General features: G+C 41.0%; 2 protein-coding genes across 4 annotated transcripts; one reads left to right on the forward strand and one right to left on the reverse strand.

The window, feature by feature from the left end:
• Positions 1–15,844: 15,844 nt before the first annotated feature.
• Positions 15,845–55,125, reverse strand: LOC118633225 (inhibitor of carbonic anhydrase-like). The gene is made up of 17 exons (XM_036266934.1): positions 55,076–55,125; positions 53,225–53,397; positions 46,235–46,343; positions 45,350–45,526; positions 44,455–44,602; positions 43,296–43,351; positions 40,030–40,208; positions 38,501–38,672; positions 37,239–37,381; positions 35,299–35,389; positions 34,104–34,160; positions 28,515–28,670; positions 25,574–25,715; positions 19,614–19,678; positions 18,118–18,302; positions 16,772–16,958; positions 15,845–15,998 (listed from the first exon to the last, which is right to left on the reverse strand). Exons 1-17 carry the CDS (start codon positions 55,116–55,118, stop codon positions 15,964–15,966), a joined length of 2,118 nt encoding a protein of 705 aa, XP_036122827.1. The 5' UTR covers positions 55,119–55,125; the 3' UTR covers positions 15,845–15,963.
• Positions 55,126–64,011: 8,886 nt separating this feature from the next.
• TOPBP1 (DNA topoisomerase II binding protein 1) lies at positions 64,012–121,598 on the forward strand. Of its 3 annotated transcripts, XM_036266634.1 has the most exons (28): positions 64,012–64,096; positions 64,711–64,801; positions 67,035–67,169; positions 69,122–69,265; positions 71,914–72,095; positions 73,264–73,460; positions 75,547–75,726; positions 76,976–77,145; positions 80,167–80,330; positions 80,473–80,723; positions 86,862–87,205; positions 87,868–88,040; positions 93,519–93,730; positions 95,511–95,791; positions 102,240–102,413; positions 102,504–102,613; positions 107,246–107,369; positions 108,728–108,874; positions 108,993–109,095; positions 109,876–110,068; positions 112,411–112,631; positions 113,417–113,583; positions 113,773–113,884; positions 115,538–115,701; positions 117,373–117,510; positions 118,809–118,901; positions 119,077–119,238; positions 120,852–121,598. In XM_036266634.1, exons 2-28 carry the CDS (start codon positions 64,718–64,720, stop codon positions 120,993–120,995), a joined length of 4,569 nt encoding a protein of 1,522 aa, XP_036122527.1. In that variant the 5' UTR covers positions 64,012–64,096; positions 64,711–64,717; the 3' UTR covers positions 120,996–121,598. The 3 variants fall into 3 exon arrangements, with proteins under 3 accessions (XP_036122527.1, XP_036122528.1, XP_036122529.1); XM_036266635.1 differs by lacking the exon at positions 64,012–64,096 and having other exon boundaries at positions 64,541–64,801; positions 76,991–77,145; positions 120,852–121,518; XM_036266636.1 differs by lacking the exon at positions 64,012–64,096 and having other exon boundaries at positions 64,553–64,801; positions 121,425–121,527.
• Positions 121,599–134,989: the final 13,391 nt, after the last annotated feature.

A 134,989-nucleotide genomic window follows, 5' to 3' on the forward strand; every position in this document is an offset into this window, starting at 1 on the left:
ATTAAAGCAGTTGGTAGGAGGGGTGGAGGTGCACAGGCTGGTCCCACACCCATGTGTGGCAGATAAAAATCAGGAGGGACACCTCGGCTGGGAAAGTCCTTCCTGAAGAGTAGGATTCCCTGTTCCATCCCAGGCGCCCAGCTCAGGGTCCCAGTGCCAAGAAGAAAAGTCCCCATAACTTCTGGCTGGGAACTGAAGCAGAGGAAGCTGCAGCTGCAGAAGCCCCAGGCAGTTTCTCTTAAAGGGCCAGCGCACAGACTTAATCGGACTTGGTACCTCTGAGCTCGGAGGGGAGGTAGCTTGAGGGGCACCAGAGAACAGTGTTTGGCCTCAGAACCAGGGCCAGAGGGGCAGCTTTCTCCTGGACAGACATGCTGGTGGAGGCCTTTGTTCCTTTGGTGAGCCCTTCCCCCACAGAGCAGGCTGACTGCTGCTATATCTGGGACTCCAGCAACCTGGCTGACACTGTTGGCCCTGCCCCAGTGATTCCCTGAAGCCCTGCCCCATCCAAGTTTCGGGCCCACCCAAGCTGTTTCCAAAGGCTTTACCATAGGATTGGCCTGTCTTGGCTTCTGTTTCAGAGTTTCCTAAAATCTCTCAAACAAGCAGCATCTGGTCTCAGTGAGCCCCATACCTCTCGTTAAGTGGCCCCAGGCCTGGCACTAGAAGCAGCCAGCCTTGGTTCACAACTTGGCTTTTCCTGGACACCTCCAAGCCCAGCACAAGAAGCAGTCATCCACAGAGCACATTGTATCTTATGCAGTGTGGCCCTGGATAGAACACATGCAGTGGCTGACCTTGCCCCAGAGCCAGCACACCCAGTGGACAGCTTCAGACCACATCAAAACACCACCCAATTACCTCCACAAGTGACACGCTCAATGAGTGGACTCAGTGGGTACCAGAGCCCTGATGAAATAAATCTTGCTCTGTGTGGTGGGCCCCTACACAGCTGTTCCTCTAAGGTAGTCAGAGGCCAGTGGCTAGTGGGCATAGCCAGTCCTTGCAGCTAATCAACCTGAGTAAATCCCTCCCATTGATGTGCCAACAGCAATCAAGACCCAAACACAACAGAAGGGTGTACAGTCCACACTAGGGGTGCACCTTGAGGGCCCAGCTGGGGTGATCAGGGAGACTTTGCCACTGGATCCTACAGGACACCTACAACAGTAGGTCACCCTATGAAGCCTAGGAGACATAGCAACTCTGCCTAATACATAGAAACAATCACAGGGAAGCAGCGAAAATGAGGAGACAAAGAAACATGTCCCAAATGAAACAAAAGAACAAAACTCCAGGAAAAGAATTGAACAAAATGGAGATAAGCAATAAATCAGATGCAGAGTTCAGAAAACAGGTTATAAGGTTGCTCAAGGAACTTGGTGAGACATTCAAGGGACTTAGTGAGACCTTCAAGGAATTTAAAGAGACTCTGAGGAACTTAGTGAGAATATCAACAACATAAAAAAGGACCAGTCAGAAATTAAGGATGCACTAACTGAAATAAAGAACAATTTCCAGGGAATCAATAGTAGAGTAGGTAAAGCCAAGAAGCAAACCATCGATTTGGAATATAAGGAAGCAGAAAACACCCAACCAGAACAGCAAAAAGAAAAAAGAATCCAAAAATATAAGGACAGTGTTAGGAGCCTCTGGGACAACTTCAAGTGTGCCAACATCCACATCATAGGGGTGCCTGAAGGAGAAGAGAGAGAGCAAGAAATTGAAAACCTATTTGAAACAATGACAGAAAACTTCCCTAACTTGGTAAAGGAAACAGACATACAAGTCCAGGAAACACAGAGAGTCCCAAACAAGTTGAACCCAAAGAGGTCCACACCAAGACACATCATCATCATCAAAATGCTAAAGGTTAAATACAAAGAGAGAATCTTAAAAGCAGCAAGAGAAAAGCACTTCATTACCTACAAAGGAGGTCCCATAAGACTGTCAGCTTATTTCTCAAAAGAAGCTTTGCGTGCCAGAAAGAAGTGGCAAGAGATATTCAAGGTGATGGAAAGCAATGACCTACAACCAAGATTACTCTATCCTGCAAAGCTATCAATTAGAATCGAAAAAGCTAAAGGAGTATTATATGAAATGTTGAAGGGTCTTCTTGAAGGCAAAGAAGAACAAAAATATGAACAATAAAATGGCAATTAGTACACATCTATCAACAACTGAATCTACAACAAAATGAGCAAGCAGAATAGAAACAGACTCATAGATACAGAGAACTTTTTGTTGTTTGCCAGATGGGTGGGGGCTGGAGGGATGGGTGAAAAAGATGAAGGAATTAAGAAGTACAAATTGGTTGTTAGGCTGATGAACTTCAAAGGGAAGGGGGGAGGGAGGGCAGGATGAGATAAACCAAAGAACTTCTATGCATAAATACATAACCAATGGACACCAACAATAGTATGGGGAAGGCAGAAGGGTGAGGGATTGGAGGAGGGGAGGTCAATGGGGAAAAAAGAGAGAAACATCTGTAATACATTCAACAATAAAGATGAGTTAAAAAAGAAAACAAAAGCTAATATGGCAGTAGAAAGTCATTTCATGCCAATAGTCACCCTAAATGTAAATGCATTAAATTCACCAATCAAAAGGCACAGAATAGCTGGATGGATAGAAAAACAAGACCCAACTATGTGCTGCCTTCAAAAGACCCATCTCTGCTCTAAAGACAAATATAAGCTCAAATTGAAGGGATGGAAGATAATACTCCAAGCAAATGGTATCCAGAAGAAACTGGGTGTAGCCATCTTATATCAGACAATATAGATTTCAGGCCATAAAAGGTAACACGAAACAAAGATAGACATTATAGAATAATGAAGGGAACAATCCATCATAAAGACATAATATTTGACATCAAAATTACGACTAAACTACAGAAAAAACATCCTTCAGAAACACCTGAAATCAAGCTGAATGGAAGTCCTACAACTATGAAATTAAAGAAGCAGCCATATCGAGACTGGTAGGAGGGGTGGGGTGCCGGACGTGCTGGTCCCCCACACACATATGGTGGATAAAAATCAGGAGGATACCTCAACTGTGAAGATCCTCCCTGAGGAGTGAGGGGTCCCTGTCCCACACCAGGTGCCTAGGGTTCTAGTGCCAGGAAGAGAAGTCCCCATAACTTCTGGCTGTAAAACCAGCGGGAACTGAGGCTGAGGGAGGCTGAGGCTTCTGGAGCCCCAGGCAGCTCCTCTTAGAGGGCCCCACACAGACTTACTCAGACTTGCTCCCTCTGAGCTCCAGTGCAGAGGGGAGGCAGCTTGAAAGGCATCAGAGATATACAGAGAAGAACTGTGTTGTTTGGCATCGGGACGAGGACTGGAGAGGAAGTTTTCTCCCAGACACGAGTGCTGGCGGAGACATTTGTTCCTTTGGTGAGCCCTTCCCCCACAGGGCAGGCAGACAGCTGCCAAATCTGGGACTCCAACAACCTGTCTCACACTGTTTGCCCCACCCTGGTTGTTCCCTGAGGCCTCACCCCATCCAACTTTTAGGCCCACCTAAGCTGTTTCCAAAGGCTTTACCATAGGATTGGCCTGTTTTGGCTCCTGCTTCAGATTTTCCTAAATTCCCTCAAACAAGGAGCATCTGGCCACAGTGAGCCCCATGTCTCTCACTAAGTGGCCTCAGGCCTTGCACTAGAAGCAGCCAGCCTTGGTTCACAGCTTGACTTCACCTGGGCACTTCCAAGCCCAGCACAAGAAGCAGCCATCAGCAGATCACTTTGTATCTTATGCCAAGTGGCCCTGGGTAGAACACAGGCAGTGGCTGACCTTACCCCAGAGCCAGCACACCCAGTGGACAGCTTCAGACCACGTAGAACCACCCAACCACCTCTACATGACACACTCGAGGTGTGGACTCAGAGGGTACCAGAGTACTGCTGAAATAAGTCTTGCTCTGTGTAGTGGGGCCCTGCACAGCTGATCATCCAAGGTAGTCAGAGGTTGGTGGTTAGTGGGCACAGCCACTTCTTGCAGCTGATCAGCCTGAGTAAAACCCTCCCATTACCTTGCCAACAGCAATCAAGACTCAATTATGCCCTGGATGGTTGCAGGGTTAGAGTAGTGGTTAGAGCATTGGCCTGTGAACTAATGAGTTGCAGGTTCGATTCTGGTCAAGGGCACGTACCTCAGTTGTGATTCATCCCCAGCCCTGGCTGGGGTCGTGTGGGAGGCAACCAGTTGATGTGTCTCTCTCACATCGATGTTCCTCTCTCTCCCTCCCTCCCACTCTATCTGATGATAAATAGAAAAAAAATATTTCCTTAGGTGAGGAATAAAAAAAGAGACTTAATATCAACAGAAGGGTGTAAAGTCCACACATGGGGTGCACCTCAAGGGCTCAGCTGGGTGATCAGGAAGGCTGTGCCAGTGGACCCAACAGAGTTCCCATAAGGCTGTCAGCCGATTTCTCTCCACCACAGGCCGGCGCGCTAACCGCTTTTCCATAATTTGTGACAAACACCTTAATAAAGTTATTTAAAAAGTAAAGATAAAAAATGGGCAGAGGATCTGAATAAAAATGCTTCCAAGAAGACACATGAAAAGATGATCAATATCACTAATTATTAGGGAAATGCAGATCAAAACCACAACTGAGATATCACCTCATACCTGTTAGAATGGCTGTTATCAGAAAGACAAGAAATAACAAGTGTTAGTGAGGATGTGGAGAAAAGGGAACCCTTATACACTGTGGGTCAGATTGTAAATTAATGGAGCTGCTATGGAAAACAGTATGGAGGTTTCTCAAAAAATTAAGAATAGGCGCTGGCTAATTTGGCTCAGCGGTTGGAGCATCGGCCTGCAGACCAGAGAGTCCCAGGTTCAGTTCCGGCTAGGGGCACATACCAAAAAATAATAATAATAAAAAAATTTAAGAATAGAATTATCGTATGACCCAGCAATTCCTCTTCTGGGTATTTATCCAAACAATATGAAAACACTAGCAAAAAGATATATCCACCCCTATGGTCTTTGTAGCTTTATTTACAATAACCAAGATATGGAAACAAAATGCACAATGGAATTTTACCCAGCCATGAAAAAAGATGAAATATTGCCATTTGCAACAACATGGATAGATCTTGAGGGTATTATGCTAAGTGAAATGTCAGATAGAAAAAAAAAACAAACACTATATGATTTCACTCATGTGGAATATAAAAGAGAAAAACAAACTCAGATACAGACAACAGATTTGGTAGTTATGGGGGAAGTGGGGAATGAAAAGGGTAAAGGTGATGAATAGAAACTAGATTTTGTTGGTGAGCTCATTATAGTGTATACAGATAGCAAAGTATAATGCACACTTGAACATTATATAATGTTATTAACCAATGTTAAGTCAATTAAGTAATTACTGATAAGGAGGGACTTCTGTCATTGTACTCTTTGCTTTCTATATGCTGTATAACATTTTTGTTCCTCTTTTCCTGCATTATTGTCTTCTTTTGTGTTTCATTTATTTTTTGTAGTGAAACATTTTAATTGCATTCTCATTTCCTTTTGTATACATTCTATAGTTATTTTTTCCTTGTGGTTACCATGGAGGTTACATTTAGCACCCTAAAGTTATAACACTGTAATCTGAATCTTCACTTTAATAACATACAAAAACTCTACTCCTTTAATTCTCCATTCCCCACTTCTTTCAGTTGTTGATGTCACAGAATTGCATCTTTATACATTGTGTATCTAAAAACATAAAGTAATAATTATATTTTATATGCATTAGCCTCTTATATATGTAGAAAACAAAGTATGGAGTTATAATAACACTAACTTTTTGTTGTTGTTACCTCACCTGAGGATATTTTTTATTTATTATATTATTTTTATTTATTTATTTATTTATTTATTTATTTAATCCTCACCCAAGGACATTTTTGCATTTATCTTCAGACAGAGCGGGAGGGAGGAAGGGAGGAAGAGAGAGAGAGAAACACTGATGTGAGAGAGACACATTGAGTGGCTGCCACCCACACGACCCCAATTGGGGCTGGGGACAAACTGCAACCGAGGTATGTGCCCTTAGCAGGAACTAAACCCAGGCCTCTCTAGACCACGGGCCAACACTCTGACCACTGAGCCAAACTGGCCAGGGCCCTGAAGATATTTTTTTCATTGGTTTTTTAGAGAGAGTGGAAGAGAAGAAGAGAAGGGGGGAGGGGAGAGAGAGAATGATTGGTTGCCTCCTGCATGTGGGGCGCCAGGGATTGAAACTGCAACACTTCGGTTCAAGGCCCAGTGTTCTAACCACTGAACAACACTGACCAGGTCAACACTAACTTGTATAATTGCCCAGGTGTTTTCATTTGCTGTGAACTTTATTTCTGCATAAGGCTTCACATTATTATCTAGTGTCCTTTGATTTCAACCTGCAGGACTCCCTGTAGCATTTCTTGAAGGACAAGTCTAGTGGTAACAAACTCCCTTAGATTTTTATCCGGGAATGTCTTAATTTCTCCCTCACTTTTGAAGGACAGTTTTGCCAGATATAGGATTCTTGTGACTTTTGTTTCTTTAGCACTTTAGATATATCGGCCATTGCCTTCTGCCCCCCAAAGTTTCTAAACAGGAATCTGTTTATAATCATATTTGAAGGTCCCTTGTACATGAGTAGAAGCTTCTCTCTTGTTGCATTTAAGATTCTCTTTCCATTCTAGGCTTTCAACAGTTTAGTTATGTCTCATGTTGGGTCCCTTAGTTCATCCTACTTGGGGTTCATTGAATTTCTTGGATATTTGTATTCATCTCTTTCATCAAATTTGGGGGATTTTTAACCATTATTTCTTCAAATATTCTCCTGCTCTTTTCTATTCCCCTCTTGGGACTCCCACAATGCATGTTGTTCCATGTTGTGGTGTCCCACAGACCCCTTGGGCTCTGTTCATTTTTATTCCATCTTTTAAACTATTTACCTCAGACAGATTCCACCAGTGCAATTGTTGTCTGGGTGGAGAGACAGATCCCTGGCACTCTGCCATCTTTCTAGGATCCTCCTCTTTTATTTTGGTGCACAGATTATGATGAATTTGGTCATCAGGAGAGCCTGCAAGCTTGCTCTTGTGTATTTTTTACAAACCCCATTTTTTTTAAGCACTTCAAGTTCTGGCAGAATAAAATATTCAGATGTATCTTTTTCTTTCCCTGCACCAGCTCTAGAATCCCTGTTTCTGGAATCTCATTTCTCTAAAAACAACAACAACAACAAAAACTTTATTCTTTTAATATAGAATGGTATTTAGGAACCAAATTCTGAGTGCTAGGTGTGGTAACTGCTATTGGAGAGAAATTGATACTAGCGTCTTTCAATAGACAGAGCTAGGAGGGAGGGAGGGAAGGAGGGAGATAGATAGATGATAGATGATAGATAGATAGATAGATAGATAGATAGATAGATAGATAGATAGATATCCATAATACACATCTATTTCTATTTCCCTAACTCCCCCTCTTTCCACTCCTGAGTTCACACTGATTCTTCCCATTTCAGTTGAAAACCACAGCAAATCTAGTATTTTTCCTCCCCATATCTGCAACTCCCTTCTCTGACAGTGAGAAACATGGATCCCAATATTCTCAATGTGTTTGGCTCTTTGCTCACTTCCCCTGTACATAATCAGTCTCCTAATCTTCCAGCTGCCCCCTTGGGCTGCCCTGGCTGCTGCAAGGAAAGGAAAGGAAGGAAAGTGAATACATATTTTTAACCGAGGAAAAGAACAAAAAAGAGAAGAGAAGTGAGAAAGGTAGAGAAAGGGAAAAGGAATATGAAAGGGAAGCCTTTTATCTGTCTCCACAGTCACACAGTACTGTGAAGGGCAGAGAGCAGAAGCATATGCAGAATGAGGAATAAATGAACAGACACCGTCAGCATCTTTCAATGTTACAAAGCTCTGGGCTCCTTTTCTTCAACTCAATCATTTTTTCATAATGTACTGGGAGAGACTAGAAGCCATATGCCCTCGTTTCAAAAGCCAGCAATATCCATTCTGCAAGCAAAAGAATCTCCTAAGAAAACCCTTTCCTCATTAATATAATGTTCAACCTAATCCAACCATACCTGACCTCTAGGCCAACTGCTGCAGAGGCCACTGACCTTGGAGCTGAGTAACTCTGGAAACTCTCATGTGTAAAGGGACAAAAGTCCTGATCAAAGGTAGGCAGGCATGCAGGAAGATCTGGTCTTCTCTGGCACGTTGTTTGCAGAACACTTGGACAGGATTGGCAAAAATGGGAAGGGGGTTAGGGTTCAGGGCCACAGATCCGGTTTAGAGGTCCATGGCACAGCTGCTTTCAGGCAAAATGGAACAGGCCATAGCTGCTTCAGTACCCCCTCCAGAGGCCCCTCTGGCAATTGACTTCTCCCAGGCCGCAAAGTGGAATGCTAGGGATGGGGGAAGGAAGGCTGGGGAATTCTGAGAGCCTGGTATAATGTGGGCCAGGACACCAAGGTGTCAAGGAGTCTGGATGGTAAAATAAAGAAAATATCACAGATAGAGGAATCCGCTCCCAGAAATGTAGTTCATTCCCAGATTTGTAATTGGAAACCATCTGCCCAGTGCAAAGTAGAAACATAGTGGTAATGGAAGTGGCATTAAGTAAATATAAGACATGATCACAATTACAAAGATTAGGACAAGAGGAAAATATGACCCTGATTCTCCCTGACTTGGGCCACCACTAAGCTAGTGTGGTTTGGTCATTTGCTTCTGTGTATTTATTTCTTTATAGTAAGACTTTCAGTAGTTTAGTGAATTAGGCAAGTTACTTAATTCTCAGTTTCCCATCTAGTAAATGGAAATGATATCTACTTCATAGGGTTATTATGAGAACTAAATTAGCAATGAAAGTAAATCACCTATTTCTGTACCCAGCACATTATCCTTCTTATATTTATTTGTGTCATTACTAATATCTCCCCCCATTTAAGTCCTACATACACAGCACAGTGAGCCCAGCCCAGGAGGTCACACCACATCAGGAAGACCTGCAAGCACTCTGACCACTAGATCCTAGACAATGCATCATTGAGAATAGAGCAGACAAATCCTAGCAGCATTTTTTCTGTGTACACCAGTTACCTCTGCACTCCTTTTATTACCTGCCTATTCTTAAGGACACGTATTGGGTATTAGAGGCTATCTGTGCAATAAAACAGCTATAAAATTGGAGTCAGAGATAACTGGGCTTGAATTCTAGGACACTTAGAAGCTGCATCATGCTGGACAAGTTTCTTATCTATTTGAGCTTCTGTTTTCTCATTAGTGATAGGAATATGAATACCTACCATTTAAGGTCATTTTGAAGAGGTGTTAAAGTGCTGGCCCTGCCTGACATGTAGCAGTAACCAATAGATGTAAATGACTATCATTATCACTGAACACCTGGCATGGACCAAGTACTGATGACACATTCAGTGAATTAATGAAGTGACTCCACATAATTTCTTTATGACTCCTTCCATTACTAATGGGCCCTTCAGCAACACACTTTGAGACACCACCTAGTATAATGATCTCATTTCACAGAGAAGAAAACTGAGGCCCTGCCAGAGGATATAACTGGGAAAGAGCCCAGCAGGGCAGGAAATGCTAGAACATAGGACTTTGGACTCATTGTCTTTAGCTGTCCCTACCATCCTGTAACACACTTTATTGGAAGGTGTCATTCCTATTTTCTTCCAAGATTATTTAGGGATTTCACTTCCCATTACTCTTTCACCAAGAGAAGCCAAGTCCCAAGATCATCAGATGGGCCCACGAGTAGCACCAGGTCAAGCTGAGCAGAGTCTAGTGATCCTGAGGCCAAAACAAACAGATCACTGATCACTCTATTGCCCCCAGAGCAAACACCATTGTTTAATGTCCCCGCTCTCTACTGGAAGAAAAGAGCAAATTCCACCTGGTTTCTCAGCTGTTCCAAAATAAACCTCTGACCTCTACACACTTGTAGACAATTGATGTCAACTATTAGTTTCTACAATTGAATTGTCTTACTGTTTTATTTGTTCTAAATGTTCCCATGGATAGGCCTTTTACATAAATATATGCAACTTTTCTATGTGTGTAATTTAATAACACTTAGCCCTATAGGATAGCCTCTGCCTAAAAACAACAGGTTAACTAGCCTCTATACTCATTCTTTCAACCCAGGGGTGGTGTAAGGCTGAAAAGAATCACTGGACTGGAGCGATAAATACACAAAAATTGCACACCAAGAAGTGTGTGTGTGTGTGTGTGTGTGTGTGTGTGTGTGTGTGTGTAACCAGAGTAGCAGCTCCAGGCTTTTATTAATCCTCTGGTACCTCAAACATGTTGAAACGCTGACATTAATTATCTGCTCTAGTCTTCTTAGAATGGAAAGGAAGTAGAGGTACGGTACTTGACAGCTCTTCCCCAGCACCAGTGAAAGGTCCCTACTGGACCAGATTCATCAAGCTCCTCCTTCAGGTCAATGTCACTCAAGACTTAAGTTTGGCTCTCTTGGTGGAGGAAACTGGTGGCAGAAACTCAATCCCATCAGAGCCAACAGTCTCCAAGGCTCTGGTCAACAGAGCCTGAGGACTTTGTAGCAGGAGTAACTCCAGGAGATAGTTTTTTTAGAACCCCCAGTATAAAGGATAAGCATGCTTGTGGCTTTCTGGGGGCAACCTGCAGGGAGATTACCCAAGACTAGATGAGAAATGACCTTTCCCAAGAAGTACTAAAGGACCTGGAGCAACTGGAGCAGGAGACAGTATTTAGAAATGGAATAAAAATTGTGAAGGGAAGGGGCAACAAGGATGAAGTAAAAAGAAGGTCTAGACCAACATGAACAAGGGAATAAAATCAAGAAACCCTACAAAGCAAGCTATGTGTCTGAGTAACGCACAAAACAATAGAAGAGATTGCTCTGTGAAGTCAGAAAACATTTCCTAATAATAGCCTTATTCTAAAAGTTCAGGAAAGTAAATTTTACCCAAAATTGAGCAACAGAAACTATCATGGTCAAATACCATAGTTATTACAAGAAAAAAAGTAAATATGGAGAGAAATTACTCTACAGACAATGAAAGCATGCCAGAAAAATATGCCCACAAAACACCTAAAATATGTAGCTTACACAAAGGTATGAAGAGAGCCAGAAACAGTGAAGATGTGGGTAAATAGTAAAGATTTTTCTTTTAAAAATTCCTTTAAAAGATCATTGATTGCATGATATGAAAATAATAAAAATGTACTGTGGAGTTTCTAACATGTAGAAGTACAATGCATGATAATAAGAGCACAAAAGATGAAAGAAGGAAATGGGTGGACTAGTGTAGTCAGCTTACGTTGGCTTGTGAACGGTGAGAATTCCCAACTCTGAATTCTCTGACATCACCTTGGTAGCTCGAAATCATCCATGGAGAGAGTATTTACTCCATGAAACTGTCATGTGATACAAAGCAGGGCCTTTTTTTTTTTTTAAATATCTGATTGTTATTTGCACACCACTAGGGAAGTAGAACTGTACTATTATAGGATCTTACAGTATACACAAAGTGATATAGCATTATTTGACTGTAGTATTAAGTTAAATGTGTATATTACAAATCTTGGAGAAGACATTAAAAAATAAAAGACTAGCCCTGGCCCGTTTGGCTTAGCGGTTGGAGCGTCGGCCTGAGGTCGGGAGAGACCCGGGTAGGGTTCCCGCTAAGGGCACATATCTCGGTTGCAGTTTGTTCCTGGCCCTGGTTGGGTCATGCGGGTGGCAGCCACTCGATGTGTTCTTTTCACGCCGGTATTTCTCTCTCTCTCTCTCCCTCCTACTCTATCCTTGGGTGAGGATAATAAATAAATAAAATTAAAAAAAATAAAAGAATAGCTAATAAGCCAATAGAGAAGATAAAATGGAATACTAAAAAGTAATTAATTTAATATAGGCATACCTCGCTTTATTGTGCTTCGCTTTATTGTACTTCATAAATGTTGCATTTTTTACAAATTGAAGGCAAGACAGACCCTCCACCAGCAAAAAGCTTATAACTTGCTTTATTATAGTACTCATTCTATTGCAGTGGTCTGGAAGCAAACCCACAATATCTCTGACGTATGCCTGTAGAAGGCAAAAAAGCAGAAGCAAACGACAAAACACAGTTGAGACAGATAGAAAATAAATATCAATACTTGCATTATATAAAAATGAACTAAACACATCATTTAAAAGGGTAGAAATGGTCACATTCAGTGAAAAAAAGAAATACTCAACCATATGGTCTTCATAAGAAATCTGCCTTAATATAAAGAAACAGATGAATTAAAAGTAAAAGAATAAAAATACACCAAATGCACACTAGTCAAAAATAAAAAAGGTGGAGTGATCATATTAATATCCAATAAAGTAGACTTAAGGACAAGAAGTATTACCTAGTACAGAGACAACTAGGGACATTTCATAATGACAAAGGAGTCAGTTCATCAAGGAAGCCTAACATCCTAAGTGATACAGCACCTAACAGAATCTCAAAATATATAAAACAAAATCTGATAGAACTGGATGGAGAAATAAGAAAACCTATACTTAATTTGGAAATTTCAATCATCTCCTCTCAGTAATTAAATGCAAAAGAAAAAAGAAAAAAGAAAATAATTCAAGACAAAGGATTTTAACAATAACATTAACCAACTTGACCTAATTGCTATTTATAGAGCTATACTATATACTACAAAACTATACATTATAGAACTATACCCAACAATTACAGAATACATATTTTTTTCAAGCATACATGGAACATCCACCAAGATGGACTAACTGCTGGTCAAAATAAATAAATTTAAGAGGATTGAAGTAATACAGAATATATATTCTGACTACAAAGGAATTACAATAGAAATCAATTAAAAAGCCTATCTGAAAAATAGCCAATTCTTTGAAAATTAGAAATAACATTCAAATAATAAATAGATCAAAGAAGAACTCTTTGGAATGAATGAAAATATAAACATTTCAAAATTTGTGGAATGCTACTAAAGTGGTATTTAGAAGGAAATTGTAATTTAAAATATCTATATTAGAAAATAGGAATGTTCTGCCCTGGCTGGTTAGCTCAGTTGGTTAAAGCATCATCTTGATACAACAAGGTTTCAGGTGGTATTCCCTGTGAGGGCACATACAAGGATCAACCAATGAATGCATAAATAAGTGGAACAACAGGTCTATGTTTCTCTCTCTCTCTCCCTTCCTCTCGCTCTAAAAATCAAGCAATTAAAAAATGTTTTTAAGAAAACAAGAATGTTCTAAATAATGGATCTAATCTTAAGAATCCAAGAAAAAAAGTAAATGAAAAGTAGAAGAAAGGAAGTAAGTCTAAGAACAGAATATGAAATAGAAAATAGACAAACAATAGTGAAAATTTATAAAACCAAAAATTTGGTTTTTGAAAAGTTCAACTAGACTGGTCAAGAAAAAAAGAAGAGAGAAAATACAAATTACCAGTATAGAAAATAGAAGAGATATCACTATGTTCCTATAAATATTAAAAGAATAATAAGGGACTATTTTGAACAGCTATGTGGCAAAAAATAGACAATTTAGATGAAATGGACAAATTGCTTGGAAAATAAAAATTTTTCAGCTCTAGATTTTCACTTGTTCTTTGTTAAACCTTACATTTTCTTTGTTATGATCATGTTTTCATTTAAATCCTTTGCATACGTAAACAGTTGTTAAACTTTTATTTTAAAAAATATATTTTTATGTATTTTTAGGGATAGAGAAACATTGATGTGAGAGCAAAACATTGATCAATTGCCTCCTGCATGTCCCACACTGGGGATTGAGCCCGAAACCCTGGCATGTGACCTGACCAGGAATTGAACCTGCAATTTTGTGGTATACAGGACAACATCCAATTGAGCCACACTGGCCAGGGCAGTTGTTAAACTTTTTAAAGTTCATTGTCTGTATACAATCATCTCTGTGGTTTCTAGGTGTGTTTCTATTGGTTGATTTTTCTCCTGATTCTGGGTCACATTTTGTGCTTCTTTGCATATCTGGTAATTTTTGTGTTTGATGCTGGCCATTATATATACTACAGTGTTGAATATTTTGATATTGTGGTCTCCCTTTAATGAGTATTGAGGTTTATTTTAGAAGGCAGTTAAGTTACTTGTAGATTGTAGATTGGCTTGATCCTACCAAGGCTAGTTTCACTTTCTGCAAGGGCAATTATAGAACAGCCCTTAATCTACAGCAATTTTATACCCACATCCAAAGCATGATCATCAGTGAAATCCTTAGGTTTTCGATGAGGTCTCTTCATTCTGGTTGGTAGGGATATGAGTGATTCCTGGCCCTATATAAGCCCTGAGAATTGTTCAGCATATAGATCTCTTACAAATTATTCTTTGCCCAGCCTGATGGACTTCAGTTCCATTTATATACATGGAGATTAGTATTTCACCAAAGACTCAAGGAAACTCTTATCAGATTTCTTCTGTATACAAAGTTCAGTCGCTGTGGCTTCCCCAATCTCTGTTTCCTCAACTCAATGTGGTGGGCTTTCTTGGGTTCCCCCTCTCTGTGCTGTGATCTGGAAATTTCCTCTAAGCAAAAAGTAGGGTCAACATTCTACTCACCTCTTTTCCTTCCCTTCTTCCAGGGATCATAGTCCTGTGCTGTCATTGTCCAATGTTTGAAAATAGTTGTTTTGTATATTGTGTCCTGTGCTGGTTACTCTTTCACAGCCAGAAGCCTACGCTCACAAAGCCAACGTTTAACAGTATGTGACTTAGATCCCATTCAACAACATTCACTGAGGCACTACCATAAGCTGGAATCATGGTAATGATAGATATTGCAAAATCTCTGATAAGAAACTGACTAAAAAGAAATGAGTATAAATCACATTTTCAGGAAGTTGACCATAAAGGAGTAGTAGGATTGGCCTGGCTGGTGTGGCTCAGTGGACTGAGTGTTGTCCCATACACTGAGAGGTCCCAGTTCGATTCCCAGTCAGGGCACATTCCCAGGTTTGGGGCTCCATCCCCAGTGGGGGCACGAGGCAGCCAGTTGATATTTCTCTCTCACATCAATGTTTCTATCTCTCTCTAAAAAATCAATAAAAACATTTTTTTTAAAGTAGTAGGATTGAATTCTTGCAGTCCTTTTAATATTTTCCAATTAATTTCAATCAGGAGTTTGATTTCACTTGACACTATAAAATTTAAAATGTTAAAATACATTAAAAATAAACTCATTGCTTATCCTTTATTTTTATTATGTAAGTTCTTGATACTGTACACACTGACCTTTTTTGCACATTTATAATCACCACTCAGACTCCCTTCAGACAGATTTATTGCATAAATTCTATTTAAGTGACTTGACTCTTGGGTGGAATAATCAAAGAATACGGAGAGAAGTTGAGCTTTAAAAAAAGGTGCAATTGGCCCTGGCCGGTTTGGCTCAGCGGTTAGAGCGTCGGCCTGCGGTACAGAGAGACCCGGGTTCGGTTCCCGCTAAGGGCATGTACCTCGGTTGCAGTTTGTCCCCGGCCCTGGTTGGTCATGCGGGTGGCAGCTACTCGATGTGTCCCTTCACATCGATGTTTCTCTCTCTCTCTCTTCCTCTCTCTCCCTCCCGCTCTATCTGAACAAAAAACGGAAAAGTGTCCTCGGGTGAGGATAAAAAAAAAAAAAAAGGTGCAATTGAATAGATATTTAATTCAGAAGCACAATTCTAGTACAAAGAAATAATTTTCTCCCCCCAAAAAATGTGAGAACGTTTAAGAGATTTTTCTGAGAAGACGGTAATTTTTATTCATTTTAATTTTTGCATCAGGTATAGCACACAATTATAAAGATAACTGATGTTAACACAGACCCACATGCAGACAAGTGAGAATGTGGCCCCATCATATTTCCAGGCTCTGAGCATCTCTGCAGCTGCCCACTTGGATCAGTTTTCAACTTCCATGGAATGTGCAGGCGTCGAGAAGTCCTGTGAAGCACACATAAGAGAAAGCCTTCAGGTACTGCCTGTGCTCACTCAACACAATTCTGTTTCTATTTTCTAAGAGTAAGTAGTAGGTAATAAAGTTTTTTTTTTAAACCCTGTCTCTTCCCTCAGTAATGTCAGTGCTATCCTTAAAAACCTACATTGTCCTTTCCCTCTTCTCTTATTATCTACAACACATGAACGAATTCAACAAAAATTCAGGCACACTCTCAACAATTTGATTATCCAAGCTCTAATTTTATTTCTTCAACTTGCTTCTTTTTGAGGCAGCTATGCCATTCTAGCTAGAAAGGACCTACTATCGTATTAACTATACTTTATTCATTTCTATTAATATTTTTTTTACATTTTACTTTAAATCTCTGAAAATCTGTCCTCTGAGTGGTATACACATCATTTCCCAACCTTCTCCCTACATTTGATGTACTCACATACATACATTTTTTATTTTTTTAGCAAAAAAAATTTGAAATGCATATGTAAACAAGTTCAGTTTCCAAATTATCTCAAGTTCCTTTGCACACTCTGTCTCCTTCCAATGATTTGGCCTTTTTTCAGCCAGTGTCTTCTACTGTTGTCTAATTGTCACACCATGGGTGAGTCTGAATCCTCCTGCAGGGCCAGGAGCAAGCCCTCTGAATCTTTGTGTTCGTTCTTATTAGTACTTGACCAGGGCTTAGCATGTGATAGTCCTTAGTACAGACATGTCTATCTGACCCCCATGCTACTGCTCCTCAGTGTTTTATTCTACTCACCAGAGGGTAAGCATCTTCTCACGTTAGCAATAGCCGCAAGATACTCTGGCCCTAAGTATTTCTGATAAGTTGTTTTGTCCTGAAGGTTAGCCAAACATTCCGTGTTATCACTGAAGAGCAGGTCCTTGGTTGAGGATTTGAACAACTGGAACATCATATATTCAAACCCATTTCTTCCATAGAGCTCCTGGGTCAGACAGACAGAGAGTAAATGCCTGGCAGTGCTAGGGAGCACAGGGTTGTGTATTCTGCTTCAAAAGACTGGAGTCTGCTGCTGGACTGCTTAGCTCCTGCCCCTAGGAAACCTGGAACACAGCAACAATTTTGGAGGCACCATAGTAAAATGGCAAAAAGCCTGACCTCTGGATTCAATCCTGGTCCTAGTGTTTCCTTGTCATGTGACTTTAGGAAAATTTTTTACTGAGCTTATTGAATCTCAGTTAACTTATCTGTAAATGGAGATAACAGAAATAGTGAGATGATGTATGTTAAGCAAGTGCTAAATAGAAAGAACTCTAAGTTTGTCCCTGTATCACTATTCTGCCAATCGTTGCCAGGTATTTTCAACCTTCTGGGTCATACTTGTACGTCTTCCTGCTTCCCGGAGCCCTTGCCACCTTGCCTCTTCTATTCTCTAGATCTGCCCCAAGTACCCAACCATTCCCATGTCTTCCTTCTCCTCCCCTCTCTTCCTTTGTCCACTTTCCTTACAACCAGGTGGCAGCTCGCCCTGTATGGGACCCATCCCTTCAAAAGTCTGTGACCAAGAGCTCTCCCCAGGTTGTCCTTTAACTGGGAAGTGTGTGCAACATGAGCTAAAACATGGATTACTTATTGGAGCACCTCTAAGAATGGAGTGTGCTAGTGCAGAAGGCAGACGAGGCTCTGGGTTTTCCCTAAGATCATCTGATTGATGCAGCCCACTGCTCCAGAGGATCAGCCCTTGCTGGCTGCCTACAGAGGTCATAAATTGTCTGAATGTTGGCTTTATAACTTTCGTGAAGCCTAAAACCATGTTCAGTTTGCCAGGTTCAGGAAACACATTGGGATCCACCTAGGTGTGAAGGGCACTGAGGTAACCCCTTTATTTCTGTCTCAGAACAGGCCCAAGAGGTACCATGACTCTGCTCAGGAAATGGAGGGAGCCCACACGGTCTGAGGCTTTTTCAGGTCCACACTGATATCCTAGATGGCCCAGAGCAAGAAGTGAACACAGCCCCAGCCCTCCACTTCCATCAGAGGAAGGGCTGCAAGAGTCAAGTTCCCCTGACCAGGGAGAGACAGTGAGACTGGGCTCGGGTGTGTCTGTGCAGGTCTGAAGTGAACTGATGTGCAGTTGCCCATACCTGTTGGTTGAAGAGCATCCTGCGAACAAAGTTTGCCTTATCTTCCCTTGAGACCACAGCATGATTTGGGACTCTGGCTAGGTGGCAGTTCTGAGCCTCGGTCACAGGCTTTCTGGTATCATCAAGGCACAGCAGCTCAAAGTCTTTCTGCTTCAGATCTTTAGCCCAGTCTTCAGGGTTTTTTCCTAGGGAGAGAGAAGCCAGGACAACTGATGGCTTTCACTGAGGTGCCCTCACTGGTAAAGATGTGACCAACCACCAGTGTCTGGAAGAATCACAGAGACACAGAGAAACAAAATAATAAAGCTTTTTAAATAAAAAGAAAGAGAAACATTCATAAACTCATAAATTCATAACCTTTCTGGTTAGTGTTTTTTTCAGTCCTGTTAAAGACAAAGATTTCTCGGGGCAGGAAGAGATTAACCAAAGAATTTATATGCGTATACGCATAACCCATGGACGCAGACAATAGAGCAGTGAAGGCCTGGGGTGGGGAGCCAGGTGGAGGGGAGCAATGGGAGAAAGTGGGGGACATCTGTAACACTCCCAACAATAAAGATAAATTTTTAAAAAGACAAAGATTTCTTAAACAAGCATGAAAAAGCATTAGCCAGAAAGGAAAAGATTGATACATTGAACTATATTAAAATAAAGAATGCCTGTTCGCCAAAAGACATCATTAAGAAAGTAAAGCCCGGACGGTGTGGCTCAGTGGCTGAGCATTGACCCAGGCATCAAGAGGTCACCAGTTCGACTCTTGGTCAGGGCACACACCCTGGTTGTGGGCCAAATCCCCAGGGTGGGGGGCATGCAGCACCCCCCCACCCCACCCCCCATCGAGGGGTGGCCAATCAATGTTCTCTCTCAACGATGTTTCTATATGTCTTTCCCTTTCCCTTCCTCTGTCTTTAAAATTAATGAAGAAAAAAATTTTTTAAAGTAAAAAGACAAGATTTTTCAGAGATAGACATTATATTTTCAATACATATAACTGTCAAAAATGTGTATCCAGAATATATCAAGAATGCCTATAAATCAAGAGAGTCAGGCATGCTTAGACAGACTGTGTCCTCCGTGTGTTTGTCAGTTAGGTTCAAGACGATTGTGATAACCAAGCCTGTCAAGTCTAACTGGACAGGAAGAATTTTCTCATTCCCTAAATAAAAAAAGTGTTAGGGCTGGTGTGGCTCAGTGGATTGAGCGTCGTCCCATGGACTGAAAGGTCCTGGTTTGATTCCCAGTCAGGGCACATGCCCAGTTTCGGGCTTGATCCCCAGTAGAGGATATGCAGGAGGCAGCCAATCGATGTCTCTCTCTCCCTTCCTCTCTCTCCCTATAAAATCAATAAAAACGTATTTAAAAAAAAAAATGTTAGGGCCAAAGTCACTAGAGCCTAATAGACTTACTAAACATTCTTGATTGCCCAACTGGGGAGTGATTTCCCATGAAGAGACTCAGATTTTTCCGAGGGAGGAAAGGACAGAGCAGGCACGTACCGTCTGTGTTCTGCAGGACTGTGGGGTGCTCCACAAAGGCCACGTCTCCCTTCTCAACTAGACACCTGCACACCGAGAGTCAGGTCAGGAAGGAGAATCCACAGGAGTGGGAAGGAGAGACACGGAGAGGCAATCACTGAGGTTCACACCCCTCCCCCGGGCTACTTTGCGCATCTAACACTGACCACTTCCACACACACAACTGTAATGCCTGGCTGTCCCTTGGAATTAGAGGAGAAATGTAATAATACTTTTTTAAAAACAGAAATCTGCTTATTTCGTTTGTGTTGTTCCTTATTTTAAATGCTGATCAGTTTCTCCAGAGGAGATGCTCGTATTCTCCTATTAACAGAGATAGTCAAGGATGACTGCTTGGCTCAAAACTCACATCAGACATTAAAATCAGCAAGGGAGACATGATTTTGAGGGAGTATTACCACAGCCATATGTCTACTCAGCCTTAATAAAAGTCAATGCACATCACTAGATATTTATTCACACTTCATCCCCTGAAAATTGTCTTTGGTTAAGGTGCATTCTTTTTGAGAAATATTTACATTAAAATTGGTTTTATGACATTGTCTGTTGTAAATTGATATTAATGATCAGAGCACCTCTCCAATTTTCTCTCTCCTAACATCAGGTCTCTCTATACTTAGCTAGGATTCTTTACTCCCATTCAATTTTCCTAAGCTCCCTTGCCCTGTTTCTTTCCTTTAGCCCCCCTTCACCCAACCCCAGTCCTGAATGAGCATGATCATCTGCCTCGTGTGTGTCCGCGCCTCAGCAGTGAGGTAGACCAGAGAAGTTCCCGATGATTAACCTCACTTGGGCATTCCTGTCCTCCTTTCTCCACTCTAGACCTGTGGTTCTCAAAGCCTGAAGCGGGACCAGCAGCAGAGGTGCCAACTGGAAACTTAGAAATGCACATTCTCAACCCCCCTCCCATCCGCCCTGACCTACTGGATCAGAAACTTATGGGGGTGGGGCCCCGTCATCTGTTTTCACAATCCCTCCAGGAAATTCTCATTTTTGTTCGAGTGTGATAACTAGTGCTCAAGACAGTCACCTCCCCACTCTAGAGCAATAGTTTCAAAAACGTTTTCCCACTTCCTGAAAACCTCTGACTCTCCTCATACCCCTCCCAACACTCATACTGTGACAGGTGCTCCTGCTTCCCAGAGAAGCAGAGAAATCATTGCTGGGCTTGCTTTCAGCATCCTTCTGCCCAATGGACCACCCAAGTCTCCAGTGCTCTCCTGCCCTCCAGGTCTCCCAACCAGCAAAAGTGCCCTCCCCAGGTGCTCTACATCTCATCCCACCCACACTCTCGGGCACATTCTGCTACGATTACCCTCTTCCTCTTGTATAACTGGAGCCTTTCCCTGTCCACTGAGCTCTTTTCATCAGCATTCATACTTCTTTTCTCTTTTAAATAACAATAAGCCCTGCCTTGATGCCACACAGCCCTCAGCAATGATTCTCTCTCCCCGACTCCTCCAAGCACCTACGAGGAATCATCACTCTTACCATCAGCATCCCTTCACCCCACCCTCACTGACCCTTGCCCATCAGCTTAGGGGACTGACTGACTCACTGTTGAATCTGCCATCACCAGATCCAGGGGCCAGTTTGCCATACTCATTTTATTTGATCTCCCAAGTTCATCCTTTCCTCAGTGATCTTTATTATGGACCAAGTATAATATGTTCATGTATCTGTCTTGTTAGTCTATTCTCTTCTATTGATTTACTTGCACATAAATCAACCTGTATGAACCACAGTATTATAGTATTGTAAACTATTATGTGATTTTTAATAGTCACAAAACAAAATCCCTTTGTACAGTTTTATTTAAAAATTCTTAGCTCTTGTTTGGTCTACCAAACTTTAATACTTTTTTGACACCTGACTCCCTCCACACTCAATCCACCCAGTGACAGTGGAGGCAGCTAGAACTTCACAGCACCTGAGCTGTGTGAGCAGGAAGCTTTCGCCTGAACTGGGCTGACAATCCCATCTCCTGGGAATTGGGACTAATATATTATGGTCTGTGTTTGCTTCCTTATAACTAAGAAGCTGCAACAACCCTGGGGCTGCTGGCCACAGGCATTTCCCTCCATGTAGACTGAGAAACAGAAAATCTCCCTGCAGGGCAGAAAGAGAGAGAGAGACAAGAGAAGCAGACTGGGTCCCCTTCTACTAAAAATGCATTCGCTGTTTATCCGGAGTTCTCCTTTAAACGGGACATTCTGAATTTTATCTAGCAACCCTCACTTTAAATTATCTCGGCTGGCTCTTGAGACTCAGGTCTCAGACCTTACCAGGAGGAAGCCCACCCCAAAGCACCTGTTAAAACATCCCCTTTGGCTTAAGATGGTACACATGGGTTTTGGCACTCACAACAAAAGGAGTCCTTATATATTTTATTAAAGAAAAAATACATTAAAGAAGATAAGTAAATAAAACATATTATTAGAGAGTTTTAAGTGCTAAAAAAAAACCCCATAAAACAATAAAGTGGGATATAAAATATGAGTGTGTGTGTGTGTGTGTGTGTGTGTGTGTGTGAAATTATAGATAGAGTGGCCAGGAAAGACTTACCTGAGAAACCCTAGAGGAAATGAGGGAATTAGCCATGATGACATGAGGAGGAATAGCACTCTAGATGGGGGTAAGAGCAAGTGTGAAGGCCCTGAGGCAGGAGTGTGCCTGATGTCTTCACAGAACAGCTGGGGTGCACACATGGCTGGAGCAGAGTTAGCAAGGGGGAAGATTACAAAGAGGCCTTATAGGTCAAAGAAAAACCCTCACTGTTATTCTGAGTGATGTGGGAAATTACTGAAGGGCTTTAAGCAGAGAAGTGTAATACTCTGTTTTATGTTTTAACAACATCACTCATCACTCTTGCTGGTGCGTTGAGAATAGACTGTGGTGGGGGAGGAGGATGGGACAGATGCATAGAGGCCTATTAGGGGGGTATTATAACAATGTGGTTTGGATCAAGGTGGTATCAGTGAAGATGGATGGTGCAGTAAATTTTAAATAACTGGTAAAGCCTACATGATTTGATGATGAACCAGATATGGGGTCTGAGAGAAAGAAACTAGACATAGGTAACACACACCGAGGTTTTGACTTTTTTTTCCAAAAGGAAAAAAAAAATGGAGTTGCCTTTAACTGAGATGAGAAACACTATAAGAGATACTGGCTTGGGTGGGAGTGTGTGAAATTTCAGAAGGTCAGTTTGGGACATTTAAATTTGAGGAGGTGATTAGAAATCCCAGCAGGCAGTTGGATAGAAGTCTGGAGTTTCATCTAGAGTTTTGAAGAGACAGCTGAACAGGAACGTAAATTTGGGAATTGTCAGCATATAGATGGATGGAGAAGAGATAACCATGAAGACAGAAGTCCAAGGACAGAGCCCTGGGGTGCACCACCATGTAGAGGTTGGGGAAGTGAGGTAGAATCAGCAAGAGGCTGAGATGCAGTAACAGGAGAAGGAGGAGGAAATCCAAGGGCGTGTGATGTCCTAAAGCCAAGGAAGAAACTGTATCCAAGAGGAGGAAGTGATCGGTGGTGCCAGTGATGCTGATAGATCAAGTACTGCAAGGACTGAGAACTGGTCTTTGGATGTATTTAGCAACATAGAGGTCTGGTGATTTACAAGTGCAGTTTCAGCTGCATGGTGGTGGTGGTGCACCAAGAGGGAGGTGTGGGGGGAGCAGCCTGCCCGTGTGCCAACAATGAGGAGGACTGTTTTCTTTAGATAATTTAAAAACAATAATAAAGCCAATTCTATTGATTGGGGTTGGAAGAGGTAGACAGATTCGTAAACTGGGTTCTGGGGCAATTGGAAGAAGAGAAATTGGAGTGAGCAAGGATGCTGAACTTCTCTAAGGAACTGCATTGTGAAGAGAGAGAAATGGGAAGCTGCTGGAGAGGAAAGTAAGATCAAGAGAGATTTTACTTGTGTATTTATGTTTAAGATGAAAAAAATAGCAACATGTTTATAGGCTGATGGAAATGATCTAGTGGAGCAGAAAATGTGATGACGCAGGAGAAGGAGGGGAAACATGCTGGGGCCACATCCCAGAAGAGGCTGGAGGAGAGGCAACTGATGCTGCAACAGGACTGGGCTTTGAGAGGAGACAGCTTGGTCATCCCGAATAAGAGGAGCGAGGGCAGCGTCTATGGGCACAGACACATGGGTAGATGTGGCACTGGGGACAGGGTGGACTTTCTCTTTTGATTGCTTCAGTTTCCTCAGGTGAAATAGAAAACAAAGGTCTGATAGATGGAGGAGGAAGTGTGGGAGGATTGAAGAGAGGAAAAAGCATGGAATCATCTTTGAGGAGGGCAGGTGGTGAATGGACTTAGAGGCATATGGCTTATTTAAGGTGAGTTCTCATTACTTGAAAGGGAGACCAGTCAGCCTGGAAGTGCAGGCACCGAGCAGTTTTCTTGGACCTAACCAAGGTTGTGGTTCAGCCAGGAGAGAAGACAGACATTTGAGGATATGTGCAGGGGAATAATTATCATGGTTGCCTGTGGAATGCATGCTGGGTACAGAGGGGAAAGGACATGAAGAGGGGTGAGAACAGGGAAGGGTGCATAGAATCAATGGATCACAGGTCAGTAGGAATGAAGGACTGTCGAAGTCGGGGAACTAGGGAACAAAGAGGCAGGTAGGACGTGGTGGGGAGAATGAGGTGTTTGAAGCTAAGATTGCTCTTTGTGTGTTCATCTTCATTTTGAAAAGAGGGGAGGTCATGGTTCAAGAAAGAACTCAGTTCTAGGTCCTCTGATATATTGTACCAAAATGGGACTATCAACCCTGATACCAGTGCACCTTCCCACGTGAAGAAAAATTAAACTACTTTAGCCTATACATTCAGCATGTATCGTTGTAGTGGGATCTGTGAAAATATACAATTTATGTAAGGCTTAGGAGACAGACAAACTTTGGAGAGGGCAGAACAAGGTAGTCTGGCAGGGTGACACATAAAAGTGTCCTTTCTAGACATTCGCACATTCTCCACACAACAGCCACACAACCCTAATTCACACAGCACAGCCTATTGCCTCAAGGGGTCCCACACTGCCCAACATACTTAGAGTCAAATCTACCTTCTTAGCCAGGACAACAGGGCACCAAGACAGCCAACACCTGCAGCTCCAGCCCCCTCAACTGCCTGATCCCCTTTTCCATGCTCTACTTAGGGCCTTCTTACAGGACGACTTGTCCCACTCCATGCCTTTCTCCTTGCCATCCCTTCTTCCTGGATTACTCTTCCTTTGGATTTTCTCAGGCCAGATGCCCTCTCAGTATTTAGTCCTCAGTTCACATAGTCCCTCTGCTTCTCTGACCACCATTTCAAACTGTCCCCTACACGTGTCACTGCGGCATCACCCACCTTGGTTCCTCTGTAGCACTTACCAGTCACAGGTGATTGTCCTTTATTTATGTGTTTATTGTCCTGCTTGGGGTGTGTGTCTTGTTGTGTGATAACCCTCTACCTAGAATAGTGCCTGCCCCATACTAGGTGCTCAATGAATACTTCTTAAATGGATAATGGAGCCCAAGAATATCTATTTTTAAAATGTACTCATCAGCCAGGTGTAAGAAGCCCAAGCCGGGTACCCCTCCTTTGCTTTTAAACTGGGGCTCTGAAGGATTCCATGACATGTCCACAATCACACAGAAGAAAGGAGCAAACGGGGGTTGTGACTCTGCACCATCATCCTGCCTCTCCCAGGCGCCTTAGGTCAGCTGGTCTGCAGGAGAGTGTTCCAGAAGGGGCTGACCATGCGCCCTTGGGGCCACTGGGAACTTACAGTTCTAGTTCCCAGTCCTGGCTGCTAGAATGCAGCACCCAGATGCTGGGATGATGAAAAGGGTGAAAAGACAAGAAGTTCAGGGGGTTGGTGCCAAAGAGAAAGGTGCAGAGGCTACTCGCCTGAGTGCCCCACTGGAGCCGAAGTATTTCTCGTGGCTGTTGGGAGCGCACGTGTGGGCTGGATCGCTGCCGCCGCCGCACAGAGCACAGAGGCTGGATTCTGGACCAGACCCAGGGGCACAGCTTTGACTGAAGAATTCATCTGTGCGGGAGGAAACAGGTCAGCTCTTCCTGCCTGTGTTGGCAAGAAAGCCTCAGATTTTTGTCCCCAGAAATGCCTGAATGATGTAAAGACATATTCAGGTATTTGGTACCATATTATTCAAAATAGGAACCTTGTGAAATGTTTAAAAAGTTGCAGCTGGAGTGAAGTAATGGGTGACTAGCTGAAGTGAAGTAATGGGTGACTAGCTGAAGTTGGGACAAAGGTCTGTGGGCTCACAAAAGTCCACCCTGTCCTGGCCCAGGAAGAGCAAACGCAGATTTAATCCTAAGTGTGGACAAAATTGGAAGACCTGGCTGGTTGAACCTGTCCTACCGACCTCTGCTGCCCTGCCCTTCTTTACAGGGTCTGCCATCATGACTCCAAGTCCAAGAAGGGCCTGAGAGGCCCAGCCATCCAGCCCTGTGCTGGGCTCCAGGGCACCACAGTGAGGACCTATCCTCCTGGAACCCAAGTCTGTGGGGCAACAGTCATAACTAAAATGATCACACAGTGAATTCATGCCCCCCCCCCACCTTTGCTCTGGGGGAAAAGTACGATACCACAGGCTGCTGATAAAGGAACCTGGTGCAGACCTGGGAGACAGGGAAAGGCCTCAAGTGGAGAGAAGGATGAACAGGAATTACCCAAGTGGAGGGCAAAGAAAGCAGCATGTGCAGAGGCCTAGGGCGGGGCTGGGTGTGAGGGGCAAGCTGCCCAGAGAGCTTAATGGAGGCCACTGAGGCTGGACTACCCACAGCAAGAGTGAGTGGGGAGGGTTTGGGGAGGGGACAGGGATCCAGACCACATGTGATCTTTTACACTTCGGTGTAGATTTTGTTCTTTATTGTTAGAGAAATAGGGAGCTTCTGAAGGGCTTTAGACGGTGCTGGGCAGGACACAGTCAGGTCGGCTCTTTGTAGAGAACAGGGTGGATGGAGTCCAGGGCAGATGTGGGGTGCCTGCAGCAGGCTACTGCAGCAGTCAAGGGGAGATGGGAGCAGCTTGGACTAGATACACAAGGGGAGGGAGGGAGGTGGAGGGCAGAGGAACTGACATCGCTAGTGATGGATGGGTGTGTGGAGGATGACAGCTCCCGGGTTTCCAGCTGGAGCAAGTGGGTGGACGGGGGGTCCTCCGCCGAGCTAGGCAGCAGGAGCAGGACCAGGCTGAGCAGAGACGGTGTATTCCATTCTGGACAGGTTGGGCTTAATGTGCTTTTGAGATACCGAAGTAGTTGATGTCAAATAGGCAGTTCATATATACAGGTCTGGAGGTCAAGGAGAGATCTCTGCTAGATATACAAACTCGATATTTCAATATACAGACGTAATGTTAATAATAGTGATGGCAGCTAACATTATCTAGTGCTTGCTATGTTCCTAGCTTCCTACATACAATATTTGTTTAGATGGTAATCAAGACTGTAGGCATGGGTTTAGAGGGGGGAAAATGTTGCTTTCAGCAACTCAAACATTTATTAACCAGGTTGGGAAAGGGGGACTTTGTAGGGGTAGGAGAAAAACCAAGCCAGTGTGTTTTCACAAAAGCCAGGAGATAGTGTTTGAAGGTGATCTGAAGAAAGAGAGGTCAGGTAGAAATGGTCCAGTTAAGCAACAGGTAGTCACGGTAGCCTTGACCAGAGTCCTTCCATGTGGAATGGTACAGAAAGCCAGAGGTAGTGGGTGGGAGGTGGGTGGTTCAGACTAGGCTTGAAATAAGTCAGGTAGTAAAGGGGAAGAGAAAGAAGATGAGGGTGGGGGAGGGGGGCTGGAGAATGTTGGGAGAGGGAGGATTTTTAAAGATGGAAGACACTGGGTGTGTTTACATGTTAAAAGAAATTGTTGGCTATACCAGTGGGAGAAATAGTGACTAAGGGTGTGCAGCTCTGGGGAGGGAAACAGGAAGGGGTCCACACCTGAGTGCAGGTGGAGGGGTAGGCTGGGTTGTGGAGGGGGGCTGAGCAGATACAGCCGCCAGGAGGCCACAGCTTTGGCGTTGGGATGTCAAGAGGGGAACCTTTCTGGAGGTGTCAATTGCCTATTGTAGGTGTAGGTGAGATCATCTGCTGAGAATGGGTGGTAGATGGTGTGGGTGGAGGTGTGTGCACAATCAGAACATTAGGATAATCACTGGAAGTGTAGGGTGTGGAGCAGAGAAGCAGCAGGAGTGCTCCTGAGTGCCGGGGGCCCACTGAGGCCAGCAGCCGGGGCATTTCCAGTGGAAGTGATTGTTCTGCCCTGTGGCAGTCTCCAGCCATCCCCCGCTGCTAGGCTGCAGCAGTAGAAGAGAACAGGTGGCGGGGTTCCTACAGGGCTGGGATCTGTCAGATAGCTGGGGAAAGCAGGGAGCAGGAATCTTTAGGTATTGGCAAGAATGTTGCTAAAATGACTAAAACGGGAACCTAAGAGAGGAGGATGAAAGTGAAAGACACAGCACTTAAGGACTTTCTGGCCTAAGGTTTTCAATTTTAAAAAGTCCCCAGTTTATTTGGGAAAACAATGCGCACACACACACACACACACTCACTCACTTGCTTTGCAACCCCAGGCTTGTTCCCTGAGCCAGCTGCAAGACTGAAAGAATAGGGTATTTCCCCAAGGTCTGCCCTTGTGCCAAGCCACTCCCCTGGAAGCAAGGAGAGAGGGGAAGACTTGCTCATGGACATGTGAAGCTCACCCACAATGTCTGTCCAGTCATTTTACACCACCCCTCGCCATTCATTGAACTGAATTTCTCCGCTACACAGGTCCAGGCCCAAAGAAGGGGCTGCCACACCACCTCCCAGAACACACTTACCAAATTTACAGGACCCAGTTTGGTTGTATATTAAGCCCATGGGGATGTTCCAGCCTGCAGAAGTGCCAACTGCAGTGTGGCAGGACTTCTTGCCTCGCAGAGAGTTCCAGGTGAGGTCGGCATCTGACTTCTTAACCACTGCCACAGCGTAGTAACCTTGCAACAGAGATACCAAGATGCAATTTCAGTATCTCCGGGGCCCTCCAAAAATGCATTCTAGAGCTGCTGCAGCTAGCCTCTGCCTGACAGTCTCTCCAGGGAGGGGGAATAGTCTGGACCCCTCACTTCACTCTAGCAGAAGCCCCTGCAAATAACTGTCATTATGAAGTACTGAGCCAAACAGAATGACACTCCTGCTCCAGATGTGTCTACATATGTACATTCACAAGTATTTACACACACACTTCACACTTTTTCATTTGAATCCTGCTTTACATTTTTTCCTGCGAGTTACTTGATTCTTTTTCAACAATATATTGTGGTACCTTTTTTTAATCACTAGAAATCAATATAGCTCTCGAATTCTATTTATGGGTTGACTCTAAGTTAGGTTCCACTGTACGGAAGTACCATATTTTATACTCCCCCTACTGGTGGACATTTACATTGTGACTCAGTTTTCCCTATGACAAACGACTTATCTATATAAATCTTTGTACGTGAGTGTGTTCCTGTTTAAATATGTCTGTTGAATAGAACTCCAAAAGAAAGAGCTTAATTACTTTTTAAAGGCTAAGTCTCTGATTTTTCAGGTTCATAATAACATTTTTTAATAATGAAAATTTAAATCTCTTTCCCTGATATAGTTTTTGATCTCTTGTTTTTATCTTACCGCATTCACTTCCAAAATAAGGCCGAATATCTTTGGTGGGAGGGGGCCTTCTTGTTTTGTTCTGATTCTAATGGGAACACCATTGATATTTCATGTATTCCAATCCCGATATTATGTAACGGAATTGTGCTTGTTGAATAAGGCCTAAACTGCAAAGCTAAATGTATATTAAGATTGGAATCATAAATCTTCAGAATTAGAAGACAATGTGTGATGGAAGGAGACTTGACTTGGGGTCATGAACACACAATACAATATACAGATGATGTATTATAGAACTATACACCTGAAACCTATATAATTTTATTAACCAACATCACCCCCAATAAATTTAGTTAAAAAAAAAAAAAAGAGCCCTGGCCAGTTTTGCTCAGCGGTTAGAGCATCGGCCTGCGGTCCGGAGAGACCCGGGTTCGGTTCCCGCTAAGGGCACGTACTTCAGTTGCAGTTTGTCCCCGGCCCTGGTTGGTCGTGCGGGTGGCAGCCACTTGATGTGTCCCTTCACGTCGATGTTTCTCTCTCTCTCTCCCTTCCTCTCTCTCCCTCCTACTCTATCTGTACAAAAAATGGAAAAATATCCTCGGGTGAGGATAAAAAAAAAAGTCCTCGGTTGAGGATTAAAAAAAAAAAAGAGTCCTGGCCAGTTTGGTTCAGCGGTTAGAGTGTCAGCCTGCGGACCAGAGAGACCCAAGTTCTGTTCCCACTAAGGGCATATACCTTGGTTACAGTTTGTCCCCGGCCCCGGTTGGGGTCATGTCGGTGACAACCAGTCGATGTGTCTCTCTCACATTGATGTTTCTTTCTCCTTCTTCCTTCCTCTCTCCCTCCTGTTCTATCTGAAGATAAATACAAAAATGTCCTCAGGTGAGGACAAAAAAGAAAAAGAAAAGATAATGTGGTTCACCACTGCTAAACTCCCCCCCCCCACCCCCCCCCCCACACACACACCCCTTCTTGCTGTTGTGACTCAGGTCTCTATATATTCAAGTCTGAAAAAGTTGGGAGTCAACATGGCAGGTAGAACACTTGCCTTGACAGTTACTTCCTAAATGATATCAGACAAATCACTTAACATTTAAGATCCTAAATTTCTCCTCAGTAAAATGGTGACAATGATACCCATCCCAGAGGGTTATTTAAGGAGATCAGATGTGCTAATATGAGCATATTGTAGGTTAGGAATGGAAGGGAAGGTTACCTCGATAGGTTTCTAGCCATGTTGCTAGTAGCAGAAGCAGTACCAGAGCCCCTCTCTTGGTGAAGCAGAGTCTCTGGAGGCTACAGCAACTCCTTACCTAACAGACCGTGCTCCATTACACCATCCCAGCAGCCAAATAATGTTATAGAGCTTTCTTGAGAGGTAACTCTTTTTGCACAAATGGCATTAATTCTTGTCATCCATTGTGTGAGTTCATGTGTATGGATTTGGGGTTAACCCCTCTCCATCTCTACTCAGCTCTAACCTTCTCCACCACAGTCAGCCACCTAGAACTGTCTACTAAACATCCTTGTTGACCTACATTTGCATATCACTGCAGTTACGGAAATTTCAACCACTCTTAAAGCAGTTAGAGTTCTTTCTGACTTCACACATTCTATAACCACAATAGATTACATGGCTGATGAAATGCCAGTCCTTAGCATTAGGGATAAAGACACAATTCAGAGAAGACCGTTAGCCATGAAAGCAGAGGGAGGAGAGGGACAACATAGCCTAGGGCTTGGATCCTGATGCATATGAAGGGAAGCCACTGTAGGGTGAGCAGCTTTGCACTCTTAAGGACTTTGCAGAGGTGGGCAGGGCAGAGCCTCTGTGACCCTGTGCTCGGTAGATGGTACTTGTGCTCTAAGAAACTCCAAACTCATGTTCTCTGATTTCAAGCTATACTACAAAGTTATAATAATCAAAACAGTATGGTACTGGCACAAAAACAGATACATAAATCAACGCAGCAGAATAGAGAGACCCTTGCTTGTATAGTCAATTAATTACAACAAAAGGAAGCAAGAATATACAATGAAGAAATGATAGTTACTTTGACAAGTGTTGTTGGGAAAACTGGACAGATATATCCAAAAAGAAAAGAAAAGAAACCACTCTCTGACACCATATACATAAGTAAACTTAGGTGGATTAAAGACTTAACTATAAGGCCTGAGTCATAAAATTCCTAGAAGAAAACATAAGTATTAAACTATTTGATGTCAGTCTTAGTAATATCTTTTTGGATACGTTCCCTTGAGCAAGGTAAGCAAAAGCAAAAATAGACAAAGGGGACATCACTAAACTAAAAAGCTTCTGAACAGTGAAGGAAACGAAAATACCACCAACTGAATGGGAGAATATATTTACAAATGATATATCTGACGAGGCATTGGTATTGAAAATATAAAAGAAACTCCTACAACTCAACAACAAAAAAATAAACAATCCAATTTAAAAATGAGCAAGGACATGAAGAGACATTTCTGCAAAGACATACAAATGACTGGGATACATATGAAAAGATGCCCAACATCACTAATCATCAGGAAATTGCAGATCAAAACCACAATGACTTGCCTTGGCCAGTTTGGCTCAGTGGTTGGAGCATTGGCCTGCAGACCAATGAGTTGTGAGTTCGATTCTGGTCAAGGGCACATACCTCAGATGCGATTCGTCCCTGGCCCTAGTCAGGTCATGCAGGAGGCAACCAGTCAATGTGGCTCTATCACATTGATGTTTCTCTCTGTCTCTCTCTGTCTCTGTCTCTCTCTCTTTCTCTCCCCCCCTCCTCCCACTCTATCTGATAATAAGTGGAAAAATATCCTCGGATGAGGAATAAAAAAACAAACAACCACAATGACTATTACCTCATACCTGCCAGAATGACTATTATCAAAAAGTCAACAAATAATAAGTGTTGGCGAAGTTGTGGAGAAAAGGGAACCCCCATGCACTGTTGGTGGCACTGAAAATTTGTGCACCCATTATAGAAAATATTATAGAGATTCCTCAAAAAGTTAAAAATAGAACTATCACACGACTCAGCAATTCCACTTCTGGGTATTTAGCTGAAGAAAACAAAAACACTAGTTCAAAAAAATACATGTACCCTTGTGTTTATTGCAGCATTATTTATAATAGCCAAAACATGGAAGCAACTTTGGTGTCCATCAATAGATGAATGGATAAAGAAGATGTGATTGACATATATGTATGGATCTAGAGTGTATTATGTTAAGTGAAATAAATCCAACACAGAAAGACAAATACTGCATGATTTCACTTGTATATGAAATTTTTAAAACAAACAAAAATAGAATTATAGAAACAAAGCACAAACTGATGGTTGCCAGAGGGAAGTGGAGTGAAGGGATGGATGAAAATGGTGAGGGCAATATAGTCGATAATAGCTCCATAACTTTGCACAGTGACAGATGGTTACTAGAGTTAGTGTGAGGAGCACATTGTAAGATACATAAATTCCGAATCACTATGTTGTATACCTGAAACTAATATAATACTGTATGCCAACTATATTTTGATTTTCAAAATTTTTAATTTAAAAAATAAAACTGGCCCTGGCCAGTTTGGCTCAGCGGTTAGAGCGTCGGCCTGCGGCCCGGAGAGACCCGGGTTCTGTTCCCGCTAAGGGCACGTACTTCGGTTGCAGTTTGTCCCCGGCCCTGGTTGGTCGTGCGGGTGGCAGCCACTCGATGTGTCCCTTTCACATCGATGTTTCTCTCTCTCTCTCTCTTCCTCTCTCTCCCTCCCACTCTATCTGTACAAAGAATGGAGAAATGTCCTTGGGTGAGGATTAAAAATAATAATAATAAAAAATAAAACTAAAAGAAACTCCAAACCCAAATGACCACCTGTTTTCATCTCAGAATCTTCCATTACAGTTGTTTTCAAACCTTAATGTGCACAAGAATCAGCTGATGGCTTCTTAAAACACAGAGCAGTGACCCCATCCTTGGAATTCAACTCAGTAGACCTGGGTTGGGGCTCAAGAATTTTCATTTCTAAGAAGTTCTCAGGTGCTGCTGATGCATCTGGCCCAGGTACTGCACTAGATGGAGAACCACTGCTCTAGCTATGCCCAAGATTAGTACTTTGTGGACAGATACAGACCCTCTCTACCTATGTGGAGACAGGGATGGAAGAACTTGTCACCTGGTCTTCTATTCTGAAGATGAGGTTGACTCCCCTGCTACTCAAATCTAACTGGCTAAAAGCTAAAGAGTGATTCATTTCCTTCCTCATCTTCATTAACAGCAAGGCCCCAGAAATGTCAGGAATGGGCTCCTGCCCCAGTGTTGACCTTCGTGGAGAAATGGGCATGTGACAAGGAGCAGTGTGGTTGGTCAGGAAGGGTGCAGGGTTTCCAGTCAGGCCACCTCTTCTCAAGCCCAGGTGCAGCCACTTCCTGGCTGTGTGGTCCTGGTCAAGTGACACAGTCCCTGAGCCTCACTTTCCCCATCTACATAATATGGGACAATGGTGCCCACATACTAGAGGATTGCTGAGAAAAGTAAACAGAAATGGTGCGAGCAGGAGTCCTATCAACTGTGAAGTACCCTACAAACAGTCATTATTACAGATTCGTGACAGATTTGCCCGTTAACAGTTAACTATGGTGTCTTTTTCTCCTTCATCATTTTTTTTTTTTTTTTACAACTTTAGTAACCTTTGTTTATTTTAGGGCTTTCCTCACCCTTTTTCCAAAACAGGCCTTTACCTTTGAGCCCTGGAGTTACTGGTTCTGACTCACCTTCCATGAGTGTATTCACACACTTAGACCCAAGCTGCTCATTGCCATCTGTAGGCACTAAAAAGAAAAAGAAAAACAACTGAGGTACATGGCATTAAAGTCTTACAAACTCACCCAAAGTCATAAGCTTTTCAATCATAAGGGCTAAAAATAAAATGAGGAGAAACACTGACTAAGCAGTTTTCATTGGTCATCAACAAACTAAGATTCTGTAGTTTCATTTTACTTCCTTTTCCCCCTAATCTTTGCCATTTGAACATTAGGTTTCATCCCAGAATGTCCTCAATACTTAGGCAGATACAGAGAAAGAAAACAAAATGCCCTTTGAAAGGGAGGCAGGCACCACAAAAATCTTGACAAAGATCCTTTTGCATTTACTATGTGATTCAAATCATCCTGACATCTTCTCTTTGGACTGTGGTAGGCAATCATTACATTCTTGCTATGTTGGAGGGCAAAGAACCAGTCCATAGATTCAGAAAGACCTGGATGCACTCTTCTACCTTGGACACAACATTTAACTTCTCTAAACCTTAGTTTTTACATCTGTAAAATGGACATAATAGTATTTGTGTTAACAGAGTTATTTTGTTTTGAAGGATAATGTATGGTTTCTTGCTCACTGACTAGCAGATGAGGTGTTTCCCAAATGATAGTGGTGAAATCCTCTTCTCCAGCCTTATTTTTTCATGTGGACAGATCCCCACTATAGAACACAACTTGCAGCCCCATCCCTCAGTCTTCCAGAGCAGCTGGCATAAGTTAATTCTGGATTCGTAAATGTGGCAAAGGGATCTAGGCACATGGGGCTCAGCCCCTTCTTTCTTGACTAAGGATAGCGGGGAGAAGATGGTTTAGGGCTTCTCGCCTATGACAAAATGTTTTCCTCTGACCTGTTCTCCTGAATCAGTGGGCAACTCTAACCAAAGGGCAATTTGGCAAACAGTGTGGCCAACTCTCCACCATGCTCTCCCATATCATCATTTCAGTAATAAAGGCATTCTTTTATTTTTTATTTTGCCTAAATCCTATATTTAGATTGTAATTGGTTCTGACATTCGGAAAGGGGAATATCCACTAGCTCCCTACATTCCATCAATAGTTATTATTATCTCAACAATAAACTAAAATTTCCCCATCTCCAAGTCCATGGCCCAGAGGGCATAGATCAGAAAGGACACTTCCTTCCACTTACTGTAGTTCTCTGCCAGGACAGGCACCAGACCACACTTGCCCGCCGTGTAGGTAAATCCTCCATCTAAGCTCATGGCATCAGCTTCTCCTTTCTGAAGTTAGAAAATAAATCAGCGGCACAACAATGAGGTTGTTATCCTGCCTCACTAGCCCTTGGAAGTTCCCATCTCATTGGCTTCACATCCCATGTCCTTGTGACTCACCAATCATGGATCACCCAAAGCTTCTGCCACATAAACACAGTTTTAGAAAACTGGGCATGGCCCGGCCAATTTGGCTCAGCGGTTAGCGCGTCGGCCTGCCGTCCAGAGAGACCCCGGTTCAGTTCCCGCTAAGGGCACATATCTCGGTTGCAGTTTGTTCCCGGCCCTGGTTGGTCGTGCGGGTGGCAGCCACTCGATGTGTCCCTTTCACATCGATGTTTCTCTCTCTCTCTCTTCCTCTCTCTCCCTCCCTCCCACTCTATCTGAACAAAAAAATGAAAAAATGTCCTCGGGTGAAGAGAAAAACTGGGCATGCGTTGGGCCTCTGGACCCAGGAGAAACAGCCCAACCCAGGTCATGCTCCCTGGCCTCTCATGAGACCCATACTGACTGCTGGACATGTCCTCACTATACTTTCACTGTACTGTTGTCACTCAACAACCCACTCAATGCCTGCACTGATCTGTTCCCAGGGAATAGGTTTGCTTCTATATGGCAAAGTTCAGTTCTGGTCTCATAACACCATTGGCATTATCCTCAGAGCCCTGGCACAGTAAAGGTTGTCCCTAAATAATTAACTTCTTTACTTAAATAATTCATTACACCGCCCCGGGATCTGACTACTCCAAAGGACACATCCTAAATACTATTCCTCACATAATTTTTCATCCATAAAAAGAGTAAAACATCTATCTACCTCAGAGGCTGATTATGAGGATTAAATGAGTTAATGCAAGTTAAGAGGTCATAAACAGAGATATTACCTGTCATTAATATTAAAGGCATACTCAGAAATATTGACGATTAAAGAACAGAAATCTTCACACCCATATTATCTATAATAGCAAAGGATTTGGAGATAATTCAAATATAGACATTTAGAAATTGGTTAAATAAATTGAGGTAGAGATACTTTGTGGACTATTATGCAGCCATTAAAACTATTTTAAATGAATACTTCATTACCTAAGAAAGTGCACCAACTAGACCCAAGACTTTAAGTAATAATAATAACTAACATTTATTGACTGCTACTGTATGCCAGGCAATGTTATAAGCACTCAAATTCATTTAATCCTTCTAATTGACAAAGTTAGGAGACTGTATAAATTGCAAGATCTTAATCTTATGGGTTGGTCCCAGAGAGGTTTACCCAAATTAGGATCTTCTTTCCTAAGACAGACTGTGGGTCTCCAAAGTTTGCCAATTTTTCAGTCCTTATTTATAATTCTTTTCTAATCACAAATGTATTATCTGTTCATAGAAAAATAGAAAGTTAACTTCATAACCCAAAAATTGGCATAATGATCTCTGAGTTATGAAGTTGTGAATGATATTATTTTTCATTTCTTTTCCAGCATGTAATATTTTTATCACCAGAGAAAAATTAAATGTTTGACTAAGGGACTGAAAAAGTTGATTTGCTTTCACAGTCCAAAAGGGCCTTGGATGTCACCCCACTTTCTGCAGGTCCTAGGCTGGACACTGCTCAGAGCTCCCTGGTCACCGGAGCTAAGCACCAAATGAGTTTGGGCCTTGGGCTGGCTCTTTGTTTCCTCCCAGCCCTGAGCTGGAGGAGTCCGTGGGATGGAGTGGGATGGGGCTGTGGAGAGTTGGGGGAAACACACAACAATTGCATCTCAGCCTCGCACTGATGGGAAGGTATCTGGGAGATCTCCGCAGACGTGCCACGTGCGTGGGTGTCTGAGCTCAGCTGTGGAGGTAGGGCCTTCCTTACCACAATGGCAGCAACACAGTCCTCAGTGGTCTCCTTCATGGTGCAACTTAAGATGCCACCGCTCACGGCACTCCATTCGTCACACTTGGCCCTCTCGTGGAGGCCCACTGCGCACCACTGCACCCCCTGAGGGCCTTCCACACCTAGGACGGGTGGAGAAGAGCAGGGGTCCAAAGGAAGCTCCAAGATGGGCTTAAGGATTTAGTGCCACTGGCTGCAGAGTGGCTGCCCAGTGGGGGTCCCCATCCACAGAGCAGTCTCATGCCCACAGCACCACTCACCCCTGCCTATTACCCTCCAGGAGAAATGGAAACTCAGTTCTCAGAAAGAGCAGTGAAGGCAGAGCAACCCTAGCCTCCCTCCTGACCTCACCTTCCCAGGCTCAGCTCCCCGGAAAGGCCTCTCTGAGCACCAGCCCAGCTCAGGGCCTCCTGGGGTTTTCTCTTACAGGACTACAGGCCTGGGTTCTCCCATCCCGGGAGCGTCCCCCAGGTGGTAGTCATGCGTTCTGTTCTGGGTAAACCTGCTTGCTCTCCCCTCAATGTCTTTGTTCATCACAATATGCCCACATCTAACACAGTGGCTTTGTAGATGCTCAATAACCATTGGTTGACTAAATGGAGGGGGAAGAAAGAGAAGGAAGCAGTGAACCACAGGGAGTCAGAGGAAGGCAGGAGCTGGATTAAAACCTTCTAAGATTCTAGTTCTCCTGATGGTGGCAAAGGCCACCACTCTCTTCGGTTTTGGGTGGGTTATCTCCCCTGTCAAATAGACCTGTTGTTGGGTGGGGCAACTCTGGTTAATACAAAGAAGCCAGAGCCACCCAGCCGGTGTGGCTCAGTAGTTGAGTGTTGACCCATGCATGCACCAAGAGGTCGCAGGTTCGATTCCCGGTCAGGGCACATGCCCAGGTTGTGGGTCAGATCCCCAGTGGGGGGCATGCAGGAAGCGGCCAATCCATGTTCTCTCTCATCAAAGTTCCTATCTTTCTCTCCCTCGCCCTTCCTCTCTCTCTAAAATCAATAAAGAAAAAAAATTTTTTTTCAGAGAATCCAGAGCCATCATTACTTCAAGTTGACTGTAATCTGAAGATAAGTGAGGTCTTGTCCCAGCTCAACAGAAAATCCTCTCATTGAACCCAGTGCCGCTGGTAGTGCCCTGGGCTCTGCAGGCCAGTGCAGGCTGCGGGGGTGAAGCCGCAGGGACTGGGAAAGCCTCCATGACCCGCATCCTGCCCACTGCCCAGCCGGGGCCTTACACACCTCTCCTGAGAGACTGAGTGGCAGCTAAATGCTCATATCCCAGGTACAGCTTGGCATCCATCTTGGGTGGGATTCTTAAAAACCCATGGGTGGCGTCTGTAAACAGCAGGTCCTTCCCATGAGAAGAGCCAAAGAGCTGGAATTCTGTTGACTTATCTTTTCCAAAATATTCCTGTTGAAAGGATAAAAGAAACAGTGAAGGAGGAAGGCTGGCATAGAGAGGCAAAGGGAAAACAACCCCCAAACCAGATACGAACAGAAAGAGCAAAAACAATGAATGCCTGAGAGAGCAGACGGTGGCCACAGCCCTCAGAAGTCCCTGTGGCTCACGGGGTTCTCAAGTCTCTCTCCAGGGAATGCTTCACTCAACCCCAGCTTGTTTGCCTTGTGTGGACTCCGGGAAGCTTCGGGGGCTGCCTCCCAGATCAGTACTCAGGAGATTGGGGTGCGAAGAGGCTTGGGGCTGTCACGTGCTGGCAGCGGCCCTCTCCAATGCTATGCTCCCCCAGGGCAGTCAGAGAAGGCTGCTGGCTGATTGCCCCAGGTGGGCTGCATCTGGAGCAGCTGGTGATCCATCAAGGCCGGAGGTGCGAGTCCTGGGCTCCGCCCCCAGCCCAGTCCTGCCACTGAAGGAGTTCAGGCAGTCCCTTCCCACTTCTGGCCTCTGCAAAAACAAAGGGCCCTTTGCCTATGACTCCCACAGACTGGCCCAGAACTGTTCTCAACTGTAGCTGACTGACAGCAGCACCTGCTCACTCACTCTTTCCAATGTCTCTGCTTTTTCTTTCACAGTGGCTCTGCATAAAAGGTCACCTGCTGCTTTCCCTGGCAAACCCCTCCACTCTTTCTTGGGGTGCACACAGCTTATTCCTGGGGCCCAGGAACCTCCCCAGATGCACTCTGTAAATCAGTCCTTCTGTCCCCCACAAAGTACATACTCCATTTCCCCAGGGTGGTGCCATCCCACCTGGTGTTAGATTGTGTGTTCACAATTCTCTGTGTGCAACCCAAGGACAGGTCTTTGTCTAGTTCATCTCTGAACCCCCAGTACACAGCAGACAGCGCTGACAGGGATGGGACCAGTGATGAATGAGGGTTGGCTGGGAGAGACTGCCACCCACCCTGGACAGAGAGGAATGCTCCTGGAGGGACACCTGCCACTGAGGGAAGTCAGGAGGGCGGATCACATGCCAACAGGACAATAGGGGGACACCTCCTGGAGGGGGGCGTCTGCACTGCATCCTGAGGACCCGTTGAGCCCCGAGCAGAACACGCTGGGGCAATGAGGAACTTCTGCAGTCTTGGGCCCACCAGGTCAATGATGCCAGGCGAGGGTTTTGTGGCCTCCACTGTCTATAACATATACAGACTGGGTGGCTTGTCAGTGAAGAAGAGGGTGACGTGTGGTGTGGTTTCTGCTGTGTCCTCCACCCAGAAGGACTTCCAGAGTAGCAATGAGGGAGTGAAGGAAAGCACCCAAAATCCAAGCAACAACTCCTAAGCAGAAGGGAGAACAGTGGATTTGGTACCTGGGCCTGGTTGAGAAGCTCCCAGATCAAGTCCTCCTTGCCGCCCACACTTCGGGCCACAACGGCATGGGAGGGGACAATGGTCAGGTGGCACTCCTCATATTTGTCCACTGGCTTCCGGGTGTTGTCCCTGCAGAGCAGCTCATACTGGTCCCTCTCAGCCTGGTCTGCCAGGTTCTCTGGGGAGGAAAGCCCAGAGGAGTCAGCAAACTTAGGCAGAGCCGTCAGCCAAGGTCCCCCTCCTCACTGAACCACAAATTACTTGACCTTGTTGAAATAACCATCTAGGCCCAAGTGGAGGCGCTCCTGCCCAGGATGCCACATCAACAGACCGAAACCTAGATAACGTTCATCTCTGTCATGTTCGGCTTGACCAGAAACGCAGTATCTAGCCAGTCCCCAAAGGCCAACCCAACTCTATACTGCTTCCTTTGTTCCTTCTCACCCCAAACAAGGTTGACTGTGTGGTCCCTGCCAAGCAGATATTTCCTATGTGTCTCCTCCTGGTTCTTTATTTTTTGTCCTATGGAAGCTTCCTGGCTTCCTCCCCCTTTTGCAGTTCTCCAAGTGGGGACTGCTCACTTCATGAAGTGCTAATAAAGTTTGTTTACATCACCGAAATTATCTTCTGAAGTCATTCTTTCAACAACCCCAAGAGGACTGAAAGAGAATCTTTTCCAAATACATTTTCTACAGGTGAGGAAGCTGAGGCCCTGGGAGATGAAATGACCGGTTCTCAGTGCAGAAAGCCAGGGCTGGGGGGCCTGCTTGGCCCGGGGCCCTGCACTGCTCCTTGTCTCCATGGCTCTGCTGACATGCAAGGTGACAGCTGAGTGTTACCGAGCACTCGGCCCACCGAACACTTTGCTCTTCGTCATTTAATCCTCATAACAACCGGAGGAGGCCAGTGATGTGATTTCCCGATTCTAGAGAAAAGGAAATAGCCCTGGAGGGTTGAGGTAACTCATCAAACTCACTAATCTGAGGCTGACAGTGGCCATGCTAGGAGAGTCCAGGTCCTCTGCTCTGAAATGCTCCCCTGAGGGCAGAGCCCACCAGGGAAAGGTGGTGGGAGAGGCGAGGGGTGGACGGAGACCTGGAGCCCAGTCAGGGCACTTCATAGATACAGAGAAGGGCCAGGAAACCTTGTAAGAAAAACAAGCTCTTTGGTTCCCTTTGTCTATTAGAACGGTCTGGGTTGAATTGTGCCCCCCCCCCACCTCCAAAATTCACATGTTGAAGTCCTGGTCCCCAGGACCTCCGAATGTGACCTTATTTAGAAATAGAGTCATTACAGATGTAATTTGTTAAGAGAGATCATACTGGAGTAGGGTTGACCCCCAACTCCATTATGACCGGTGTCCTTATAAAAAGAGAAAATTTGGACACAGAGAGACACGCGCACAGGAGGAACGCCATGTGAAAAGAAAGACAGAGATTAGGGTGAAGTGACCACGAGGCAAGGCACAGCAAAGACTGCCAGCACACTACCAGGAGCCGGGAGAAAGGCATGGGACAGACCCTCCCTCACAGCCTTCAGAAGGAGCCAACCCTGTCAACATCTTGATCTTGGAATTTCGCCTTTAGAACTAGGAGACAACAAATTTCTGTTGCTTAAGGTACTTCATTATGGCAGCCCTAGCAAACTCATACAGAAGGTCTTTGGGGTTGATAAAATCTCCTATCAAAAGACAAGGAGCACAGCTAGCCGGGTGGCTCAGTTGGTTGTAGTGTCATCTCATACACCAAAAGGTTGAGGGTTTGATTCCCAGTCAGGGCACATATCTATGTAGGATGTGGGTTCGATCCCTAGTCAGGGAGCATATGAGAGGCAACTAATCGATGTTTCTCTCTCCTCTTCTTCTCTGTCTAAAATCAATGAAAACGTCTCCTCAGGTGAAGATTCAAAAAAAGAGAAGTACAATTAGAATTCTTGTGAATGTTACAATTTTAATTAGGTATGCCATAGGGAAAAAAAACAAACACATTTTAATTCTTTATCTTTAAAATTTCTAGTAATGTTAGAATTAAATGAAAAGAGGCAGTATGATCTAATCGTTTCAGAAAGAAATAACTTTTCTACCTCAGTCACTCACCACCAACACTCATTTTCACCCCTAAGCCCCAGTGGACAGTCTCTCAGAAACTTCTACTTTTAATAAGGGGTCTTTTATAATAGTAAACAAGTAGCTTACAGCAGATAAACCAGGATGGTCTGAGACAACCCGTTGTTTTTGGAAGGAGAGGCTGTTTTCAAATACTTCACTGTGAGGGTAAGAAGATGCTGCCTTCTGACATAACTGTGGTAACTTGAGCAACCAGAGGACATAACATTGATAATTATTTGTAACAACTTGATCCTGGGAAATGAAACCCATAGATGCCCCCACTAATTAAAATTACTGATCATAAGACATGCATCAATGACCAAAATGCAAACAAAGCAGGTCAATGTGTAGTAATGAGAAGACAATAATTGTGCATGGCTGAACAGGAGAACAAAACACAGGAAACTCCTATTTCGTATTAGAGAAAGAACTAGGTAATAAGGAACTAAGGCCCATGTAAAAAGCAAGCACTTAAAACTTCCTCGAGGTAGCAGGCATTAATTTTAAAATGAGCCCAACATAGTGAATACACACTTGGATTTAAACATCTTCGAGTGGTACAAGTGCGTTCTGTATCTGATAGAAATGTGATTGGTTATAAAACCCAAAGTCTATAACCTCAACTTGTCCCCAAAACTCTTTGTTATTTGATAAATTACCCAAAACTCTGAAAAGCCTTTTTTCTTTTTAAGTTTGGAAATACAGAAGAAATACATTTTTGTCCATGGTAATAATGCTTTGGCAACAGATTTCATTGTATGCGTGCTAGTAAGTCCTGAAATCATGATGATTGTTTGTGTGTTTGCTGATGGTATTTGAAACATTTAGGAGCCATTTATAATGAAGCATTCAGGAGATTACATTTGAAACTGATATGTCAGTGACTAAGAGAAGTTGATTATTAAAACTCATTTTGTTTTACTAGTTAAGTAATGTTTAAATGTTCAGAAAATCTGTTCAGTAGATTTATAGACTGAACAAATTGAGCACTAAACAATGTACAAATAACAAAATTTTTTTTTACACAGAAACCCTTGTATTTCATTAAAGATCTTGTCATCATCACCCTTCTCTAGATGTAGGGAAACTTTCAGGCAAAAAACCAGTTCCCCTGGCCAGGGAGTGACACACATGATTCCTCCTCCACCCCACACTTACCAAATGCGGTCATATGTCTCATGAAGCCCACGTCCCCCACGCCAGCCTGCAGACACCTGAGGAACAGGACAGCTGTAGTAAGGCCACTCTCCAGGACAAGGCCTTGCCCCTCCCCTGTGCAGCCCCGCTGAGCTTCTGCCCGCTTCCTAGGCTCAGGGAGCTTTGCCCAGTTTCCCAGACTTTCATCTCTGGGCAAAGCTCCCAGGCGATGGCCCTTGTGAGGGGCATCTGAACCCCCACAGCCAAGCTCAGGGTAGAAGCAGGTATGAGCTTTATAAGCCACATCCCAGGCAACTCTGGCGAGAGATGGTGTGAAAGTAGGACCCTCACCTTCCTCTTCAAAGGCAGCCAAAAGCAATAGATTTAAAAAATAAATAAATAAAGGTTTAAAGCTTTTTACATGGAGAATCAACACTTTGGGTAGCCCTAACTAGTTTGGCTCAGCATTTAGAGCATCAGCCTGTAGACCAAAGGGTTGCAGGTTCGATTCCCAGTCAAGGGCACATACCTGGGTTGGAGGTTCCATCCCGGCCTTGGTCCACGTTCGTGCGAGAGGCAACCAATCTATGTGTCTCTCTCTATTAATGTTTCTCTCTCCCTCTCTCCCTCCCTTCTACTCTCTCTATAAATCAATGGAAAAATATCCTCCGGTGAGGATTAACAGAAACAAAAAACCCCACAAAACCCTGGATAGCCTTGGATTCCTGGCCAGCGTAGCTCTGGTTTTGAGGGGCAGCCATTTCTCTTACTGAGCATAGAATAGGGAAGGTGCCTTCCTGGGGCTGAGAGGGAGGTGGGGAGAGGCAGGCGCATGTCCCACCCACAGGGAGATGCTTAGGCAGAAAGAAGCAAACTGGGAGGTCCTGGCTTTGAACCCAGCTGGGAGCCCAAGCCTGTGTCTGTGCATCCCAGAGTCCCAGAGACGGGCCTATGCCCTTCACCCTTCAGGAGGGTTCGGTAGGGTAACACAGGCAGACCCCAGGCTTCTGGGAAATAAGAGAGACTTCTGCACAGAAGGCTCGTTGGGATGAGCAGGAGGCACACAGGACCCTGGGGTCCACAGTGGTGCTCCAGGTGGTCTGGGGCACCCCGGCCTACTCCCTGTGCCTTAGTTTCACCAATTTCAGAGTGAGGGGGAGGAGCTGGGAGTCTCACTCACTTGAGGGCACCCGAGTAGCCAAAGTAGGGTTCGTGGTTGGAGCAGGCACACTTGTCTGTCCCCTTCCCCGCACATAGCTGGCACAGTTTGGGGAAGGCTGTCCAATCCGCACAGGGGACACAGCTGGCTTCGAAGAAATTGGACGCTGCTGCTCAACACAGAGAGGTGGAACACAGGACATGAGCCAGCCTGGCCAAAGACAGTTACAGCTCCCAGCCCAGGCTCACGAGTGAACAGTGACCAGAACAAAACCAGCATACCAGGCCCAGCTTTGCCCTTATGTGTTCACTCTTCAAGATCAAGGTCCCCACAAAGGGACATGTTAACTCCTATTCTCCCACCACCCTCCCCTACAACCAGGCCTGTGCCTGCCACCAACCAAGGCCTGTCTCAGGTCACTGTCAGCTCCCCTCCCGGCCTTGTCACCCTGGAACAGCTCAGAGAGAAGTCTCCCCTGGAAGTCATGCCCAGGAGATGACAGGCCCACCTGGACAGGTGCACGCCAAGCTCATGGCCAGCAGATGGCCACCAGAGAATGCTCCAGCAGGACGGGAAACACATGAGCCACAGAAAGGAAGGCACCCAGGAAAGTGGACAGCAGGGCCCAGTGACCTTGGTCCTGCCTGAATACACTGTGGGCCTGATGCCCTTCCCCACCTTCTTCTCCAGACAGCATCTGCAGAGCTACAGGGAGCTCAGAGAAGACAAGACTCAGCTGAAACCTGCAAGAGTTGCTGGCGTAGCAGAACTGACCAGTTTAAAGCTGGTTAACCTTCCATCTCCACTCAAGAGGCATCACTCATGACCATCTGATCATGTCTGAATGACCTCAGGGTGGCCTGTGTGGCACCTAAAGAAGGGACACCTGAGGGCACACACCCTCCTTCCTGCTTACCTTTCTGAAGAGAGTCATGTGGTTCAGTCAGTTCCTTATAGAGTAAGCCCATGGGGACTTTCCACCCAGCGGACCTGCCAAGGCCTGTGTGGCAGGACTTCTTGCCTCGGAGTTCATTCAGCTGGAAGCCACTGCCCTTTTTCACCACGGCCACAGCATAATAGCTGGTCTGTGGATCTGCAAAGAGACCATGTGAATGGAAGACCCGCAACCTGGGCTTCAGGGAAACACTGCTCATCACGCCGGGCTCCTGACCAGGGAAGGGGAACCCACATGCACACTTATGTTGGGTTGGATCTCAAAGAGGGAGGGATCAGAGTAAGTTTCCTAGGCTTGCAGGGAAGAAAAGGACCACAGAGGGGACATCTGTACTAACTCTCCAGGTTAACGCAGGGAAGAAGGCCACACGTGCCCCAAATGATTTTTCCTGCCCTGGCCCTGCAGGTTGCCTGCCTACACCTACCAACCCAAGCCTACCAGAAAACTGGAAGCCACATTCCTGTATCCCTCTAAGTATTTCCTGGGACCCAGGGACAGTCAGGTTACTCCCAGAGTGTGTGCTCCAGTGTGGTCTCTCCTCTGAGTGAGGCACTGTGGTTCTTGGAGGACTCCTCTATACAGCGCTAAACTCTGATGGTTCAGCTCTGTGTCTCCAGGGAGCACATTTCCTGGCCCAGGAGGTCGGTGTCAGCGGCACCAGTCCTCAACCAGCCCAAAGCCACAGAGGCCTTGAGTTGTGCCGGTGGGGACGTATGGGACCCCTCATTACCTACTCACTCCTCCACTACCTGCCTAAAGAAGACAAGAGTCTACCGGGAGAGAACAAGCGTCTATCAGGAGAGAGCAACGGCCACAAACTCTCCTGAGTGCCTGGGGAGAACTTACTGTCTTTTGACCCATAGTTCTCTGCCACTACAGGTTTCAGGTTGTAGGGGGCCAGGCCGGCCTCATACACCAAACCTGCATCCAGGGTCACAGCATCTGCTTCGTTTGCCTGAAAGGGAGCAGACCAGATGCCAATGAAGCTTTTACTTCTGGGAAAGCCCACCTAAACCCAGGCGAGTGGGGGTGACTGGCGGGAACAGAAAAACCATCAACTTGTCCAGACCACACACCAAACCAAGCTTCAGTTGACTGCACCACCCTGGCGAGGGAATTTGGTCACCGTATTCCTATTCCTCCCACATAGAGGAAGGAATGGATGATTTGTCTTTTTTTCTGGTGAGAAGTCTGGTCTTGTCTCAGAAACCAGTGTGTGCTCTTTCAGGGTCAACCTGCAGTAGAGACTTTACGTAGCAGGCCTGGTGGCAGAACGCTGCCCTCCCCACACCAGACTGGGTGCGCAGCCCATGCACTGCAGTCTCTGGAGGAGGTTGCAGTCAATTACACAGGTCCACCTGCCTGGCTGTGCTCTCACACGTTTACCTTGAGAACCCAGATGCTTTCCTTTGGTGACCTCTTTATCTTGGGCGCTCTGCTGAGGCCTCAGATGGCACTGTGAAGCCCTCATGCAGAAGTGGGGCTTTGACATTCTTCTTCACTCTGATTTAGTACTCAGTACTTTTCCTTCCTGTTCTGGATTCATTATGACGGCAGGAGTCTTTTGTTCATGGATTCAACTTTTCCCTGGGTTTAACTTCTTGCTTTTGAACTAAGTGTTAAATGATTATTACTTCCATTATACCTCACTGTTTACTTAATCGGCTAGTCACACATCACAACTCACCACTGTCCAACTCAGCTGCATTTTACACATTAAAAAATAGACACAGAAAGTTTAAGTCACTTTCCCAGGCCACACAGCTGATAAAGCATGGAGCTGGGATTAAAATGCAGACAGTGTGGGTTTATTACTGCCATTATGCTGATACTTGATGGGGCTTGGTGGTCTTTTTGTTTGTTTGTTTTTTAAGTTTCTGCTTCTACTAAATCTTAACTTTAAACTCATATTTCACTTTAAGTATTATAGGTCCCTTTCCACTGGGTCTAGAATGTATTTTCTTTTAAAGTGAGAAGCACTGTTTTTATATAGACATTTACTAACAAATTGTATTCTTTTTTCTTGCTTCAATTATCTTTAGTAAAAATTATTTTTCTAGCAGCCCTTGCCAGTACTCTATGAATAGTTTTTATTGATTAAATTACAAGGCAGAAGATATACCTCCATGATCTGTTTCCTGTTACAGGTAAGCAATAAGACAACAGTATTTCTAAGTGGAATACAATAATGTAAGCCAAACTCTATAGCTATCTAGCTGAAACTTTCTTTTTAATGTTGGGGTTGTTTTGTTGTTGTTTTATTGTTATAAAATACATGAGATAAAATTTACCATTGAACCATTTATTTTTTTATCCTCACCCGAGGACATTTTTTGTTCAGATAGAGTGGGAGGGAGAGAGAAGAACAGAGAGAGAGAGAGAGAGAGAGAGAGAAAGAAACATCGACATGAAAGGGACACATCTAGTGGCTGCCATCCGCACGACCAACCAGGACCGGGGACAAACTGCAACAGAGGTACATGCCCTTAGCGGGAATCGAACCCGGGTCTCTCAGGACTGCAGGCTAACGCTCCAACCGCTGAGCCAAACTGGCCAGGGCCATTTTTAAGTGTATATCTCAGTGCCATTAAATACATTCACATTGGTGAATGACCATTTTATTCCACAACTAGCCACCAGATATGAAACAATCTCGAGGCTTTCTTGGTATCACAAAAGGTAGGCAAATCCCTCAGAGACTCTCCACACCAATCCTACACACTGTGGAATAAAAATAAATAAGGAAATACACAAGAGCTTCTCCCAGGGCAGGGAGGTTAGTGCATTTTTGGACAAGATCCCAGGCTCCCAGGCAGGAATCATTGGAGCCTCAGGGGCTCAGGAACCAAGGTCAACACCTAATTCATGGGGTCCACTAGAGCAGGGATTCTGAGAAGAACTTGAACCAGCAGGGAGAGGGAGGATTAAAATCAAACAGGACCTCCAGGTACACACAACCAAACCACAGTAAGGTAAGGTACAATGCATGGGTGTGAACAGACTTGGGCCTTCAAGGATTGTGAAGGTTGGAACTGTCAGATGGAATGAAGAGATTTCTGTGAGGTATTTAGTTTTATGTACAAAGTGACAGCTACAATCACAGGGATAAGCATAGAACAGAAAATTATCAGGTATAAGAAGAAGAAAAAAATTAACTGATGCTTCTAGACCCCAAAGTATAACTGTTGTAATAAAAAAGTGAATGATTTTTCATGATAGGCAGATAAATAATTTTTGTATTAATAAACGCCATGTGTTGAATCTGGGGGAAAAAGTGAATAAATGGGCAACAGTTGATTAGACATGTTTAAGGTCTAAAAAACTATTAGAACTAATAAATGACTTCAATGAAGTTGCAGGATACAGAATCAATACACAGAAATCTGTTGCATTTCTATGTACCAATAACGATCAGAAAAAGAAATTAAAAAAGCGATCCCATTTACAACTTAACCAAAGACATGAAAGACCTGTATTCTGAAAATTGTAAGACAATGAAGAATTAAATTGAACAAGAAACAAATAAATGGAAGACTATACATTGCTCATGGATAGGAAGAATTAATATTGTTAAAATATCCTTACTATTTAAAGTAATATACAGATTTATATACAGATTTAATGCAATCTCTATTAAAATAACAATGGCATTCTTCTCAGAATAAGAAAAACTAATCCTAACACTTGTTTAGAACCACAAAAGACCCTGAATAGCCACTTAATATAGACAATTAATAACAAAAAATCTTGGGGAAAAAAACCCAAATTAGAAGGTATCACACTTCCTGATATTAAACTATACTACAGTGCTACAGTAATCAAAACAGTATGGTACTGGCATAAAAACATATAGATCCTTGCTTATATGGTCAATTAATCTATGACAAAAGAGTCAAGAATATACAATGGGGTAAAGCAGTCTTTTCAATAAGTGGTGCTGGAAAATCTGGACAGATAAACACAAAAATATTAAATTGGACCACTTTCTGACACCATATTAAAAAAATAAACTCAAAATGGATTAAAGACTTAATTGTTAAACCTGAAAATATAAAACTCCTAGAAGAAAACAAAGGAAGTAAACTATTTGACATCACTCTTAACAATATTTTTTTGTGTTCTGGGTTGAATTGTGTCCCCCCAGGGATATGTCTCCTCAAGAAAAAGAAACAAAATAAATAAATAAATAAATAAATAAATAAACAAACAAACAAATGGGACTACATTAAATTAAAAAGATTTTGTACAGCAAAAGAAATCATCAATAAAACAAAAATACAACTTACTGAATGGGAGAAGATACTCATAAATGATACATCCAATAAGAATATCCAGAAATACATAAAGAACTCATACAAGATAATACCTCAAAAAAAATCCAATTTAAAAATGGGCAGAGGGCCCTGGCCGGTTTGGCTCAGCGGTTAGAGCATTGGCCTGCAGTCCAGAGAGACCCAGGTTCGGTTCCCGTTAAGGGCACGTACCTCGGTTGCAATTTGTCCCCGGCCCTGGTTGGATCATGTGGGTGGCAACCACTTGATGTGTCCCTTTCACATCGATGTTTCTCTCTCTCTCTCTCTCCCTCCCTCCCACTCTATCTGAACAAAAAATGGAAAAGTGTCTTCAAGTGAGTATTAAAAAAGAAAAAAGGTCAGAGGACCTAAATATACATTTCTCCCAAGATAACATAACGATGACCAATAGAGGTATGAAAAGATGCTCAACATGACTAATCATCAGGGAAATACTAATTAAAATCACAATAAGACATCACCTCACACCTGTTAGAATGGCTATCATCAGTAAATCAACAAATAACGAGTGCTGATAAAGATATGAAAAAAAGGGAACCCTTGTACACTGTTGGTGGGTCCGTACATGAGTGCAGCCATTAAGAAAAAGAGTATGGAGATGACTCAAAAAATTAAAAATAGTCTTGCCATACAATCCATCAATTCCACTTCTGGGTATTAGTCCAAAGAAAACAAAAACACTAATTTGAAAAGAAATATGCATTCCCCTATGTTCACTGCAGCATTACTAGTAATAGCCAAGATATGGAAACAAGCTAGATATCCATCAACAGATGAATGGATAAAGATGTGGTAATATATATATATATATACACACACACACACACACACACACACACACATATACATATATATCAGAATATTATTTACCAATAAAAGAGAATGAAATCTTGCCAATTGCAACAACATGGTTGGACCTAGAGGATATGGTGCTAAGTGAAATAAATCCGACAGAGAGAAATACCATACGATCTCACTTATATGTGGAATCTTAAAAAGTCTAAATAAATGAATAAACAAAACAAAACTTAAACAGATCCATAGATATACAGAACAAGCTGATGGTTGCCGAAGGAGAGAGAGTAGATGGATGGGAGTAAAACAAAATTTTAATTAAAATTTTTAATAAAGAAAAAAAATATATAAATAGCATTATAAATAAATAAAGTGAGAATTAGTAAACTGGAACCTATATCTGAAGAATTTATCCTGTATGCTGCCAAAAAGGGATGCAGATGATAGAAATTAATTTTTAAAATGATTAAAATATATGGAGACTCGATTAAAGAAAGCTAAATGTCCTGGCCGGTGTGGTTCGGTGGTTAGAGCATCAGCCCTCCAACCAAAGGGTTACAGGTTCCATTCCCGACCAAGGGCACGTACCTGCGTTGCAGGTTTGATCCCTGGCCCTGGTTGGAGTGTGTGCAGGAGGCAACCAATTAGTGTGCCTCTCTCACATCGATGTTTCTTTTGTTCTTTCTCTTCCCCTTCTTCTCTAAAATCAATAAAAATATATCCTTGGAAGAGGATTTAAAAAATAATATGTCATACATAAGTCCAAATTTATCAATAATAATAGTAATTATTAATGGTCTAATTTACCATATAAAACAAATGAGATTGTCAGATTGCATTAATAAACAAAATCCAGCAATAGACAGTTTTTAAAAGACACACCTGAAGCATCAGCACACAGAGAGTTGAAAATAAAGGAATGGGAGAAAAGAATACTAACCAAAAGAAAGTTGATGTGGTATGTCGGTTTCAGAATTTAGTCAAAAAGCACTGCCAGAGATAGTGATTATTTCATAATGATAAAATATCAAATTCACCAAGAATGTATGGCTTATTCTCCCACTGCTGGTGGAAGTAGAAATTGAAATAACCATATTGTATTTGCTTAGGAGTCACATACATTCAGCATTGTTTTAAAAGTCTAATACATATCCCATGGGTCAGCAAGTCCGCCCCTACATATATATTCAAAAGAAATTTTTAATCCTGTGTCCCAGGAGATTTGTATAAGAATATTTCTTAAGCTCTGATTAACAATAACAAAAACTGAAAACAGTCCAAATGGCTAATGACCAGAAAAGAACAAATAAATTTGTACACTAACATAATGGACCATTTGTAGAACTCTGAAAATGAATGGACAATAGCTATATTCAACAACATGGCTGAGTCTTAGCATAATACCGAGGAGAAAAAAGCAAATAGCAGAAGATAACACAGTAATATTATGTTTATAATTTTTTAAGAAGAAAAACTATCAATCATTCACACATACCTAGATAGATCTTAAAACTAAAATAAAAGGCAAAAAAAAATATTGGGTTGGATTTGCTCAGGACGGGAAAACACATAGGTCATTGTAAGTAGGGCCAGTGGGTTCCACCACCCCAAGTGGCACCATTCCCATAGAATCCAGTGCTGCCACAAAGTAGCCCTAGAAGTAAGCTGTTGGCAATAATGAAGTTCTGAGAACTTGTGGTGGGGTCATTGATAGTATTATTATTTTGTATTGTTAACATATTTAAAAATAAAGAGGGGCATGCATAGACCAAAGCTGAACATATGTCATAATTCAAGGGTTATAATTAAGCCATAATAGTAACTGGGGTCCAATCTAGAAACAAAAACAAAACAAACAGAACACACCAGTTGTTTGCACCAAATCACTGATTCCCTGAGTTAATCAAGCTCCATCTGCTAAGTCTACCTCTCTCACCTCATCACTCCTTCCAATCCCCTTCTTGCTCTGCTCTGTCACCCACCCTTCAGCAATTCAAATGAGCCCAGCTCTACCCTGCCTCAGGCCCTTTGCACACGCTGTTGTTCACTGCCTAGAGTATTATACCCTGGCTCTTGGCTTACCCATGCTCATCCCTGGGGTCTCAGCTTCATTGTTTCCTCTCAGGGAGATTGTTTCTGACACCCAGTGCTCTGCCAGAGCATTCTACTTTTCCCCTTCATTGTACATCACGCAATTGAAATCACGTCTACTTGTTTGTATGTTTTCCTTCTCTCCTGACTAGAGTGTAAACTCCTCAAGTGCAAGGACCATGTGTGTTTAAATGCACCACTGCAGCCCCATTGCCCAGCCCAGGGTCTAACGCAGGTAAATGAGCAGGAACAATGTTGAAAGAGTGAAGAGGATTTTGGAAAACCTGGAAAACAAAGCTATCATCTGCAATCCTGACACCATGTGTATTCCTCTTCCCTGGGAGCATCATTCATCTACTTCCCATGGTGTCTGCAGAACTTCCAGACAGTGTTACGTGATCATTTCGATAGCAAACGTTCTTGTTTTTTCCCTGAGTTCAGAGAACTTAGTACCTCAAAATAGTCCCCTTTCAGAGCACGTTGGATTTTGCTTTAAGACTTGTTCAAGATGGTCACTCCTGTTTCCATTTCAAAGTACATCAGGCTCCTATGTGTGAGTACAGAGTTGGTCCAGAACACCAGGAGCAAGAGAAAGTATGGATTGTCTTCCACTCTCCTTTAGGCAGCAGTGACTTACCGCGATGGCCTTGATGCACTCAAAGTAGGAGGTTCTCTTCACACAATCAACAAGAGGGCCAGCCGCGGAAAGGACTTTTCTCATACTGTCGCGGAACGTGGTGCACTTAGTGAACTCAGGAGTTGAGGTGGTGCACCATCGCACAGTGTTCTCAGGGACAGCCAGACACAGCCCTAGGGGAGAAAGGCCAGAGGAACTGTGCCAGTGGGAGAGACAGCAGCACCTCTGAAGGGATTTGAAGGCTACATCCCCTCTGTGCTGTCCTCTTCCCACTCCTGTCCGTGAACAAAGAAGGGTATAGGTGCCCCTGCATTCGGAGCCTGAGACAAGAGAAGGGAGGCAGCTCTTACCTCTGGTTTGTAAACACAGAGCTGATTGGAAAAATGAACTTTTGGTCAGCCCCTGACACTGCCAGGAGAGAATATGGAGGAAGAACTAACAACACAAGCCCTGATCAGGAAGAATTTGGGGCAGACCAGGAGGGCTGCACTCTGGGTTTCCCTGTGGCCGTAGGTAGCTGGAGCACAGCTGTCCTCTGCTTTTCCAGCCAGGGGAGCTCACTGTGACGCTCTCTGTGGCAGTACTGGGTCAGGGAGGGTCCACCACAGCACTCCTTGCCTTCGCTGACTTCCCCTTCCTGTGCCCTGCCCAGATTACCTCTCCCTCCATGTAATACACCCTGCTTCAGAAATGACTTAAAACAGCCTGAGACCTGACAGAACCAGGGCTGGACAGAAATAATAGTTGCTGAGCCAGGGAGGACCCTGCACACGCCTAAGGTTTTTGACTTTGCACCATTACCTTGCTTCCAGTCACCCAGCCAAGAGCCCTGCCCACCCTATTACATAGGATGGTGCCCCTACATTTATGTGCAGTATTTTTTTTTTACCAGTGATAACTCACCTGTGTCCAGAGCTCTGCCATTAGATACGTTATTTCATTTTGCTTTCACAGCAATTGTGTACTTATTGTGAAAAAGCAATTCCTACTGAACGAATGAGGAAAACAGCTCAGAGAGGTCAAGGGACAGCCTAGAGTCACCCAGCACTGAGTGGCAAGTGGATCCCATTCTAGGGCGGTTGTTTTCCCCCTATATTCCTCTACCTCTTTGATGTGTGGTAGGAACGGGAGGTGTTGTACAGTTCAGAGCAGGAAAGATCCTTCTGGTTAGACACTGGATAAGTCAAGCATACCTGACCTATGCCCTTTCCTCTTAAAACCCTCTTAAACCCTCTTAATAACCGCTGAGCCCTGTGAAAATTCCTTCTCTGTTGTGTGTCCTTCACTGTAAAGGGGATCAATAGCCTCTGGGCCAGGGGTCATGAACCTTTTCTGCAGTGAGCTAAGTAAACATTTTTGTGGGGGCCACACAATTCTGGCGATGACTTAACTCTGCCTTTGAAGCTTGAAAGCAGCCATGGACAACACTCACCTGACCGATCATGATTGTGCTCCCATAAAATTTTATTTATGGACACCAAAATTTGAATTTCATATAACTTACATGTGTCAAAACTATTCTTCTTTTGATCTTTCAACCATTCAAAGATGTAAAAATCATTCTGAGCTCATCCTGATGCTGTAAAACATCAGGCAGCAGGTGGGATTTGAAGGCTGCTCATAGTTTGTGAACCTCAGCCCTACACTAAGGGGTTTCTGCTGGGACCCAAGTTGGTCAGGTGCCTGGGTGCACCTTGGGCGGAGGGCACTTTGGGGCCAGCCAGGTGCTAGGCTGCTTTGGGCTCCTTACACCCAGGCAGTGCAGTGTCTGGCTACAGCGGACCCTCGGCAAGCATCGGGTCCCAATCCCGGAGGGCCAGCCCCCACCCCAGCTCGCAGTGCGCCACTCACCCAGGGTCCCCAGGCACAGCACGGTGCTGATGGCGGGCTTCATCCTCCACTGCTGGCTGATACACCGACCAGGCTTCTACCCTCCTCAGCCAGCTTTACCTGTCCTCCCACGGGCAGATCCGCCTCTTCTGAAGGGTTCACCCTTCCGGGCTGATCGCCATCGCCACACCCCCACCTTGCCCGGGAGCGCTCTCCAGCAGCCGGGCCCTGCGCGGGCCTGGAGGAGGGTGTTGTCGTCACCCACTCGCCGCCGCCGTGGCTTCCCCCTCTGCCCAGGGCCCAGAGCAGCAAAGCTGGAGATGCGAGGCTGGACCTCGGGGCGAGGGGTATGCACCCCGGAGGTACGACCTAAGCAACCCTGGAGCCCTCTGGACTAGAGGAGAGCGATCCGCCGGGTCCCATACTTCCCTGACCTCCGGAACTTCTAGCCAAGCAGCACTTGTGTTTTGAGCACAGACTCCTCGGGACTGTGGGGCAGGCCACAGGGTGAAAAATGTGGACCCTTCCCCAGGAAAGCATGTGCACACGTACACACAACGTTCTGAACATAAATGTCAGGGGTCCTCAGACTCCCCACAAAAGCGCCTCTGCTGCCCATTCTGGGTTCTTCTTGGAAGTCACCCCCCTCACACAAATGGCAAGCCCCTCCCCCCCAACTTTCTGCCGAAAGCCGAGATCAGGTGAAGCCCTGAACCCAGACAAGGCTGCTTCTACCAGCTCCTGAAGCCTGAAGCCTGCAACCCAGTCCTCCCCAAGTCTGTGAGCTCTGCCTGGGGGAAGTCTTCCCAATTCAAATGACGTTTACGAACTTTTTATCGAAGCACAATAAACTTCACATATGGTACCACACAACTTGAAGAATTGTCAGTATGTGAACACATCCATATACCAGCACCCACAGCATGAAACAGAACGTGAACAGAGCTGAGGCTGGCTCCCTGGTGCCTCTTTCCCATCACTTTACATCGCCTCCACAAACAGATCCATTGCCTGGACTTCCAACAACATCGACTAATTCTGTGGATGTTTTAACTTTATTGAGATAGAATCACACAATATATGTGTACCGTTTTGTGTCTGGCTTCTTACACTCAAGGTTATATTTGTAGCACTCTTATCTTTTGTGTTGATGATAGTCGTTTCTAGTTCGGGCTCTCATGAAGTGAGCGCTACTATGAACATTCCAGTACATGTCCTTCAGTGCATATAGGTATGCATTGCTGCAGGGTCTTTCCCCAGGACAGTAATTGTTTGGCCATCAAGTAGATGTATGTTCAACATAAATAGATACTATTTACATTACTATTGGCCTAACAAATTTCCAAAGTGGTTGAACCAATTAACACTCCCACCTTAACGTACCGGAGTTGGGTTTCGCTACTTTTTTGCTTAGATGCCCTCTCATGTAAAGGTTCAGTTCAAGTCTTTTGCCATATATATATTTTATCCTCACCTGAGGATATTTTTTCATTTATCTTCAGATAGATTGGGAGGGATAGTGGGAGGGAGAGAGAGAGAGAGAGAAACCGATGTGAGAGGGACACATCGACTGGTTGCCTCCCGCACGACCCGGACCAGGGCCAGGGACGAACCCAAGCAGGTGCCCTCACTGAAATCGAACCTGCACTCTTCCGCCGAGCCAAACCAGCCAGTCAATATTTATTTATATTTCACCACATACTTACTCTTTTCATTGCTCTTCACTACTTTCTCAACTTTTATGTTTCCAACTGGGGTCATTTCTATTCTGTCCAAAGATTTTTTTTCCTTAGGACAAACCTTCTGGTAAAAAGATTTCTCAGGGTTTTAAATGTTTTTAACTAACAGTTTTGTAGGATTCCCCCCCCCCCCCATGACTATAATAGTCTACTCTTTTAGTTATTTGATTCCATAACTTCAATAATGTCACTTTATTATTTGTCATAATTTTTGTTGAGAAGTAGCTGTTGCTCCTTTGAAAGTAATTTGTCTTTTCCCTCTGGCTGCTTTTAAAATCTTCTTCTTCTTTACCTCCTTGGTTTGACCATGGTGTGCCTCAGTGTGATTTTATCCTACCTTTGAATACATGAGTGGATATGTGGGCTGCTTTTCATCACTTTTGGAAAATTCTCAACCATTGTTTGTTTAAATATTCCTCCTACCTATTTCTGCTCTTTTATGTCTATGACTATAATTGTATGTGTAGTAATATTTCTAAAATAGACACATGTATCATGCTTTTTCCCCATATTTCCATTCTTTTTCTTTTTCTCACTGTGCTTCAGTTTGGATTTTTTTTTTTTTTTTAATTAACCTGTCTTCTGATTTACTTATCCTTTCTTCTGTGCATTTGTTGTGCTGTTAAATCCATTTATTGAAAAATTAACATTAATTATTGCCTTTTCTGTGCAAACTCACATTTTAGATTTTATTTTGGAGTAAATATTAACAAGGTTATTTCTGAGTTGCAATAATTCTCCTTTCATGTTTTTGTAATTCCTGTATTCCCTCATTCGGTCTTGCCTGCCGCAATCAGACAGAAAGCCCAAGGACACTTTTTCCTGCATCTAAGTAAACTTATTGCCTTTTCCACTTCTAGAATTTCCATTTACCTTCTTCAGAGATTTCAATTCTCCAATGACATTCTCCATCTTTTCCACTATTTTCACCATCTTTACCTCTCTTTCATCACATTTTACCCTATTTTCTTGGCCTATTAGTCATAGTTTTTAAAGGTCTTTGCCTTTCTGATGACTGCAATATCTGAATTATTGGTAGGTCTATTTACATTATGTGTTTTTCTATTCATTTTTGAACAGTTCTCTTGGCATGCCTTTTAATTTTGCTTGAACAAGTAATTGGACACTGAAAAGATAGAATGGGGACTGATCACTTTGATCCAATCAGGGGTGTGCTGCATCAAGGCTAAATTGCAGTTTTGCTAAGCTTCCATGCCTTCCTGATGAAAGTCTGTTGTGGTCTGCAGAATAACGACCCCCCCAAAGATGTCCATGTCCTAACCCCACAAGCTGTGAATATGTTATGTGGTAAGAACAGGTTAAGTTTGCAGATGGACATAAAGTTAACCAGGTGACTTTTATTGAAGATTATCTGAGTGGGCCCATGTAATCACTAGGGGCTTTTAAATGTGGAAGAGGGAAGCAGAAGAGTTAGTGTCTGAGTGATGCAATGTGAGAAAGACTCTGCCATTTCTGGCTATAAAGATGAAAGGGAGTGAGGCCATGAGCCAAAAAATGGGAGCAGCTCCAATGCTGGCAAAGGCAAGAAAATGGATTCTTCTGTCAAGCCTTCAGACAAGAGCATAGCCCTGATGACACCTTCAATTTTTCCCACTGAGATCCCTTTGAGACTCTGACCTACAGAACTGTTAGATAATAAACTGCATTGTTTTAAGGCACTAAGTTTGCGGTCATGGTTACAGCAGCCGTAGAAAACCAGTACACCTAATATATTAATTGGAATCTCCCTAAGGTATAGCATTTTTTTTTTTTTTTTTTTTTTGCCTCTCGTTCTATGGAGCTTCAAATTGTGCCAAATACCTTAAGGGGAAAACTGGGCATTTCTCAGGCTTCGTTCTCTGCACCTCCCTTCTGATTGCAGTCTTGCCTCTCCTTCTGTTTTTTTCCAGCCCTGAGGCTGCCATAAGCTCTGCTAGCAGTGGCCCTCTGCTTAGGCAAAGCCAGAGAGCTCTTGCCTTGTGCCCAGAAGTGACAAATTCCCCCAGGAAAATGTGGTTGCAAAATGTCATCTCACCTTCTCTTTTCCCAAAACGTGGCACCTTTAGTCTCTAATGATCTTAGGTAAATGTTTTCGAGTGCTGTATCCACATCTTCTAGATGTACTCAACAAGAACACAACTCCCACACACACTACATCGTCATGACGGAAGCACAAGTGAGGGCTATGTTAGCTACTAATTTTTCATCTTTGTTTTTTTAAGACTCTAGTATATTATTTCTGAGAATGGATTTTATAGGGTATTGTACTCATTCACAACTGCTTTAGCTCTCACTTCATTTATTCATAACTTGGAAAGAAAAGAGGTGCTATGAGGACAAACATCACATTTTTCTTGTTCAAAATGCTAATCCTAGGTTGCAAAATAGGGTCTGGTATAACATAGGGTTCGAAAAATATCAAATAAATGAATAAAGGCACATAAGTGATTGTCTCAAAAGAGGGTTGAGCAATCTTCTCTGCAGATCTACGGACAATAGGGTCAAGAGGTGAACATGCCTCCTAAGGTTAATCATCTATCTAAAGTTAACAGCACAAATCCAAAAGGGCCAAGGTGCCCTCTGACTTCAGGTTGGAGCAAACTCTGGAAACTTCCTACAGATAGGGACAAAATAATATTGCAAAGGAAGGAAATCCAAAGTGCTAAAGCCATCTGTGTTGCATTGCCATAACCTATCCCAATAGCAGAGCAGAAAGTTAGAAGATTGTGTTGCAGGAAGATTTAAAGACATCATGGCAAGAATGGCCTTTGGAAAATTAGGAATTTATAAATGTATCATTAACTGTGTACCAGACACTGAGCTAAGTGCTTTTCAAGTATTAATTTATAGTAACCCCATAAATAGATGCTACTATCGTAGGGAAGAAAGTGAAACACACAGGTTAAATAACTTGCTCAAGGTCAAACAACTAGTATATGTCAGAATCAAGATTCAAACTAGGCAGCCTGCTTCCACGGTCCATGTTCTTCCCCAAATTTGTCTCTGGAGCAGTTTTCCCCTTCCCCATTTTCAGGGACTTTGTGGAAATAGACACCTTTTATTTATTTATTTATTTTATGAATTTTTATTTATTTTTTTGTTACAGTATTTTACCTTTTTACCCCATTGGCACCCCCCACCCCACCCCACCTCCTCCCTGTCCCCAGCTTAGTTGTCCATGTCCATTGGTCATGCATACATGCATATAAGTTCCATGGTTTATCTCTTCCCACCCCCCCCACCCCCTCTTCTGAGGGATGTCAGTCTGTGCCCTACTTCCATGTTTCTGGGTCTACTGTATTCCTCAGACTGTTATGTTCATTATATTCCGTATATAAGTGAGATCATGTGGTATTTGTCTTTTTCTGCTTGGCTTCTTTCACTTAGGATGAAATAGACACCTTTTAAAGTGGCAACGCATTTGTTTAAACTTTGCCAAGTTCAGAATTGATTAGGTTGGTACTAGTTGCCATAACAAATGCAGCTCCAGATCTCAATGTTGTTATTTTTTTAAATTTTTTTTCTTTATTGATTTTAGAGAGAGGGGGAGAGGGAGAGATAGAAACATCGATGAGAGAGAACATTGATTGGCCGCTTCCTGTATGCCCCCCACAACCTGAGCATGTGCCCTGACCAAGAATCAAATCAGTGACTTCCTGGTGCATGGGTCGATGCTCAACCACTGAGCCACACCGGCTGGGCCAGATCTCAATGGTTTAACATAATACAATTTGACCTCTGGCAGAAATGGTGATAATTTGTTGAGAAGCAGGGGTGAGAAGTTCACTTTCAAAGCTCTAGACACTCATTCAGAGATCCAGGCTGAGAGACGCTGTGCCATTTTTAACATGTGGCTTCCAAGACTGCCCTGTGTGTTGACATCCAGAATATGAAAGCATGTGGAAGGTAGTACAAGAAGTTTCCATGGCCCTAGCCGGTTTGGCTCAGTGGTTGGAGTATCGGCCTGCGGACCAGAGAGTCCCGGGTTCAGTTCCTGCTAGGCCCTAGCGGCTAGGGGCACATACCAAAAAAAAAGTTTGTTTTCATGGACCAGGCCTGGAAGTGATAAACATTACTTCTACTTATATTCTATTGGCCATAACTCAGTCACACGACCCCACCTAGGTACAAAGAGGCTGGCAACTGGAAACCTTGATGGGCAACATCTCAGCAATAACACACATTATGAAAGGGAGGCACACGTGCCCGAAGGGTGTGGTTCAGTGGATAAGCATCGACCCACGCACCAAGAAGTTGCCGGTTCAATTCCTAGTCGGGGCACATGCCCAGGTTGTAGGCCAAATCCCTAGTGGGGGGCATGCAGGAGGTAGCCAGTCGATGTTTTCTCTCACCGATGTTTCTCTCTCTCTCTCCCTTCCTCTAAAATCAATAAAGAAAAATAAATTTAAAGAAAGGGAGGCACACGTCTTGGGTCTTCTGTCATTTTCCTCCTCATCTTCAGTATTGGCATCTATGAGACTCCTGTCAAGATGTCCCCACTCAGCCCCAGAAATGTCAGGAATGGGGTCCTGCCCAGTATTGACTTTTGTGCAGAAATGGGCATGTGACAAGGAGCAGTGTGGTTGGTCAGGAAGGGCACAGGGTTTCCAGTCAGGCCACCTCTTTTCAAGCCCAGGTGCAGCCATTTCCTGGCTGTGTGGTCCTGGTCAAGTGACACAGTCCCTGAGCCTCACTTTCCCCATCTACATAATATGGGACAATGGTGCCCACATACTAGAGGATTGCTGAAAAAAGTAAACAGAAATGGTGCGAGCAGAAGTCCTGTCAACTGTGAAGTACCCTACAAACAGTCATTATTACAGATTCGTGACAGATTTGCTTTAATGATTAACTACAGCATCCTTTTCTTTCTTTTTTCTTTGTTACAACTCCAGTGACTTTATTTTTAAGGCTTTCCTCACCCTGTCCCCAACAATAACAACTGGTCTTTACCTTTAAGCCCTAGAAGTTACTGATTCTGATTTGTCTTGCTTGGGTATATTTACACACTTAGATCAAAGTTGCTCATTGCCATCTTTAGGTGCTAAAGAGAAAAATAAAAACAATCACAGTATGTGGCATTAAACTCTCACGTTAGTCAATAAAAAATAATGAGCTTTTCACCCTGGCAGGTTTTGCTCAGTGGTTAGAGCATTGGCCCATGGACCAAAGGGTTGTACAGAAGGCAACCAATCGATGTTTCTCTCTCTCTCTCTCTCTCTCTCTCTCTCTCCTTCCCACTCTCTCTCAAAAACCAATGGAAAAATATCTTCGGGTAAGGATTAACAAACATCATAAGCTTTTCAATCTGAAGAATAAAATAAGAAACACTATCTAGCCTGGCCAGTGTGGCTCAGTTGGTTGAGTGTTGTCCCATGCGCCAGGAGGTCACTTGTTTGATTCCCTGTCAAGGCACAATCCTGGGTTTTGGGCTTGATCCCCAGTAGGGGGCGTGCAGGAGGCAGCCAATTGATGTTTCTTTCTTCCTCTCCCCTCACTCTCTCTGAAATCAATAAAAACATAAACAAGAAACAAATTTTAAAAAAATGTTAACAACAAAAAAACCACTTAAGCAATTTGTCATTCACTATGAACAAGCCAAGATTCTGCAGTCTGGTTTTACCTCCTCCTTCCTTGATCTTTGCCATTTGAACTTTAGTTTCCATCCCAGATCTCCCCTACACTCAAGGAGTTACAGAGGAAGATAATATGCTCATTGAAGGGGGAAGAATGGGGAAGGGCCACTGACCATCTTGGTAAAGACTTCTTAGCCCTAGGTGTGTAATTCTAGTCATCCTGACATCTTTCTTCCCTTTAGCCCTCTTGGCTGTGGTAGGCAGTGATTACATACTTGCTAAATTATAGGGAAAAGAACCCTGTCGTGGAGTCTGTTGATGTAAGAACGTCCAAACCTATGGAGAATTTTTGTAAAAATTTACTGGAGCCAAAGAGGATACACCTGAAAGCAAGATCTCACTAGACTGAGATAAGTGCTTCTGAGTTTAGAGACTAACAGTTTGCAGTTGCTTTTACGCATCTGCGAGTAAGGAGGGGATGTAAGGAAGATTGCATGAAGGTGGGAGAAAACAAGGCCCAGATCGGATTACAGGATAGTTAAGATTCACACTTTATAAGGAGGGCTCTGAAAGGGGCCATTTCAAAGGTGTGTTAACTAACCTAGATGCCCAGAAACAAGGGACAGGGCTTCCTTAAGGTAAAGATACTCTTTTAATTAAGTTATATGCCTGGGGCTTAACTATCACCTGACCTGCCCAGTGTGGAATTTAGGATCAGATCACTCTGTGATGCTACTTTCCATAGAACCCCTTTTCATCCACAAGTCAAAAAGACTGGAAAACAAGTACCATATGACTTCACTCATATGTAGAATTTAATGAACAAACTGAACTAACAAGCAAAATAGAGAGACTCATATAGGCAGGCAGAAAGCTCTGGAGGGTGAGTGGGGTGGAGATGGAGGGATTAAGCAAAAAACAGAAAGGCCACATGGACAACAGTGTGACGACGGGAGTGGGTGGGACAGAGGTGCAGGACGGTATGGGGCGGGGGGGGGGGGGATAATACATGGTGATGAAAAATAAGAAACAAATTAAAAAAAAAAAAAAATCCCCAAAGACTTGGCTGACACCTTAACTCTACCACTTAGCTGTGTGACCTTAGACACATCATTTAACTTATCTAAGCCTCAGCTTTTACATCTGTAAAATGAAAATACCACTATACACCTCACAGAGTTGTTCTGGATGACAATATATGGTTTCTCGCGCACTGCCCGGCCCACGGCAGGTATAAATTATTTACCGAGGAAAAGCTCTCTCCCCACCGCCTTTATGCTTTACATCCCGTGTTCCAGGACCTCCTCGAAGGTACCTCCAGCCTGCGGCCCCACCCGGAGCCGGGCAGGTCAGGCCAAGTCCACGCGGAGCCCAGGGCCGCCCTCGGAAACCCTAAACTCCAGGGCGTCCGGCCCAAGCCTCCCCCGCACCCCACCGCCGGCCCGGTACAGCGCCCGTCCCGCCACCCACCACTCCTTTCAACGCCGCCGTCGTCCCGCCGCAGCTGCGGATGATGTCACTTCCGCCGGAAAAGGCGAGCGCGTCCGCGCGGTTGGCGCGAAAGTCAGTTCGGGGCCTCGGCAATTTCCGGGTCCTGCGTTTGTGTCGGGGTGGGGGCGCCGCCGGGTGCGGCGGGTGTGCGCCGGGCTGGCGCCCGACCCCAGCCGCTCTGCTGCCGGCCGCGCGCGCCCCCACACGCCGCCCCCCAAGTCCCCGGCTCCCCTGAGGTGAGTGAGGCGCGGAGAGGGACCCCGCTCCGTCCCCGCCGCAGGGGGGTCGCGACGCCTCCTCCGGCCTTCGCGGCTCGGGTTTCCAGCCCTGGTACCCGGCGGGTGGGACCTGGCCGCCGGGGATGGTGTGGCCGCGGCAGGGCCCGGGCCGGGCCTTCCCCTGGGAGCTGGGGAGCTAGGGCGTCCGGCCTTCCGGGGCGCAGCGCCGTGCTGCCTGGCTTGCAGGTTTACACTTCAAGCCCTTGTGCCCAGGGCGAACCGACCTGGGGGGCTGCGGGTTACCCGCGGGGCAGGTTCCTGCTGTGTGCCCCACGCTACATGCACTTTGATTGTTCATTGGCCGGCGGGACTTAGAGCCCCATGGTAAAGCCCCTCGGGGTTCAGGTTAGGGACGTTGATTTCGTTTTCTGACTTGCAAGGACTACTGTTGTCATCATTTTCCTTCACTTTGCCCACATCCCAGCGCTTCTTACAGACGAAGTGATGAATTCACGGACAAGGCCAAAATGTCCATTCTCGGGCATCTTTGTCCCTGCAGAAGAAAATAGGTGCTTTGAGCATTTAAGGTCATGTGTAATGTGTTTTTGTTAATAGTTCCTTTATTTTGACAGTTCAAAAATGCCCCAAAATGACAAAGAACCGTTTTTTGTGAAGTTTTTAAAGTCTTCAGACAATTCCGAATGCTTTCTTAAAGCTCTTGAGGTAAGAACAGTTGAAAACATCTTGTTTGATGCTTTGAATTTATTTTCCTGGTTTTAGAGTTTTGATTTATTGAGCTTTTATGTCTTCGTGATAGTTATTTTATTTTCATAATACATAGTTTTACTGTAGTCTCCCTTAACATAGATATATCGTTGCTACATGTTTTTGAATTAATGTAAGGATGTCATTATGTATTTTGGGGGTCTTTAAATCTGTATGGTATTTCTATTGAAAGTGGCAGGCCTGCTGTTCTTGGAAATTAAGTTGCTTTCTTTTGTCTGCTAATCAGAGCAGACCTTTGTGTGTTGAAAAATTTTGAGTTAGTCGTACTGGTTACAGTTCATTTTTTGGTTAGTTGGTTAATTGATAAAAGTATGTTTAATTATGTGCAGTATAACATGGGAGGACCCAGAGCTAGCGTGGAGCCCTGCTGCCCACAGACCCCAGCAGCCGCAGCAGCATGGCTTGGGAGTTTGTTATAAATGCAGAGCTTGGGCCCCAACTCAGACTTACCAATTAGAATCTGCATTTTAACGAGATCCTCAGTGTGATTTCTGTATACATTAAAGTTTAAGAAGCTCTGTTGTAGCAGGGTTTTCCTTAAAGTTCACTCATTCAACAGATAATTATTGAGTGTCCACATCTCATAAACACTGACTTGGGGTGCATTAGTGATCAGAGCAGGCAAAGATCCTACTTTCTCAGAGTTTACATTCTGTTCGGGCAAGAGGAAATAGACATTAGTCAGACATGATAAATGAGTAAAGTGTATAGTATGTTACACTGTGCTAAGTGCAATGAGAAGAGAAAAGAGCAAAACGGTTAAGGGGGTTGGAGGAGGAGGAAACTGTAAATTTGTTATTTTAAATAGAGTGTGATCAGGGTATCCTTTATGGAGAAGATGATATTTGAGTATACTCAAAGGAGGTGAAGATGGTTTCAGGCAGAGGGAAAACAGGACCCTGGGGACGTGCTTGGAGTATCTGTCCACCGTTATGGTGGCTGTAGTGTGGTTAGCAAGGGATGGAGGAAGACTATTAAGGGATGCTCCAGAGAGTAGGAGTAAAGAGGTCATGTAGGGCCTTTTGGGCCATTGTAAAGACTTTGGCTTTTTGCAGTGGGATGGAAAGCCACTGGAGGGTTTAATCAGAATAGTGACATGATCTGACTTAATCAGTTTTAAAGGATCACTCTAAGTATTTATTTAACATAAGGTCTTCAAAATTTGTTCAGAAAATATTTGAGTGCTTACCTGGGTGCCAGAATATAGTGGCAAACAAGATCATAAAATTTTATTTTAAGGGAGAGAGACAAAAACTGTATATATGTTTTTAGTATTATTTAGTAAAGATCAGTATTATTTCTTCATCACAGACTGGAGGGAAAGGGTATTTTAGAAAGCATGATCAGGACAGGCATCTCAGAGGAGGTGACATCTGAATAGGTCTGGTTGAAATGAGGGGTCAAGTCTGATAAAGACCTGGGAGAATAGTATTTCAGGCAGTGGGAACAAGAGCAGAGCCTCTGAATGAGGTCCTGCTTAACTTGTTCCAGTCCTAGTAAGAAAGCTGAGTCGCTAGAGAAAAAGCAAGGCAGGTGAGAGGTAGATGGTAAGTACAGGACCACACTCTGGTCTTGTAGGCCATCATATGAAATGTGGATTTTATTTGAATGTGCTCGGAAGCCATTGGAGTTTTTGTTGTTGTTGTTGTTGTTTTTTAATCCTCACCTGAGGACATTTTTCCATTTTTTGTTCAGATAGAGTGGAAGGGAGGGAGGGAGGGAGGGAGAGAGAGAGAGAGAGAGAAACATCGATGTGAAAGGGACACATCGAGTGGCTGCCACCCGCACAACCCAACCAGGGCTGGGGACAAACTGCAACTGAGGTATGTGTCCTTAGCAGGAACTGAACCCGGGTTTCTCTGGACTGCAGGCTGATGCTCTAACTACTGAGCCAAACTGGCCAAGGCACCATTGGAGTTTTTGAGCAGAGAGTGCATGACCCGATTTATATTGTTAAAAAGATTACTTGCTGTTGTATGGAGAATAGATTTAGGGCAAGGGAGGGAGAAGGAACCACTTTAGAGACTTTTACAGAGGTCTAGGTGAGAGGTAATGGTAGCTTCCAACAGGGAAAAGGCTTGATTTGAGATGGATTTTGAAGATAGAATTCATGGCACTTAAACACAGGTGACAGTTTCAGGTGCAATCTTATTTCATTTTTTTCTTTCAGTCAATAAAAGAGTTCCAATCAGAAGAATATCTTCAGATTATTACAGAAGAAGAGGCATTGAAGATGAAGGAGAATGACAGATCGCTTTATATCTGTGACCCTTTCAGTGGTATTGTCTTTGATCACCTCAAAAAGGTTTGCTAACTTACAATGTGTTCCTTTGGTAGTGTGTTTTTTCCGTTTGTTTTTGCTTCAGTGGATATAAGTTCTTTACTGATCATGAAGTATTATGCAAATTATGAATACAGAGGAGTCCTTTGGTTTGGGGACACCGGAATGTTTTTAAAGGCTAATTATGTTATAAGGTTTTGCTAATTTGTGACTTTCATATTTCAGGGGATTTAACTTTGCTTAGTGTAAGTGAACCCCTATAGTAATGAAGCATTTTTTAAAATTAGTCCCCCCCCCCCCCCGCCTTTTTTAAAGTATACTGATTTTTGGACAGGGGTCGTGGGGGGAGAGAAACATCCATGTGAGGGTCTGACATAGATTGGCTGCCTCCTGCACACCCCTAGTCCAGGCATGTGCCCTGACCCGGAATTGAACCAGCAACCTTTCAATGCATGGGATGACGCCCAATCAACTGAGCCACACCAGCCAGGGCAGTAATGAAGTATTTTAGTGATGGAGTTCTGTACTAAAAATCAGTATAATTGTAAAATATTTCAGGGAAAAATAATAAAGAGTAGGGAAAGACCTCAACATAATGCTTGGTTACTTACTGTCTTTCCTACGTGCCCTTGCAGGTAAATTTTAGTACCTGTACCTTATACAGACTCTGAAAAATTATATGCTAAAAGGAAGCATTTTGGTGATGAGTATTGCTAATAAACCAGTGAGCCATCTTAATTTCTTTTTGTTGATTCTAGAGTCTACTGACTCATTACTTTTTTTGGTGTCTGGACAAGAGAGAAGCATTGACATAAAAGTAATCGGGCTGTTATTCCATCCAGATTACAAAGGAGTGATTCTTGTTTGAAGGAAAAGAAAGCATAGAAGAGTAGGTAGATGCAGTATCTATACGATTTTTGAAAGGTCTGTGCCCAGTTTTGCCAAAAGCATTGTTGGTTTTACTCTCCTTTTGGAAATAACACTCCTTGTCAGATAGAATCAAAAACTCAATTTTCTTCTGGCTGACCAAGAAGATAAATAATCATTTACCCTGTAGATATTTAAATCTGCCATGCCACAGTGACTCTCACAATAGGATTTTTAGCCTGGCTTAAATGTGCTGGTGTCAGTTATCAGTAAAAATGAACCTGTAGTATCTTAAGAGAAGTCTTTGTGGGTCTTCCTTGGAAAGATTTTGAGTTGCAGACAGAGTATTTAAAATACAAATGTAGAAACTACCCAGGACTATATGATTTTTTTTCTGTATGTGTGTGATATAAGAGGTATTTTAGAGGGTGGTTATTTAGTCTTAATACTTTTAAACTGCTTCATTGGCTGGATGCTTTATTTGAAAAGTATATATGGATATTTTTAAATTATTACAGCATAAGATTGCTCATACCCCCCTATTGTTAAGATTGTTTTTGTTTTATTTATTTTATTTAATTTATTTTTTATCCTCACCCGAGAACATTTTTGCATTTATCTTCAGATAGAGCGAGAGGGAGAGAGGTGAGGAGGGAGAGAGAGAAACATCGATGCGAAAGAGAGACATCGACCAGTTGCTGCTCACATGACCCCAACTGGGGCCAGGGACAAACTGCAACCGAGGCATGTGCCCTTAGCAAGAACCGAACCCAGGACTCCCCGGTCCGCAGGCCGACGTTCTAACCACTGAACCAAGCCAGCCAGGGCAAGATTGTGTTTGTTTTAGAGATTAAAATATCAGTGGCAATTTTGAGTGAGTGTGGCTCTTGGAGCTTATTTTTTTTTTTTGATAGCCTGCATTGTTTAATTTACTTTGTGCATGTGTATGTAATGAGTAGTTTATCTGAGAAATTATATAATGGTCTTTATGTTTTTTCTTACAATTTTGGTTTGTGTGTGTGTGTGGTAGAAATCAACTTCTATAAAGAATTGGTAAATATTAAGACAGAAGTTCTTTCCTTTCTTACTAAACTTTTTATTTTTTATAGCTTGGCTGCAGAATTGTTGGTCCTCAAGTAGTCATATTTTGTATGCACCACCAGCGATGTGTCCCAAGAGCTGAACATCCAGTTTATAATATGGTTATGTGTGATGTAACTGTATCTTGTACAAGCCTGGAAAAAGACAAAAGGGTAGGCATTGAGGTGTTGAAGAATATCATCAGTATATCTGTATTTCCATACTTAATTTTTCACTGTGTAGAATATACTTTCAGAGACCTTACACTTGATGTTTATGACTTATACAAGAGTGTATCTTTCTTATTTTTTAACAAATTGAATACATTGGCATCTGTTTTATTGAAACTGATTGATTGAAGTTCTTTTGTTTTGTTTTTTAAGAATATTTTATTGGCCCGGCCCGTGTGGCTCAGTGGTTGAGTACTGACCCGTGTACCCAAAGGACCGGTTTGGTTCCTGGCCAGGGCACATATCCAGGTTATGGGCCCGATCCCCAGAGTGGGGCATGCAGGAGACAGCCAGTCGATGTTCTCTTATATTGATATTTCTCTCTCTCTCTCCCTCTTTCTTCCTCTCTACTATCAGTAAAGAAAAAAAAATTTTTTTTTTTTTTTATCCTCACTTGAGGACATTTTTCCATTTTTTTGTTCAGATAGAGTACGAGGGAGAGAGAGGAAGAGAGAGAGAGAGAGAAACATTGACGTGAAAGGGACACATTGAGTGGTTGCCACCTACACGACCCAACCAGGGCTGGGGACAAACTGAAACTGAGGTACGTGCCCTTAGCAGAAACCAAACCCAGGTCTCTCTGGACTGCAGGCCGATGCTCTAACCGCTGAGCCAAACCGGCCAGGGCAAATAATTTTTTTAAATTAAAAAAAAGAAAAAGAATATTTTATTGATTTTTAGAGAGGAAGAGGGAGAGGGAGAGAGAGAGAAACATCAAAGTGAGAGTACAGCATCGATCAGCTACCTCCTGCACACCCCTTCTGGGGATCGAGCTCAAAACCTGGGCATGTGCCCTTGACCAAGAATTGAACGGGCAACTTCCTAGTGCATAGGATGATGCCCAACCAACTGAGCCACACTGACAAGGGCTGTGTTTTTGTTTTTTAATTTAAAAGCAAATTTACTTTTTTCCCTATATAGTCAACGAGTCTGCTTTTTAATCACTTACATTTTTCCACAATAGATAGAAAATCCTTAAAAAAGAAGAAAAATATATCGAGATATATAATGTTATATATGTAACTTACATATTTTAAAATATGTATGGTAAATTAAAATATATCATTTATTATAGAAGCAACATAGTGCCCTGGCCGATGTGGCTCAGTGGGTTGAGTGTTGTCCCGTGCACTGAAAGGTCGCTGGTTTGATTCCCAGTCAGGGTACATGCCCAAGTTGTGGATTTGTTCCCTGCTTGGTGTGCATATGGGAGGCAACCGATCGATATTTCTTTCTCAACATCAAGGTTTCTCTTTCTCTCTATCCCTCTCCCTTTCTCTCTCTAAAAATCGGTAAGAATGTGTTTTTTTTTTAAATTATTTTATTTTTGTTATCCTCACCCGAGGACATTTTTTCATTTTTTGTTCAGATAGAGTGGGAGGGAGAGATAGAGAGAGAGAAACATCGACGTGAATGGGACACATCGAGTGGCTGGCACCCACACAACCCAACCAGGGCCGGGGACAAACTGCAATAGAGGTACGTGCCCTTAGCGGAAACCGAACCCAGGTCTCTCTGGACCACAGGCTAACGCTCAAACCGCTGAGTCAAACTGGCCAGGACAAGAATGCGTTTTTTTTAAAGAGCCCTGGCTAGTTTGGCTCAGAGGTTAGGGTGTTGGCCTAAGGACTGAAGGGTTGAGGGTTCGATTCCTGGTCAAGGGCACATGCACCTGGTTTGCAGGTTCAATCCCCAGCTGGGGTTGTGCGGGATGAAATTGATGTCTCTCACATCAATGCTTCTCTTTCCCACCCCCCACCCTCCCTTCAACTCTATCTAAAAATCAATGGAAAAATATCCTCTAGTGAGGATTAACAACAACAAAAAAAGAAGCAACATAATTTAATAACTTCATAGAGTTGAAAGAGATAAACATAGGAAAAGAATGTATAAAGGTAATTATTTTATAATTTATTATGCTCTGGCTGGGTAGCTCAGTTGGTTAGAGTGCTGTCCCAATATGCCAAGGTTGCAGGTTTGCTATTCCGTCAGGGTGCATACAGGAACCAATCAATGAATGCATGAGTAAGTGGAACAACAAAACAGATGTTTCTCTCTCTCTCTCCCCTCTGCCCCTCTCCCCCTCTTTCTCTTTCTCTCTCTCTCTCTCTCCCCTCCCTCCCACTGTCTCCTTCTCCCTCCCTCCCCCTCTTCCAACTTCCTCTCTATCTAAAATTAATAAATATAAAAATTTTTAAATAAAATTTATGTATAGTTTATATTTCCCTTATTTCCAAAAAGTAATTTGGTTAATTATTTAACTTTATGGTGGTGAGAAACATTTGTGCTTTCAAGCTAGCAACAACAAGATATTTTGGGAATATTGCATAAAAAAATAGAAGAGAGCCCAGCTGGTGTGGCTCAGTGGATTGAGCATTGTTCCATGGACTGAGAGGTGGTCCCGGTTCGATTCCCGGTCAGGGCTCATGCCCGGGTTGAGGGCATGCAGGATGCAGCAGATCAATGTTTCTCAGGTCGATGTTTATATCTCTCTCTAAAACATCAATAAAAACATGTTTTAAAATAAAATTTAAAAATAGAGGAGAGGTTTTGCTACAGTATTAATAATATATTTTCTCTTGGGACTACAGGAAGAAGTTCATCAGTGTGTACAAATGATGGGTGGACGCGTATACAGAGATCTTAATGTATCAGTAACTCACCTTATTGCCGGAGAAGTTGGTAGCAAAAAATATTTAGTTGCTGCAAATCTAAAGAAACCAATTTTGCTTCCTTCTTGGGTAAAAACACTTTGGGAGAAGTCACAAGAGAAGTAAGAAAGACATTTAGATATTTTCTTCTAGATTTGAAAAAGTGATACATTCAGTCATCTGGCTTCTTGTGGGTTTTCATAGGGGAGGTTTCATGGTATCCTCTTTGGATTTGTCATTGAGGGACAAAAATGGGGTCATTATTTTCTCCAATGAAAACAAAAGAGCAAAATCTGGAAGCTGTTACTATCAGGGTAGAAGTTGATAGGTGGAATGGGTTATGGGTTTAGCAATAGCTACATGGCAAGAAATGCTTTGGTAATAAAATTGTTTTCAGCAGTAGATGTTTATAAAATAGTTGGGAAAATCAGTGATCAATGTGGCAACTGCAACTCTTATATTGCTTTATTCTTCATTACTGTGCCCATGTGTTAATATGGAGAGCAAATTAGCCATTTTGGCAGTTGTAGTCCCTCCCAAAGTGGGTATATGTAAGAGAAAGTAAACATGTAAGCCATGAGCTGGGATGTGGTCATTCAATAAATATTAATTGAGCCCATTTTATGTACCTGGCCTGAGCTAGGCAGTAGGTATGCATAGTGAGCAAAACAGGATAGCATCTCTGCCTTCATGGAGCTTAGAGCCTATTTCAAGAGACAAAAATTGAATTTCCCCTAAAATTAGAATAACAACCCTAAGTCCAGGTCCCACTGTTTGAATTAAACAGGGCTTTTTCCAGTCTTTCATACCATCCAGCACATCCTAAATATGTCTCCACGTTGGCACCCTCATTCCCAGTCTGACTGTTCCATCAGCACATCTGTCTACTGTGGCAACAGCATGACAATGATAACTTTTGTTGGTTTCTGCCCCAAAACATTGCTTATTTGTATAATAAAAGGATACAAAGTCCATTTTTCTAATAAGCAGCCAAAGTAGAGATTCAGACTTAGAATTTTAGAAAATATACCACTTTTACCAGCATAGACTTAGAGTTAATGAAATGTTTTTCCTTAAAATACTTTTGAGCAACTCCATCTGAAACATTACTTTTTATTAGAGACATGGTGCCAAGCTAGATGAGCAATTAATGGAATTCTGAATGTCTGTGAGTTCCTTTTTCTTAAAAAATAAGGAAATTGTTTGTCCTTATTCTCTGGTAAATTTGAAACTATATGATATATTTAATATGTTCATTTTATTTTCTTTTTTATCATTTGTTTTCCCCAGTACAATAACTAGATATACTGATGTGAACATGGAAGACTTCAAGTGTCCTATTTTTCTTGGTTGCATAATCTGTGTGACTGGCTTATGTGGCTTAGAAAGGAAGTCAGTTCAGCAACTCACAGTTAAGCATGGAGGTCAATACATGGGACAGTTGAAAATGAATGAATGTACACACCTCATTGTGCAAGAACCAAAAGGTAAAACTATATTTCCCAAATGGACAAATGCAAAATTTTCTCTATTTTTTAATATTTTAAGATTTTCTAACAATAGTTTTTTTTTCTGATATGTCATAAAGCTAGTATGGTATTTTTTCCCCTTAAATCTTACAAAGATAGTTTGGGTCACAATTTGTAGAAAAATTACATGACTGTCCTAGTGTTTATCCAGGGTCATTCAATAAATTTGAAACAAAAATTTACAGTTGTGTTTTATCTAAATTCATTGTCTGATCTTTTGTGTTTTTTTTTATAATCCTCACCCGAGGATATTTTTCCATTTATTTTCAGATAGAGTGGGAGGGAGGGGGAGAGAGATAGAGATAGAGAGAGAGAGACACACATCAACTGGCTGCTTGCCACACAACCCTGACCAGGGCTGGGGACGATCCGCAACCAAGGTACATGCCCTTGACCCCAAGACTCATTGGTCCACGGGCCAATGTTATAACTGCTGAGCCAAACCAGCTAGGGCCGATCTTTTGATTATTTCAAAGTCCCCTCCCTACACAGTTACCAAATACTTAAGAGACAAAAAATTTGGATGGACAACAGGAAAGCTAATAGGTGTAGCTAAATTATATTTCTTTCTAATGACATGTTAAAGGCTTGGCTCAGTTTTTATTTTTTATTTATTTATTAAAGTTTTCTTTATGTTGTTTATTTTTTAAATTTCAGAGCAGAAGAGAGAGAGAGAGGGAGTGAGTGAGGAGGAGAGAGAAACATCAATGTGAGAGAGACACATCGACTGGTTGCCACCCACACAACCCTAATTGGGGCCGAGGACAAACTGCAACCGTGGTACGTGCCCGGAGTGGAACCAAACCCGTGTCTCTCTGGTCCGTGGGCCGACGCTCTAATCGCTGAGCCAAACTGGCCAGGGCTTGGCTCAGTTTTTAATTGAATGAATCAGCTTTAATGAATAAGCTGTTAGTTTTAACTTGAAGATACACTTTGTAGAAAATGAGGCAGTTAAAACAAGAAAAATATATTACCAATGAGAGGAATTCTTTAAAATTGCTATTAATTTTGGTGTTCTATAACCTTTATATCTTTTCTGGAGAATACTTTTTACCAATACACTTGAAATATATACAAGTTGATTAGAGAAAATTTTGTTAATGTTTTTATTATCTAGTGTTAGATACCTAGATAGGAAATAAAATTAGAAAAATATTTTTAGGGAGAGAGAGAAACATCAATGTGAGAGCAAAACACCCATTGGCTTCCTCCTGCACACCCCCTACTGGGGATTGAGCCAGCATCCTGGGCATGTGCCCTGATCAGGAATTGAACTGGTGACCTCTCAGTGCACAAACAGTGCCCAACCAACTGAGCCAAACTTGCCAGGGCTATCTATTTTTTTTTTAATCTTTATCTGAGGATATTTTTCCATTTATCTTCAGATAGAGTAGAAGGGAGGAAGAGGGAGGGGGAGAGAGAGAGAGACATTGACGTGAGAGGGACATCGACGTGAGAGGGACACATTGACTAGTTGCCTCCCACTCAGCCCACGATGAACTGCAACTGAGGTACATGCCCTTGACCGGAATTGAACCCGAGACTCTCTGGTCTGGGGGCTGATGATCTAACCACTGAGCAAAAGTGGCCACAGCTATTTTTAATAAAGTTTATTTATCTGCATATCTACCCTGGACTTAAGTAGAATCTGATGACATTGGAGTCGTCTGCTCAAAGCTGGTATTTTTTTATATTGTAAACATTTGCAATTTTTACAGCTGTTTTATGCAGTCTTATTAAAAAGATGTAATTCTTTGAGTTATCCCTACATTACAGATAAACTGTTTAAAGAAATTAAGTGATTCAGGCTATACTCACACCAAGTATATTATTTGATACCCTACAGTTGCCTCTGTCTATATAATTTTGTTAGAGAGATACCTCCTCACATAGCATGTATATTTATTTTAAAATAAGAGTAATTACTGGTCACTTTAATTTTGTCTCAGGTGGGTTTTTTTAATAACATCATAAATTTGAATATTTCTGCCAAGACAGAGTTTAATGATTTGCATTTCTGTCTCTGTCTTAATAAACATGGTAGGTCAAAAATATGAATGTGCCAAGCGATGGAATGTACACTGTGTGACCACGCAGTGGTTTTTTGACAGTGTTGAGAAAGGTTTTTGTCAGGATGAGTCCATATACAAGACCGAGTCTAGACCAGAAACAAATGCTATGCCTGATACTTCAACTCCTGCTGGCCAGATCAACACAATTAATAGTAAGTCTCATTGAGATTAAAGTAAAGTATCTGTTTTTTATGTAAGAATTGATTTGTTAATAGGAGCTATGAGATATAGTGGGGAATTCCATCTTTCTTTGCTCTGCTTCCAGGCATAATTGTATAATAACCAAATTGAATGAAAAATTAGTTAAGAACTCTGGATATTTCTTTTTATAATGAATGCATACTTTCTTTCATACCCTGATGTAATGCAGAAGATGCTTAAAGAAATTAAGAATGCTAATAGATAAAGACTTAAAATAAAAGCTTAACTTTTTAAAACTTGACTGATGTGTAAACATTATTAGCACATTCCCTTTATTAGTTTGCTGCAATTATTATGATAATCTATATTCATATAAAATTTAAAACTTTCTATTTTGTAAGTTACATTTGGCAATTTAGCAAATGTTTATAAACTTTTTTTCAAATATAAGCTTCCTGGACCGTAAAGCCAGCACTTCAGATTTTTATTAAAGCAAGGCTTTGTTAAATAAATATATTAAATATATTTTCATTTAAATAAAACATGAACCTTACTTTTTTTTTTTAATCCTCACCCGAGGACATTTTTCTATATTTTGTTCAGATAGAGTGGGAGGGAGAGAGAGAGAGAGAAACATCGATGTGAAAGGGACGCATCGAGCGGCTCAACCAGGGCCGGGGACAAACTACAACTGAGGTACATGCCCTTAGCGGGAACCGAACCTGGGTCTCTCCAGACCGTAGGCCGACGCTCTAACCGCTGAGCCAAACCGGCCAGGGCATAACCTTATTTTTTATATTTTATTAGATTTTATTTTATTTTATTATTTTATTTTTTATTTTATTTTATTATGTTTTTGCATTTATCTTTAGATAGAGTAGGAGGGAGAGAGGGAGGAAGAGAGAGAAAAAGAAACATCGATGTGAGAGACACACATCGAGTGGTTGCCGCCCACACAACCCCAACCAGGGCTACGGACAAACTGCAACCAAGGTACATGCCCTTAGCGGGAACGAACCCGGGTCTCTCTGGTCCGCAGGCCGACACTCTAACCGCTGAGCCAAACTGGCCAGGGCATGAACCTTACTTTTATTTGCCTTTTTCATACTTGGCTACCAAGATTTCAGTAAAAACACTTGAATCTTAACTTTGGAAGTTTTTCATAGCCCTGTGTATATAAGAAAACTTAATCTATAGGAAAACATGTAATCATGGTTATTTTATAGTCATAAATTTATTATATCTTTGTTTAATATGTAGGTCGTACTCTTTCAGATGTCAGCCATATTTCCAACATCAATGCAAGTTGCATAAATGAATCGATATATAATTCCATTCTTAATAGCAAAGTGGAGCCTACACTTGAAAATCTAGAAAATCTTGATGTCAGTGCATTTCAAGCACCTGAAGATTTATTAGATGGTTGTCGGGTATGTCTTTATTATGTAATAATTGCAGTAAGTGACAGTGTACATCAGTACTTCCTAGTCTGACTTTGACATTGAAGACCCTTCAGAGTTGGGCTTGCTTCTTATCTGTATAAACCCTCCACACTAGCTAAGCAGATACACTTATTAAGCCATGTTCATCCTTTAACTGTCAGAGTCCCTCTGCCTGGGATGTACCTTCATCTGTTATCCTTCAAAGTCCTTGTCAGTTTTCAACTCTTCTCTGAACCCTCTTAATGACATTAGACTTTCCATCTACCTTGTTTTGAGATCACTGAGTTTCTGAACCACTTAATGGATTTCTAAGTATTTATAATATACTAGATACTATACTGATCATTTCATATAATTACTATGTTGTGTATAATTTCATTTAACTCCCACAGATAAGTCTAAATTGGATATTATCTTGAGGCTGAGACTTAGAAGATTAAAATTCTTGTTCAGAGTCACAGATCTTAAGTAACTAGCCATGTACTTCAAAGCCTGTATTTCTAATCATTAGACCCACTGCTTGGTTTAATATTTCTTGCACTATTTAGTTTTTTAGGGTATGAATGACTATCTTATAAGTGCCTTGATGGAAACATATGCTGTAGATCTCCTAGAGCTGAATACTTAATATTCCTACTTGTAGAATGAATAGGCTATGCATTCATTCTTAAAGAGTAGCGAAGATTTAACCCTGTTTTATTGTCAAGAAAGAAAAGTGGGCAAATTACTTTACCCTTCTTTACTTTTAAAACTTATCAACTTATTAGCAGAACAGAAAGTGTCTTGTATAATCATTTATTCTACACTAATTCTGGATATGACTTAATTATTCTTATAGGAAGTGTTTATTTCTAATTTTTGTTAAAGCATATTTTAGTAATGGAGGTTATTTAGTTTGGGATATACATGCAGTTAGGAATAAATCTGTTGTTCTTAAGAAGTTTTTATTTCTAAATATTTTTTATTGAGTTTTTTAGAGAGAGAGAGGAAAAGAGAGGGAGAGAGAGGAACATCGATCAGCTGTCTCCTGCACACTTCCTCCTGGGGATCCAGCCTGCAACCCGGACATGGGTTCTGACCAGGATCAAACCAGCAACTTCTGGGTGCATGGGAGGATGCTCAGTTCACTGAGCCACAACAGCCAGGCCTTAAGAAGTTTTTAAAAGACACATGTAAAATAGAGATGAAAAAGATTTTTTATATTGATTAAATTGATTAAAATGTACATATATATATATAGTTTAAAATAAAAAATTGGCCCTGCCACTGTGGCACGGTTGGTTGAGCATCCCATGCACCAAAAGGTCACCTATTCGATTCTTGGTCAGGGCACATGCTCAGGTTGTGGGTTTGGTCCCCGGTCGGGATGGGTACGGGAGGCAACCGATTGATGTTTCTCACATTGATGTATGTTTCTCTCTCCCTCTCCCATCCTCTCTAAAAAAATCAATAGACACATTTTAAAAAATAAATTATTGTATAAGTATTATCCACAAAGCAGTGCTCATTTCTTGACCTAAATTTTCTTGTTTAATTAACTCTGTGAAAAAGAAATCTCGATTTATAGGTTAGAAAATTGGTTTAAAGAGCCTAAGTAACTTGCCATGATCATGTGGTTCATCATTGGCAGCTGAACCAAAATTTAAACCTAGGTATACTTTAACTTGTTTGTTTCTATAATTATTATTTTTTAATCCTCACCTGAGGATATATTTCTATTTATCTTCAGATAAAGTGGGAGGGAGGGAGAGAGAGAGAGAGAAACATCGACATGAGAGGGACACATCGATTGGTTGCCTCCCACATGACCCCAACCAGGGCTGGGGACGAACCACAACTGAGGTATGTGCTCTTGCCTGGAATTGAACCTGCAACTCTTTGGTCCTTGGGCTGATGCTCTAACCCCTAAGCCAAACTGGCCAGGGCGGTTTCTAGAATTATTTTAAATTTTGCAAGTAGTAAGATCTTTAAGAGGCTGTCTGTGTACTAATACTTAGAAGATAATTTAATTCTGCTTTTATGTTAAGTGTCGCAATAATTGTTAAGTATCTACTGTGAAGGGTAATGCTATGAGATTATGAAGAAGTGATAATCAAAATTTCAGAATTGTTAAAAATAAAATTAAAGTTTTAGAATATACTCCTCAGTTGTTTTTTTTCTGTCTCTGTATTAAAATATACACAGTGGAAAACAATATGGAGTTTCCTCAACAAATTAAAAATTGAACTGCCATTTGACCCAGTGATCCCACGTCTAGGAATATATCCTAAGAAGCCTAAAACATAATCAGAAAGAATATATGTATCTTTATGTTTAAATCAGCACTATTTACAATAGCTGAGATCTGGAAACAGCCTGTGTCTATCAATAGATGAGTGGATAAAAAAGCTGTGGTACATATACACAATGGAGTACTATGCAGCTGTAAGAAAGAAAGATCTCTTATCCTTTGAGACGACATGGAGGGAAATGGAGAGTATTGTGCTAAGTGAAATAAGCCAATCAGAGAAAGATAAATATCACATGGTCTCACTTATTTGTGGAATATAATGAACAAAATAAACTGATGAACAAAATAGACCCAGAGACATGGAAGTAGGGATCAGACTGGCAAACCTCAGAGGAAGGGGTCAGGGGAGGGTAAGAAGAGATAAACCAAAGAACTTAGCTGTATGTATGCATAACCGATGTACGTAGACAATACTGTTGAGGGGGGTATGAGAGTGGGAAGGAGGGAGTCAATGGGGGGAAAAGGAAAAACATGTAACAAAAATAAAGTAATAAATATACAAGAGTTATTTACACAGTAGATTTTTTTTTCAATATTTATTTACTCTTGTTACAGATGTTTCTCCTTTTTCTTCCCTAGACACCCTCTTCCCCGTCTCACCCCCTCACCCCCTCCACAGTAGATTTTGATAAGTATTTTTAATAAATATGTTACTTCTAAGAGAAATAAAACATCTTACATGAATTAATCTAAAGTAAATAATTTTCTTTTTTTTGCAGATATATCTTTGCGGTTTTAGCGGCAGAAAACTAGATAAACTGAGAAGGCTTATTAACAGTGGAGGTGGAGTTCGTTTTAACCAGCTCAATGAAGATGTAACTCATGTTATTGTGGGAGATTATGATGATGAATTGAAGCAGTTTTGGGATAAATCAACCCACAGGTTTTGTTAGTTTTTAATTCACAGCTATTTCTATTCTAATAATTTTTCTTAAAATTGCATGTTTATATAATTTTGGAAACTGCATGGCAAGTGGGATGATGGTCTTTATAGTTAAACTAACATATAACTATTATTTTTGTAGGCCTCATGTAGTGGGAGCAAAATGGTTGCTAGAGTGTTTCAGTAAAGGTTATATGCTTCCTGAAGAGCCACATATTCACGCTAATTACAAGCCAGTGGAAATTCCAGTTTCAGACCAACTTGAAAGTAAAACAGGCCTTTTAAAAAGGAAGAACAACAGCTTCTCCAGGAAAGGCTTTGCTTCTGCTGAAAAGCATGAGCAAGCTGATGAAGATCTTTTCTCTCAATATGTAAATAATAACCCAGCAGTAGGTAAGTAGTTGATTAGTATTTAGTTATTAGGAGCTATTTTATTTTATTTTATTTATTTTATTTTATTTCTTTTTTATTGATTTTAGAGAGAGAGGAAGGATGTTGGCCTGTAGTTTTCTTTCTTTGTAGTGTCTTTATCTGGTTTTGGAGTTAGAATTATGCTGGTCTAATAAAAGGAGTTTGGACATCTTCTATCTTTCTTGGATTTTTGGGAATAGTTTGAGGAGAATGGTGTTAGTTCTTTGAATGTTTGGTTATACTCCCCAGTGAAGCCATCTGGGCCTGTGCTTTTGTTTGCTGGGAGTTTCTTGATTACATGTTCAATTTCCTTAGTTGTTAATGGTCTGTTCAAGTTTTCTATCTCTTCCCGGTTCAGTTTTGGGAGACTGTGTTTCTAGAAGTTTGTCCATTTTGCTTAGATTGTCCAATTTGTTGGCGTATAATTGTTCATAGTATGTTTTAATGATCCTTTATATTTCTGTGGTGTCAGTTGTTACTTCTCTTCTTTCGTTTCGGATTTTGTTTAATGAGTACCTTTCTTTTGTTTCTTGGTAAGTCTGGCTAAAGGTTCATCAATCTTGTTTATCTTTTCAGAGAACCAGCTCTGTTTCATTGATCTTTTGAATTTTTTTTTTGTTTCTATGTCGCTTATTTCTGCTCTGACCTTTACTATCTCTTTCCTTCTACTTGCTCTGGGTTTTTCTTTTTGTTTACTTTGTAGTTCTTTAAGTTGTAGGCTTAGAAAGTTAATTAGGAATTTTTCTTGCTTCTTGAGGTAGGCCTGTCGTGCTATGAACTACATAGCACTTCCCTCTCGGGACTGCTTTCACTGCATCCCATAGATTTTGTGTTGTTGTGTGTTCATTTTCATTGGTTTCCAGGAATTTTTAAATTTCTTCCTTGATCTCCTTGGTAACCATTGTTTAATAACATACTACTTAGCCTCCAAGTATTTGAATGTTTTGTGTGTTTTTATAATTGAGTTCTAGTTTCATGCCATTGTGATCTGAGAAGATGCTTGATATGATTTCAATCTTTTTGAATTTGTAGAGACTTAGTTTGTGTCCTAACATGTGCTCTATATTTGAGAATGTCCCGTGTGCACTTGAGAAGAATGTGTATTCTACTGCTTTGGTGTGAAATGTTCTGTAAATATCAGTTAAGTCCAACTGATCTAGTTCGTCATTTAAGGACTCTCTGTCCTTGTTATTTTTTTGTCTAGAAGATCTATCCAGAGGTGTCAGTGGGGTGTTAAAGTCTAGTTTTATCTTTTTGTAATGTCTTTCAATAAATAATAATTACATTCATAAGATTCTAGACATGCTATGTTAGAACTATTTCCAGTTTCTTGCTTTCTATATTATGTTTATTCTTTTTGATATTTTAATTTATATCTCTTAAAATTACATTAATTAATTAATTTATTTATTTTTATCCTCACCTGAGGACATTTTTCCATTTTTTGTTCAGATAGAGTGGGAGGGAGAGAGAGGAAGAGAAAGAGAGAGAGAAACATCGACGTGAAAGGGACACATCGAGTGGCTGCCACCCGCACGACCAACCAGGGCCGGGGACAAACTGCAACCGAGGTCATGCCCTTAGCGGGAACCGAACCTGGGTCTCTCTGAACCGCAGACCAACGCTCTAACCGCTGAGCCAAACTGGCCAGGGCTAAAATTACATTTTTAACTGTTTCCTGATATGTAACATAGGAACATTTTGAATATTGATCTGAAGTCTCATTAAAGTTTTCTATAGAATATTATCGATATTGAAATTTTTAAAATTGTGGTAAAATATATATAACATAAAATTTACTATTTTAACCATTTTAAGTGTATAATTCAGTGGTGTTAATTATATTCACATTGTTGCGCTACCATCATTATCATCCATTCCAGAATATTATCTTCCCAAATTGAAATTCTACCCATTAAAAAATAACTTCCCATTTCTTCCTCTACTCAGTCCTAGACAAACACCATTCTGTTTGCTATGAATTTGACTATTCTAGGTAGCTGATATAAATGGAATCACACAATATTTGTCCTTTTGTGTCTGGCTCAGTTTACTTAGCATAATGTCTTCAAATCCCTGGCCAGTTTGGCTCAGCGGTTGGAGTATTGGCCTGCGGTCCAGAGAGACCCAGGTTCGGTTTCCGCTAAGGGCAGGTACCTCAGTTGCAGTTTGTACCTGGCCCTGGTTGGGTCGTGCGGGTGGCAACCACTCGATGTGTCCCTTTCATGTCGATATTTCTCTCTCTCTCTCTCTCTCTCTCTCTCTATCTCTCTCCTTTCCACTCTATCTGAACAAAAAATAGGAAAATGTCCTCGGGTGAGGATAAAAAAAAAAGATTTATTTATGTCACTGACCAGGTGGCTCAGTTGGTTAGAGCATCATCCTGTACACCAAAAGGTTGTGGATTTGATTCCCAGTCAGAGCACATACCTAGGTTGTGGGTTCAGTCCCCAGTTGGAATGTGCTGGAGGCAGCCGAACGATGTTTCTCTCTCACATAAAGGGTTTTTTCTCTCTCTCTCCTTTCCTTATCTAAAATCAATAAAAATGTGCCCTCAGGTGAGGATTAAAAAGAAAAGATTCATTTATGTTTTAGCATGTGTCAGAATCTTCATGTTTAGTTTTTTTGTGTATTTTGAAGTTTTATGAAATGGTGCTCCTCATTTTCCTAATGTTTTTAAACTTCAAGTCAATTTTGTCTGATATTAATACAGTTATCCCTGCCTCATGTAGATCAACATTCAGTATGACTGACTTTTTCTTTTAGCTGTAAATTTGGTTGATTTACATTTTTTGTTATTTGTGATATGTTTTTATTTTCTACCATCTTATTTTGTACTTTGTCCCATTTTTCTATGCTTCCTTGTTGTTTATTTTTATGTAAAGATTTTTTATTGACTTTTCAGAGAGAGAGAGAAAGGGATAGAGAGAGAAACATCGATCAACCACCTCCTGCATACATCCTCCCCCAACATGGTGATCGAGCCTGAAACCCGGACATGTGTCCTAACCAGGAATCAAACCAGCATCCTTTTTGTGCATGGGATGCCGCCCAACCAACTGAGCTACACTGACCAAGGCTAGGCTATGCTTCCTTGTTTTTTTAAAACAATTTTGCCTTTTGGGTAGATTGAACTTGCCTCCTCCTGCCTCAAATCCGACTCTAAACTTTATATCTTTCCCTCTCCTGATTAGGAAGATATGTATACTATTTATATTTTCAGTGGTTACCTTTGGAACTTTAATGTGCATCATAACTTAAACTCTAAAGTTATTCAGAAGTTTTATATTCCTTGAATAATACAAGAGCCTTATAACACTTCACCATTAGTATTGACTACATCCTTCTATACATGTACTCACTAATACACTCACTTTATGTGATTTTGTCTAATACTTTCATTGTCTTTTTTAATGTCACAATTAGACATTGTTATTGTTTTATATGGTCAGTATTTTTATATTTGCAAACATGTTTAGCTATTTATTTTCTTCCTGTTCCTATTGCTTCTGAAACCTCTCTTCTGGAATCATTTACTTTCCTCTTCAAATATATCCTTTAGAAATTCCTTCGGTTTCTGTTAATGTTTTTGTTTTGCCCTTTTCCTTAAAAGATAGTTCTGCTAGATACACAGTTCTAGATAGGTACTTTGTCTAAGCTTGTTGGAGTTATTACTTTATTGTCATTTGTTTCCATGATTGCTGGATAAGAAGTCATGGGAGGGATAGAATGGGAGGGAGAGAGAGGGAGAGAGAGAGAAACATTGATGTGAAAGGGACACATGGAGTGGCTGTCACCCGCACATCCCAACCAGGGCCGGGGACAAACTGCAACTGAGGTATGTGCCCTTAGCGGGAACCAAACCCGGGTCTCTCTGGACCACAGGCCAACGCTCTAACCTCTGAGCCAAACTGGTCAGGGCAAAGCTATACTTCTCCAGAGTGTTAGCAAGAGCAACTGAAACACTTTCATTAAGGAGTAAGTTTTATGTGTGGGATGTGTGAGTGTGTGTATACACACACCTTATATATTATTTATGTATGGCAATAATTAGTTTAAAAGTAAAAATTTTAATGTCTGTTAGAGATAAGAATAGAAATAAGAAGATGCCATTATAACAATATTATGGACTCTGGAACCACTCAGATATTGGTTTATGTCATTTCTGCCACTTAATAACTATGACCTTAGACAAGTTACATAATCTATTTAAACCTGAGATATCTCTTGAAGGGGTATAGATATACCAATAGTGTCAACCTCATAGTATCATGAACATTAATGACATGCATGTAAAGCACTTAGGTACAATGCCTGTATAAATGAATAAGTGAAGAATCCTCGAATAGTTTCCAGGCTTGTTTGAATTCCATAAAGCAGGACTTGGTAAATTATTTTTGTAAAAGGCCAGACAATAAATATTTTAGGCTTTGCCAGCCACATTCTGTCTCTATCACGTATTCTATTTTGTTTTTGCAATCTTTTTTTTTTTTTTTTATCCTCACCCGAGGACATTTTTCGATATTTTCAGATAGAGCGGGGGGGGGGGGGGCATCGACATTAAAGGGACACATCGAGTGGTTGCCACCCGCACAACCCAAAAAGGGCCGGGGACAAACTGCAAGCGGGAACCGAACCCAGGTCTCTCTGGACCTCAGGCCAACGCTCTAACCACTGAGCCAAACTGGCCAGGGCTACAATAATTTTTTTAAAATGTGAAAACTATTCTTAACCCCCATTTTGGCCCCTAGGCTGTAGTTGGCTGATTCCTACCATTGAAGTGTTACCATCCAACATAGTGCCACTAGAGTTTTCAAAAAACACTCTTAAGTTTTTACCTCTTAAACTTTTTAGCCTCTATTTGACAATGTTTATTGCATACTAGGGACTGTGTAATTTAGTTATTGACATTTACATTTTTATTTAGCTGTGTCCTTTTGTTTTTACTACCTAGCAGCCAACTTTATCTTAAAATGAAGTTAAGACCATTTACTTGGGTCTTTTTTTTTTTTTTTTATCCTCACCCGAGGACATTTTTTCATTTTTTGTTCAGGTAGAGTGGGAGGGAGAGAGAGGAACAGAGAGAGAGAGAGAAACATCGACGTGAAAGGGACACATCGAGTGGCTGCCAACCGCACAACCAACCAGGGCCGGGGACAAACTGCAACCGAGTACGTGCCCTTAGCGGGAACCGAACCCGGGTCTCTCTGGACCGCAGGCCAAAGCTCTAACCGCTGAGCCAAACCGGCCAGGGCAAGACCATTTACTTGGGTCTTGATCAGTTCTCTTAAGAAATCTATACAGCCCTGGCCAGTTTGGCTCAGCGGTTAGAGCTTTGGCCTGCGGTCCAGAGAGACCCGGGTTCGGTTCCCGCTAAGGGCATGTACCTCGGTTGCAGTTTGTCCCCGGCCCTGGTTGGGTCATGCAGGAGGCAGCCACTTGATGTGTCCCTTTGACGTCGATGTTTCTCTCTCTTCCTCTCTCTCTCTACCTCCCACTCTTTGAACAAAAAATGGAAAAATGTCCTCAGGTGAGGATAAAAAGGAAAAGAAAGAAAGAAAAGAAAAAGAAATCTGTGTAGAAGCTAAGTAGCTCCAATTTCATTATGAAACATTTTAGAAAATTTTAAAAGAGAAGTAACCACAGTTATCTTATTATTGCATCTATATGGTTATTTCCATGTAAAAAGCTTGACTGTTCAGGCCTGTTACTTCTATTTTTTTTTTCTTTATTGTTGTAAGTATTACAGATGTCCCCCTTTTTTTTCCTTAATGATATATTCTCTATTGTGAGTTATCTAAACCAGTTTTGGAACTAAGACACACCCATGAAGTTATTAGAGCTTCATAATTTTCAGCTAGAGTTTCTAGGATGCTAGTAGTACTGAGAACAGTAACATGATTGCTGATATCCTTCCTAATGAAACGTAGTAATACTAATAACACTTGGTAACTCAGAAAATGGGATGGGTTCCTATCCTTTATGCAGTGTGTACTTACTAAAGCATTTGTTTTTAAGTGTGATCACAATTCCCAAGCTCTATGTTACTTTAATATTCTTGCTAGGAAATAAACTTTATAAGATAAACTATGTTAGAAAACATTTCTTTTTCTCTTCCAGTGGAAGCTGCAAAGTCTGAAGTTGGGGTCTTTAATGACACTACTCATGTTGAGCCCTTGAATGATTCTACTCATATTTCTCTTCAAGAAGAAAACCAATCTTCTGTCAGTCATTGCCTCCCTGATGCTTCTACAATTATTGAAGAAGGTTTATTTAGCCAAAAGAGTTTCCTTGTTTTAGGTTTTAGTGATGAAAATGAATCTAACATTGCATCTGCCATAAGAGAAAATGCTGGAAAAATCATATCCCTTCAGAGCAGAATTGTTGCTGATTATGCTGTGGTTCCTCTGCTGGGTTCTGAAATAGAAGCAACTGTGAGAGAAGTTGTTACAAATACGTGGCTGGTAAGAAAAGACTGTAGCAGTTAAAGCGTATCTGAATGACAAGAGTGTTAATGTTTATTTCTTAGGCAGTTCAATTTAGGAAAATTGGTGCTTGGGTCTGGGCAGTGACTGGATTTTGTTTTAGCATAGGAAATTCAGAATATGAAAATGTTCAAGCTTCTTGGTCTTAATCTTGGTAGAGTAGAGATTATTGTTTCCCAGAGGCCAAAGCAGCATTTCTTGTTAGGACATCTCATACAATTTCAATTTTCCCTGCTTTCTCACAACCAATGCATGACATGTACTTTTGTATTATTCCATTTTCCTAGTTCATCACTGGTAATTTCACCATGGATTTTTTTTTAACTTTTCAAGAATTAAGAGGAAAAAATTATAAACTAATACATTGAAAGAAATTAAATTTGAAGCAATATTCAATAACTTCAATGATAAGTCTGATAGATTGTATCCTTAATATTTTAGAATGTAATATTTAATGGAATGAATTGATATAAATTTCTTTGCATATTATGATTTGAAATTTATTGAGAATGAGCATACACAAGTTTATATTAAAGTAAAATTGCTTTTTATCTAAACTAAAATTGCTACTGTAACTGAACCTTTGTTAACCAGTGGCTGCTTATTTCAGGTTGATGTTATTGTTTCTCTTATTTTTAAAGGTAACTTGTATAGACTATCAGACTTTAATTGATCCAAAGTCGAGTCCTCTTTTCAAGCCAGTCCCAGTAATGGCAAGAACAACTCCTTTAGAGAATTGTGTTATTTCATTCAGCCAGTATGTGGGAGCAGAAAAAGATTCATTGACATTCTTAGCAAACCTCCTTGGAGCAAGGTATGTAGTATTTTTAGTGTACCTGCTGTCTTGATGTACTTTTATTTGTTTTTGACTTATTAGAGAGCATTCAAATTAGAATTTGGCTGTGTGTTTTTATACTATTTATGGGCAATGTGTAGTGTATCTGTGTGATGGCTCAAAGGGAGAGGGGAGAGTGCTACCAAATGGATGCCTGACAGATGTTAAGACTACAGACATTGCCCTGGCCGGTTTGGCTCAGCAGTTGGAGTGTCGGCCCACCAACCAGAGAGGCCTGGGTTTGGTTCCTGGGTGTGTACCTCGATTGTGGTTTGTCCCCAGCCTCAGTTGGGGTCGTGTGGGTGGCGACCACTTGATGTGTCTCACGTCGATGTTTCTCTCTCTCTCTCTCTTTCTCCCCCCCCCCCCCTTATCTCCCTCCTGCTCTATCTGAAGATAAATGCAAAAATGTCCTCAGGTGAGGATTGAAAAAAAACAAAACAACACTACAGACATTAAGGCTTACCTACCAGGAAATGGGTTCTTTAAAACTGATATGTGTGCCATTATTGAATATTGCTTATCTAAGCATTATTTCTTTCCCTGTGCTATATGGTCAATTTACTCTTTTTCCATATACATTCATTATTTCTCTGGTTTTCAGCCAGAAATGCAAAATGTTAAGGGGAAAGAATAAGCCATGGCTGGTGTTGCTCAATGGTTAGAGTGTTGGCCTGCAAGCTAAAGGGTCACAGGTTCGATTCCCAGTCAGGTGCATGTACCTGGGTTGCAGGATTGATCTCCGGCCCCAGTCAGTGTGGGTGGGTGGGGCAGTCAATATATATATCTCTCTCACATCGATGTTTCTTTCCCCCACTCTCTTTCCCTCCCTCCCTCCCTTTCTACCCTCTAAAAATCAATGGAAAAAATATCCTTAGGTGAGGATAAATAAATAAATGGGAATAATGAATACTTTGGGAGAAAGAAATGAATTTAAAAGTTGCTTCTGCCCAGCTGGTGTGGCTTAGTGATTGAGCGTCGACCCATGCACCACGAGGTCACGAGTTCCATTCCCATCAGGGCACATGCCCAGGTTGTGGTTCAAATTCCCAGTGGGGGGCATGCAGGAAGTGGCCAGTTGATGTTCTCTTTCATCAATGTTTCTATCTCTCTCTCACTTCCTCTCTCTAAAATCAATAAAGAAAAAATATTTTAAATAAATATGGGGAGGGGGATATCAGTAGGGGAAAAAGGAGAAACATCTGTAACAAAAATAATTTTTTTTTTTTATCCTCACCCGAGGACATTTTTCCATTTTTTGTTCAGATAGAGTGGGAGGGAGAGAGAGGAAGAGAGAGAGAGAGAGAAACATCGACGTGAAAGGGACACATCGAGTGGCTGCCACCCGCATGACCAACCAGGGCCAGGGACAAACTGCAACCAAGGTACATGCCCTTATCGGGAACTGAACCCAGGTCTCTCTGGACCACAGGCTGAAGCTCTAACCGCTAAGCCAAACCGGCCAGGGCAACAAAAATAAACTAATTAAATTAAAAAATAAAAATATACAAACCAAAAAAAAAAAAGCTTAATTGAAGTATAAACTAACATATAAAAAACTTTATTTTTTTTTTATATATATATAAATAAAAGTTGCTTCCAAAATTCAAATCAACCCTAAGTGAACACTAGATGGTAGTTGTTTTAAAAGGAAGTAGAAAATGTTAGTAAATGTAAATGAATTAAACTTTCACATTTAAAGAACAGTTACTTTAGATTAGATTATCAGGTGACACTTAAAATTCTTTTAAACAAGAAATACACCTAAAACAGTGATTCAGAACAAAACAAGATTGGCAAAGATATGTCAAGTAAATGCACACAAAAAGAAAGGAGGAGCCCTGGTCATTTGTCTTATTTGTTTGGAGACTAGTTCCATACACCAAAAGATTTCTAGTTCAATTCCCAGTCAGGACACATACCCTGTACCTAGATTGTGGGTTTAGTCCCTGGTTGGGGTGCATACAAGAGGCAACCAATTAATGTGTCTCTCACTCTCTCTCTCTCTCTGCACCCCCACCCCCTCCCTCTCTCTCTTCCCCTCTTACCCCCATCCCTCCCTTCTACTCTCTACCAAAAACAAAATCAGTAGAAAGCCCTGGCCGGTTTGGCTCAGCTGTTGGGGTGTCCACCCACAGACCGAAGGGTCATAGGTTCAATTCCCGGTCAAGGGCTTGTACCTGGGTTGCAGGTTCAATCCCTGGCCCCTGTTGAGGTCATGTGACAGGTAACCAATCTATGTGTCTCTCTCACATTGGTCTCTCTCTCTACTCCCCCCCACCTCCTGCCTCACTCTATCTAAAAAATAAATCAGCCCGGCCAGTGTGGCCCAATGGATTGAGTGTTGTCCCATGGACTGATGTGCTGGTTCAATTCCCTGTCAGGGCACATGCCTGGGTTGCAGGCTCACTCCCCAGCAGGGGGTGTGCAGGAGGCACCCGATTGATGTATTGTATCTCTCTCACATTGATATTTCTATCTCTCCCTTCTCTCTAAAAAAATCAGTGAAAACTTTTTTTGTTAAATCAATGGAAAAAAAATCCTCAGGTGAGGGTTAATTTTGAAAAATAAATCAATGGAAAAATATCCTCAGGTGAAGATTAACAAAAAAAGAAAAAGGAGGTGTTGCAGTTTTAATGTCCAAGTTCGGATTCAAATCAAAAGTCATTAAACAAGAAAAGGAAAGCCTGTAAATCAAGAGTGCTATTCACACTGAAGAATATATGTATCAAATACAGCATGTCTCTTTCCCTCTCACCCTCTTGTATCTCATGTCATAAAAGAAAAACAACAGGAGAGCCCTGGCCGGTTTGGCTCAGCGGTTAGAGCGTCGGCCTGTGGGCCAGAGAGACCCAGGTTCGGTTCCTGCTAAGGGCACGTACCTCGATTGCAGTTTGTCCCCGGCCCTGGTTGGGTCGTGTGGGTGGCAGCCACTCGAAGTGTCCCTTTCACGTCGATGTTTCTCTCTCTCTTCCTCTCTCTCCCTCCCACTCTGTCTGAACAAAAAATGAAAAAATATCCTTGGGTGAGGATAAAACAAACAAACAAAAAAAACACAGGAGATTTAAGGGGGAATTAGCAGTAATATATTACTTGTAGGAGACTTTAATTCCCATCTTTTACTTCATGGCAGGTCAAATAGAAAACAAGGAAGGCTAGATTTAAGTAGCATAGTTAGAGATCTACCCTGAAACAGTGAGCATACCTTTTCAAGTGCCTATGGAACATGCATAAATATTGCCTAAATAAATTTGCCAGAAAGAATACCTCATTAAATTCCTAAAGTAGAGAGTACAGACCATATTCTCTAATCACAGTCCAAAAAAACGACATGAATAGTAGAAATAGAGAGTGAAAAGTCTTATCAACTAGACTTTTTAAAAAAATCCTCACCCAAGGATATTTTTCTATTTATCTTCAGATGGAGTGGGAGGGAGAAAAAGAGAGAGAGAGAGAAACATTAGCATGAGAGGACACATCGACTGGTTGCCTCCTGCACAACCTCAACCATGGTGGGGGATGAACCTCAACTGAGGTACGTGCCCTTTACCGGAATCAAACCCACGACTCATTGGTCTGCAGGCCGTCGCTCTACCGCTGAGCCATACCAGCCAGAGCTCAGCTAGACATTTTTTGAACTGTTTTTAATAACTTGTGGTTCAAAGAGGAATTCAAAACCATTCGTAAGCCTAGAAGTAATTATCAATCCTGTCGTAACAAGGAACCCCAATGCCCAGATTATCTTAAATTTTTTGTTGTTATTTGAGAGAGGTGGGGAGAACTCAGAGAGAGAGAGAGAAACATGGATTTGTTGTTCCACTTATTTATGCATTCTCTGGTTGATTTCTTGTATGTGCCCTAACCAGAGATTGAACCCACAACATTGGGTCAGGATGAAACTCTAACCAGCTTATCTACCCAGCCAGGTACTGTGATCTTAAAGTACCATTTCCCACTAAAGAAACCAAAGGTACCAATTAGTCTGGAACATTTTGTCAGACCAGATAGGAAATACGTTATCAAAGACTACTAGGGAGAGTTGTGTCAAAAGGAAGTCCACTAGCAAAAGACAGGAAAATTTAAGTGTAACTAGAGATGATAATGGCAGTAGATCCATACACATCAAATAATGTTTCAGTCTTGACTTCCTAACAAACTAAGCTAATTGGTAATGTTGGAAAGATGCTAGGAAACCAACCCATTATTTTGAGAGCTGGTTAATGAAAGGATTAAGTATTTGTCCTCCCTTTCCCATATCTGTTTCAGAGGACCATAATAATAGACAAGACAAAGTTTCCCTTTATAGAGGTATTCCAACAAATAAATGAAGTGATGATAGGGTTGTACCTTCTAATGAAAGAATCTAGGTTGTAAATCATATAATAAAGAGAAAACCAGACATGTTTCTCCTGATGAACACACCACCAACTTGAAGTAATCTTAACCAAAATAAAAGACATAAAACTGAACTAAATGTAGTGCTTAAGGATACACTATGTGGTAAAAATAAAGGTAAGGAAATGATTACCATAAAATTCCAATACTATGAAGAAGGGACAGAAGGGAGGTGTAACTGGGACGGCACATTGGAGAGGTTCTGGAGTGGCTGGCAAGATCTTGTCGTCTGACATCTGAGGTGGATAGAAGTTTTCACCGTATAATAATTCATTAAATGTATGTATTCTTTTTTTGCTGTGTTCTGTATTTAAATCATATAAAAAGGTTTTTGGAAAAGTGAAAGTAGAAAATATAGAAAGTAATAATATGACACAGACTTCATGGATCAGTGGGTTGAATGTGAAAAATGAAAATACTAGGGAAAACGTGGAATGTTAAAGAGATTTTAAAAGTGGAGTACTTGAACATAAAACCCAGAAGTCACAAAAGAAATAACTGAATTTTGTTTATACCTCAAGTGGTAGACTTCTGTTTCTGTCCCCACATTCTCTGTCTGTGATCTTAAGCTAATCACTTAATTTCTCTGTATCTTTTCCCAGGTTTATCTGTACAGTATTTTGTAAAATAATTGGTATTTCACAAATAATTGAGAGGATCTAACAAAATTATATGTGAAAATGCTTTGAGCAGTTGTAGTTGGCTAAAATATATGTTATTCATACACTTTTCTTTGCACCTCTAGTTGTTCATGCCTCCTTTGGGGGGAAGGGACAAGGTGGGTGGGTGATGATGACTAAGGAGGACATTTTTCTGGTTATTTCTTGAAAATCTAATTTAATTAATTTACTTGTGTTTTTATTTAGAAGTTTAATTGTAACAATATCTTGTTATCCTAGAATAGTAAGAGGATTAGCTTATTTTAAGATATAGAACTGAGTTTTAATCAGTGAGTATTTACTTATACGTAGAACTCTAACAACACTGTTTTAGAATCTTCTCTCTTAGTTTGCTGGATAGTTGTATATATAACCATTTGCTTTTCTCTAAATACAACTTTAGTGTTCAAGAATACTTTGTTCGCAAATCCAATGCAAAGAAAGGCATGCTTGCTAGTACACATCTTGTATTGAAAGAACCAGGTGGTTCTAAATATGAAGCTTCCAAGAAGTGGAATTTACCAGCAGTTACTATAGATTGGCTGTTGGAAACTGCTAGAATGGGAAAGAGAGCAAATGAAAGCCATTTTCTGATTGAAAATTCAATTAAAGAAGGTTAGTACTTTTGTTTTGTTCTTTTATATGTACATGTTTTTACAATGTGATTGTTTCTGGGATATCGATGTACCAAAGCTTATTTATTTATTTTTTTTATCCTCACCCGAGGATATTTTTCCATTTTTTGTACAGATAGAGAGGGAGGGAGAGAGAGGAAGGGAGAGAGAGAGAGAGAGAAACATCGACGTGAAGGGACACATCGAGTGGCTGCCACCCGCACGACCAACCAGGGCCGGGGACAAACTGCAACCGAAGTACGTGCCCTTAGCGGGAACCGAACCCGGGTCTCTCCGGACCGCAGGCCGACGCTCTAACCGCTGAGCCAAACCGGCCAGGGCCCAAAGCTTATTTTTAGGAAATGTTACTGATTCTATTTTTCATGATGGGTACAGTGAGCCACTGTTGGGCATTCATTATTGGGTGGGAAAATAAATGTGTTCATTGCACAGATGTTTAATTTATATGTACTATCAATTGTAGGCACTATCTGAAAGCTAGAGGATGCAAAACAATATAGAAGTGTTCTAGGGGCTTAGTGTTTGAAGTCTAAAGATGAGCTTGGGCCCTGGCTGGTTTGGCTCAGCGGTTAGAGCATTGGCCTGCGGTCCAGAGAGACCCAGGTTTGGTTCCTGCTAAGGGCATGTACCGCGGTTACAGTTTGTCCCTGACCCTGATTGGGTCATGCAGGAGGCAGCCACTCATTGTGTCCCTTTCACGTCTGTGTTTCTCTCTCTCTCCCCCTCTCTATTCCTCCCACTCTATCTGAACAAAAAAATGGAAAAATGTCCTCGGGTGAAGATAAAAAAAAAAAAAAAAAATGAGCTTGGATCCCTTTTACTGTGGCTCATACTGACACACCATGTAATTAGTGTTCTCTGTTCCTCTCATCTTTGGACTTTTACATGTTTTCTCTTGCCCACCTCATGCTTGCCTGTTTCTCCTCCTTGACTTTCAGTTCTCAGCTTGGATGTCACTTTTCTTGGGAAGCCTTTCTTGATTCACCAAGTATGGCCTTTGTCTTGCCATCATACCCTGTATTATCCCTTTTATAGCTCTTATGCCAGTGTTATAATTTCGTCTCCCTACTCTACAATGAGCTCTGAAAAGAAGGAATATGCTTGTCTTAGATATTATGTATTTCCATTGGCTAGCTTTGGGCCTGGCATGGAGTAGCCATCTAACAAGTGTTTTTGTTAAACGTTGGGAAAAAGTAAGAGGCAGGGGTGGGAGGACACAGGCCCCTCTTATAAGATGATGGGATCCCTGGATAGATTTCAGACAATTCAGCAGCTTGGGTACAGCTATTTGAGCCATTGCTTACCCAGACCGACTGGAAATTTTATAACTGAGGCAAAGTGATGTTTCAGTCACATTAAAATTTCATTAAGACTTTTCTAGAACTTGACTAATTGTTAACTCTGAGTATATGTACTATAGTTGTAATTTTCTTTTTACTCTGCCGTTGACTGAAATGACATTTATTTACTAATTTTTGGCAGATTGTGAGGTTTATTGAAAATATTTCAAGTTACATGCTGAAATGGGAAACCTAGTTTCATTAATTACTTGTTTCAGTTGATATGCTTGTCTAACTTAACATATTTTAGTACATCTTCTGGTCTGTTTCTTGGAAAGTGGGTATATAACTTTGTGATTTAAGGTGTACTTGAGGATTTGCATGAAAATGAACAATAAGATAAAAATTTCACTATGTGCCTCTTTAGGGAAAATAAGGCAACATTAGTGGGTCATATTTCTTTTCTTTTTAAATCTCCAGAGCAAAGTTTAGAAACTGAAATAACAAATGGGATGGATCTAAATTCAGATGCTCTGGAGCATCCTGCTGCATTGGAAACTCACAGGAAAACAGCCATTACCCCTTTAGATCTGAACCGCTTTCAGAGTAAAGCTTTCCATGCTGTGATCTCTCAACACACCGGGCAGGTTTCAGTTTCCCCCGCAGGACAGCCAGTCCAGAAGGAGCCCTCACTGGACCTGGATACACCATCAAAATTTCTGTCCAAGGACAAACTCTTCAAGCCCTCCTTTGACGTAAAGGTAAGGTTTATAAAAATGATCCTGGAATTAACAGTTTTATAGTGTATAAAGTTAAAGCACCATATTCCGCATCACCTCTAAACTTTGTAGTAGTAAATTTTCCAGTAATGTTGGCAAGTAGACTCATATTATTGAGTCTCTGTTTATACCTATGGTTGAGGTAAAGGCTAGAGGTAAATATAGTGTGAAATCAGAACATCTGGGTTCAGATTCTATATCTCTCATGAACATTATAACTCTAGGCAGATTATTTAACATGATATCTGACCATCAGTTTCTTTTATATAAAGAGAGTAATATCACTTGCTCTGAAAACTCCGATTTATCATAAGGATCAAATGAAATGGTGTGATAAGATAATTATATAAATGATAAAATAGTACAGGGTGGAGCAAAAGTAGGTTTACAGTTGTGAGTACATGAAACAGTTTATTATTGCATTATTTCTTAATTATTATATTTTCCACATGAACAACTGTAAACCTACTTTTGCCCCACCCTGTATAAACACACTGCTATTTATGTTTCGATTCTGGGAGTACAGTCAGTGCTTGCTTTCTGAAACTCTTTATTATCATCTTGCTTTTTAGTCATTTTCCTTAAAATGATGAGTTAACTCTGTACCTTTTTTGCTCTCCTTGGCACTGGAGTATGGCTTCCTTTCTTAAAAAAAATAATTTACAGCCCTGGCCGGTTTGGCTCAGCGGTTGGAGCGTCGACTGCGGTCCAGAGAGACCTGGGTTCGGTTCCCGCTAAGGGCACGTACCTCGGTTGCAGTTTGTCCCCGGCCCTGGTTGGGTCGTGCAGGTGGCAACCACTCGATGTGTTCCCTTCATGTCAATGTTTCTCTCTCTCTCTCTCTCTCTCTCTTCCTCCCACTCTATCTGAACAAAATAATAATAATAATAATAATAATAATAATTTACAGATAAAGGGCTGATTTAACTTTCTTAAAAAGTTTTCTTTTATTCCTCAAAGATGATTTTCTTTACTGTTCCTATAGTAGCATTTGGGTTTCAAGTGGCTCTTCAAACCATTGTCTGTTATTTTTTTATCCATGAACCTTTGCAAAGGTATTGTGCCATACATCTATTTTACTCTTAGGGTATTAAGCAACATTTTAATAATTGTTACTAGTAGTAATAAGTACTAGTATTTACTAGTAACAATTGTTTAGAGCAGACTTATGAAATTTACAGACTGTTCATCTCCAGAAAATAAATATAAGTTAATACCAGGAACAATTTTCTCCAAGCTAAATCTTTGATCAAATCTCTCTTTAATTTTTAATTTAAAAAAATTACAGCTGACATATAATATTATGAGTTTCAAGGTGATCAAATCTTTTCTGAAGTAACATTTTGTACTGTGATTATCACTGTTCCTATGCCCACATGTAGATATGCCCACATACAACACGAGGAACTGTAGTAAAGGGTCGCGGCATTAGGAAGAGTGAGAACCATTGTAAAGCAAGTCAACTTCTTTGGGCTTCATTATTCCCATCTGTAAAATCATGGAATATGTGTAGATGATCTCTAAGGTCTCATAGTTCACAGACTTTCTGAGTAATAAATGAAATACTAATAGTAGGTAAGAAAATGGTTGAAATATTTTCAGTCATTTAGACCATTCTTTAGATATCTTGCAATGGAAAACCAGTGGTTCTGAAATAATCTCTGTGAAGGTGCAAAACATGTATAAAGGTTTCATTGTTTAGAGCAGCAATTTTCAACTGCTCTGCCTCAATAATTTTTAAAACATGCTGATACCTGACTATTTAGATCCTATTAATCTAAGGGATATTGACCTCTTTTCCCTTAGATTGTCATATAAAAATATGACAACAGTCAACACAATAGCTATCTGGTGTGGATGAATCAAAATTATACCTAATTTTTGGTCAGATCAGTAAAAAATATATTTTTTGGTGTGCCACAGTTTTTAGTAATTATTTGTATGCTATGAGATGAAAAAGGTTGAAAATCACTGGTTTAGCGTCATAATTTATTTAGCATTGTTTTCCATGGGTTTTTGTGGGGGGGGTGAATTTTGGTGATGTATAAACTAGTACTTCATCTTATAATCAGTGGTTTTTCAAATTGATGTAATAATTGCCCAGCTGGTGTGGCTCAGTGGTTGAGCATCGACCCAAGCACCAAGAGGTCACCATTTCGATTCCCAGTCAGGTCACATGCCCAGGTTGTGGGCCCAATCCCCAGTGGGGGGCATGCAGGAGGCAGCCATTCGATATTCTCTCTCATCGATGTTTCTCTCTCTCCCTTTCTCTTTAAAATCAATAAAGAAAAAACAATTTTTTTAAACTGATGTAATAATGGCATATTTTTTGCTCTGAAAGCAGAGGACCAGTGGAATAATGACAAAATTAAACATATGTTAGTTTTCACAATAAAGAAACACCTCTTATTGAAACTTTGTGTTTAATTGACACATTGGAAAAGTACAGTAAATGTGCTGCTAAGTGAAATATCAGTGTTAACAGTTGGGAAGCCACTATACATGTCAGAAAGAGATCATTGCCATTGCCTTACAACCTTCCTCCCTCATTTCCCTTTTCCATCACTGCTTCCTTCTTTCTTCCCAAAGGTAACACTCCTGACTTTTAACACTGTAGCTTTGTTATGCTTGTTTTTGACTTTTACTTAGGTATTTATCCTTTTGAGTCTTTTGTTGTTGTTGTTCAACCTTCATTTGGAAGATTTGTCCATGTTGCTACCTCCAACTGTAGTTAATTTATTTTATTAATGTGTAATATTTCATTATATGGATATACTGCAATTTACATATCCAGTCTATTATTGATGGGGCAGTTATGTGATCACTAGTTTTTTCGCTCTTACAAATAATGCATCTGTGAGCATTCTTGTGCATGTCTATTGGAATACGTGTGCATGCCTTTCTTTTTGGTATATACCTAGAAGTGGAATTGTGGGGGGGTGGGGGACGGTTGTTGGGTTTTTGTTTTTTGTTTTTTGCAGTGGAGAGAATACAGTCACCTTCTTTGCAGAACACTAAGCAAGAAGAATGGGACTCTATATCGCTTAAAGCCCAAACTCCCCAGAGAGTTACCATTTGGGGCTTTTTTTTTTTTTAAATCCTCACCTGAGATTATTTTTCTATTTATCATCAGATAGAGTGGGAGGGAGGGAAAGAGAGAGAGAGAGAGAGAGAAACATCGATGTGAGAGAGACACATTGACTGGCTGCCTCTTGCACAACCTGACTGCTGGGGATGAACTGCAACCAAAGTATGTGCCCTTGACTGGAATCAAACCCGGGACTCATTGGTCCTCGGGCTGACGCTCTAACCGCTGAACTAAACTGGCCAGGGCCATTAGAGGCTTTTAAGAGCAAAAATCATAAGTAAGGGGTCCAGGGCTGTGTTGATTGGTCAGTTCTTATGCAAGCTTCAGCAGTGCTGGGTTTTATTTCAACTTGAGTAGACACACGAGCTGTCAAATTGGTTATACCAGCTTATATTCCACCGATAGTGTATAGAACACCTGGTGTTCCCTATCCTTGCCAACAAGGCATTATAATCTTTAAAAACTTTTTATTTGGGAATAATTTCTAACTTACAAAGTTATAAAATAAAAATGGTACAAGCAGTACTCATACCCCTAGAGATTCTTAGAGGCCAAGTAAGAAAGTATTTGAGGAAGGAGTGGTTAACTATGTCACATGCTGCTGAAAGAAGAACAGGAAACTCATCCCTGGATTTGGTATTGTGGAGGTCACTGGTGATCTTAACAGTAAGGGTTTTGACAACAACATGGTGGAGGTGGAAGTCAGTGTGGATTCATAAGGGAATGCAAGAATTGGAGACAGTAAATGCAAACAATACATTTGAGGAGTTTTACTATAGAGGGAAACCAAAAAATGGTTGTTTTTTAAATGGCATAAATAAATGTATGCCAATGTGAGTGATCCAGTAGAGATCTAATTGATGATGCGGGTAAGAGGGGGAGAATTGCTAAAGCCACGTCTTTGAGTTGGTGAGAGGAGTTTGGATCTAGTGCTTAAGTGGAGGAAAGTACCAGAAGGGAAGTAGTGTTCATGTCACAGGTGCTGATGGTGGGTAGATGTGGAATGGAGCATATTACTTTGTATATGAATAATCCTTTTAAATGCTATGGAGAAATTTAACAAAACTTTACCAAATAGAAATCCTTACCATGTTTTTTGCAAAAAAAGATTAAGCATTGTAAAGATCTATGAAGGTAATAAAGATTCTGTTAAAAATACAAACAGAAATAGTATTAACAATCTGAAAAGAATAACAGGGTAGGAACCTAGTCCTGGTTATTAAAACAAAGTTGCAGTAATTGAAGCAGTTTGTTATTGTCACGTGAATTATCAAATCAGTGCAAAAGAGTACACCCCATAGATAGGAGAATGAATAATATCATTTATTATATAATATAATCAGACAGCTGAGAAAACAGTTGGGATGAGACCTCATTACCTTGCATAGGAATAAATCTCAGAGGATCAGATAATTAAACACAAGAAAATGAAGGCATAAAAATTCTAGAACAGACCATGAGAGAGTTTGTTTCTAAATAATTCAGTGTGAGGAAGGCCTTTCTAACTATACCATACACCCCAAATGAAATAAAAATTTATATGAATTTGACAGCAATAACAAATTCTCCATATTTAAATATGTAGGTTTTATAAATGTGTAGTAAGTTGTTTTTTTTTTAATTATTGATTTTAGGGAGAGAGATAGAAACATTGATGAGAGTGCCTGGCCAGTGTGGCTCAGTGGATTGAGTTGTCCCATGGACTGAGAGGTCCTGGTTCGATTTCTGGTCCAGGCACATGCCCAGGTTACAGGCTCAATCCCCAGTGGAGGACATGCAGGAGGCAGCCAATCACTATTTCTATCTCTCTCCCAAAAAAATCAATAAAAACATATATTAAAAAAAAAAAAGAGCCCTGGCTGGTTTGGGTCAGTGGTTAGAGCATCAGCCTACGGACCAATGAGACCCGGGTTCAATTCTAGCCAAGCGCACGTTATCTCGGTTGCGGTTTGGCCCTGGCCCTGGCCGGGTTGCATGGGAGGCAACCAGTCAATGTGTCTCTCTCACATCCATGTTTTTCTCTCTCTCTCTCTCTCCCCCTTCCCCCCCTTTCCCTCTCTCCTTCTCCCTCCTAATCTGTCTGAAGATAAATGGAAAAATGTCCTTGGGTAAGGATTAAAAAAAAAGAAGAAGAAACATCGATGAAAGAGAACATCAATTGGCTGCTTCCTTAATGCTCTCCACTGGGGATTTGGCCCACAATCTGGGCATGTGTCCTGACCGGGAATCGAACCGGGAACCTGTTGATGCATAGATTGATGCTCAACCACTGAGCCACACCAGCCGGGCAAAGTATTTGTTTAAAAAGATTCTCCATGGCAAAAATTTGACAAACTACAAATTGGAAACGAGCGTGTATATATAAAAGACTAATAACACAGTGTGTGTGTATGTGTAGATTCATACAAATATCTTCATGCAAGTGAATAAAAAAAAAGACTAATAACCCAATGGGAAAATGATAGGAAGGGATAGCTATCACACAAAATTAAATAGAAATATTATACATGCATAAAGATGTTTAATCTCATTTAGTATAAGAGGGTAGAAAATTAAAACATTCAAGTATATTTATTTAACCTACCCACTGTGCTGTCAAGCATATTGGGAAGCATATCTTTAAATGCTTTGCTCAAGAGAATGTCAATGTTGGTACATACATTTTACTTAATTGGTTCTTTTTACTCTTGCATGTGCAAAATGGTGTGTACAAGGTTAATTGTTGCATCATTATACTGGCAAAAGATTATTAATCTAAATATTCATCAGTTGAGCACTGTTAAATACATTCTTGTTACACATGGGATACTGTGCTGATGGGAAAGAGAATGAGCAAGCGTCTGGACAACAGTGACTTCCTCTCATGAGGGAATTGTGGGTAGCTTGGGAATAGAAACATATTTTGTACTTTTGAAGATTTTTCATAAGTCAGCTCAGTCTGACTTCTTAACCTTCCTTATAGTTGATGTCTTGCTTACATCCATCCTTGCTCACTTTTTTTCTTTTCTGTATTTTTTGTTTGCTTGTTTGTTTTGTTTTTGGTTGTCCTTAATTTAAACAACTTAAATTTTAAGATTCGGGCAAATGTGGTAAAGACTGCTGAAAATGTAAGCTGATCAGTCTCTTTAAAGCAGTTTGCTGGACAGTATGAATTTTTTTTCTTTGTAGTATATAGATACAGATGATATTTCATTTTATTGTTGTTTGGAGGAAAACCAGGGGAGAGTGCAGCTATAATCCAATTACTTTTAAGGTTATCTTTTTTCTCTCTTTAATTCTTCTTTGTTTCTTGTTTTCTATCCCTCTCCACCTCTCTTTCACTCTCCCCCTCCATACATATAGGATGCACTGGCAGCCTTAGAAACTCCAGGAGGGCCTAGCCAGAAGAACAGGAAACTGAGTACACCACTCTCAGAAGTCATTGTCAGAAACTTGAAACTTGCTTTGGCAAATAGCTCGCGAGATGCTGTCGCTCTTTCTGCCAGCCCTCAACTGAAGGATGCTCAATCAAAGAAGGTAGAATTAAATATCTTACTAAAAGGGCATTTTAGATAAAATATTTCAAACAATAATGGTAGATCTGTTTCTTTTCTTTTCCATGGACAGGAAGAAGCTCCAAAGCCACTTCACAAGGTAGTGGTATATGTTAGTAAAAAACTCAGTAAGAAGCAGAGTGAACTAAATGGGATTGCAGCCTCTCTAGGAGCAGATTACAGGTATTTGCACATTTTTCTGATTAGTGGTGATAGAGCCTAAGTTTTTAGGAAAATCTAAAGCTCTTGTGAGTGTCTACAAAGAAACATTTCTTTTGCTTTTTAGTGTGTTGTTTATCTACAAAATCTCTCCAGTTGACTTTTAATTTACATCTTTTAAAATATATTCTGCCATATCAGTTCAGTCTTTTTTTTTTTATCCTCACCCGAGCACGTTTTTGCATTTATCTTCAGATAGAGCGGGAGGGAGGGAGGGAGGAAGAGAGAGAGAGAAACATCGATGTGCGAGAGACACATCAAGTGGCTGCCACCCACATGACCCCAACCAGGGTTAGGAACAAACTGCAACCAAGGTACACACCCTTAGCGAGAACCGAAGCCAGGACTCTCCGGTCCGCGGGCTGATGCTCTAACTGTTGAGCAAAACCAGCCAGGGCTTAGTTCACTCTTATGTATGTGTCTTTTAGGGTATATTCAGCAAAGTTTAGACAACCTATTTTGTGCTGCTCACTGTTCTGGAAACTTGGGCATCTAGGTCAGAGATTAAGCATACTTTTTACCTTAGAGATTTTCAGATTAGAGCCCTTCCATGAGTAGTACTAAGTATTCTAGCAGTACTCTTGAATTAAAGTGGTCTTTTTTTGAGGATGTTTTAATTTCTGTCATTTTTACTACTTCGGAGACATAGATGAGCAGATCTGCCCTCAGCCTGAGATCCAAGCTAAAGATACATCTCTAGCGCAACCGGCATCAGTGAGAGAGAAATGAGAGACCCTTGCCTGTTCCAGCCAGTCTGAGTTCATTGACTCCTCCACTGTCTGCAGTGCTAGCTTTCTTGATCACTTGTATTCAACCGTTCATATGGATAGCATAATGATTGGTTTTACAAGTAACAGTTTGAAGATTACAAGTAGCTTCTCCTTCCCCTGTTTCAGTTAGCTTTCTATTTGATATAAGAAATTAGATCAGGCCATGGTCGGTTTTGCTCAGTGGTTAGTGCATCAGCCCACAGACCAAAGAGTCTGGGGTTTGATTTTGGTCAAGGGCACATACCTTGATTGCAGTTTGGTCCTGGCCCTGGTCGGGGTCATGTGGAAGGCAACCAATCGATGTGTCTCTCTCACATCAGTGTTTCTAACCGCCCCCCCCATCTGAAAATAAATGAAAAAGATCCTCAGGTGAGGATTTAAAAAAAAAAGAAATTAGATCAGGAGAATATAAAAATAAAATGTATCCGTCAGAGTTATATGCATCTTAATGTTTAATGCATCTATTGTAGGATAGTGCAGCTTTTTTTTACTATTCTTAGTATTATCTATTCTATATATATAATATTATCTATTGTCATGTTACATAGTTTCCTATTACCGGTTGCTGAACACTTAGTATGAGCATTATCTCATTTCATTCTCATAATAGCCCTATGAGGGTATATATATTTGAAAAATGGAATTCTTCCTTGGATATGTATGGATGTGGACTTGATGTAAGAATAGAAGGAACATATATGATTTGTGTTTGTATAAGATTTAAAATGCCAGTCCTCTCAGTATGAAGAATAGAATATATTACTGAAATTTCTGTATTAATATATTAACGGATTTCTCAGACTTGGTGATACTTGAGAGGGAAGAATCCTTTAATATGCAGAGGTGACAGTAGTTATGTGTTCATAGGATAATCATTTCTTGAGTGCAGATATCCCAGATGTTCCCTTTCATAAGCTAGGACCAGACCATCCTGAAGAGACCACTGATACTATCTCCCACCTTCCAGAAGTTACACATCTAGGCCAGATCTTCCCAACACCAGATGCAGCATCCCTTTGTATTACAGATATTTATGTAACATTCACTACTAAAATGATTTCATAAATATAAGTTACCTATTTTTATAATTTTTAAAAATAAAAGTCATTAGAAGGCACACAATAACAGAATATATGTTCATGTAAATGCCTATGCCTGCCTACACTAGAAGAAAACAGAGTGTTCATTTGGATGCGTGCACATGTAAAGTCACTTCAGAGGCTACCGCCGGCTGAAACAGATAGAGACTGGGATACCACAGGCAGCATTTCTTTGGGCGATACGACCTTATCAAGATTTGTTCACAATATGGCAAAGTTCCAAATTAAGCAAAATACAGTCTTTCATCAATTACTTCGTAGCTGCATATCTGGTATATTAGTGTATATTAAAACTGCAAAAAAAAATAATTTGTGTTTATATGTAAAGCAGGTTCCATTTAATTTCAGTTGACCCTTTAATAATGTGGGGGTTAAGGGTGCTGATTCCTGCACCTCACCCCTCCTGCCCTATAAAAAATCCCTATATAATTTTTGACTCGTTGAAAACTGCTAATAGCCTACTATGATGCCTTAGCAATAACAGTCAATACATATTTTATGTGTTACATGTATTATGTATACTATATTCTTACAATAAAGTAAACTAGAGAAAAAATGTTAAGAAAATCACAAGGAAGAGAAAATACATTTATAGTACTGTATGTATTTAATGAAAAAAATTTGCATGTAAGTGGACCCATGCAGTTCAAACCTGTATTGTTCAAGGAACTGTATATATGACTTTTTACCTGTGTGGATTTTTGTAGGGACATTAGAAAATCATGTAGGATGTGGAATAATTGTATGTATGATTATTCCTTAGAATGTCTAGGATCCCTAGACCTTACTTAATGCTAGTAACATACCCCCAACATATAAACACACATTATTGTTACAACCAAAATTGCCCCCACAAAGTTTTTAAATAGTTCCTAAAGTAACAATTTTGCTAAAAGCACTGAGCTAGACCAAGGGTTGGGCAGACCAGCCATTTAATTTTATAAGCAAAGTTTTATTGAAACACAGCCATGCCTATTTGTTTACATACAGGAGTAGGCAAAAATAGGTTTACAATTCCTATGGAAAAAGACAAATAATAAAAGAAAAAACTACTCACAGCACTAAACCTACTTTTGCCCCTTCCTGTATTTTCTGTTTCTGCTTTCATAGAACAAGGCAAGGGTTTAGTAGTTGTGAGAGAAATTGTTTGTCCTACAAAATAAATATTTTCATCTGACCTTTTAAGAAAATAATTGCCAGCCCCACTGATCAAAACTATCTATAATCATTGACATTCTGTCCTTCAAGGACCTCTGAGGACTAAAACTCATAGTTTATCCATATTATTACATTATTACAGTGGGTAGTAAACCAAGATAATATAGTTAAAAATATTCCTGTTTTGCTCAGCCCTTGTGGCTTAGTTGATTAAGCGTCGTCCCATAGACTGAGAGGTCCTGGGTTTGATTTTCAGTCAGGGCACATATCTGAGTTGCTGGTTCAATCCTCAGTAGGGGGCGTGCAGGAGGCAGGCAATTGATGTTTTTTTCCCTCTCTAAAAAAATCAATAAAAACATTAAAAAAATATATGTATTCCTGTTTTTCTGAATTATCTTGATAATTTAAGTTTGTGTTGCAGAAATACAAATAATTATTAGGACTAACAACTAAATTAGGCAAAGTGGGAGGAAATATTCCTTCTTGATTTGTTTAATTTGGCTTTTTTAAAAATTCAGAGATGGCCCTGGCCAGTTTGGCTCAGCGGTTAGAGCGTTGGCCTGCGGTCCAGAGAGACCCGGGTTCGGTTCCCGCTAAGGGCACGTACTTCGGTTGCAGTTTGTCCCCGGCCCTGGTTGGTCGTGCGGGTGGCAGCCACTCGATGTGTCCCTTCACGTCGATGTTTCTCTCTCTCTCCCTCCCACTCTATCTGTACAAAAATGGAAAAATATCCTCGGGTGAGGATAAAAAGAAAAAAAAAAGAAAAAAAATTCAGAGATGTTTTTTACTTAGGAAATGGAAAGACTGTTAAGTGGCCATAAAGAGAAACTTGTTTATTTTGGTGATTATATTTAAAAATATAATTTTTACTTCCTCTTTGGTTTTTACTTTATATTTTACAGAATGGTTTACTTTACATTTTTTAGATTATTTTCTAGGTCAGGAGAATATTATATAAGAATCAGGAGATCATAGCAAAATAAAATAGTTAAGAATGTGAGTTTTGAAATCAAACTTGGCTCTATCACTTATTCACTGGATATCCTTGAACATATTTAACCTTGTCCTTTTGTTTTCTTATCTGTTAAATGGATATAATAATACTAGTGTTTCAGGATTGTTGTGAGGAATATTTGGAGATAATGATGTGTAAACTACATGGTCTAGCCCTGGCCAGTTTGGCTTAGAGGTTAGAGTGTTAGCCTGTGGACCAGAGAGTCCTGGGTTTGGTTCTCGCTACGTGCATGTACCTCGGTTGCAGTTCATCCCCGGTCCCAGTTGGGGTCATGCGGGTGGCAACCAGTCAATGTGTCTCTCTCACATTGATGTTTTACTCTCCCTCTCCCTTCCTTTCTCCCTCCCGTTTTATCTAAAGATAAATGCAAAAAATGTCCTCGGGTGAGCATAAAAGAGAGAGGAAGTGAGTGGGAGAGAGAGATAAAAACATCAATGAAAGCCACACTGGCCGGACAAGGGTCAAAATATTCTATCCATAGAGAATAATGATCATCTTAAACTAATGTAGGTATTTCTCTTAGTTACTTGGTTTTTATACTTGGTTGTTTCAGGTGGAGTTTTGATGAAACAGTGACTCATTTCATCTATCAAGGACGACAGAATGACACTAATCGGGAGTATAAGTCTGTAAAAGAAAGAGGAATACACATTGTTTCAGAGCACTGGCTTTTAGAAGTAAGCAATACTTTTTATCCTCTCCTGTCTGTTAAAATGTATATGAATATTATAATTTCAAGACATAAGCCAGTTTCAGTGTATGTAAAGAAGTTTGCTAACCTTAGTTATTTAATAGTGCACATTTCATTTCTTGACATCAAAAACCGAAGATCTTTATTATCTTTATTTTCAAAATACTTAAGTCTTTAATGGGTACTCTTTCTGAGTCTCTGATTCTATTTACTAATTAGAAATGATGTGAAAGAAAATTTTATAATAATTTGAGGAGGATTAATTAATGTTTGTATTTACCAATACAACAGTATTTTATTTTTTCCCCTTTCCTTTCCTTGTATTTTTCCCTGCAATGTGGTTGATACCTTGGCAAAAGCATAGACTTAGAATTATATAGTTTTTCAATCCTCACCTGAGGACATTTTTCCATATTTTGTTCAGATAGAGTGGGAGGGAGAGAGAGAGAGAAACACTGACGTGAAAGGGACACATCGAGTGGCTGCCACCCACACAACCCAACCAGGGCCGAGGACAAACTGCAACCAAGGTACGTGCCCTTAGCGGGAACCGAACCCAGGTCTCTCTGGACCGCAGGCCGAAGCTCTAACCGCTTTGGCCAGTTTGGCTTAGAGGTTAGAGTGTTAGCCTGTGGACCAGAGAGTCCCGGGTTTGGTTCTCGCTACGTGCATGTACCTCGGTTGCAGTTCATCCCCGGTCCCAGTTGGGGTCATGCGGGTGGCAACCAGTCAATGTGTCTCTCTCACATTGACTGGTTGCCACCCGCATGACCCCAACTAGCACTGGATGGCCAAACCATCCAGTGCTAGAATTAGATTTTTATACTTTAGTGGACATGACATTAAAAAGTGAGGACAGTATTGAATGTAGTTGTAAAAATGTTTTAAAAACTTTTTTTTAAAGCCTTGTCTGGTTTGGCTCAGCAGTTAGAGCGTCGGCTTGCGGTCCAGAGAGACCCGAGTTCAGTTCCCGCTAAGGGCACGTACCTCCATTGCAGTTTGTCCCCTACCCTGGTTGGGTTGTGTGGGAGGCAGCCACTCGATGTATCCTTTTCACATCGATGTTTCTCTCTCTCTCCCTCCCACTCTATCTGAACAAAAAAAAAATGGAAAAATGTCCTTGGGTGAGGATTAAAAAAAAAACAAACTTTTTTTAAGATGAGGACGGTTTAACTGTCCTTTGTATAATGAATTTTTTTTATTGTCAACTGGTTTTCAAAGTTTTAATTTTGTAAATTTTACCATCTTATTACCTAATGTACTGGTTATCCTTTTCCCAACTTAACACCATTTATTCTCTGAGATTTTTTCAGTCCTGTTTTAAAGTACACCATTGTATTGCAGTGTGCCCAGGAGTGTAAACACCTTCCTGAATCTCTGTATCCACATACCTATAATCCCAAAATGAGCTTGGATATCAGCGCAGTGCAAGATGACAGACCCTGTAATAGTCGACTGGTTTCAGCTAGCAGGACAACAAAGGATGCTGAGGTAGGTAATATGGATGGTACCTTTTTCCCCTCCTTGAGCTGAGGGTACAATCATATATTGCTGTGAGACCTTATACCATGGCTTATTTTGAGCAATTGTAATTTTTCTCCTTTAATAGCCAGATCATTTGCCTGTAAAAGAAAATAATATAGATAATATGACCATTGATAACAAAGAAGTGGCTACATCAAATGGAAACGGGAGGAATGACTCCAAAGGAGGTAATATATTTTAAATTACACACAAATTATTAACATATGATTCCTTTGCATCAGATAGAAAAATAAGTTATTTTCTATGATGCTAAATAGAAACAAAGCTTAATTTGAGGAAGTTCCATGCCTATCATTAAGTAATAATTTGCAAAAGTTTAAGTGATTTAAGTGTGAAATTTGTGGAACTAGGTGTTTTATAGAGTAAAAATGGCCCACTTTATTCAGCTAGTTCCTTGTTGACGGGCATCTAGGTTATTTCTGACATCTTGCTATTATAAAGTATACTGCAGTGAATAGTCTTATATCTATATAGGTGTCCTCTTTTTAATGGATTAACATTTTCTATTTTCCATATTCATCCTTTCCTACCAGAGCTTTCCCTGTGACTAACCTATTTAGTTACTCCCACTGTGTTCATTCCAAAAATATTTATTTAGTACCTTTTCAGTGTTTAGTCTATAAGGAACTCAAACATAAATATATTGTGGTGTGTTTTCAAGGATCATAGGGGAAAATCATATACATAAATGATTGTAATGCACCTCAGAGTATAGTACCTAACGTGAGCGTGTATAAGAAGGAGGCATGGAGCTCTACAAAAGAGAGAACCACTGCAAGTCTTAGCACTATTCACAGTCCTTAGTACATTATTATAGCCTGTGTATTCAGTAAATGTCAGGTTAATAAAATGGTGTTCAACTAAATCTAGACAAAATCATTAATATGCATAAATGTGATTTTAAAAAAAGAGAAACTTGCCTTGATAGGTATTTTGTGTGTTTCAAGCTCTGACACAGACTTTGGAGATGAGAGAGAATTTCCAAAAGCAGCTGCAGGAAATAATGTCTGCAACATCAATAGTGAGACCCCAAGGGCAGAGGACCTCCCTTTCAAGAAGTGGTTGTAACAGTGCGTCTTCAACCCCTGACAGCGCTCGCTCCGCCCGCAGTGGACGAAGTAGAGTCCTGGAGGCCCTGAGGTATGTACCTATCCCTCCTTATGGTGGCGGAAAGGAGGGACTGGATGACTTGAGAGAAGGGTAACTCCTTGTGTAGGTACCTACTGGCTCAGTTCCATGAGTTAGCCCTAACTTTGCTTTTTTTTTTTTAATTATTAAAGAAGTTTAGAATATCAAGACCACTAAAAGGGTTATACTACTGGGCCTTATTTAGCCCAAACTATACACGGGGTTCACAAAAGTAGGTTTACAGTTGTGAGTACATGAAGCACAGAGTTTATTCTTTTTTTTATCCTCACCCGAGGATATTTTTCCATTTTTTGTACAGATAGAGTGGGAGGGGGAGAGAGGAAGGAGAGAGAGAGAGAAACATCGACGTGAAGGGACACATCGAGTAGCTGCCACCCGCACGACCAACCAGGGCCGGGGACAAACTGCAACCGAGGTACGTGCCCTTAGCGGGAACCAAACCCGGGTCTCTCCGGACCGCAGGCCGACGCTCTAACCGCTGAGCCAAACTGGCCAGGGCTTCTTGAATGATTATTATTATTTTCCATATTAAAACTCTAAACCTACTTTTGCCCACCCCTGTATATTATATTCAGATATCACCTTCCTTGCTTTTCCGTCTTCCTCCCTTGTGCCAAGCAGTTCTGGGATTCTGAATTGGGGACAGGAAACATACAGACATTTTGTTCCTCACCAAGTAGTGCTTCACAGTGAGGCATCATTTAAACAGTTATTTCTTATTAGAACGACATGTATTTTGTATTGTCTACAAATCTGTCTTCTAGGAAAGGTGATTCCAGCTCTTGGTGTAATGTGACTTCGTTCGGTAGCATTACCTCATTTTTTCTCTGGTAGAAAACCCTCCAGTTATATGATGAGCGTTATGGGACTTACATCTTGAATTAATTAAGCTGTGCATTTATTTTATAACTATATTTCATGAGGCTAATTCTTTATCTGAGTACTAACTGGCTTTTTGTTAATATACTTCAGGTCATGTTTTATGAGTATAGAGAGCCTCAGTTTTGTGCCAAACTAGAGTAAATACCCTGAGAATAAAAGGCTGTCCCGCTTGTTTTTGAGGCAAATAAAGTCTTAGGGGGTAGCATCAGTTTTGGTAAATTATTACTTCGTTGTTAATCCTCACCCTAGAACGTTTTACCATTTATTTTTTGGATAGAGTGGGAGGGAGAGAGAGACAGAGAAACATCAATGTGAGAGAGACACATCAATTGGTTGCTTCCCACATGACCCCAACCTGGGCCAGGGATTGAACCTGCAACCCATGTGCATACTCTTGATCAGGAATCGAACCTGTGACCCTTTGGTCCAAGGGCTGATGTTCAAACCAACTGAACCAAACTGGAAAGGGCAGTAAATTATTTTTACTATGATTTTATTTATGTGTGTATAAATTGGATTGTACATAATATGTAATGGGATTATATGACATGCATGTGTGTTTGTGTGTGTGAAAGATTTGGTACGTATCTTGAAAGAAAATAGTTGGAATTCTATTGATTCTCCAGTGCAGTTGTTACAGTTACACTATAAAATGCTCTTTATTTTAGTTTAGCAAAAGGCTGGTCTACCTGTGACTCTGGGAGGTTTGGTTACCAAGAGTAAAAGTTCCTTTTTTTAAGGCAGAATTTACAAATATACTTCCCATGTAATTATAGTTAGTAGTTCAAGTGATAAAAATACAACTACCGGTAAGCAAAGGAACCAGTTTTCTAAAGATTACCATGTTTTCCTAAGCCAATATAACTAAGAAAACTCCCTTTTTCAAATGAAGCAGTCATTTTGGAATTAACATTTTTTTGACAGTGAACTTTTTTTTTTATCCTCAATCAAGGACATTTTTCCATTTTTTGTTCAGATAGAGTGGGAGGGAGAGAGAGGAAGAGAGAGAAATATCGACATGACAGGGACACATCGAGTGGCTGCCACCCGCACGACCAACCAGGGTCGGGGACAAACTGCAACCGAGGTACGTGCCCTTAGCGGGAACCGAACCCGGGTCTCTCCGGACCGCAGGCCGAAGCTTTAACTGGTGAGCCAAACTGGCCAAGGCCTGACTGCACTTTTAAACTCTTTTTGAAGTTTTAAATATTTGAACGTTCAATCAAAGTATGTTTCATTTTCTCACTAAAAGAGATAAGTTTCTGGGAAACATTTTATAAATAAAATATTTTCCAGAGTTTATTTATTCAGTAAAAAATTTCAAGGGTTCATTGTGTGCTAGATGGGCATATAAAGGTGAACCACAAATGTACTGTTGAACATAAGGAATTTATGAATGTGGGTTTTGTTGTGGCTGTCTGTTTATTAAAATTGTCATTTTCATTCCTTAGGCAGTCTCGTCAAACAGTACCTGATATCAACACTGAACCCTCCCAGAATGAGCAGATCATTTGGGATGACCCTACAGCCAGAGAGGAGAGGGCAAGGCTTGCCAGCAATTTGCAGTGGCCTAGTTGTCCTACACAATACTCTGAACCTCAGGTTGACATTAGAAAATTGGAGGATTCTCCTTTCCAAGAGTCTTTATGTGATTTAAAAACTGCTGAACAGGGTAATGAGAAAGAAATCTATTTACTTCTTTGTATTAAGTACATGTTGACCTCTTGAAAATAAACAGATAAGCACTTTGTGGTTCTTTTAATTGTACATGCAAATGAAAGTCTTAGGTATTTCTAATTTGTTTTAAACCTAAGATTCAGAAAAATAATTATACGTTGTAATTAAATTATCAGCAAATTGAAACTTACGTTTTGATTTTTAAATTTAGAAATTTAGGATTAGGTATTATTTCCCAGACATGATTTTCACTATTATTCTTTCTTTTAGTCTAGTCCTTTTTGCACGTGTTTTTACTCTTAATCATCTTATTTTCATGTAAATCTTCTTCTGAATTCTACTCAACACATACCTACACTTGTTCTTTGGACTTGTATGAGTTTCTTTCTGAATTCCCCTGTTGTTTTCTTCCTTGGTCTTTACCTTGAAAACAAGATGTTTCCTATCTCCCATCTTTGGTCATTTGTCCCCCCTTCACATCAATAGATTATTTCTCTGCACTTGATACATAGATTTATCTTTGCTTCTAATTTTCTCCAAATGCAACATTGCTTTAATCTTACAAATTTGGGCCACTTTTTACTGATGAAAGCTGGCTTTTAAAGAAAGGGTTGGGAGAGGCCCCTAGATAACACCATTTGCCCTTTCATTGCTAATTAATTGCATGTATTTATAAACTGTGGAAATAGGTCACTTCTTTTGCATGTACTTTTTACATTCCAGAATTTGTTCTTAGTCATGTTTGGATGATATCACATTGCAACACTTTATTGCCCTCAGCTGCCTGTGGTCCTGGAAACACACACGTGACTGAAGCTCCAAAACACCCAACCTCTGAAGAACTGGAGACTCCAGTAAAAGACAGCCACCTGATCCCGACGCCTCAAGCCCCCAGTATTGCCTTCCCCCTAGCCAACCCTCCTGTGGCACCACACCCTAGAGAAAAGGTTTGTTTACTCTTAGTGTGGTGATCATAGCTTTTGGTTATTGCTGTTGTGCGGCATTCAGAATTTATTGATATCAATATCGAGGGTTCATCAAATGTTGAAAACTTCATTTCTTGCATTGTATTTTTATATTTGATAACTCAGAAGACTAAAAATGTTACTTTTTCTAAAATAACTCTTCCATTTCAGATTATAACAATAGAGGAGACTCGTGAAGACTTAAAAAAACAATACACATTTCAATTGTCATCTCTGAATCCTCAAGAACGTATTGATTATTGTCATCTGATCGAGAAACTAGGTACAAGTATTTTACTTAAGTAAAATCCCATAGAGTAACCTTTATTTAGAAGGCAAATGTGATTGATATTGATATCATTTGTAAGGTATAGACATTGATACAAAAAAGATGGTTAATTTGTCTGAGATGAAAGATTGAGTCAACATTAGAACTTTTATTTTATAAAGCTTAAATCTAAAGTCACTGGGTCATAGGATTTAAAGATTTAAGTTGAAATCAACCATTAAGGGTTAAGAATCTTTTGTGCTGCTTTGAGCATTTATTTGTTCATTGATGAAATCTTGGACCAAATCAATGAAATTATGGACTTACAGTATAAGTAAAACCACATTTTAATGAAGTTGAAGGTATGTAATATTTTTATTCCATTAGTGGTCAGGCTCTCCATCTGACATCATTCTAGAGGCAGCACACCAGGTAATCTGGTGTTCTTCAGCCCCATACCTGGTGCTCTCTGTGCTTTTAAGGGTGTGGAGAACCATAATACATGTTTGTTTAAAGATTTCCATCAGATACAGTTGTACACTTGTACAGTTGAAAAACTGTTTCTTGGAAACTATTCAGGTGGAACATTTTGTTCCCCAATTATATAATAAATTAGATGGAATTGTAAGTCAGAATTGATAAGCTTTTTCCCAGAGCTCACCAAAATGGAATGCTCAAATGTCTATATCCTATAGATGGTTCCATCTCTGAAAACTCTGGGCAAGAGTAGAAACAATTAGAAAATAGTCTAGAATAGGATGGAGTACAGGGGCACGTGAGTATAGATTGTGCTGGAAGTGGGAGTCTGTGACTACAGGGTTTCTGATAGGAATGCACAGAGGCCCTTGACTTCATAAATGAAGCAGCTATGAACTGACATACATAAATCAGTCTATTATGTTGTAAGTTTGTTATATAGAATAAGATATTGATATTATATGGAATTTTTACCTTGTTTTGTCATCTCTCTGATCCTGGGTTACTCTATGTCCCCATATGTAAATTGCAGAGAATAATAGTCATAATTGTAACTTCATAGTTGTAAGGATTAAATGAGCTAATAATCTTGAGTACTTTCAACAGTCCCTGGCATATAGTAAGCATTGCTGCGGTTGTTAGTCATCTCTAATGCATGAGTTCGAATGTTCTGGTAACATCTTAGTAAGTCCTTGCTGTATTTCCCCCTACCCAGTAGTTAAGCTAAGCTCTAATGTAAGAATCAACACCATGCTCTGCATAAGCTTATATTTACTTATGCCTTCTCTTGTTCCTCAAAGTCAGGCTTCACCCACCTATATCTGAGAAGACTTTTTAGCTCCCGCCTGCTGCTTTGTCTCTACCTAGCATGTGTATTTTCTCCCAAGCTCCTCTGGTCAGCTGACCTTATGTCCCTTCACAGAAAGTTTTTTTCCGCTTCTAGTCTGTAGATGTCCCTTTTTTACTTCCCTCTCTCTGGGTATCTATATTCAGTGCTTAAAATTGCTAAGGTAGTTGAAACCTAAGAAATATAGCAACTAACTGCAGTATGTGGCCCTTGTATTGTAATAAACAGGTGCAGACAGGAAAACTTGAACAAGGATTTAGAAATAGCAAAGAACTTTTGTTAATTATTCAAATCTGATAAGGGCATTGTGGCTAAATAAGAAAATTTCCCCATTTTTCTCTCAGGTGGATTAGTCATAGAGAAGCAGTCCTTTGATCCCAACTGTACCCACATTGTTGTGGGGCATCCACTTCGAAACGAGAAGTATTTAGCCTCAGTGGCAGCTGGGAAGTGGGTCCTTCATCGCTCCTATCTTGAAGCATGCAGGACTGCTGGGCACTTCGTGGCGGTGTGTATTCAATTCATGTAAAGGGTCATTTTTCTTTAAAAGTGATTATCTTCATAATTGATTCCAACACATACACAGACCATTTGTGTAATTGAAATAACCAAATGTGACCAATTAGAGTATACCAATTTTATAAGGTCCACATTAACCAATAAGCAAAAAAACTTATATAGACCCAGATTCCTAGTTATGTCAGTTTGATTTAATTTGCTTATGTGTTTTTTTTTATCCTCACCCGAGGATATTTTTCCATTTTTTGTATAGATAGAGTGGGAGGGAGAGAGAGGAAGAGAGAGAGAGAGAGAAACATCAACGTGAAGGGACACATCGAGTGGCTGCCACCCGCACGACCAACCAGGGCCGGGGACAAACTGCAACCGAAGTACGTGCCCTTAGCGGGAACCGAACCCGGGTCTCTCTGGCCAGGGCTGCTTATGTTTTTTAATTGAAATAACAGTATATATTAAAATGATCTCACTGTGCCCTGGCCGGTTTGGCTCAGTGGTTGGAGCGTTGGCCTGAGGTCCAGAGAGACCCAGGTTTGGTTCCTGCTAAGGGCATGTACCTCAGTTGCAGTTTTTCCCCGGCCCTGGTTGGTAGTGCGGGTGGCAGCCACTCGATGTGTCCCTTTCACGTTAATGTTTCTCTCTCTTCCTCCCATTCTGTCTGAACAAAAAATGGAGAGATGTCCTTGGGTAAGGATTAAAAAAAAAAATTATCTCACTGTAAGCTTTTATCTTTACTGCGAGCCAATTAAATATTAAACTAGCACTAGCCAGTTTGGCTCAGCGGTTAGAGCGTCGGCCCGTGGACCAAAGAGTCATGGATTTGATTCCGGTCAAGGGCAGGTACCTCAGTTGCGGTTTGTCCCCGGCCCTGGTAGAGATTGTGCGGGAGGCAACCAGTCAGTGTGTCTCTCTCACATCAATGTTACTCTCTCTCCTTCCCTCCCACTCTGTCTGAAGATAAATAGAAAAATATCTTCTCGTGAGGATTAAAAAAATAAAATAATAAATATTAAACTAATTATTTGAACTGTTTTGGTTCCTAACTTACCATCACAGTTGTATCTGTCTTGAATTTTTAAAATTTTTCAATCAAGATCTCCTAGGAATCGCGTCTATAGGCAGCTAATCAAGCTGTTCATACATACCTTCTCTGAGACAATGTCCTTCTGTGAAGTTCATTCTACAGTGGGTGAAGCCCAGTAATCTAAATATTACCAATTGCTATGGTTGTCTGTATTTCTTAGAAATGTGTGCAATATTTTTTTGATTCTTAATAAAAAACCACATATACTTACTTGGCTCTCATATGAAGCCAAATTAATATACATTTCCTTCATACCCATAAACTGGTGCTTGCTTAGTATTCTCTGTATTTACAACAATTGAGTGTATAATTTTTTTTTCTTTTTTCTTTACCCGAGGGTATTTTTTAATTTATCATTAGATAGAATGGGAGGGAGAAAGAAGGCCAGAGAGAAATATAACCAAGGTCTGTGCCCTTGACCAGAATCGAACCCATGACTCACTGGTCCATGGGCTGATGCTCTAATTGCTGGGCCAAACCGGGCAGGGCTTAAATGTATAGTTTTTAACTCTTACTAGATTGTGAACTCCTTAAGGACATACTGTAGGAACTCAAAAGTTTGTTGGACTAATTCTCTAGGAAGAAGACTATGAATGGGGAAGTAGTTCCATACTTGATGCTTTGACTGGAATCAGTGTACAGCAACGAAGATTAGCACTTGCAGCAATGAGATGGAGGAAAAAAATCCAGCAAAGTCAAGAATCAGGTGTTATTGAGGTATTAACATATGAAATTATGTAGACAATATTAATTGCATTCAACATCATGACTATTTCAGATTAAGTTTTTCTTTTAAGAGAATGTACTTGACAAAATAAGAATAATTCTGTTTGCCTTCTATCCATTTATTAATATGCTTAGTTTGGGCATTCTAAATTGAGCTTAATATTAATTTTCTAATTAACAGTAAGATATGTATAATGTAAATTATTTTTTTAAAAATTATCAACATGTAAAATGTGATCCACATATTTCTTCCAAAAATCCTTTCAGCATCTAACTTCAGGAGTTCTTAACTTGGGATCCACAGACTTTCCCAAAGAAGTTTGTAGATTAAATTCAGGAAGGCTATATACTTTAGATGGGGGTGGGGAGGAGAATATCCTTCTTTTTACTAACCTCTAACTAAAAGTTAACATTTCCTTTAATTGCAAATCCACCTAACAAATCACAACACTATTAACATTACCTATGACTTCGCCTCAAGAGAAGTCAGATATTTTTGCTTTGTATTATAAGTATCCTGAAGTGTTTATGTTCACTACTTTAAAATAGTAGTATTCGACTTACCACTACACTTTTGATTTAATGTGTTAACATAGAAGCACATCTATTATGTCACAATTTTTAAAATAGGAAATAATTTGATTGAAAATTATCATATGTAATCTTATATATTTTGAACATTTAAATAACATTCATGTGGTATGGAAATTACACAACAAAGCTGTTATTTTAAACAAGTTATTTAGAGAACAGGTCTATAGGTTTTCCTGACTGTAAAAGGGGTCTGTGGCTCACAAAAAGGTTAAGAAACCCCGAGTTCAGAAATCTTTTTATTGTATTCTGAGTTCTCCACATCCTTGTTAGTTTTTATTTTCTTTCTTCTAAAGTAATTCCACTGTATATATCCAATTTGCAAATATTTTCAAGAGAAATATAATGGAGGCTTCATGTAATCTAAGAAGCTGTGCTTTAGGCTCTACCCTTGATTAATTAGAAGAAAAAATAGTGGAAGAGAGTCAACAAAAGTCAGGTTGTTTTGTTTTAATGTCACCTAATTATTAAATCATTTCCTTCATTCTCCAAGTATTTCGTGGTGGCTTGCTTTGTGCCAGACTTAGCTGTGTGCTTCAGATGGTTCTGGCAGAGACAGTTACCACTGTGGCAGACTGTAGGTTATAAGATTATTTACTGACATAAAGCTACATTTACAGATAAAATAATATATTATCTGTATTGTTCTTTCATTTATTTTCCAAATAATTTCAACCCAGTTATTTTTTTATTTGCAGGGGGCGTTTAGCGGGTGGAAGGTTATCTTACATGTTGCTGATCAGTCCCGAGAAGCAGGATTTAGACGTTTGCTTCAGTCCGGAGGGGCAAAGGTTTGTGTTAAATCAATTTACTGAAATTTTTACATGAATTGTTTTCTGACCAAGGTTGCTATGATCAGTCAGTTCCTGACTTTCTGTATTTTGTGAGTTGGTAATCCTTAAGTACAGATGATACAGTGGAATTACTTTGGGACGCTGACAGATTGTGGTGCTTCTTGTTCTTTAGGTGCTACCTGGTCATTCTATGCCTTTATTTAAAGAAGCCACACATCTGTTTTCTGACTTTAATAAAGTGAAACCAGATGACTCAGGAGTTAATATAACAGAAGCTGCTGCCCAGAATGTGTACTGCTTGAAAACAGAATACATTGCTGACTATCTTACGCAGGTTTGTAAGATTCTGTCCTTGACCTCATTACCACAGATCTGGTTATATGTGCATAGAGAAGTAGCTGCACATCTAAACTGTCAGCTTATTAGTCCAGTGTCAGTCTTCTGTTATTCTGTTTAACCCCTTTCCATTTCATTCTGTCTTTTATAATAATGAACACATATGGAAACATTTAGCTTGGAAGTTAAATATGAGCTATGTATAAAAATCTAGTTGCCTCTGAAAGTGCCCTTGTAGATGTTAGAATATAAAGAAAGCAGAAACTGATTTTAAGAATCCAAGGAGAAACATTTACCCAAGGGTCCTTCTTTAGTTTCCTTGGCCTTTTGCAATGATATATGGTAAACACCTGTGTTAGATGCTAAGGTGAGCCAACATCTGCTAGATGGAGGGCTGGCTACACTTGTGTAGTGAGTGGCCCGTGTTGCATGATTTGCACAGGCAAAGAAAAATCTTCCTGGCACTAGAGTGCTTAAAATGCCACCAGGAACCAGCAAAGTGTGACACATGCTCATAAATGTCTTTACCATGAAGGATTTCAAGCAGAATAGCGTAGAAATAAGGGGAAGCCAGAATTCATCCTGCCTTGTGATTTTTGCTGCTTATGCTTGGGACTTGCCTTGGGTTTAAAAGAAAGAATGCCTAAAGCAAACATGAAGCCTTTGTCATAAAGCAGTGGGTGGACTGTATCTCATCCCCTCCAAAGTCCCGGTCATCTCAGGTGCACAGCTGCTATCTAAGATAAGAACTGGTAATTATTAATCACCTGTATTGTGCTGGGCACAGTGTTTGTACATGCATTCTCATTTCATTTGTTTTCTTACATATAAAAGAATGTATGAAACATATATGTATTGGTTAAAGAATAGCAAACTATTGTCTGGGTACCCAGGTTAAGAACTAGAACTAGTAACACTTTCATCCCCATAGGCATTTCCTATTGCATTTCCCTCCTTCCCCCCAGAGGTAATTGCTGTCTGACCTTTGGTTGTGTCCCCTGCCTTCCTCAGATTGTAGTATGCCAAGGTACTAGGTGTCTGGAGGAACGCATTGTGCTGTAGTGACAGTCTATTTTATGTATGTTGGAATAGAGTTGTGAGAAGAACATAAGGGTGTTGGAGTCACATAGAGAAGTATATAAATTTTGGCTTTGCCACTTGGGTAGTTATGTAACATTGATTGTTATTTAACCTTTTTATTTTATCTGTAAAATGGGGAGTAAACATCTCTCACATGTTTATTGTCAAGATCAAGTAAAAATTCAGTAAAAAAGTGTTTTCAAAAATTACATTAAGCATACTGTCTCACACTTGATAACTGTTAATTATATTTTTCCAAATTTTCCATATTCTATATTTAATCCATACTTTACAGATAAAACCATTATTCAGGTCTGAGCTATAAGCTCTTTGTTCTGATAAAAGGTGAGGTTGTCAATAGGGACTGCTTAGTAAATGTGACAGGTGATAAGTAGCATAACTTGAAAGGCCAGTGTTTTCTTTCCAAGAACTCAGTAATGAAAAAGCAGAGTAAAGGAATCTATTACCTGATCATTTGACACTGAAATCTGAATAAAATGAATAATGTCAGGTTTTTTCCCCCTTTCGTAGGAAACCCCTCCTCGAGTAGAAAATTACTGTTTACCAGAGGCTGTTTCGTTTCTTCAGAATAATAAGGAGCTGGGGCCTGGATTATCACAAAAAAGAAAAGCTCCTACAGAGAAAAATAATACCAAACGATCCAGAGTGCACTAATCGTATCTGCCTTTCAGTTACCAAACAGTAATTGGTTTAAATTAAAAGCTTGAATGTTACTGTGATGGGTTTATGTAGAGATGACGGACAATTCCTCTTCATAGTGTAATGATGACCCTGCTTGAAGTTAGTTTTTAACACTTGCAATTTTAATCAGTGAAGTATTAACTTCCTGAGTGGAGTTAACCTGAACTAACATACAGCTCCTCAGCTAGCTTGTCGTTAAACCACACTGAGGGGCAAGGGGCTTTTATGTATATATTTTCTTGTAAATATCTGAGGCTGCAATTTAGTGGAAGTTTTTTTTAGCAAAGTGATGGATTTTGCCTTAAAATGTCTGCTTTAATTCATAACAAGGAAGTTGTTGATTGGGATTTATTCATGTTTTCCTGATTTTTAAATTGTCACCATTTTACCTCTTTTTAACAGGAGCCTGAGCTCAAGGTTTAATGAGGAACTGAGGCTTTAAAATGTGTATGTATATTTGTACAAATATCCATGATGTGTGCTAAGTGTGGGTGCCAGACTTGGAAAATAAAGACAATAAAGAATAAAAGTAGTGACTCAGATTAGTTGTTAAGACAGGTAAGTTTTTTTAAAAGAAATGTATTCTGGTATTCATTCTCTTGTTGAAGCAATAACAGATTTATAAAACCATTTAAAAAGAGAATTGCTAGTTATATGTATATGTCTGATGTTATTTATTTAGAATATTGTTCTATTGGGTTAAAAAAAAATACCCTTATTAGAAACACAAAATTGCATTAGCCTTTATTACCAAGTACTACATGCATTACCACAGTCTTCCAAATATAAAGCTACCTCGTTTTGTTTAAGGGACAAACCAGAATCAGGACCATACTTTTTATGTTAATGATTTTTTGAAAGGAATACTCAGGTCTAAGTTCTTAACCTTGACCAGCGATTTTCAACCTTTTTCATCCTGGGGCACACCAAAAACAGGTATAATTTTGACTCTTTCATACTGGACAGCTATTGTTGTATTGGTTGTCGTCATTTTTTTATTTGACAGTCTAAGGGAAAAGAGGTCAGGTATTGCATGTTTCAAAAACTCTTGCCGCACACCGGTTGAAAATTGCTGACCTGGGCACAAAAGACAATTTTTAACAGGTTTTCCTGCCCTTCAAAGCATTTAGCTTTGAGCTAATTCACAGCTTTGGACAGTACAAACTCGTACACAACCTAATAGGTGTAGCATTGTCGTGTAGACGGTACTCCTGCCCCTCCTCTAAACAAAACCTCATTGACCTGGTTTTCTCAGAGCCAGTTCATGTTAGCTAGTTCATTTCCCAGTACATTTCCCTGAATTGCACCAATTAAAAATTCTTTGAAATAGTTACTACTCTTCAAAACTTGTTGATGAGCACTGTTGATAAATGTTATCTTTTTTTCTATCTCAGATAAAATTATCTAATATATCTTTTTTTTTTCTGCTAAATTATTAACTGTTTTCCCAGTTCATGCCTTAGACAGTTTACAATTTGAAGGCTTCAGATCTCAGCTTCTCCTTCTGACTGTCCAGAATCTATCCACACCCTGTATCAACCATCTGAACTCTGCCTTTCACTCTGTCTGTAAATGTCCTAATGCCAGCAAGGTCTGCCTACATGTAAATCATTCCAAGCATAGGTAGGTCTTCATTTAAAAAGGGAAAAAACAAAACAAAACACTTCCCTTGATTACCCTAATTCCTAGTTTCTCTTCAACATTGTTACAGTATTTTAATCTGTGATACTTAAATTAGCATCTTATATTCCTCCATGAATTTCCTTGTACATTAGTCTAATCTCACCAACATTAATTCAACAAATATGACTCCTTAGCCTGTAAGGTAGTGCCCAGGATTCAGGAGCAAACCACATGTTCTCTCTCAGAGTGAAAGAGGCAGGACCCTCAGTGTGGACACAGTACTCAGCCATACTCAGATTAAGTGTTTATACTGTGGACTGAGCTGTGTTCACCCCCAGTTTATATGTTGAACTCCTGACCCCCAGAGTGACTGTATTAGGACACAGGACCTTTAAGGAAGTACTTCAGATTAAATGAGGTCATATGGGTGGGCCCTAATTCAGAAGGACTTAGACAGTGGTTCTCAACCTTCCTAACGCCGCAACCCTTTAATACAGTTCCTCATGTTGTGGTGACCCCCAACCATAAAATTATTTTCATTGCTACTTCATAACTGTAATTTTGCTACTGTGATGTCTTAGGCGACCCCTGTGAAAAGGTCATTTGACCCTCAAAGGGGTCGCGACCCACAGGTTGAGAACCGCTGATAGAAGGAGACTAGTAGTGCTTGGGGAGAGGAGAGTTCTGTGTGAGGTCACAAAGGGCACTGTCTGCAAGTCAGGGAGAGAGATTTCACTAGAAACCACCTCAGCCAGTCCCTTGAGCTTCAGACTTGTAGCCTCCAGAATTGTAAGAAATTCCTATTTAAGTCATCCAGTCTGATATGTTATGGCAGGCAGCCCGAGCAGGCTAGTGCACAAGTCTTAACCTGGGGCCATGATGCCTGGGTATGGACACAGGCACAATTTTGCATACGTGCATTTTTATGATAGAGCACCGTTTTAGAATTCAGATGCGACATCCCATACAGCCTTCACGCAGAAATGCTTTAATACATACTGCTTTATATCAGGACTTGGCAAACTTTTTCTGCAGAAGTCCAGATAGTAAGCATTTTAAGCTTTGTGGGCTAGGACTTTATGGCATTTTCCCTTCAGCCTTTAAAAATTTAAAAACTGCCCGGCGGGTGTGGCTCAGTGGTTGAGCGTCGACCCATGCACCAAGAGGTTGCTGGTTAGATTTCCGGTCAGGGCACATGCCCAGGTTGTAGGCATGATCCCCAGTGGTTGGCATATAGGAGGCATGTGTTTTTTTGTGTTTTTTTTAATCTGTGCCTCTTAACATTAAGAAAGCTTGAAGTTTTTTATTTTTTATTTTTTTATTTTTTTTACATTTATCTTCAGATAGAGTGGGAAGGAGAAGAGAGAGAAACATCAATGCAAGAGAGACACATCGAGTGGTTGCCACCCACATGACCCCAACCAGTGCTGGGACAAACTGCAACCAAGGCACGTGCCCTTTGTGGGAACCAAACCCGGGACTCTCTGGTCCTCAGGCCGATGATCTAACCATTGAGCCAAACTGGCCAGGGCAGGAGGCATGTTCTTTTTCATCGATGTTTCTCTCTCTCCCTCCCTCTAAAATCAATAAAGAAAAAAAAATTTTTTTAATAAATAAAAATGTAAAAACCATTCTAAGCTTGAGGCCATAAAAAATAGGCAGTGGGTATTTATCCAAAGAAACCCAAAACACTAAATTGAAAAGACATATGCATCCATATGTTGTTCACTGCAGCATTATTTACAATTGCCAAGATACAGAAGCAACCTAAGTGTTCATCAACAGATGAATGGATAAAGAAGTGGTGCATATATACAATGGAATATGACTTAGCCACAAAAAACAAAAAAACAAAAACAGAATGCTATCCTGCCATGTGCAATAACATAGATGGATAGAAAGGGTATTATGCTGAGTGAAATAAGTCTGACAGAGGAAGACAGATGCCGTGATTTCACTTATATGTGGAATCTGAGAAACAAAATGAATGAACAAGCAGAACAGAAACAGACTCATATACAGAGAACATTTTGATGGTTGCCAGATGGGAGGAGAGTTGGAGGGATGGGTGAAAAGATTAAGAAGTACGAAGTGGTAGTTACAGAATAGTCACAGAGACGTAAAGTACAGCATAGAGAATCTAGTCAATATTGTAATAACTATGTATGTCAGATGGGCACTAGATTTATATGGGTGATCACTTAGTTATTTGATGTCTAATCACTGGGTTGTATACCTGAAACTAATATTATATTGTATGTCAACTGTAATTGAAAATAAAAAATTATTTAAAAAAAAAAAGCCAGGAAGGGTCGGGTTGCCCTGTGCAGACTCAGTGTCTCCTTAGCACCTGGAAGGAGGCCTGGCCTGCCCCCTATGCTATCCTCCCAGTGCCAGACCTTGTTCTGTGGTGGGTGCTAGGTGCTGTTGCAGCCTGAATAAACCATGTCAGCATTAACACTAGTTGGAGGCAGGATTGATGTGGCTAGAAAGGGTACATGAAGGACTCTTAAGATGAAATTGTTGGTATCTTACTTTTTTATATACCAGTGATACCTCGGTTCTCGAACGCCTCGGTTTTCGACCAAATCGGTATTCGACCAGGAGATTCGAGAAACTTTTGTCTCGGAATCCGAACAAATATTTGGAACTCGAACTTCTGAGATGAGCCGAGTTGAGCCGAATGGCGTTCATTCGGCCCAGCACGCCTTGCTTGCGTCATCAGTGTGAGTGCAGAGAGAGAGTCACGCTTTGTGGAGAGAGTCACGCTTTACACTGAATTTAACCCTTAGACATACTGTACACTTTTATTTCTTGTTGAGACTTATGTTTTTCTACATATTATATACAAATTAGGCCAGTAAATAGGCATTTTCTGGGGCTTGGAACGAATTAATCCAGTTTCCATTATTTCCTATTGGGTTTCATTGCTTCGGTTCTCGAACAATTTGGTTCTCGACCGTCCTCCTGGAATGAATTATGTTCGAGAACCGAGGTATCACTGTAATTTAAAGATCCAGGTGGCTTTATTAAACAGTTTGTGAATCAGGCAGCATGTATCTAGCAAGCAGAGAGATACTCCTGTACTGTCTGTATCGACCTGTAGATGTCAGTATCCTGGTTGTGGTGTGCATCTTGTGGTTTTACAAGATGTTACAGTTGGGGAAATGGGGAGACTGGGCAAAGGGTACACAGGATCGTTGTATTTCTAAAACTATCCTAATCTACAATTAATAAATTTAAATTTTTATGAAGTTCAGACATGCTAACTAGAAACTCAATATACATATGCAGTGGGCCACAGCATGTGGGTCCTGGCCCTACAGCCCTAAAGACACTCGAATCCAGGTCTGTCCACAGGCCATGCACACAGTTCTGTTCCCTGCCACCCTGAGCAGCAATGGCCCTCGGCAGAGCTGTCGCATGCTGGGGTAGGACGTGGGAATCTGCAGTTCAATTATCAAGGGTTTTAAATTTGTGAGGTATTTATGGGAAGAAGAGCCATGGTACATATGTTTGTTTAGGCTTTTTCAAGCCATAAAAGAATGTTAAAGAAAAATTTTTAAGCAATAGAAACTGATAAATGAAAGAGAATCAAGGTGTTGTCCTGTCGGTATAACTGCATTTCACATATTCTGACAGTTAAGGAAAAACTCTTCTTTATAGAATAATTCCAGGTAATAAGTACAGAAGAAATGATAGAAGCAAACCATTTTACAATTCCTAATGAAATCATAGATCTAAGCAAATGGAGAACTTGATAAAGATGGGTCAATGTAATAATACCTAAATTCACTCCTCACTCAAGAAGACCATCAGACATGCCTCTTGATGTGATACAGTAGGAATGAGAACATCTGTTACCCCATTAGTTAAATATGGATTTGATCCAGCCTCCAGATCTCACTACCTACTGTCAGTCAAATTTGAATCAGGAGTGTCTGGCTCAAGATGGTTGTATAGGATCCTGATTTCACATCCTCCCACAGACACACTTAATCTAAGCTATATACAGAACAATTTCCTCTGAAAGAAACCCAAAAACTAGCTGAGCAAACCCCACATTGAAATGGGTAGGAGAAGCTGAAACACAATCTCACCATAAAGCCCACCCCTGGTACAGTGACCCACAGTTAGAGGGGAACGCACAAACCTGAGTTCCCGCGAGAGGAGCTCCCGGAACATCTAGCTTTGAAAGCCAATGGGGCTTGCATTCACCAGGCGCACCAGGCCATAGCAATCTGAGAAACAGTTTTTTGTTTGTTTGTTTTTATTCTCACCTGAGGACATTTTTGCCTTTATCTTAAGATAGATCGGGAAGGAAAGAGGGAGGAGGAGGAGGAGAGAGAAACATCCATGTGAGAGAGACACATCAACTGGTTGCCACTCACACAATCCCAACCAGGGCCAGGGATGAACTGTGACTGAGGTACATGCCCTTAGCAGGAACCGAACCCGTGACCCTCTGGTCTGTGGGCCAACTATCTAACTGCTGAGCCAAACCGGCCAGGGCTGAGGAACAGTTCTTAAAGGGCTCCAGGAGACTCCCACCCCAGGGCCCAGCACAGAGGCAGTCAACTGAAAGATGCCAAGTCTTGGTGTGAAAGAGGCCTTTTTGCTTATCTTAAAGCTTGTGGGCCATCTTATAATTTAACCCACATCTCAGGGCCTCCTGAAATACTCTTCAAAGATGGATGCCAGTTGGTACCATCTTTGCACTCTGCCTCATCCCAGGTCCCCGGTATCTTCCAGGAAGGAGCCTGTGTACTTGGGCAGCACGTTGATTTTTGTGGCTGCCACCCAGGGAACACCCCTTGATCACAGATCTCTGGTAGCCAGTGGGGCTCATGCTCACAGGTCCTACAGGACTGTGACAAGCATAGTAAGAGTTATTAATCCACTACACCCCTGTGCATACTACTGCAGAGAAGCAAACAGACCGAAATGCCCATTCTTTCAGTGAAAGAGACCTAATAGCTTATCTTCATTGCTGCAGCCTGAGCGGGCAGGCTTCTAATTAATCATATCTAAGGGCCAACTGTAAACCTCCCCGGAGAACTGGGAGAGGGCAGACTTAGTGCTCTTCCTCACTGTGCTCTGGGTTGCTGATAGCTCACAGAGAGGAGCTTGTGCACTCCTGGTGTCTGAGTTTTTGTGCTGCTGCCTAAGGGACACCTCTTCCTTCACCTGGCTCAGGTGGCCAGCAGGGCTTACATTCATGGGCCCCATACTGTAACAAAGAATTTTTTTCTGTGTGATACGGGCCCCTAGCGGGTTCGGGACTCTCTGGTCCTCAGGCCGAAGCTCAACTGCTGAGCCAAACTGGCCAGGGCACAAAGACAATTCTTAACTAGCTACCACCTTCAGGGTACATTCCAGGAACACAAGACTGAAACAGACCCTCTGTCTTTCTCTGAAAGAGGCCTATTAGCATGTCTTCCTAGCTGCAGCCTGAGGGGCAGGCTTCTAATTAAGCACACATCTAAAGGACAGCTACAGTCCTCTCAAGAGACCTCAGAGAGTGGGCACTGTCTTCATACACTCCATCCTGCTGCAAGTCACCAGTATCACCTGAAGATGAACATTTGTACATGTCTGGGGCTCCAGGTTTTGCAATAAATGGGTCCCATAGCACTATAACAAATAGAAAAACTACCCCTGGCTACCACCGCCAGGACACAGTGCAGAGACAGCAGACTGAAACTACTGATCTTTCTATGAAAGAGGCCTATTACTTTATCTTCATAGCTAAGGCCTGGGAGCAGGCTTCTAATTAAAACTCTTATTGGGGCCAACTGCAGTTATTTCCAGAAATGGGGGAGGGGCATGGTGGGCACCATCTTTGCACCTTCTCTCTGCCCTCCCTCATGTTGTTTGTGTCTTCTCAAATCAAGTTTGGCACCCCAGCTTTTGTGGCTACCACCCAGAGGGCACATCCCTTAATAGTCTGGCTCTGGTAGCTAGTGGGGTTTGTGTTCACAGGTTCAATAGGACATACCAAACAAACAAACCGTTTTTTAATTGTCCATCACCCCAGGACTGGGAGCAGAGGAAGCATACAGAAATGACCATTTCAGTCTTTCCCTGAAAATGGTATGGATATATGTATACTTTAAAAGTTGTTGCCTGAGGGTCTGCCTTCCAATCAATGTGAATCCAGGCTCTAAGATCCTGTACATCCTCCTCTACTGGGAGCCACTAAGAATAAAGTAGGCTTGCCCTGTCCGGTTTGGCTCAGCGGTTAGAGCATCAGCCTGTGCTCCAGAGAGACCCAGGTTTGGTTCCCGTTAAGTGCACATACCTCGGTTGCAGTTTGTCCTCAGCCCTGGTTGGGTCGTGCAGGTGGCAGCTACTCTGTGTGTCCCTTTCACGTCGATGTTTCTCTCTCTCTTCCTCTCCCTCCTGCTCTGTCTGAACAAAAAAAATGGAAAAATGCCCCCGAGTGAGGATAAAAAAAATAAATAAATAAAGTAGGCTGCTTGGGCCAAGCACAAAGGTTTGAGAGACATCCAGGAGCTAGGGCAGGGTTGAATGATAAGGTTCATCTCCTACATGAGGTAACTCCTCATGTAGGGAGAGGTGGCTGTTTAATGCACAGAAACCAACACAGCGTTAAGCAAAATGAAGAAACAGGAATATGTTCCAAATGAAAGAACAAAATAAAACTTAAGAAAAAAGAGTTAATAAAAGATAAGTGATTTACCCAGTAAAGAATTCAAAATAATCATCAAAGATACTCAGGAGAAGAATGAATGAACAACATGAGAATTTCAACAGAGAGATAGAAAATATAAGAAAGTAACAAATAGAAGTCACAGAACTCAAGAATACAGTAAATGAACTGAAAAGTACACTAGAAAGGCTCGACAGCATGAAGGAGAAGACAGAATCAGTGCACTTGAACATGGGCAGTGGAATTCATCCAATCAGAGCAGCAGAAATGAATTAAAAAAGTGAAGTTAGCTTAAGGGATTTAGGGAACATCATCAAATGGACCATTATTCACATTATAGGGGTCCCAGGAGGAGAATATAGAGAGAAAGAAGCAGAAATAATGGCTCACTTCCCTAATTTGGGAAGAAAACACATCCAGATCCAGAAAGTCCAGAGAGTTCCAAATAAGGTAAACCCAGAGATCCACAACAAGACACATTATAATTAAAGTGCCAAAATTTAAGACAGGGAGAGAATCTTAAAAGCAGCAAAATAAATAACAACTTGTTAAATACATGGAAGCCCCATAGAATTTTAGCAGATTTTAAACAGAAATGTTGCAGGGTGGAAGAGAGACAATATTTTTAAAGTACTGGAAAAATCCAATCAAGAATACTGTACCTGGCAAAGCTGTTCTTCAGAACTAAAGGAGAAATGAGTTTTCTAAACAAGCAAAAGCAAAAGGAGGTCATCACCACTAGACTGACATTGCTAGAAATGTTCAAGGGATTTCTTTAAGTTGAAATGAAAGGGTACTAATTAGTAACAGGATACATCTGACAGTATAAATCTCAGTGGTAAAGCCCTGGCCAGTTGGGCTCAGCGGTTGAGTGTCAGCCTGTGGACCAGAGAGTCCTGGGTTTGGTTCCTGCTAGGGGCACATACCACACACACACACACAAAAAAATCTCACTGGTAAAGCTAAATATATAGTAAAATTCAGAATAACTTAATGTTATAAAGAAGATGAGTTAATCACTTACAGAGCTAGTATGAAGATTAAACGTAGTAAAAACTATGCTAACTATAATAATTTGTTAATGAATACACAACAAAGGTTTTAAAAAGTAACATCAAAACATTAAACATGGTGGGGGAGTAAAAATGTAGAGTTTTGGAATGTAGTCACACTTAAGTTGTTAATCAACTTTTTAAAAAAACAAAACATGTTTACACCAGTCTGTTTTATCTAAGCCTCACGGTAACCACAAACACCTATAGTAGGTACACAAAAGATAAAGGAATCTAAGTATACCACTACAGAAAATCATCAACACACAGAGAGAAAAAAAGGCCAGAAGACAATGAACAAAATGGCAAGAAGTATATATCTATCAACAATTATCTAAATTAAAATCAATCAGGTTATCCAATCAAAAGGCATAGAGTGGCTGAATGGATTTAAAAAAAAAAAAAAAAGACCCATCTATATGCTGCCCACGAGGGATTAATTTCAGAAATAAGGACATGAAGACTAAAAGTGAACAGATGGAAAATATATTCAATGAGAATGGAGCCAAAAGAAAGCTGGGTTAGGAATGCTTAGATAAAATCGACATTAAGACACAGACTGTAATAAAAGACAAAGAAGGGCATTACATAAGCCTTAAATATGCACATAGAAGAACCTAAATGTATACAGCAAATATCACACAGACGTAAAAGGAGAAATAAACAGCAGTACAATAATAGTAGGGGCCTTTAAATATATATATTTTTTTATTTTTTTCTTTATCGATTTTTAGAGAAAGGGAGGAGAGAAAGATAGAAACATCAATGAGAAAGAACATTGATTGACTGCCTCCTGCATGCCCCCCACTGGGGATCGGGCCCACATTCTGGGCATGTGCCCTGACTGGGAATTGAACTAGCAACCTCTTGGTGCATGGGTCAACGCTCAACCACTGAGCCACACCAGCTGGGCAGTAGGGGCCTTTAATACTCCATTTTCATCAATAGAAAAATCATCCTGACAGAAAATCTATAAGGAAACATGGACCTAAATGACATGTTAGATCCAATGAACTTAACAGATGTATATAGACTATTCCATCCAAAAGCAACAAAATATACATTCTTCTCAAGTACACATGGAATATTGTCCAGAACAGACCATATGTTAGGCTACAAAACAGGTCTCAATAAATTTAAGAACACTGAAATCATATCAAGTATCATTTCCAACTTACAATGGTATAAAACTAGAAATCAACTACAGGAAGAAAACTGGAAAATTCACAAATAAGTGAAAATTAACATTCTACTGAAAAACCAACGGGTCAAAGAAGACATCAAAAGAAAAAGAAACATGCCCTGGCCGGTTTGGCTCAGCGGTTGGAGCGTCAGCCTACGGTACAGAGAGACCTGGGTTTGGTTCCCGCTAAGGGCACGTACTCGGGTGCAGTTTGTCCCTGGCCCTGGTTGGTCGTGAGGGTGGCAGCCACTCGATGTGTCCCTTCACATCGATGTTTTTCTCTCTCTCTCTCTTCCTCTCTCTCCCTCCCGCTCTATCTGAACAAAAAATGGAAAAATGTCCTCGGGTGAGGATAAAAAAAAAGAAAAACACACACACACACACACACACACACCTTGAAACAAGTAAAAATGGAAATACAATACACCAAAACATATGGGATACAGCAAAAGCAGTTATAAAAGGGAAGTTCATAGCAATAAATGCCTACATGAAGAAAGAAGAAAGGTCCTCAAAAAACAACCTAACTTTACAGCACAGGGAACTAGAAAAAGAAGAACAAAGCCCGAAGTTAGAAAGGAAATAGCAAAGATTAGAGCAGAATTAAATGAAATAGAGACTAAAAATACAATACAAAAAATAAAATTAAGAGCTGGTTTTTGAAATGATAAACAACAACAAACCTTTAACCAGACTCACCAAGAAAAAGAGGACTCAAAATCAGAAATGAAACAAGAGGTTGCAAAACTTATACCACAGAAATAGGAAGGATCAATATACCCTAAGAAGCCTGAAACACCAATCAGAAAGAATATGTACCCCCATGTTTGTAGCAGCACTGTTTACAATAGCTAAGATCTGGAAACAGCCCAAGTGTCCATCAGTAGATGAATGGATAAAAAAGCTGTGGTACATATACACAATGGAGTACTACGCAGCTGTAAGAAAGAAAGATCTCTTATCCTTTGAGACTACATGGAGGGACCTGAAAAGTATCATCCTAAGTGAAACAAGCCAAACAGAGAAAGTATCATATGATCTCACTTATTTGTGGAATATAATGAACATAACAGTCTGAGGAATGGGATAGTCCCAGAGACGTGGAAGTGGGGTACAGACTGACAATCCCCAGAAGAGGGGGTGGTGGGGGAGAGATAAACCACAGAACTTATATGCATGTATGCATGGACATGGACAACAAAGCTGGGGACAGGACAGGGAGGGAGGGGGAGGGGGGATCAGTGGGGGGAAAAGGAGAAACATCTGTAACAAAAATTAATAATAATAAAAAAAAGAAATAGGAAGGATCATAAGGGACTACTATGAATAATCATATGCCAACAAATTGGACAACCTAGAAGAAATAAATGAATCCTAGAAATAAGAAATATATATAGACCAGTGACTAGTAGGGAGATTGAATTAGTAATCAAAAACCTCTCAACAGCCCAGCCAGTGTGGTTCAGTGGTTGAGCGTTGACCCATGCACCAAGAGGTCAATGGTTCGATTCCCTGTCAGGGCACATGCCCAGGTTGTGGGCCCAATCCCCAGTGGGGGCATGCAGGAGACAGTCAATCAATGTTCTTTCTCATCAATGTTTCTATCTCTCCTCCCTTCCTCTCTCTCTCAAAATTAATAAAGCAAAAAACAAAACCTCCCAACAAATAAAAGTCCAGGACCAGATGGCTTCACTGGTGAATTCTACAAACATTTAGAGAATTAATACCGATCCTTCTCAAACTCTTCCAAAAATAGAAGAGGAGGAAACACTTCCAAACTCATTTTATGAAGCTAGTACTACCCTGATAGCAAAACTGGACAAGGACATCACCGAAAAGAATATTTCTGATGAACACGTGAAAAAATATTCAATAACAGAATATTAACTGAATTCAATAATACATTAAAAGGATCATGCACCATGATCAAGTGGGATTAGTTCAGGGATGCAAAGATGGTTCAACATCCACAAATCAATGTAATATACCACATTAAAAAAAATGAAGGATAAAAATCATATGATCATCTCAATAAATGCAGAAAGAGCATTTGAAAAAATTCAACATCCATTTATGAAAGAAACTCTCAACAAAGTGGGAATAGAGGGAACAAACCTCAACATAATAAAGGCCATATATCACAAGCACTGCTAACATCATACTCAGTGATGAAAAACCTGAAAGCTTTTCCTCTAAGATCAGGAACAAGACAAGGATGCCACTCTCACCACTTTTATTCAACACAGTATTAGAAGTTCCAGATAGAGCAATTAGGCAAGGAACAACAAAAGCATCCAAATCAGAAAAGAAGTAAAACTTACTATTTACAGATGACATGACACTATATATAGAAAACCCTAAAAACACCAAAAAGCTGTCAGAACTAATAAACAAATTCAATAAAATTTTAGGTTACAAAAATCAATATGGAAAAATTAGTTGCATTTCATACACTATTATAAAAGAAATTAAGAAAAGAACCCCATTTACAATTGTATCAAAAAGAATAAAGTACCTAAGAATAAATTTAACAAAGGAGGTGAAGAACCTTTACACTGAAAACTATAAGACATTAATGCAAGAAATTAAAGAGGACACAACAAAATGGAAAGATATTCAATGCTCATGGATTGAAAGATTTTCCTAAAATGTATCCAAGGCAATCTACAGATGCAATGCAATCCTTATCAAAATTCCAATGGCATTTTTCACAAAAATAGAGCAAACAATTCTAAAACTGTATGGAACCAGAAAAGAGCCTGAATACCAAAACAATCTTTTTGTTTTGGTTTTTGTTTTTTACATTTTTGTTACGATTTTATTTTTTAAAAATTAATTTATTTATGTTACAGATGTTTCTCCTTTTCCCCCCATTGACACCCTATTACCCTTCCCTCCCCCAAAACAATCTTGAGAAAAAAGATTTTTCCAACAAATCTGGAAGCATCACACTCCTTGATTTCAAAGTCTATTGCAAAGCTATAGTAATCAAAACAGTATGGTATTGGCATAAAAACTAATAGCTCAATGGAACAAATAGACAGCCCAGAACTAAACCCACATATACATGGTCAATTAACTGATGACAAAGGAGCCAAGCATAAACATTGGGGAAGGAACAGTCTTCAATAAATTGTGTTGGGAAAACTGGACAGCCACATGCAAAAGAATGAAACTGGGTCACTATTTTACATCATTCACAAAAACCAAAATAGCTTTAAGACTTAAATGTAAGACCTGACCCTATAAAACTCCTAAAAGAAGTCTTGGCAATGATATTTTGGATTTGACACCGAAAGCAAAGGGAACAAAAGCAAAAATATACAAGTGGGACTACATCAAGCTAAGACAACTTCTGCACAGCAAAGGAAACCATCAACAAAATGAAAAGGCAACCTACCAAATGGAAGAAGATATTTGCAAATCATATATATAA

The sequence above is a fragment of the Molossus molossus genome, unplaced genomic scaffold (genome assembly GCF_014108415.1).
Source record: "Molossus molossus isolate mMolMol1 unplaced genomic scaffold, mMolMol1.p scaffold_m16_p_18, whole genome shotgun sequence".
Classification (NCBI taxonomy): Eukaryota; Metazoa; Chordata; class Mammalia; order Chiroptera; family Molossidae; genus Molossus; species Molossus molossus.

Coding starts and splice junctions, on each gene's coding strand:
- TOPBP1 (XM_036266634.1), top strand. CDS start 64,718: ATGCCCCAAAATGACAAAGAACCGTTTTTTGTGAAGTTTTTAAAGTCT. Junction 67,170..69,121: donor TCTTTGATCACCTCAAAAAG/GTTTGCTAACTT, acceptor TATTTTTTATAG/CTTGGCTGCAGAATTGTTGG. Junction 112,632..113,416: donor TTTAAAAACTGCTGAACAGG/GTAATGAGAAAG, acceptor TATTGCCCTCAG/CTGCCTGTGGTCCTGGAAAC.
- LOC118633225 (XM_036266934.1), bottom strand. CDS start 55,118: ATGAAGCCCGCCATCAGCACCGTGCTGTGCCTGGGGACCCTGG. Junction 46,344..53,224: donor AGTGCATCAAGGCCATCGCG/GTAAGTCACTGC, acceptor GCTCCCTTTCAG/GCAAACGAAGCAGATGCTGT. Junction 19,679..25,573: donor GGCTCCAGTGGGGCACTCAG/GCGAGTAGCCTC, acceptor CTCGGTGTGCAG/GTGTCTAGTTGAGAAGGGAG.